The 103094-nt window shown below is 40.9% G+C and overlaps 5 protein-coding genes across 6 annotated transcripts; 2 read left to right on the forward strand and 3 right to left on the reverse strand.

The window, feature by feature from the left end:
• The first annotated feature begins 3375 nt into the window (after positions 1–3375).
• On the forward strand, positions 3376–4812 carry LOC109429868 (guanine nucleotide exchange factor MSS4 homolog). Its single transcript, XM_019705854.3, has 2 exons — positions 3376–3633; positions 4384–4812. The coding sequence occupies exons 1-2, from the start codon at positions 3493–3495 to the stop codon at positions 4639–4641; spliced, it is 399 nt and encodes a 132-aa protein (XP_019561399.3). The 5' UTR covers positions 3376–3492; the 3' UTR covers positions 4642–4812.
• Positions 4813–14548: 9736 nt separating this feature from the next.
• LOC115266773 (ATP-binding cassette sub-family C member 10) lies at positions 14549–74077 on the forward strand. Its single transcript, XM_029873343.2, has 6 exons — positions 14549–14725; positions 14803–15821; positions 15885–16684; positions 70862–71671; positions 71734–72309; positions 72413–74077. Exons 2-6 carry the CDS (start codon positions 14837–14839, stop codon positions 73847–73849), a joined length of 4608 nt encoding a protein of 1535 aa, XP_029729203.2. The 5' UTR covers positions 14549–14725; positions 14803–14836; the 3' UTR covers positions 73850–74077.
• On the reverse strand, positions 44897–45883 carry LOC109398291 (chymotrypsin-2-like). Its single transcript, XM_019670626.3, has 2 exons — positions 45726–45883; positions 44897–45661 (listed from the first exon to the last, which is right to left on the reverse strand). Exons 1-2 carry the CDS (start codon positions 45832–45834, stop codon positions 44949–44951), a joined length of 822 nt encoding a protein of 273 aa, XP_019526171.3. The 5' UTR covers positions 45835–45883; the 3' UTR covers positions 44897–44948.
• On the reverse strand, positions 66135–67930 carry LOC115261768 (uncharacterized). The gene has a single exon (XM_029863659.2). It carries the CDS (start codon positions 67409–67411, stop codon positions 66590–66592), a length of 822 nt encoding a protein of 273 aa, XP_029719519.2. The 5' UTR covers positions 67412–67930; the 3' UTR covers positions 66135–66589.
• Positions 74078–85728: 11651 nt separating the features above from the next.
• LOC109398346 (epsilon-sarcoglycan) lies at positions 85729–87904 on the reverse strand. 2 transcript variants are annotated; one of them, XM_019670695.3, is made up of 5 exons: positions 86914–87904; positions 86610–86851; positions 86441–86503; positions 86210–86356; positions 85729–86147 (listed from the first exon to the last, which is right to left on the reverse strand). In XM_019670695.3, the coding sequence occupies exons 1-5, from the start codon at positions 87652–87654 to the stop codon at positions 86006–86008; spliced, it is 1335 nt and encodes a 444-aa protein (XP_019526240.3). In that variant the 5' UTR covers positions 87655–87904; the 3' UTR covers positions 85729–86005. The 2 variants fall into 2 exon arrangements, with proteins under 2 accessions (XP_019526240.3, XP_019526241.3); XM_019670696.3 differs by lacking the exon at positions 86441–86503 and having other exon boundaries at positions 86210–86338; positions 86914–87903.
• Positions 87905–103094: the final 15190 nt, after the last annotated feature.

Here is a 103094-nt window from a genome sequence, read left to right on the forward strand (position 1 = left end):
ATTCCTCAAAGAATTTTTCCAGAGATTCCTCCAGAAATTGCTTCAGGGATCCATCCAAGAATCCCTCCTAAAATTATTCCAGATATTCCTCCAGGTGTTCCTCAAGGCATTTCTCTAAGCAATCCTCCAAGAAATGTCTCCAGGGGCTCCTGCAGGAATTCCTCCAAAAACTCCACTTGGTATTCCTTCAAACATTCGTCCTGGAATTCCTCCAAGCATTCTTCCAGTAATCCCTACAGGATTTTTCCAAGAATTCCTTCTGCGATTTCGTCAGTACTTCCTCCGGGGGTTACTTCAGAAAATCCTCTTTGGATTCCTTCAGGAATTCTTACAGCAAATCCTCCAGGAATTTCAGAAATCCCCTATTGATGCCTTCAAATAATGTTCCAGGAATTCATCCGGGAATTCCTCAAGGATTTTCCAGGTATTCCTACAGGAACTCCTCCAGGGGTTCCTCCAGAAATTCATCCAAAAAAATTTCCTCCATGGATTCCTCCAAGAGTCCTTCCAGGGATTACTCTAGCAATCGCTCCAAGGAGTCCTCTAGCAGTTCCTCCAGGAGATCCTCCTGGCATTCCTCAAGGAATTTCTTTAGATTTTTTTTCCTTCCAGAATTCCTCTGGAGATTCCTCCTGAAATTTTCCAGAAATACAATCAGATAATCCTCCAGGAATTCTTTCAGGGATTGCCCCAGGAATTCATCCAGATATTTTTCTAGAGATTTCTCTAGGAATTCCTTCAGGAAAAATCAGGACATCCTTCAGATATTCCTTCAGAAATCCCTGCAGGGATTCCGCCAAGAATTGCTCTTGGGATTTGTTCAAATATTTCTCAAGAGATTCCTCCAGGGATTTCTCCAGGAACTCGTTCAAGAATTCCTCTATGTCCTTCTCCATAAATTTTTCCAAAAATCACTTCATGGAATGCTCCGGAAACTCCTCTAGTGATTCCTTCAGAAATTCCTCTCGAGGTCCCTTCAAAAACTTATTCAGGGATTCATTAGGAAATTTCTTTTCCTTTTTCAGGGAAGACTATTTTTTAATTAATTCAAGGATTTCTAGGGAAATATCTCCTGCGATTTATATTGGAATTCTTTAGGATAATTTTAGAGGAATGCAAGAAGTCGTCCAGGAATTCTTTCTTAATTATTTCCAAAAAATCCTTTAGAAGTGCATCCACGAATTTGTTCAGGAATCCATCCACGAAATCCTTCAAAAATACTCCTGCAGTTCCTGCGAAAATTCCTCCAGAAATTCTTCTTTCGATTCTTTCAGGAATATATCTTGAAATTCTTTTTTTTTCTTCTCCAAGAAGTTATCTATGGATTTCTTTAGGAACTCCTTCAGAGATTCTTCTAGGAGCTTTTTTCAGGGATGTCTTGAGGGTGTTCATTTAGAATGAGATTCTTCCAAAAAATGTCAAAAGATTCCTTCAAAAATTCCCCTGAAATGCCTCAAGGGTTTTCTCAAGCGATTGTATTAGGACTTATCCTAAGATTCGGAGCCGGATCACAACGTCCGAGGCCATACAGTCCCGGTCGTTAAGTCGCGTTTTTTTGCGAACCCACATTGAAGAGTTTTTTTTTTATTATTTAAACTAGTGTTTATTGAAAGAAGATTTTCGAAGGAATTCTTAGAATGATTCTAGCCAAAATTCCCCAAAATTTCCTCTTAGTATCCCTTCAAAATGCATCCTTGTTCCAAAGATTCGTTTGAATACATCTCCAGGGATTCCTCCGCAGATTCTTTCGAGGATTCCCCCAAAAATTTTCCAAGAAATTTCTCAAAAGATTCATCTTGAAATTCGGTCCACGAGTTTCCCCAGAAATTTATTTCGAAATTCATCCTAGATATCCTTAAGTGATTTTATAGAAAATTCCTTCCATTTATAGGAAAACCTTCCAGGAGTTTCCAAAGTTTTTTTTTTGGGATTGCTTGAGACAATCCTCCAGGGGTCTCTTATAAAATCCTTCAGGGATTCCTTTTCACAATTCTTAAGTAATTTTGGTGCAATTTCTGGAAGAACTTCTGATAAATCCCAGGAGTACTAAACACATCCCAGGAGATATTTTTGATGGAACCGTAAGAGTAGTTACTAAAAAAATCCCCTTTAAAAGGGGCCATTAGACTGTTTGTCATTATGACAAATATTTGCCATTGAAGTCCGACATTTGTCCAAAGTTGCTATGATTCAAGCTGTGTTGGTTATTTGTTAGGCTTGTTTGGCCAAATATATGTCACGTCTAATGGGGCCTTAAGAAACTTCTCAAGAAATCCTTGATAGAATTTCTAAAAAAAAAATGGCAGCCTATTTATTGTACCCATAAAAAGCCAGAAACGCTCCATAGAAAATCAAAAAGCGCTTCATAAAGAATGAACATAATATGTTAACATATTATGTTCCATGAGTTTGAAAATGATTTTGAAGTTTCTTAGAGGCAACAAAACTAACGAACGGATGAACCGATCAGAATGACTCTTGCATGGTGCGATTCGTATTCATGGTTTATAAAGGTCCCATTACCCATGACAAATATTTGGCCAAACTGACTAACACAACGTGAATTATACAGTAGACGTTCGCTCAGTGCAAACGGTTTAACTGCAATGCTTTTTAACTGCAAGTCCGCTAAGTGCAACAATTTTGCAGTTATCGCACCGCTATCTGTCAAAAACAAAACGTCAACAGCGTTGCGATGTTTTTCGGATGCACTACAGCTGCATTACGATGTTTTCGAGTGCATTCCGGCTGCGTCCAACAGCAATTGACAACTGTTTGACGGCTGTCAGTCGTTGCAGTTAGCGAATTTCATTCGGTAACTGAAACGTAAACATGTTGCACTTATCGAACGTCTACTGTACAAAGTGCCGAAACGCCGGGCAGAACAAAACTATCCGTTTTGATCCCCTCTAGGGGCAAGACACTGTGCAAACGAGAGTAACTCTGAGAAATTCTGAGTAACTCTTTTCACCAATGATCGACGAAATTCGTGGAAAAACACCCCTAAAACTGCAAGAAAAGCGAGATATTGGGCAATATTGTTTTGATTTTGCGATAAATCAGGCAACACTAAAGCAAAAACGGGAGCAATCCAGAGAAATTCTGAGCAACTCTGTGAAGGAAAATGCACTCTCCAGCACAGTGTCTTGCCCCAAGGATCCCCTAGACTGCGAGAGCCAGTTAAAATCTTCAAAGTAATTAAAAAACAAACTTTGCCTTAAAAAATCACCCCCCGCACGTGAAACATTTCTCCCATATTGAAGGGGCGCGACAGAGCTGTGCGATATGTATCGTGCGTTTCGTATACCTACCTTGCATGCAACACTGTACCTTATCATCCGAAACGTCACTTTACTTTTGTGTTTACAAACAAAGTTCTACCTATAGCATCTAGTTTCGCAGTCAAGTTCAAATCATCACAACTTATATCCTCATTGATCGGTTAATTATTGAATGAGTTTTCGTGGGTTTTAATTGTTAATTGATTAAACAATGACTGAACAACAACAACAACGGGAACAACTGAACGTGGCCGAGTTGGTGGAGAACGAGAAGAATAAAACCAACGTCAACTGTACGCACTGCGGCTCACTCATGCTGAAACCGGGCAGTGCCGATTACGTGGAAAGCGAGGTAAGTACCAAGAGGAATGATTACGATTGATAATGTAAAATTGTATTGATAGCAGAACCGTTCGTTTTGAAAAATTGTCATATATAGAATTGAGTAATTGTGGCAGTTAAATTGTAATTTTAAATATGTAATGTCTTTAACTTTAAGAATCAAAACATTTTTAATGGTGATGACTCACCAGGGTAAACCATGTATTTTGAACAGGCAAAAGACAATGCTAGAAAAAATATTGAATTTCTTCTTTAGAAACCAATCGATGATAATGTACATTTGGCTCATAAGCTTGTTATATGACTGTATTTTGCGTTTCTGGTATAATAAATTCTCTAACAAATGTAATTCAATCTGAGAAATTTACGGTTTCTAAAACCCTGCAGGGAAATGCATTTTGAACCCCGAATATATGTTTTGGACACCCTCTAGTAAATATAATTTAATCTTATTTCCATGCCATGACATTTGGATACATTAACAAACATTCGGCAAGTTATCAAATTTAGCAATTCACTTCCGCGACACCTTTTCTAGAAAATCACGTGCTGTTTTACAATTGTTGTCGATAAATATTATGTACCTGAGTGCTTCTTCCCAAACAAATATATTTTTAATTTGCAAGTAAAAATCTAAACTTCAAGGAAATTTATTAAATCTAGTTATGAATCAAACGTTCCGTGTGTACTGAAAACGATTTGATAACCAGTCTAATCTATACACGTTTTATTGTCCTTTTTACCTCTGATCTTATTTCAGTTCAATCTGCCAGAACCATACAAGAAGAAACATCCCGCGCCAGCATCCAGCCCAGCCGAATTTGCCTGCGAGAAGTTGACTCAATTCTGGGTCGTCAACGACATGTTCACCTTCGAAAACATCGGATTCTCGAACACGGTCGATCAAACCAAGTATCTGATCTGTGCTGACTGCGAAATTGGCCCGGTCGGGTATCACGATCTCCAGACGAAACGATGCTACGTGGCACTGCAGCGGGTAAAGCACGTGGATGCTTGAGGTGGACCGACTACTCTTGGACATTGAATCCGAGAGCTAGGGAGTTTTTTTTTTTCGTTCCATACACTGTTCGGATGTATTTGATTCTGCAATTATTTTATTTCTTAGGACTGTCCTAAAACTATTTACTCTTAACAAGAAATAAAACTAGAACCTATTTTCTGAATGAAATTGTTTAGAACAATTTAAAATTTGAAGAATATCATATAGCTGTAAATTTCCGAAAAATGCATAAAATATTCTCAGATTTTCACTGTAAGTTTATCAACTAGTTGTGTATCAGTGGTCCAAATTTGGAAAAGATCGGGCTATTCTATACGAAATTAGACAGATTCTAGTAAAAGGTATAATTATCCGATAGCCAAATTTGAGCTGTTATATCTCCGGATTCAATGAAATTTTGAGCTAACATGACTTATATAATGAGCCTTGGTTAACTAGAGGGCCACCGAGAAAAAGAAAAAGAAGAAAAGTGATTCGAAGAAGACCAGTGCGCATTTTGGTAGTGATGGTAAGGGTGTGTGCTTTATTGCTACAGAACCTATTCCGAAGAAGAAGCTAGAAGTGACATGGATTGTGGACTCGGGGTAATCGGAGCATATCGCGAACAATCGTGAATTATTCTAACCTATGAAGATTGCCGTTGCCAAACAAGGGCAATCGATTGTTGCGAAGCACCGTGGAGTGATTCGTCTGCGTTCGAACGTGAACGGAGAATCGATTCCGATAACAAAAGAAAAATAACGCTGTAAATTTCTGCACTACAGTTTCGGCCGATTGCCGTAAAATTGCCTCCAGCCTGTTTTGGATGACACGTGCTTGCCGCCCGGTTGCTGCGATGCGATGCGAAAGAGGTCGATCGTCGGCGGCGCGGTCTCTCCTGACCAACCGGCTCGAGTCTTCGTGTCGCTGACGACCGACGACGTGCGCGTCGCGACGTCGCGAAGTCGCGATGTCTGATGGAGCGCAAATATTGTTGTCGCGGTTGGGTCGCGATGTTCGATGATGCGCGAATGCTGACGATTCGCATCTCTGCGCATAGGGTGCTAAACTGGTATGCCACATCTTCCTTCTCCTCTCGACAAAAAACACACAAAAAAAAGGCTACCATCTCCCAGCTACATAATGTATACGGCCTTCATATGCGTCTAGAATATGAAGGCCGTCCACCCTATTGATTTTTAGTAAATCAGGGTAATTTAATTGATTCTAGGCAAACCCACTAAGCCAATAACAGAAACATTTCGTTGCCAGAATCTTAGACGATCTCACACTTAAGAGTCGTGTGCCAGTTATATTCAAAAATTTTACTTCTTAGCTGTTAAAATTTGCTTCTTCGAGGTCATGTACGTTTTTTTAATAAACCTGCACTTGTTTCTCACCTGCACAACACCGAAAGGGTCCGTTCGCATGGTTGGAACCACATCTCGTTATTTAGAGACGACTATGGTTTGACCAAATGCATAAATGACCACCATGTTTTCATTATACTCCCCCATTACTGGCCATCGTGGCTTCGTGGTCGTGCGGCTATGGTCACCAAGCCTTTAGTCGCATCGTGCTGAGGAACGCGGGTTCGATTCCCGCCGCAGCTGTCAGGAAAAGTTTTCGGCTGTGCCACTGGGCGTTGCATGCTAGTCCGTTGTCTAGTGTCGTGCTTCCTTCAAAGAGCAAATAGCTCACTGGAAGCAATGTGTCCGTGTCTTTAACCATAGCTTTTAATTTAGCTTTGTGATCTCTCTAGTTGCTGTCATGGTTCTTCTTCTTCTTGTTCTTTGTGGCTCTACGTTCTCACTGGAACGACTGCTTCTCTCCAACTTTGTGTTCTTGGAGCACATTTACAGTTTTAAATGGAAAAGGAGTATTTATTAATGCGAACAAAGCATTTATTTGAGAATCCTTAAATATATCATTATTCCATGCAAGGTTTTGTTTGAAACATAATTATTCTGACGATTGTCCATGTTTCAAAATGCCCGTGTTAAGTGATTCATACCTAACAAGAATTTCGATGACATAATCTGTTGATCGATTTTAATTCACGAATTTATACGAGTTGTTTTCAACATTGCCTTTTATTAAAAAATGTTATTGAACATGCATTGGCAATCTAAATGCGGTGCATGTCTTAAAAGCTCCATATAATGGTACGTATGCCTTTGCGTGGTAGTAGTTAGACAGATTTCCCATTGAAAAACTTTCAAAAAATGCAAACTTAGACGTAATGAATGATGTGTTGAAGCCTTTATATGTTAATTCATATACTAGTTTTATGTCCGGTTGCTACCACATTTAGTATGTTACTTTTTCTTGATTTTTTCAACGACATGTACCTTTCATCGTGAAACAAAAGTCGCCCGAGAATACTAAATTGACATAACATCTTTTCTAAGCGAAATCGTTCTCATTCAGACGGTTGTCCAATCGGTCCGCAATAGCACCGCATAATTACAACCCTTAGAAACCACAACATGAAACATCTGGTGGACCAGTTGTGTATTTTTCGTTTAACTGAAATTTTCCTCCATCTGCAGCGCAAATCGAGCCATCTGGGACATTCACAATTCGCCAAAATTACTAATGTCGCTACCTGCACGACGGTTTTCTAAATCTTTTGTTTTTATGCATGAATTTCAACATTATAGGACACGTTCAACTTGTGAAAGAAGCGTTCAATGCTGCTCAAACAACTCCGTGCTTTTCGAATCTATAAAAATTGTACTGTAACTTTTATATTTTCCATAGTTTCTCAATCCGAGATACTTCTTATTTCGGCGACTCTCCAAGCACATCCGAGGCTATCAGTACACCACAAAGGCGGACGCATAACCACGTCCACTGGGTTTCTTTCTAAGGAGTCGCAACAAGCACTATTTGCTGTCGTTGTCGCAAGTCGTACGAACATAAATACACGTGAGCATCCTGTAGCTTCTCGTTGAAATCAAAAAAATGAATTCCCTTACAATATCGACGGTAGTCCAAACGCGTCTGAAATTGCGCACACAAGTCCATGTATGCGGATTTATGAACATTGAGCTGCCACTTCTCGAGCTTCGATCTGCATCTTCTGACGGTAATCCACATGCATAAGATGCTCTTCAATACGAGCACTCAATCAAAAGCACAACCACGTGCATAACGTCTGGATTTTTTTTTAATTTATCGACGATACTTCAGTCTCGTACGGATCTTCACACTCCGATGTCGCTGTTCGTGTGTGGCTCTTTTCATTTTCCCCCGGCGGAACTCCAATCGCGCCGGATCCTCACACAAGTCCATGTGTGGGGTTTTCCATTTTTCCCTGGCAGAACTCCAATCGCGCCAGATCCTCACACAAGTCCATGTGTGGTTCTTTTCACTTCCCTCCGGCGGAAGTCCAATCGCGCCGGATCCTCACACAGACACAAGTCCATGTGTGGTTCTTTCCCATTTTTTCAATCAGCACTCATAACCTCTTTTGCTCTTCAGCGTCAGTGCACAATCAAATAGCATTACTTTGCAAGTATGAGAAAAATCACTTTCACCAAATATGCTTACCATTTATAGCTTATATTGGAATATGTTTTCGGCCTTCACAATTTATTTGCTCTTAAAACTTTAAGCAGCAAACCTGGCAGGATCACCAATGTAAATTTCTGCACTACAGCTTCGGCCGATTGCCGTAAAATTGCCTCCAGCCTGTTTTGGATGACACGTGCTTGCCGCCCGGTTGCTGCGATGCGATGCGAAAGAGGTCGATCGTCGGCGGCGCGGTCTCTCCTGACCAATCGGCTCGAGTCTTCGTGTCGCTGACGACCGACGACGTGACTGAGACTGAAGTACTCTTTAAAGAGTACTTTTTCACCCATTTCGAGAGTAACTAGGTGGACTCATAAAAAGAGTACCGTCTACCCCCGTTGGTTTGAACGACACCTCATGCAAACCAACGGGGTTCATTTTTTAATTTGAACTTCTAGTAACCCTGTGGACATCGAAAATCACACTGATGGTAACCCTTTTTGCTGTTTTGTTTTGATTCTGCGTTCCGTTTCACCCCGTTCCATGAGCAGAATGACGTTTGAACCATTTTTAGTTTGAACGATGTGCAGATTAGCGGGGGTCAAATTAAAAACTGTTCAGATTAGATGCGGTCAAACCATCGAGGGTAGACGGTAAACGGCATTTACTCTTAAAAGGGTAAACCGCTTGTACGTCAAATCAACGAGTGAATTTTACCCTTTTTCTAGAACGATTTCAAATTTGAAAAGAGTACAATTTACCCTTTTTTATCATTTTATGCGGACTTAGAGATTTTTGAACTTTTAAAATTATCAATCAAATATACCGCATTTAGTTCACTACTGGACTGCGAACTGCGACTTTATAAGTGCGAAAACGTAAATAAAAGTGCGCGATTGCATCAAATCAGGTTGATGTCTTCGGCGCACTATTTCTCAAATCTATGGAGAACAAGTGCTCTGAAGACACTGAGTTGATTTGATGCAATCGCGCACTTTTATTAGCGTTTTCGCACTCGTGAAAACTAGTGCGATAGCTAGGGGCAAGACACTGTGCAAACGAGAGCAACTCTGAGAATTTCTGAGTAACTCTTTCTGTCGATGATCGACGAAATTTGTTGAAAGACATCCCTAAAACTGCAATTTTCATTCAGCACACGCAACACTTTGCAGTTTGACATTGATGCCAGATCACACTTTGACATAAATGGGAGAAATTCTGAGGAACTGTGAGGAATTCTGAGCAACACATCGAACACAGATTTGCACTCGTTAGATCTGTCCTGCCCCTAGTGCGATAGTCCAGTGGTGAACTAAATGCGCTATAAAAAACAACACTTATTATATTTTGTAAATGTGCGATATTTATTCATTAATGAATTAAACTTTAATTCTTAATGACTATGGCCATACTTTCGGCATCTGGTCTTTGGTCGATAAAATGTTGGCTCCAAATTTGATCGCTGAGCCCAAGGCTGAGCCGATCCAGAACCACGAACATCCTAATAAAATGAAAAATCCTTAATCAATTCGTCACTTTCAGACATAATTTAATTCGTTGCACTTACCCGAAAAAAAATCGTCAAACTTAGCAGCAGCGCCATGAAACTGTTTAACACATTTTTCACCCATTGAAGAGTACACGGTCGGATCTATGAGTAGGGCAAAATTTACCCATTTCAAGAAATTGACAAGTACCCTTTATTTTGACAGCTCCATATACAAGCAAAAAAAGGGTACTTTTAACTCCTTAAAGGGTAATGCCGGTTTCGCAGTGTGATGGAGCGCGAATATGTTTGTCGCGGTTGGGTCGCGGTGTTCGATGATGCGCGAATGCTGACGATTCGCATCTCTGCGCATAGGGTGCTAAACTGGTATGCCACAAACGCTACAGGACATTCTGTACATTCCGGAAGCAAGTGTTAATTTTCTGTCAGTGCGAAAAATCGAAATTAACGGACTGAATATAGTGTTCGATAGCGGTGCAGTTAGCATTACCCAAGAATCTGGTGTAGTTGCGATTGACAAACGACGCAATAAACTTTTTGCAACTTCTCATCGTAATAGGCCATTTTACCTCACGCAAATCTGACAGGAAAAGGCCTACTTTCCCACACCAAATTAACAGTGCTGTAATGGTTCATTACAGCACTGATTTGCGTTGCGTAATGAACCATTAAAGCACTGTTTTCAGTTTTGATCACTTATTGATGCTTTTTGGACGCAGGATTGAAAAATTGTGACAACTGCACAGTATAACCTGCTATGATCAGACTTCCTTAATCATGATTATGAACATCAGTGTGCAGTCTGATGAGAAAGTTTTGTTAAAAACTATCCTCAAATGGTAATTTATGAAGTTGCAAAAAACGTTGTACGCAACTCGGTGCAGAACTCGATTTTTACAGCACTCATCGTAATTATCCAACTCGGCAAGCCTCGTTGGATAAATGTACGGCTCGTGCTGTAAAAATCATCATTCTGCACCTTGTTGCGTAAACTACTATTACGAACTCGTGCTAAGCCACGAAGAATGTGATTTCGCGAGTGATTCCCGGTCATAACCATCATCTAAAACACGTTTTAAGCTGCGAATAATTACCAATTCAGCAAATTGTAAGAAAAAAGGTGAATTAGTTAAATGGAAATTCAGGAGTAGAGAAGTGAGAAAAGTGGATGAAGAATTAAGCATAGCAGATTAGCGAAGAAAAACCGTGTTAAGTGTAGTATTTTACGATTGCAAAAGATTGCACCGCGAACAGCAGAAATTAAGTTAAAACCGTGCGTAGTGTACTAGTGATCCCGATTGGGTTAGTTTGCACGGCGTTAGAAAGCGGATGGGAAGTTCTGCAAAGAAAAATACTGAGTTGGGAGAAGCATGTTGCTATGTCAACTGCGGCGCTGTGCGCTAGTGTGGTCGTGAAAAGTTTGATTTTTTTTTAGTTTCGGGAGTGGCAAAATTTCTAAATTAATAACTGTGCGGTCAATGAAGTGGCTGTACGCTATCCTAAATGTCATAAGCGAGTTGGTTCAATCGTGTTTTGATTTGTACAGATTGTATTTGAAAGAAGGTTGAACTAATGTGGGGAAGAGTGTAATTTATGAAGTTGGGCAGGGTTAGTGGTTAAAAGTGGATGTATTGGAAATATATTTGAAAAGAACAAAGTCGTGAATTTAAATCACAATACTGTAAAGAACATTAACGAGCTGGAAAATCATGTGTAGGGTTTTGTGTCATATACATGGTGACAACATGTGGTCGGATGATGAAGTTAACGAAAGTCGAATCGGCCGGGAGTGCAGAGGACGGATACTTTCAAAGAAGGTTGGTTTTGGGAAATTGAAGAGCTGTCGTGTTCTGTGTGAGGAGGCACCTGTGAGTGAAACCATGTAGAAAAGTGTGCTACTCACTCACACACAACTGGCCTGACTACGCAACTTATTTCATCCACGACTGTGATACCAGTTCCAGCAAACGGGTGAGATCTGACCATTTTTAATACATAATTATCGATCTTTTACATTTTGCACCCGGTTTGTGCAATTGATTTAAGTGATTCGATGCTCCATTTCCTATAAGGTGATCTGCACATTACTCCGACGAGTGGTAGGATCTTTGTCGAGCACTTGCGGTAGTCTAGCTTGGTGCTTAATAAGGGATCCAATACCCTGTATAACTTTATAATAACCCAGTCGCATAACATAACCATTCTAAATTCCAGACCACCTAATTCCCTTTCTATTTACGAGGGCGTCGGTGAGTCGCTGGCACCTCGCTAAATAGATATCATCCATTCCCTTCCATCCTTCCCTTTCCACATAACATTTCTTATCGTTTCAGAGAGCGATCAATGGCGCTTAAGCCTAGGCTTGTTAGCCAGGACACAGTTAAAATGCCTGTGCCCCATCCCTGAAGTAAAAAGGCCCATGGAGTGACAAAATTTCTTAGCTTCGTCACTCCCAACGTTGGTGTTTAAATATACTAAAACACTTTCACTCATTCCAACATATCTACATGATTTACTCAAATACACTTACACCATCTGAATCATACCGATACCGATTTCTAAATCACCCCTTTCCAAATATCCAACTCCTTGACACCTATGGGAGTGTCGGTGAGTCGCTGACCTCTTGTAAAGTAGGTGTCATATCATCACATCCTTTCCTATCCTCGTAACGGAGAAGATGGGCGTGGCCGGCAATGGAAGTTCTCATGTCTTTTTTACTTCTACCTCTGATTGGATAGCTGTTCCTTCCCAAATAGCATTCCATAAGCAATTAGAGTAGGAGTAATAAAGTTTTAACATGCCAACTTCCAGTATGCAATCTACGAATTACTCCGTTACCACGCAACGCAACGCAACGCAACGCAACACGCATCTTGCAACACGGTATGGTTAAAAATACAATGCCCAGCTGTTAAATTTAGATTATTTTTGGTAATGTTAACAGCACTGCTAGTTAAATTCAGTAACAAATTTTGAAAACGACGTATAATCAATGCTACACCATTGATTATACGTCGTTTTCAAAATTTGTTACTGAATTGATAGTGTTTTAGTGGAATTACCAGGAAATAGCTGTCGGTTGAGAATCATAGGTACGGTTAGTAATGTTACTATGGAATCGGTAGATTCTACAACAAAATTTATTTCAGTGTAGGTGAAGATAAGCGAAGAAAGCCAAAAAGACCTAGGGGTATCAGAATAGTGGCTCAAGTGGCACGTTCTCCTCTATGTGGGAGATTTGTGCCTCCAACGGATGAATACGTATTTTTAGGTTAGCAAAGGAAGTGTTATTCCCCCTGCACGCTAAGAAAATGTTACTCTAAAATGAGTAAGATTCACACAAAACTGAGCTAAACTGGGACAGCTCAAAAATTGAGTAAATTGCATTTCCAGCCATAGCGATGGCCCAAGTGTAAAAATTCAACTGGTTTAAGCCGTATAATATTCTTCACATCTTCAAGAATATTATACGGCTTAAACTGCACGCTAAGAAAATGTTACTCTAAAATGAGTAAGATTCACACAAAACTGAGCTAAACTGGAACAGCTCAAAAAATGAGTAAATTGCATTTCCAGCGATAGCACTGGCCCAAGTGCAAAAATCCAACTGGTTTAAGCCGTATAATATTCTTCGCATCCTCAAGAATATTATACGGCTTAAACTGATGAGATTTTCGCACTTGGGCCAGCGCTATCGCTGGAAAAAAAATTTACTCAATTTTGAGTTGTCCCACTTTAGCTCGAAAATGAGTGAATTTTCTGACCGTGTGATGAGATTTTCGCACTTGGGCCAGCGCTATCGCTGGAAAAAAATTTACTCATTTTTTGAGCTGTTCCAGTTTAGCTCAATTTTGTGTGAATTTTCTGACCGTGTGGTGTAGTCCGCGTAAGATCAAAACTAAATAAATTTTCTCACTGTGTGCTTGAAAACACAATTTTTAGCATGCCCGGTTTGCGCCTTGGATGTTCCCAAAATGGAATCACCCCTTGGCTCAGTTCTCATTTCAATGCTTCCATTTCAAAAGGTCCTATTAGGGCTTGTTCTTTTCCATGATAATGATGATAATGTTCCGTGTTGTTCCATATAGTGCGAACAAAACTATTTAAATAATCTTCAAAGATTGATCTCTTTTTCCACTTTTGGTGGATATTCAGGCTTCAGTCTTAATTTAAAGCTGAGAGAGAGGAGACAGCTCACTGACAGCCACGATGTTTACATTTCTTCTTCTTATTTGTTTGTACAACTTTGGGTGCCGCACAATGGTTTGAAAATATAAAATTGGTCAAAAATGATATTCATATTGAGTTCGCTGCTACAAACCATGAACAATTAATGGATTCGTTGCGCTGGTTTGGGAAAACTGACCATCATTATTTCATCTTTTTTAATTACAAAGAACGGAGCCGTATTTTAAAAAGAAATTTTGGAAATTTGACCACCTTACACCATCACTGTGCGATTTTCAATTGGGTTCGCGGTGACAGTTTGTGACAGGTCCTCCTTGACATTAAGTAACACGCAATCGAAGCCAGCTGTCTCCTCTCTCTCAGATTTAAAGCTAATGAGGCGAAGTCGAAGTGATGATTTACAAATATTTATGGGCTCTTTCCAAATGTTGATTCGTGGAATTGAGATTTTGACAGTTCTCACAGTAGATTCCCTCGTCATCCGGGTCGGACTGTGCGCGTTCGTTTTGTCGCGGGTCGCGTTGGTTCGTTTGTTTTCTTTCGTGTGTTCTGAAGTGAAAAATTTCGTCATAAAAAAGTATCTTGCCAAAATTAAGTATTTTAGTTAAAAAACACTATTAGTTAATGACCTTGCTTGGAAAAGTATACAAAACCAGACAAACAAACAAAAGGCACCAGTAAAACGCCGGTAACCGATTTCCGGCAATCTCAAATTTGGCACTAGTGTAACAAGAAGGAGAAAGAGAGAAGCAGACCAAGCGAAGACAAAAAAAATCCCCAGGTTACTGATAAGCGACGTAAACATACAGTGATAAATGATGAATCAACAAATTTGGAGCAGATTATCTTAGAAAATCGGATTGTTTTATTGGCCAACTTGAAAACAAGGTAAGAATAATCGGATTACAAGTGCTACGATAGTGGCAAAACTATCAAATCCCTACGGAAATTCTTTTTTGTTTTAGAAACGACCTGCATAGTTACCTTTCAGCCAGCGGAATGTCGTCGTGGGAATTCTCCTGGACGGACGTGTGCCCGTCCGGGTTGCGCCCCTGGGTCAAGGACTACAACGATTTGGCGCCGTGCTTCCAGGAGATCTGCCTGCAGCTGCCGATGCTGGTGCTGTTCGCGGTACTGTCCTCGTACTACTACGGATCGCACTTCCGGTTGGTGTTCCGCAACGGGGTTCAGCGACGATCGATCCGGGTGCGTATTGCCGCTTCCATCGCGCTGGGACTGATTCCGGTTTTGAAGATATTCTATGTGCTGCGGGTGCACGGGAAGATCTATCCGATCGATGTGCTGCTGTCGTGCGTGCAGTTTGTGGCCTGGACGGTTCACGTCGGGTTCCTGACCAGTTCGCTGAAGTGCGGTTCGTTGAGCCATCGGGGACCACTGGCGATCATTGTGCTGTGGACGTCGCTGCTGGCACTGACCGGGATCTGGGTCCACACCAATATCAATTCGGATTACTGGCTGTGGTATGTGGCCGATTTGGTAATCTTCATAAGCTACGGATCGACGCTGATTGCGCCGGGGAATGCCCATTATATAAGACCACAGAGAACGGCGGACGAAGAACGGCAAGCGCTTCTGTCGCACACCTACACCCGGTTCCTGGAGGACATTGACGAATCGGCTTTGGGTCCGATCCAAGACGATGCCAATTTCTTCTCCAAAATTGTTTTCTACTGGGTGCGACCGCTTATTGCCAAAGGAGTGGCCGGGAAGCTGCGTAAGAACGATGACCTTTTCGATCTGCCGGACTGCCTCAACATGAACCAAGTAGTGGAGAAGCTCCAGCATCAGCTCGATGCCGTTGGGTCCCTTTTCAAGGCACTGCACCGAAGCTTCGGGTGGGAATTCTACCTGATTGGGTTACTGCGGTTGTTGGCCGATCTGTCCGGATTTGCCGGACCGGTACTGCTCGGTGGGCTTCTTCGTAGCGAAAACTTCAACGGAAATGGAACCGAGTCACAAATGGGTGAGTAGCGAATATAACAACGATATTATTACCAATCTACTGTAACATGTTTTTTTTCCGCAGTGAAAGATTGTGACAATTGCAATGCCATCGATTTCCGCCCCTACTACTACGCACTGGGACTGCTCCTAACAACTCTGGTCAGTTGCTTCGCTGGTGTGCACTTCAACTGGCGAATGACCCTGGTGAGCACCAAAATGCGTATGAGTCTGGTGACTGCCATATATCGGAAGTCGCTCGTGGCCAAGGGCCTCCAAAGTGCCCGACCGGAAATACTGAATCTCATGTCAACGGACACGGATCGGATCGTGAACTCCTGCATCAGCTTCCACTCGTTTTGGAGCATTCCGTTCCAGTTGTTCACTACGTTGTACCTTCTGTACACCCAACTTGGGCTGGCGTTCCTCGCTGGAGTGACCTTCGCCGTAATCCTGATCCCGATCAACCGGAAAATAGCGATGAAAATCGGTCAACTCTCGCAAGGTCTGATGACGGCCAAGGACGGCCGTATAGCCATCACGACGGAAACCATCTCCGGCGCGAAGCACATCAAGATGAACGCCTGGGAGGACGTTTTCATCGGGAAGATCGAACAGGTTCGGCGCGAAGAGGTTGGCTATCTGTCCCGGCGGAAGTACCTGGACGCGTTGTGTGTCTACTTCTGGGCCACCACTCCGGTGCTGATGTGCGTGCTGACTTTCGGGACTTCGGTCCTGCTGGGGAGCACTCTTACGGCGGCAACGACCTACACCAGCGTGGCGTTGCTGAACATGCTGATTGGGCCGTTGAACGCATTTCCCTGGGTGCTGAACGGGCTCGCCGAGGCGTGGGTGTCGCTGAAGAGAGTACAGGAGCTGATCGATGTGAGTAGTTCAGATAATTATATATGTTTAACCCTTGATGGATGTGGACAGCATTTTTGCACACTTTTTCGTTATATCTTTTGAACCAGTGCGTCAATATTGATATCAAATCCTGAAAGCATGAGCTTCTGCTTTGATATGGGTTTTCGGAAATTTCCTCATTGTAGAATTATTTGGAAATTTACCTGTAGATGTACTGTACACCTCATAACATCCTAGCTCATAACAAAGCACATACATTCTAACTCCCCCCACAAATAACAGACGCTCATGCTGGTATACGAAATGTGTGTAAACCCTTTCAACCGTCATTTCAATAAGGAAACCTAACTGGCAACCATTTAGAGATGGCGCAACGATCGCATGCGTAGCACTTGGGAGCAAATAACAAACTCAAATTATCCCTGACAGATAGAAATGACTGCAGCAATTCGTTGTATAGCTGAAAGCAGTGAGCAACATATTTAGTTTTCACCGTTTTTACACAGGTTTTTAGTTAAATTTTGTTCTGTTATCTGTGCCCCATAGTTTGTTTGGTAGTTGCTATACAAAGCATATAAGAAATGTGTTGGCACGAAGTGAGCCTTTCATTATGTTGGTTATTAATTAGCCATTAGTTGTTCAAACCCGTAACTGAGTACACGTTCATTTCACTGTGCTGAGAGGTTATTGGCCCAGCCTTAACAACCGTTACTCGGAAAAGTCAACACAAGCGATTTTTTTCCCGTGAACTCGGAAGTTTTACCAATCATCAGTCGTGAAGGTGGAGAGGTTCCAGAGGAGTTCCGGCGAATAACGGACCAAGGATCAATTCGAGCAGCGTATGTATCTTTGCCGATTGGAGAAAGGCTTCGCGGAAGAGAGAATTGTTCGTGGTCGTTCGCTATGAAAATGGTGCTGATAAGAGAAGGAAACTGGAGTGCCGTGGATGTAGCCGAAGGTGCAGCCGTCAATCAAAAAGTTTCGTTGTGAGCCCTTGCCACAATATGTCTTAGTATTGATCCAATCGACTATAGCTTGATTCAAGAAGCTAAAACAGCACAGGAAGCCTGGATGTACCTCAAGAATGCATTCCAGGACAGCGGAATGAACCGCCGCATGAGTCTGCTACTTATGGGCCTTCCAGGGAACTACGAGCCCATGATAATGGGCTTGGGGGCTTGTGGTACGAAGATTACGGCGGATGCAGTGAAGTCGAAAATACTTCAAGACGTCAAGGTTACAAGTGATCCGAAGACATCTAGTTCCGATGGGACGTTTATCAGTCATCAGATGAAATCATCGAAGCAGAAGAAGGACAAATCGAACGTGCAGGGATTCAAGTGTAAGCGGCTCGGACATTTCGCGTCAGAATGCCAGCAAACGGCTGGCGGATCAGAAAAGAATCGACAGAATTTTTCCCGGCAGAAGTTCTCGAAGAATGCGGCATTCAGTGTTACAACGTCATCAACCAACAGCGAGCGAGTGGTATTCGATTTTGGAGCGACAACTCACCTGTGCCGTATCCTGCCTGTTTTAGGGAATCGTAGGAAGACGTCGCGAACTGTAAATGCTGCAAACAATGCCGAAGTCCCAGTAGTTGCCGTTGGAGATGTGAAGCTAGACGCATACGTTGAAGGTCTAATCACAGAACAGATGTGCATCTTCGAACAAATTTGAAGTTTCGAGGTGGAAGTTGTGAAATTTTCACTTAGAGAACTAGATTGGAACGCATTTCCATGGGAAAATAAAAAAAAAACATCAAAGCGTGCTACGCCTTCTCCCTATACTCGCTGTAGGAAAAAGCTTGATTTCCACCACCAGGTTCGCTAGTGTTGAGCTATCAACCGAGCAGTGCTTTTCGTGACGAAGATTCACCCCCGTGGTCTAATGCTGTCTGTGTTCCAGAGCTTTCGATAAATCTACTGTCCATAAGTCAAATTTGTAAGAAACGAAGGGCCATCGAGTTATCTTTACGAGCGATGCATGTGAAATCTACAATGTTCAATCCCGAGAGATGTTTGCTATAAGATTCCAGAAACATAGAAGCATGGCGTTGTTGCGGACCATGACAACGGGCGCTGATTTTGTAATGACGAGGACTATACCATGTGTGCCGTGCATCGAAGGCAAGCACCAGAGGCTACTGTTGTATGCAAGTTCGGTATTAAGATTTCGGTAAATAGGAGAATACCGGTTTCGAAGACAAGAGGTAAATTGAAGAGAGATGGTTGCACGAAAAGAGATAGATTGAGAGAAGTTAGAACTGTAATGAGAATCAGGAGAAATAAATATGATCAGAAAGTGTGTGAGATCGAACGGATCATGTTGTGCTTTTACTCTACCCATTCTTTAGAAAACCCAAAGTACAAATTTATCAGCTACTATTCAAACCCAAGGGACCAAGGTAAACGGAAGTGTTGGAGCTAATACATTCTGATTTGTGCGGTCCAATGGAGACAAGTTCTATCGGTGGCAGCAAATATTTCTTAACATTTATCGATGACAGCAGCAGAAAAACGTTCAAGGATTTCAAAGTATATGTCGAAACACAGACTAGTAAGAAGATCAAGCGGTTCAGAAGCGATAATGGTACAGAGAAATACAAGCGTATAGCTTCAGAAGTGCCTAAAATGTGCATATGTATAGAAGAGAAAGAGAGAAATTATATAGAAAGATACAAAGCAGGAGGAAAGGAATTGAACCCAGAACCTACTGCATACAAATCCGAAACGGTAGTCACTAGACCACCAGGCCCGTGTAATACTTTTTTGTAAATTTCTAGGAAATTTTAATTTTCAGATTTATTTCTAATTAGAAAAATCTCTAGCATCACAGTTCAAAAAGGCCTTCTGTTTTTTTTTGTAAACAAACATGCTTCTTTCGCCATGAGTTTATCATGGTCCTGCTTGGCCGTCATCGTTGACTTAAGGGTTCACAACCAGGCCTGCTTGCGGTCCTTCAAGGTAAAGGGATACCATATTTGGCACACATGAAAAGAGTACATTTAAGAATTCTGATAATAGCGTACAAAAGAGTACGGTAATCCAAGGTATTTTTTTTTCTCAAGCGCTTATTGGTAATGCAATTAAAAGTTGCATTTTTGGCAATCACAAGAATTACTTTAAAAAAAATTAAAGTAAATTTCAGAAGCCGTGTACTTTTGAAGTTCTTTGATACATATTAGGAAATCTTCAAACAATGACACCTAAAGGTAGGCAATTTCTTGGGGAAGAAAATACTACTCTTAATAAATCGATTTGTTAAGAATCATTTTAATACAAATTTTGTCTATTTATGATATTGCGGGCTAATAATCAGTTACAGCGGTTTCTAAACGGCAGCCAATTAAACGCCCCATATCTAAATCTATATATAAAAATGAGTTTCAAGTCCCTTTGAGGCAACAAAACTTAAGAACGGCTAAACCGATCAGAATGACTCTTGCATGGTTTGATTCGTGTTCATGGTGGCTGTGTTTATAAGTAAAAAAAGTTGCAAAAATAAACTAAAAAAGTAAGAAAATTGATAAAGTACAGATTTTTTGTGAGCTGGGAAGAAAATCAACACGATCGCTATGAAACCAATCTAGAGTGCGGTGCTTGAAAAAGCTCAAAAGCTGTCAAACCATCACAAGATTGGCAAGACAGAGTTTGCCGGGACAGCTAGTAAATTATAAAATTTCCATAAATAATTAAAAAAATGCCAATAAATAAATAGGGATGGAAGCAATAATAAACTATAAAAAATCCATAAACAAATCAAAAAGTGCATAAATAAATCAAAATTTCCTATAAATAATTGATTTTCGAGCAATAAAAAATGTCAGAAATTCCACAAATAAATCAACAATTGCAATAAAAAACCACATTTTTTCCAACAAAAAAAATCGAACACACTACATCATAGAACTATGATAGAAAGAACGAAACTATGTGTGCAATTTAACAGACAATTGCTTGCTGTCCGAACTCGCTAACGCTCGTCGGACTTAAAAAAGGGATAACATCTCTGTTCGCATTCTACCGGGCAAATTCTTGGATCTGTGGATTGCCTAGAATCGAATCGACGCCAGTGAAGAGAATTGTCGGACAAAAGAAACACAAAACAAGCAACAAAGGAGGCGCGGCGATTACTCTTTATCCCAACAGGTAGCAGATAATGACATAATCCCGAACTTTTTTGTTGGGGACAAAACAGAAGCTGAATTTGTTGCGCACTTTTCAACTCGTGAATAATCGATTATTTTTGACCCAAAATCGAAACTGTTCGATGGTTAGTATTCAACAGCGTTGCTGTGTTTACCTACTCGAAGTTTCTTCTCGAAAATCGCAATGCAAGGCTCAAAAATCACTAAACTCGTGGTGTACGATCTTTGTCCTATTCTGTTCAAGTTGGGACAATCCTATGTCGCATTGGGTGGATTGTCGCAACAAATACAGGTTGCGACATTGTCATTATTGTTGCGCGACGGATGAATTTGGATTCACTGATCGACGCAGTTACGGCGCATCGGATTTCGGAAACTTCGGCGGCCTTCTGCCGCCTCAGTTCCTTATCCCTCTATGCGGCTTCGCCGCATAGCTTAGCCGGTATTTTTAGCTAGAATTGCATAGAAATTCATTGCTCGTTGTTTTGTATTTATTGCTAAATTTTCAATTGTTTTTTTTTATGTTTTTCAATTGGGAATTTTTATATTTATTATGGAAAAATCGGATTTATTTATGGGAAATTTAAACTTTTTTTGGTGGAAAAAATGTAGTTATTTATTGCAATTATTGAATTATTCGTGGAAATTCCGACATTTCTTATTGCTCAAAAATCAATTATTTATGGGAAATTTTGATTTATTTATGTACTTTTTGATTTGTTTATGGAAATTATGTAGTTTATTATTGCTCCCACTCCTACTTATTTATTGGCAATTTCCGATTTTGTTATGGAAAATGACCAATTTTTTATGAGTCGTTTATATTTTAGCCGTTTCTAAACTCACTTTTTTAAATTGAAAAATCATCCTGCTTTTTAGAGAGCTGATTGCTGACTAAACTTTTCAAAAGGCCCGATCTGAAAAACAAACGCCTCTTTATTTATTCTCTCATCCGTTTATTAAATAAAGACGACAAAATAAAGTTTTTAATCATATTTGAAACACACATTATATTTGAAACAAGTTGTGAAACGAGGGGTGCTTAAGCACTATAAATTGCATCTCACCGAAGGACTTATGATTTATTATTATATTATCAGAAAATTATATGCATGTAAAAAAGAGTACAATTGGGGCTATTTTACAAAAAAGAATAGTACGCCTATTTTTTGTCTGAAAAAGAGTACATGTACTCTTAAAAGAGTACGTCTGGTAACCTAGGTCCTTGCCGATGTTCGACTTCGAGAGCGCAAAGCACATAACATAAGTGGAACTCTGGCTCAAAAAGTTGATCCCGACTAGAAAAATATATCAAGATTATATCATATTCTGTTATGATGGTATAATAAATATTTTTCGATATATTATTATGTTATAAAATAGATGCAGGATGATGTTAAAATAACTAAAATTAAAACAAAAACTACACTGGTCTTATCAAGATAATAACCTATTTTGTTATAATCAGATCTCAATTATAACAAAATGTGATATAAATTTTAGCTTTAGGCTTACTAGTTTCTATCAAAATGTGATACAATATTGTAGCATTATTTTCCAAATGTCGAACAAACAAAACTAAAGTATATTACAATGAGTTATCATACAGCATTTATAACATTATGTGATATAATTGAGTTATAATATTTGAATAACGCCAAGGATGTCGAACATAATTATATCACAATGAGTTATAAATATCACGATTTGTTTTCATTATGTTATATTTTTGTTAGAATTTTCTAGTCGGGATGCCTTTTCCTACATCGTACGCTGGTATACAGTAGAAATCCTCTACATAGAGATGAGCGGAAGTTACAAATGTTGAATCGGCAACGCTGTTTGTTTTGTTTACAATCGCTGCCAACACTTGCCACAAAGCTAGATGTTCAAACTTTGTGCGTGACTTTGCTGTGATTCAGCTTGTTTTATTTACGTGGTCAAACTTTTTTCTCCAAAAATTTTGGAAAAATAGCAGCGCAATCGAAGAAATCTGAAATGCATTGCAAAGTGTTGCGCACATAATAGCGGCAGAGGTGAAGAAAGCAGCAGCAATGGAAGTTTTTTAAGATGAGCAACGACAAAAGTTTCGTCTCGAACATAAGCTCTAGAAAGTAGAATTAATAAAATATTATCTTTTTACTAAATTTACATATGCCGTCAATTTCTCGGTAATAAAAATAAATAATTATAATTTATTTATAAGTTTCGATTGCAATACCGTTCAAACGACGCCTTCCTACAAACAATAAACATGTTCATTTGGCTCACACTTTGACAGTTCAGTCTGCACGATTGGCTTACAATGGCCGCCTCCGCACATCTCTATAATGTAGGATTACTAGTATACAGGACATCGAAATGTCAAACGCATTATAACATTATTGCCATATCATTTTTCAGCATGTATACCATTTTTCAATGATGTGGAGTAAAACAAAAACCTCATAGATCTAGACTGGCAGCACGTAGGATATAAATTGTGATGAAACTTTGTAAACTCCAGCTAAAAATACGTTTTTTTAGCCTTCAATATGAAGGGAGATCGATATGTAAAACGTGCATGTGTTATTTCAATGATTTCAATGAATTTATGACACAACGAGTAAGTGGATTTCCAGCAGCTAGTTTTGCGCATGTCTCAGATGCCAATCTTCGTTCCTGTATTCTTTTCCGAAACTGGAATACTGGTTGGATCAGATGTTTTTGTTTACCAAAATAAATGACAGTTCGATGCCTTTTATAAAAGATATAACAGTTTCGCATGCTGGAGAAAGGATACAACTTTTTCCTTCGTTCTGACTACACTGAGCCAACTATCCCGATCACAGTTATATGTCAGTCCTATATTACTGCACTATTGGTATATCATATGAATCTAATCTTAGGTGGAAAATGGGAAGTGAGAGTTATATGCGACGCATGTGGTATGACTCTCAGATCGCCATCATATTGTTATATGTCTTGCATTTTGCTTTTATCATGTGGGCTGGGTGCGCCAATGTATGTGCATGTCCAATAAAATCCTTTACATTTTGAAAAAAAGTTTCCTTGGGCTGGAGCGGGAATCGAACTTACAACGCCCAAATGACCGATGCCGCTAGCCGCACGACTACGAAGCTCACTTACTGGAATTGCGAAATTCTGCAAAACGTATTCCACTTCATCAGCCAAAGTTATATGCACAGCTAATGTATCGATCGTGTTATGTGCATATAATTCCGATATGCGCAGTTGTCATTGAGTTTTATTAGAAGGCTTTTCAATCGGAACTGTTTATGATATGATACGTATGGTCCACTGCACGAATTTATGCTGGCCTGCTTACTCTCACACGAAATTTGACGTTTGAGCGGTGCCGACACCTCTCAAATGTCAAATTTCGTGTGAGAGTAAGCAGGCCAGTATAAATTCGTGCAGTGGCCCATAACGATTCATTTGAAGTGAACGTGTCAGACTAGGGGTACAATGTATGTGTAGTGTCTGATAAAATAGGCTCTTAGATTTATTTCAGTGTGCGCAAAGGCAATAATGAAGTCAAGCTGCTGCACAGCCAGCTTCATGACAAAAAGCTCAGCCCTGTTCTTATTGATAGCTATCATCAACAACGTTTCATCCATAACTATAGTTATACGCCACGGCAAAATACTTGGTACAAGCATGCAGCAGACCGTGTCGAATAGTACCTGTAAACCATCTTTGTCAATTTACGGAAGGTTTGGCTCTCGAGCGAAAGTTTCATTTCAATAAAACTGAACGATTAACAACAAATAAATTGATTCTGAATTCAAAATGGTTCAGTTTTTGCATATAAAGTAATCGTTCTTGGGCCAAGTCACACGTGCATAGCATTATTCCTCTCAGAATCTAATGTTATTCCTAGCTCCACTATATGGCTGATGAATTTCATAAAGATGCGGTATAACAAGAAATTTTAAAACTACATTATGAGAAATCATTAGCAAGCTCAGATGAATTCATTAATTAACATTAGGTTTCTTAAGATTTCATTAGAATCAAAAGTGAACATTTTGAATTTCAAAACGTGAGCTAATGAATTATTTTAAATTCTTAATCACTTAACCTAATTTACAGCTCTTTTGTTCACCACTATATAGGGCATTACGTGAGCGATTCCAATTGGAAGCTGCACTTCCACTTTTGTACAGCGCCTAAATGTATTCTATTATTCTACTATATTGAACTGGTTTGCTTTTAGCGCTACTTTCACTATCTACCCTATCATGATAGAATCACAAACAGGCGTCTCACTCTACTCACCCCCCATCGTCCACGATTTTAACGATCGATTCAAATAATCGTAGTACGCAAATTAGGCACCGGCGGCGCTCGCATCGTTTGCTCCTGGTTTGACATTTACACACTACCGTCACCTAGGACCATGTTTGTGACATACAGTGTTTTAGCATTGGACGATAATGCATTCGTGACTATGATTTTGATCGTAATTTATTTCAAGTGCTACGTCTGTTTGTATGTGGTAGAATGATGAGCACGAGGATGTTGATGTGTGGCTGCTAGCTGGTTGTTTCTTTTTCCACTCCAATTGAGGGTCGATTCGCCGATGTCCAAGTATTCGAGTCATGGGCTCAGAAGAGGGTCAGTGTCAGCTGCTCTCAGGGGGAAAAAGCAACTGAGGAAAGTGCCGGGGCTGGGATCGAACCCAACCATCTGCTTATGTGCTTATGAATCAAACGTGCGACCACTTACGTCACGGGCTCCGGCTAGTTAATGAATTCAAATGTGCTCGTTTATGATTCGATAATGTAGTTTTAAGAACACCGTCCACTGAAACTGTTCCGTTTCCACGTGTTTCGTAATGAGTACCTACACTGAAATAAATTTTGTTGTGGAAACTACCGATTCCATAGTAAAATTACTAACCGTACCTATGATTCTCAACCGACAACAATTTCCAGTTAATTCTACTAAAACATTGTCAACTTAACTAGCAGTGCAGTTAACATTACTAAAAATAATCTTAATTTAACAAATGAGCATTGTATTTTTAACTACACTGTGTTGTAAAATGCGTGTCCAGGAAAAATTAACAATGTTTTGTTGTTGAGACAACTACGCTTTTAGTTGAATTTACTACAATGCATTGTAATTTCAAGCATATTTCAGTTACCTTAACAGATTTTGTTGTCGGTTGAGAATCATGTCGGTACAGGGAATGACCAAAGCAGAGATTCCGACCGCAGGGAACTTTCGAACGCGTAGGAAATACGGAAATCGGTTTACTCTTTACGAAACGTGTTTTATTCACGGCGTATACAAAAGGGTTTTGGTCAAACGTAAACAAGTCAATGTATTACAATGGTAGGTATAATATTTTTTGCAATTTCTCATCGTAATAGGCTGTTTTACCTCACGCAAATCTGACAGGAAAAGGCCTACTTTCCCACACTAAATAAGCAGTGCTGTAATGGTTCATTACAGCACTGATTTGCGTTGCGTAATGAATCATTACAGCACTGTTTTCAGTTTTGATCAACTTCTTGATGCTTTCTGGACGCAGGATTAAAAAAATGTGACAACTGCACAGTATAACCTGCTATGATCAGACTTTCTTAGACATGGCTATGGACATCAGTGTGCAGTTTGATGTAAAAGTTTTGTTAAAAACTATCCTCAAGTGGTAATTTATGAAATTGCAAAAAATGTTGTACGCATCTCGGTACAGAAATCGATTTTTACAGCACTCGTCGCGTACTTATCCAACTCGGCAAGCCTCGTTGGATAAGTGACAACTCGTGCTGTAAAAATCTTCATTCTGCACCTAGACCTGTGCGCCGCCGCGCCACGCCGCCGCCGCCGACACTTTTTGTCCCATGCCGACGCCGACCGAGGTATCGGCGGCGCGCCATACGCCGCTGTTTCTCACGCCGCCGATTTTAATTTTTCGCGCCGGTGATCACTGCACGAACAAAATTAAGTTTACAGAGTTTGATTACAATAACTGATTTCTCGACTCTTAGAACACACATTCACATCTCTCCAGATGTTTCTTCTTCCAGAAGGATTCAGTGATGCCTCCAGGAGATCTTCCTAAGATTCTTCCAGAAAATTCTTCAGGAATGCCTCCAGGATATTTTTTTTTTCAGAAGATCCCTCAGGAAGATCTCGACAGGAGTGACTTCAGAAATTCATTCAGAGAATTCAAGGGCGCCTCCTAGAGATACATCAGAGATGCATCCAGAAGAATCCTTCAGGGATTCTCATAGGAGGTCCTTCGGAGATTAGTCTGAGAGCTCCTTCATGGATTCTTCCAGAAGTTCCTTCAGGAATTTCTATAGGAGTTTCTTTGGGAAATAGTCCAGGAGTTTTCTCAGAGATTCTTCCAGGAAATCTTTGAGAAATTCCTGGAATTTGTTCAAGTTCCCTCCTAAAATTTCTTCGAATATTCCTCTTGGAATTACCACGGGATGCCTGAAGATTTTTTTCAGAGATTTTTTCAGGAGTTCTTCCAAGGATTGCTCTACAAGTTACTTCGTTGATCTCTCAGGGATCTCCCTAATAGCTCCAGGAGGATTCAGGGATGCCTTCAGGTGTTTATTAGATTTTACGTCAGAAGTTCCCTAAGCTATTTCAACGGGATATCGTTCATGTATCCTTCCATAAGTCCCTTTAAAGATCCTTTTAGGAGGTTTCATAAATGCCACCTGGAGATCCATCAAGTATCCCATGAGAAGTTTCTTCAGAAATTCCTGCTGGAGTTCTTTAGAAATTAGTCTTGCAAAGATTCCTTCTGAAGTACCTTTAGAAATTTCAACAGGAGTTCTTTCCAGGATGGAATTCCTAGATTCTTCCACAAGTTTCAGGGCTTCTTGCAGACGTTTCTTCAGAGATTCCTCCTAAATTTCTTCCGGGATTCCTACAGAATTTCCTTCAGAAAATCTTATACGAAGATCCAAGGATACCTCCAGGGGAATTCAGGGAATACCCTAGAAGTTTATTCAAGGATTCCCATATAAGAGTTCCTTCCAAGATTCCTTCAGGATATCCTTAGGGGATTGCTCGAGAAGTTCCCTTAGGAATTCTTTCAAGGATCGCTCCTGGGGTTCTTTCAGATTGTAGGTTGAAATTGAGATTTTTCCAGGAGACTCACGGATGTCTCCAGTAGTTACATCAGAGATTTCCAGAAGATTGTTCAGGAATTCCTACAGAAGTTGCTTCAGGGAATCTTGTAGGAGTTCCTTCAATAATTCCCTTAGCATATCTCCAGGATATTCTTGAGGGATATTCTATGGAGTTTCCACAAGAATTCCTCAAGGATTACCTTCTGGAACTATTAAAGGAATTCTTTAGAGAATACCTCCTGTAAATCCTTTCCCCTATCCGGAAAGATCCGTTGAAAATCCTTCGAGATTTCCGCCTGAAAATCCTTTGGGTATTCCTACCCTGGAATCCCTGCAAGGATATCTATTGCATTTTTTTCGGGGATTCCTCCTAGACTTCCTTCAATGGTTCCCCTGGACTTCCTTCGAGGATTCCACCTGGCCTTTTCCTGGAATTATTTCGGGGATTCCTCTTGGATTCTTCCCAGATTTTCTTTTGGGATTTCCTCCTAGACTTTGTTCGAGGATTTCTCCTGAAATTCTTAGAATTCCGTCGAATTTCTTTGGTGATTCCTCTTAGAATTCCTTCGGAGATTCCATCTGGATTCTTCATGGAATTCCTCCAGGGATTTCTCCTGCACATCATGTAGGGATTGCTCTTGGACTTCTTTCGGGGATTCCTCCTAGAATTCATTCTGGAATGTCTCCTGGAATTCCTTCGGGTATTCCTCCTGGATATCCTTCATAGATTCCTCCTGAAACTTCTTCGGGGTTTCCTCCTGGAATTTCTTTGATTTTTTTTAGAATTCCTTCGGAGATTCCTCCTGGATTGGTTCAGGGATTCCTCATGGAATTCCTTCAGGAGTCCTTCTGAAATTCCTTTGGGGTTTTCTTCTGCAATTGCTTCATTGATTTCTCCTGGAATCCCTTCGGGGATTCCTCCTGGAATTCTTTCGGAAAATTTTCTGGACTTCCTATGGGGATTCCTCCTGAAAATCCTTTGAGTATTCCACTTGGATATGCTTCGGAAATTCCTCCCAGATTTCCTGCAGGCGTTCCTCTTGGGATTCCTGCAGAGATTTCTCCTGTTATTTCTTCGGAGATTTCTCCTGGAATTCCTTCAGGATTTCTTCCAGGGATTCCTATGGGTATTCCTGCTGAACTTCCTTCAGGAGGCTCCTGGGCTTCCCTCGGGGATTCCTCCTGGAATTCCTTCGAAAATTCCTCCTTAAAATCCTTTTGGGATTCCTCCTAGAGTTCCTTCGAGGATTTCTCCTGGAATTCTTTTGGGAACTCCTCCGGAACTATCTTCGTGGATTCCTTCTGATATTCCGCCGGGGATTCCTTCTGAAATTTCTATGGGAATTTATCTTCGAATTTCTTCGGAGATTCTTCCTGGAATTCTTTCGGGTTTTCCCCTTGGAATTCCTGCGGGAACTCCTCAGAGGTTTTTCATGGAATTCCTATGAGGGTTCCTACGAAGATTCCATCTGGATAGTTTTTGATGATTCCTTCGAGAAATACTTTGAGGATTTCTGTTCGATTTCCTTTAAAAAAAATCTGGAATTTCTTTGGGGATTCCTCCTGGACTTCCTTCATCAAATCCTCCTGGAATTTTTCGGGGATTCCTCTTGATATTCCATCGTTGATTTCTCCCAGAATTCCTTAGAGGTTTCCTGCTGGAATTCCTTTCGTGATTCATCTTAGATTTCCTTCGGAAATTCTTCATGAAATTCGTTCAAAAATTCCTCATGGAATTACTCCAGGATTTCTTCTGGATTTTTTTTCTGGATTTCCTTCTTGAATTTTTTCGGTGATTTTTTCCAGAATTCCTTCGGAAATTTTTCCTGGTATTCAACGGTTCTTCCTAGAGTTCCTTCGAGGATTCCTTCTTGAATTTCTTTGGAGATTCCTCCTGGACTTCCTGTGGGAATTCTTCTTAGAATTCCTCCGGGGTTCCATTTTGAAGAATCCGCCTTTAATTCCTTCAAAGATTTCTCCCAAAATTCCTTCGGAGTTGCCCTATCGGATTCCTGCAAGGAGTTGTCCTGTAATTTCTTCGGGGATTGTTTCTAGACATCTTTCGAGGGTTCCTCCTAAAATTCATTCGGGGATTCCTCCTGATATTTTGTCGGGGATTGCTTCTGGAATTCCTTCGGGATTTCCTCAGGGAACTCCTTTGGTGATTTCTCTTCAAAATTCTTCGGAGAATCCTCCCGGAATTCCTTTGGGAGTTCTCCTAGAATTCTTGCAAGGTTTCCTGGAATTCCTTCGATGATTCTTCCTAGAATTCCTTCGAGAAGTTCTCCTGAAATTTTATCGGGGATTTCTCTTGGAATTCCTTCGGAGATTCCTCCTAGAGTAATTTCAGAGATTCCTCTTAGAATTCCTTCAGGGGTTTCTCTTTAGAGGTTCTTCCTTCGAGGATTCTTCCTAAAATTCCTTAGGAATTCCCTTTCAGTACTTCAGTCTTTTATCGTTTCTTAACATATTTTCTAGTGTGTGGGGTTCGGAGATTCCTCACCCACCTAGATCCCTCGCGGGGATACCTAACGAACTTCCTCCGGGAATTCCTCTTAGAAATCCTCCGGGGATTCTTCCTAGAATCCCTTCAGAGTTTCGTGCTGGAATACCTTACGGGATTCCTCACGGAATTCTTTCGGAAATTCCTCTTAGTATTATCTCAGGAATTTCTCCTGAAATTCCTTCTCGCTAATTTTCATTGATTCTTTCTAGAAATCCGTTGGGGATTCCTTCTCGAATTTTTGTAGAAATTTCCGCTGGAATTCCGTCGAAGATTCCTCCTGGAATTACTTTGGAAATTTCTGCTGTAATTCCCTTGGAATGACTGCTTGAAATAACTTGGGGAATCTGCCTTGATTTCCTTCTGAAATTCCTCGAAAACTTCAATCAGGGATTTGTTCAGAATTTTCTGCAGGGATCTCTAAAAGAGATTCTTGAACCGCCAGGAATTCCTGCAGAAGTTTCTTCAAGGTTTCAAACAGCAGTTCCTGCAGAGACTAGTTCAGAATTTTCTTCATAGATTCCTTCAGGAGTTTCTTTCAGGCTCCTTCTAAGATTCTATCTGAGATTCCTCCCTGAAATCATTCGGGGATTCCTTAGTGTAAATAGTGTGACTTTATTATCTTTTATCAAGTTTAGTTGCTTCTGAAGGTTCTGAAACAATCAAACAAAAGAACTGTAGCAAAATCAATATTTTATTGCCCTTTATTTGCAATGGAGTAATGATACATGCATTTCATTAAGGATACCGGTAATGTTTCTATATTCCTTTCCAATTATAGATATTTGTTATCCCTAACCTCGAAACAGCCGCGAGTACTTCGGCTCCCCAAACTTATATAGCATTAAGGCAGTTAAAAATTTGAAAAATGTAAACAACGTAAAAAAAATGTATAAATCATTTCCGCTCTGTTAAATATGTCCATGTGGCGCCCGAGCCTTCCAAATAAACGAATAAGTAAAAAAGTGTCACAATAGGTCTAATCACTGGTGGTAGTGATGGACCCGAAAAGAAATAAAAAAAAGGTATTCATTCTGTGGTAGAGTATCAATTAATATTCGTTTCCCTTCGTATACCTCGTGCGCACCCGATGAATGTTCGTCGGTGTGCTTTGTGGCGCATGCGATCAGTCTATCTCAGGCCATACGAACGTACAGTTCATTCCACTTCGCAGCGCGTGTGTTATTGTACTTGACACTCCAGGATCGTTACCACAAGATGGCGACGAGGATGTAGAATCCTGTGATATGTCCTTGTGTATAGTGTGGTAGATAAATCAATTCGAAAGGCAAAAAAAAAAAAGAATAAGTATCGGCAGAAAAAAAAATATGTGTGAATCTATGCAGAGCGTGGGGGACGGGTGGAAAATTGAACGATGTGATGCGCTGAAGTGATTAAGTGATGAAATTATTATTTGAAAGAAGTTTTTGAAGAACCGTGGTGTCGAAAAGATTGAATACGGCCGACAGCCGATGCAAATCAGTGCCGAATTAATGTGGAAGAAATGAGTTTTGCAGCGCAATAGTTTTTCCTCCGCTTCTTTTGTCATGTTTCTGTTGCTGCTGGAGGTGAAAGCAGCTTCCAAGGTCACGCTTGTGAATAGGCGCGGGGGAATCATATCGTTCGATTTTATTGTTGTAGCTTTGAGGGAGTGCGAAATTATTTCCACAACCGAAGTTCAATTGTGAGGGAGGAAAGGAAAAATGTTTGATGCTAGGTGCGTGAATGATGTGCACAGGCGTGTCGACTTCGATCACTTGTTACTGCTTCTGCAGGTGATGACTGTTACCGCAAAAGAAATGAGATTGCAGTGTGTTTAAACATTTGATTTAAACATTCCAGTAAATCGCGAAGGTATCATATGCTATAAAATAAAGGTAAGTCTTTCTGAAAGCATTGTGTTGAAGCCAGAGCAGTTATCACATGTTCCATTGACTTGTACATTAATTTACGACTATCACAATCTATCAGTTGTCATATATGAACGATTGTTTAACCAAAGACCAAAGAAAAAAAAATGTACTCTATAATACACTGAAACAAATTTGTCTTTTGTTAATTTGCTATATTGATATAATTTTTGGTCAGCCATGATTTTAACAAATAAAAAGTATGAATAATGGAGTTTCCAGATAGCCTAGTGGGTAGGGCTTTGGGTCGCCAATCCGGAAACGGCACGATCGGTTCCCGTTTTAGTTGGGACTTCTCGACTTCCTAGACACAGTGCATCATTGTGTTAGATACACCTATTTATCCATGGAATTAAGCTCTATTCGCGCAGTCACACGAATACTAACGCAAATACACTGGTTGAAAATGTGCTAGTTTGGTTTTGCGGGGAACAGTTGATGTTTTTTTACCATATTCCTCCAGCAATTCAGACGGTGTATGTGTTTTGCAACATATATGTACTAAAGCAACACTACTAAAGGCAGACACCACTATGGTCGGCATGGATAAGATTTAAGGAAGTGTTCAATGAATGTTAATTTGAATAGATGCAGACCCGATCCCATGTGTAATGTAGAGTCTGAAAGAAGAAGAAAGTGCGAAAGATGCAGTGATATGGAATAAACATAAATCAAAAGCCGCACTTTTAATTGAGCAGATGTGTATATCACAGAGGACCTTTCAAAATACAGATTCTGCTTTTAGACATTGAAACAAAATCGTACGAGTAATCGATGAAACGATACGAAACTCAGAATGAAAAAAAAAGTGAAGTGTTGCGAGAATGATCACTCTTAAATGATGCGAGGATGTTCGCTGTTAAATGATCCGAGAAGGTTGACTCACATGCAATCCCTCTTGAAAGTTGCGACAATGTAACTCATGAGTTGTCGCTCTTGGATGATGCGAGAATGTAGTCTCATGAGCTATCGCTCTTAAATGTTGCGAGAATGTAGCTCATAAACTGCCGCTCTTGGATGATGCGAGGATGTTCTCTTAAATGATGCGAGAAGGTGGTCTTATGAGATATCGCTCCTAAATGCTGCGAGAATGTAACTCATTAACTGTCGCTCTTGGATGATGCGAGAATGTAGTCTCATGAGTTATCGCTCTTAAATGTTGCGAAAATGTAACTCAAGAATGGTCGCTCTTGGATGATGCGAGGACGTTCGCTCTTAAATGATGCGAGAAGGTGTGTCTCCTGAGTTATCGTACTTAAATGCTAAGAGAATGCAACACACTAGTGAGAATGTGTCTCATAAATTCCGTAAATTATTGCTCTCGAATGACACAACAATGTTCGCTCTTAAATGATGCAAGGATGTGTTCTCTTGAAACATCTTTTTTGAAGTACAGCAAATTCAACTAACGATAATTTCAATCTCCTGAGCGATTGCTTCTAAATGATGAAAAAATGATATATTGGATAAACGGGCGATTATGTTGATTGGAGCAGGATTAACTTTTTTTTGAACGGTGAATGATTCCTAAACGGATTACCTTGGATTATAGAAAGGAGAAAAGTTTTGTGTTTGCTCTATAGTATTAAATAGGTTTTGTAATAAAAAAATGGATGATGAGAAGCTACGTATTTCAGTATGATAACCCAGCAAAGTAAAAGAGTTGATTAATTCCTCACATAGAAGTAGAACGTATGTATGTGGATACCGTGAAATTGTTGGAGCATGTTATAGGAATAATGCGATCATTGTTAAATCATACATCATGAATGAATTCTGTTTGTTACTGCTTTTTACAACACTACTCTACTTTATTTATTAACTCCGGCACTAAAACTGTGCATAAAAAAAAAATGTTCGGTGGCAGTGAATTTGCAAAAGTAGTGGCAAGAAAAACACTCCAAGGGGTAAAAAATACACTTGTTCATAGATTGTGAAACCCAAGATCTTCGAATGAAAGTATCAAAGTACGGATAAAACATATTTTTGACCGATATACTGATTTTCATACATAAATCACTGCGTTATCACTCATGACTAAGATATGGTTGCTCTACCAAAAAGTACACTATTTTCCTAATGAGATCGTTAATCACGAATTGTTATAATTGCTGATCATTCATGAAGGGAACTTAGAAGACGGTTTTGGCTGTATTTTTATGGGCTGTATGACCCAGACAGACACGATCAGCGTGCACCATGTCCAGGTGGTGAGCGCCAGCTAATGCACGAAGAAGGTTAATAGGAATACAGCATTGCCAGCGTATCGCTGTTGTACACTTCCAACTATGAAAGTTTGTCTGAGTAAATAGTACAAAAGGGAGAAGGAGAAAGTAGTATATTTTGTGAAGAGCGTGGAACATTGATCTTAACACATCTGTGCGGTGCACAATGTGGGAAAGGCGTCGGATCGGGTATCCTTACGGGCCGTCAATCCTGCTACTGGCTAACAACCAACAGGCCAGAGATCAACCAGTAATCCGTGTGCAGGGTCGAACCGGTGTCCGCAATAGATTGCCTCGGGTAGGGTCTATTTGCGGATCGGAACGATGGGACACTGTTGGGTTCTCTTGTTGGTGCTCCAGCAGCGGAGGGATCGACGCAGGCTTGCAACAACGTGTCCGTGTGCAGTCGCACCGGTGTCCACAGAAGATTACCGCGGGTGGGGTCTAGCTGTGGATCGGAGCGAAGGAACAACGCTTGTTGCCTTGCCGGGTATCGCTCGGGTGAGCAACGGGACGGGTGGACTGTAATTCAGCGGCAGCGGTATCAACAGCAGCAGCGGATGGCAGCCGAAAGGAATCGGGATGCTCTTCGGTGAGAATGAAAATCCGGGTTTTTCTACTGGAACAGCGTTTATTCGCGATGTTACGTATTAGGCGGTTACAATGAAACTGATCTCTGCACGCAAAGTGGCTTCTTTATATAATGCAATGGTTGTCGTTGTGTGCGTACATTTTATAGAAGTTAGGCTCCGCCCATCAATCGAACGTTTACAAAAATATTGGATGGAACATTCTAGAAGGTCAGTTTGGGTCAATTATTTTTCTTATTGATATCGTGCGAAAGGTATTGGAGTTTCTTAGCTTATAATTTAGGTTAACAATGTAAGGGGACAATGGGGCAAAACGTAATGGGGATAAGGGGGTAAAATGGACAACAATATACAAGTATGATTTTGGGAAACACAAATAAAAACAATACAAAAAAAACATCGTTCGGAACCGAACAACATCTGTATCCAGAACTGGAATTGATAAACGAAAATACATATTAGTAATAGATGTGATTTTTCATCCATTGAGATACGACTATTTTAGCAGGCTCTCTCGTTAAGAAAACATGCATTATACTCCTGTTCTACTAGCTAAGTAATGCGTCCCCTTCGGAATTAAAAAAAAACCTAGCTTATACTCCATGCAGGGTTGCCATTATGCCAGATTTATCTGGCGCTGCCAGATTTTCAGGTGGCAAAAAGACAAAAAGAGAAACCATTGATTTTGCCAGATTTTTTTATTTCAAGCCAGATTATTTATCAACGCAACTCCTGTTGTGTGTGTCGTTATATTGCGTCGACTGTCGCTTGTTAAGCTCCGCTGTTTGTATCGATATTACTACTGTTAGTTGATTCGCAATATTGCTGGTGACTTAGTTAACGAAGAATAATACATTATTTCGACTAGTGTTGTCGAAATTGTGCAGTTGCAACGCCAAAAAGTGATACTATCGGCCAAAAGAAGAACGTAGCAGTAGCAGATTTTACGGCCATTTGTCAATAGCTCGTGGGTCACAGCGATGAGTGAGATTTACTGCAACGAATGCTCTCACACTATCGATCGTAAGAAGGAGCGATATACAATATGCGAAGGGAAGTGTGCTCAACGATATCACGCTGCCTGTGTGGGATTGACCGATACAACCGTTGCTGCTCTGTTTTCGAAAAACATCCTCTGGATGTGTGATAGCTGTTTGGCGAATTATTGTTCAACGCGAGATACCTGCAACGACGAGCCCGTCGGTAACGATGTCTCATGTGCTCAATCAACAGTGGAAACAGATATTGCCGAACTAAAAACAGCTGTGTCGGAAATTTTCGGAAGGCTCGCTACACTTGCATCGCATAGTATCAAACCGCAGCTGCAATATGATACGATCCACCAGCGAATTCAATCAACTCCTAATGCATCAGTATCTCGTGATGATTTATTAGATGGAATGAAGCATTGTGTATGTGATGAATTGAATGTAAATAATTCTCTTGGTGGTGTTGCTAGTATTCCCGATACAACTGGTACTGACAATACATTCTCCCTTTTTCTAACGAACATAGAGTGCCGTACCACGGAAGATGATGTTCAAAGGCTCGTAAGAAGTAGTCTAGAAATTGATGATACAAGCAAAGTTAAGGTCAGAAAACTCATACCGAGAGGTTTAGCAAATGATGAGCTAGATTATGTGTCATTCAAAATAACGCTAGATTCTAATTTGAAATGCATTGCCATGAAATCTACGACATGGCCGATAGGAGTAAAGTTCCGAGAGTTTGAAAACCGACGTTTAGTGTGGAGACCTCTGACATAGTAATTTAATAAGTGAAAATAGGAGAAGAATTCAATATAACCTGATGCTTTATGTCAAATTTAGTTGAGAATTGTTTTTGTAAACGAAAGTATTTTGATGTTTGTGTTATGAATCACATTGCTTTTTTTGTTGCTGTTATTTTGTGTCAAATTAGGTAATAAGTTTTCAATTAAACCAACAAGGTTCGTTGAAATAATTCAACTCCTCCTTGGTATTGAAAAATTATCTTATCGATCCAACAATTTTGAGCCAACTCAAAATTCGGCGTCTTTTATCTTAATCTGTTTGCCGAAAATTGCTTAATTTTCTTGCACATTCAAATAATCATCGATAATTATTGTCGGTTCTCGTTTTTCAGCTGAATAAGATTTAGAGAATATTTGTAATTATGTTATCTAAGTACAAAATTACATTTGTGTTTTTGATACATTTGAAGAAATATGAGTTACACAGCTTGTATACTGTTTAGTTGGTTTGGTGGAAATTGTAGCTATACTCGTGAATAATTCTTGTTCGACTTCGTTATTGACTAAAATGACTGAGTCGACGAAGAGGGGAAACGGCAAGGGAAACAGCAATGTATTTTTGCTTTGAATATTCAATGCAGAAATAGTCCAGTTAGCTCTGTTCTTTCTCAATAACTGCAAACATTTTGCACCTTGAACACAATTCTAAAATTTAAGATAATTATGAAATTGTTTTGAAGGCATTCCAATCTAATAAAACAAATATTATTGAAAACTGCTTTATTATTCAAATCATAAATTCAGTACAAATTTGATCAAAGTTAAGGATTTTCTTAGCAACGTGTAGCCAAATTTTGCCAGATTTTTTATTACGGACTTGCCAGATAAGTTCAAAAATGTAGTGGCAACCCTGACTCCATGGAAAAAAAACTTCCTGTGTCGTGCAATTTTACTCGGAGTGCAGTGGTTGATCAGTATGTAGCAGAGCATCACTGAGTGGAACATCAATATTCTCGATAGAACTGACAAAAATAAATTCCAGTGCCAGGATGTCAAGTAGTACAGAACGGCTGTGATAGTCCAATTCGTGGATCAGAAGGCGTTATTCATGCAAGGGATGCTAAGTATGTTATTCATTGACGCTGTCAATTAACTTATCAAGAAATGATGGAATGTGTAAGATGAAAAATATTAGCGTAGCAAAGTGCAGGTAATATTCTTCCTCGTTATGACATGGTTGGTTTGAAACTGTCAGTTTTGAAAATAAGCTTATTGTTCTCATCATGATGTAACTTCAACAGCATGGACCCATATTGATTAAGTTTGTTTAAACATTTGAATGAATAGTGCACAATATTTTAAATTGTGCAAACAAAACAAAAATCCATCATCAACAAGGGGTGCTTCATTGTTGCAATTGCAACTATGGGTTGTCAAACAAACAGTAAAAAATAGAATAAATGATAAAATAAAGACGCAATCTTCATCGTAAATATTCTCAAAATACGGGATGAATGACCCATAAAAGGTTAAAATCCCTGTTAACCGTTATGTGTCCGACAAACTTTTTGCTTTTTTCTACACCGTGCTTTTCAAATGGGCGCTGTGTACCCCGGGTACCCTGTCGGCCACATAAGGGTTAATAAACAAACAACAATAACAACATTCTGAGATTAATCGCGAACTGTTCTGGAAAAAAATGGGCAAGAATCTGCTCAAGAGTGGATGGTGTGCGTAAACAATTGCAAAGTATTAACTAACCGATGAAGGGCGTAAAAAGTATTTATGATGTCGAAAATCATTATCAAACCTCTCATCAAGTATAGTCTTTTTTTTTTTAGATAACATTTTACGAGACTATGATGTTTGCATGGCATGCTATATTAGGTGCAAAATATATATGTTCAAAACAATTGGTATTTAAACGCCTTATTGTAACACTAGTTAATCATAAATAGGTAAGAGAAAACGTGGCATCATTTAAATTCAATTCAAAATCACCAATATTTGTCTAGCTGGAAATATAATGCCAACATTTCAAATGCCAAGTGTTTCTTTCAGATGTCACCTAAGTATGCGATCCGTATCATAACTATGAATGTACCCAAACCCTCGGTAATAAATTTCATCAGTACTATAAAAATAAAATTATTCAGAGTTCTAAAACTTGTTCGCTTTGAATAAGAGTTTATGTTATATAAATCAACATAGTGTAGCAAACCAATAATAGTTTGATTCTGTTCAGCTTTGCATGAAAGATGCGAATGAATTGGTCAGTGTTAAATTATAAACTGTTAATTTAGTTTCGGTGAACTTGATTTCTAATAATTCAATGAAAAAAGAAGGGATAGAGCTGTGTGTTTATGCTCCTCCATGAATAAAATGCGTTGATGTTATCGGTATTCAAGTAGTCAATAGCGGGCATAATAACCTATATAATAAAGTGGGTTTAAAACTTTAACAGGTCTTTCAAATTATGTAAATAGTGAAGAATTCAAAATAGTTTAGATGAGTATGTATTAAATGTTTTATTTTAGCTGATTCCCAAGCGAAACAATAAAATGAGTGATAATTATTTGACTATCACTAAATTCTAAAAAGTAAAACTCAAATGACGGAAAACATCTTTTTTTATAGGAAAAAGGGGATGTGGTAGAGTATCAATTAATATTCGTTTCCCTTCGTATACCTCGTGCGCACCCGATGAATGTTCGTCGGTGTGCTTTGTGGCGCATGCGATCAGTCTATCTCAGGCCATACGAACGTACAGTTCATTCCACTTCGCAGCGCGTGTGTTATTGTACTTGACACTCCAGGATCGTTACCACACATTCTAACGTAATAGTTTATGTCATCAATGGTCATGTTAAAGCTTAGACTACAAACTCTAGAGCGTAATGACAACTTCTTTGCTTTGCCTATGTTGAAATAAGGTCTAATTTGGGTCACGCCGATTCACGCCGCCGCCGCCGCCGCCGAAAGCTGCCACCGGCGTGACGCCGATGACGCCGCCGCCGCCGGCTAAAATGGCCCTCACGCCGCCGCCGAGCAAAATATAATCGGCGCACAGGTCTATACTGCACCTTGTTGCGTAAACTACTATTTCTCTCTACACTTGTGTTCAGTGTGCTAGCGCCTGTGACGTAACACCAACACTCCTCCTCGCTTAACGCTGAACAGAGCGTATCCTTATTCCGTTGTGAGTCCGAGGCTCACCGCGAACTGGTAGATCTTAGTAGGCCCCAGAGGTTTTGTGAAAATGTCGGCAACCATCCTTTCAGTAGGACAGTACCGCAGTTGAATATCTCCTCTCGCACACAGATCCTTAGCGTGATGCAGTTTTGTATCTATGTGCTTGCTCCGCTTGTTCTGCCGCTCCAACGAAACAAACTCCATGCAGCTGCGGTTGTCTTCCTGTATCGTCGTGGGCTCCTGCTGCTCCTCGCCGAGCTCGTTCAACAGCCTGCGCAACCAAACAGCTTCCGACGCCGCTTCGGAGAGCGCTATATATTCTGCCTCCATCGTCGATGTTGCCACGCAATTCTGTTTTCGGCTCGCCCAACTTACCGTTGCTCGCCCGACTTGGAACAGAAATCCGCTGGTTGACTTCCTGTCCCGCGAATCGCCCGCCCAGTCTGCGTCGCAGAATCCGTTGAGCGTCAATCCGTCTTCCTGTCCGCCATCCAGTCGTAGTTCGTAATCTTCAGTTCCAATCAAATAACGCACAATCCGTTTAAGTTCAACCCAGTCGTGTTGTGTTGGACATGTACTCTTCCGGCTTAGTATGGAAACTGCCTCCGAAATATCCGGTCTCGTATTGGTTGATACATAGAGGAGCGCGCCTACCAGACTGTGGTATTCCTCATTGTCGGGTAGCGCCTCACTGTCCTGCTTCCAGTAGCCGACGTCCAAAGGGTACTTTGAAGGCTTCGCTTGATCAAGTCCAAAACGGCAAGCAATCTCTCGAATGAACGCTCGCTGACTGAGGCAGAATACGCCGCGGTCATCCTTCCTGACCTTGATGCCTAGGAAATGACTTTATCTCGCCAAGGGACGTGATTTCTATCTTCTTCTGCAAAGCTGTTTCCAGCCGTGTTATCTCCCGATCGTCCTTGGTGGCCACGATCATGTCGTCCACGTGCATGAGCACGTAAATCCAGTCACCGCTCTTCAGTTGCTTTGCGTAGAGGCAAACGTCCGATTCCGACTGCCGGAAGCCGAGCTCCAACATGATCTCCTTCACGGTGTTGTTCCAAACCCGGGCTGCCTGTTTAAGCCCGTAGAGGCTCCGCTTCAGTCTACAAACAAGCTTCTCCTTGCCCGGCACCGAGAATCCAGGTGGCTGCCGCATGAATATTTCCTCCTGGAGGACCCCGTTCAGGTAGGCGTTCTTAACATCAATGTGCCGCACATGGTACTTCCGGTGACCCGCCACCGTTAGAAGCACTCTCAGGGTTGACTGCATAGCGACTGGCGCAAATACTTCCCCATAATCTACGCCAAAACGTTGTCCGAATCCTTGGGCAACCAACCTTGCTTAAAACCGCACGGTCTGCCCAAGTGAGTCCTTTTTCTCCTTGAATACCCACCTTGACCCGATGACTTGTCGTCCGGCAGGCAATGGTACCAGGGACCATGTACCTCTGGACAGAAGAGACTGGTATTCTTCGTCCATGGCTTTGATCCACTCCGACTTTCGTGCACTATTGACCGCTTCCTTGTAGTTCTTGGGTTTACTCTCAGTCAATCGCGCCACGCCAACAACGTAATCCTCCATACGCTTCGGTAGCGCACCAGCATTCGACCGTCGCGACCTTCGTGGTTGTTCTACATTTGTATTTGCTTCATCCGGATCGAAAAACTCCTCATCGGTTGTGTCCGCGTCATCGAAACCACGAAACGATGGTTCATCCCGCAAACTTGCATCATCGCCGCTTCCGGTTCCGGGTGGTTCCGGCTCGTCCACCTGTTGCTGCAGAGCGTCCAGCTCCACCTCCGGTGGCAATGCCTCCACCTCCGATCTTGATTCCACAACCTGTTCCGGAAGTCGCTCCTCCTGAAGCTGCGAACCCAACTCCAGAAACTTTGCGTCCCTGCTTACGGTAATCTGGTTCGTCTGCTTGTTCAGAAACCGATATGCTTTTGATCCGCAATCATAGCCAACGAATATGAGCTTCTTGGCCTTGCTGTCCATTTTACCTCGCTTCGCGTCCGGAACATGGACGAAAGCTTCGCACCCGAAAACCTTCAGGTGCCCGATGTCCGGTTTCTGGCCACTCCATAGCTCGAATGGAGTTTTGTGCACTGTGCGGCTCGGCAATCGATTCTGGATGTATGCAGCTGCTGCCACAGCTTCTCCCCAATACTGTTTCTCTAGACCAGCATCGAGAAGCATGCACATCGCCATCTTCTGCAAATAACGGTTCCGCCGTTCGGCGACACCATTCTGTTCCGGCGAGTATCCCGCTGTCAGCTGCATTTCGATCCCCTCGTCCGAGTAGAACTGCTTCAACTCCTTATTGACGAATTCGCCGCCACGGTCGGAACGAATAATCCATGGCTTCCGACCGAACTTGTTTTCCACCATCCTTACGTAGCTCTTGATGCAATCCTTCGCCTGAGACTTGTCTCTCAGTAGGTACAGGACAAGGTACCTGGAGTAATCGTCGATAAGCGTCAAAAAATACTTCCGTCCTCCGGCCGACGCGTTGCTCATTGGACCACACAAATCCGTGTGTATCAGGTCCAACGGCTGTGTGCTCTTCCGCACCGACTGCTGCGGGAACGGCAAACGCGCCATTTTCCCCTCCAGGCAGGACTCGCACTGAATTCGTGCACCGCAATCGACCAGCTTCATGCCCAGCACTAGTTCCTCCTTCCTGATCCTGTCGAACACCGAGTGATGCCGATGCCCGAACCGGCGATGCCACGTATGCTGGCAATTGGTGGAATGGTTCCTGGATTTTGCCACCGCCACGCACTCCGACTGCTTCAACTCGTACAAGTCTCCACTTCGTCCCCCTAGGGCAATAACTTTGCTCGCCTGATCAATCACCTCGACGCTGTCTCGCTTGAACAGAACACTGTAGCCGTTGTCCGTTATTTTGCTGACAGACAGCAAACCACTGTCCAAATCAGGCACGTAGAGGACCTTTCCGAGCTCTATCTTGATCGGTTTTCCGGCTCCGGTGACACCTCTGACACTTCCGCTGCCGACACCTCCAGACGGTGCACTTTTTCCGTTGGCCATTGACACCTGCACGTTGGACGACTTCACCAACTCATCCAAAAACTTTTCGTCGCCGGTCATGTGGCACGACGCGCCACTGTCCACCGTCCAAACACTTTTTCTTTTTGCCAAACTAGTGGATTCACTTTTTTCTTCTACCAAAAACACCGCCGCAGATTCATCCTTGTCCGTCGCCTGTTTTGCCTTCGCCTTCGCCGGGTATTTCTTACCAGCCGGTTTGCTCCCAGATGGTTCGCAATCGTCAGCATTCACCTGAGCCTGCCACTTCCTGCAGTCACGTTTGAAGTGGCCAGGTTTCTTACAGAAAAAGCAGACTTTTTCGGTGCTCGCTTTCTGTGTCTTCAGCACCTGTTCCTTCGACGACGACTTACCGCACCGCTCCAGCCTCTTGTGATACTCATCCATCAGCTTCGATCGAACCAACTCCATGGTGATATCATCGTCCGGCCGAGCCTCCAAAGCCGATGCCAGAAAATGGTACAACTCTGGCATGCTGCGCAGTACCATGGCGATTTTCAGCTTTTCCTCCAAATCCAGGCCAGCATTTTCGAGCTTGTCGAACAGAGTGTCCATCTCCAGTAGATGCCGCTCCACATCACCGGATTCGCCGAGCTTTGAGTCGCAAAGTCGGATCAACAATGACAGCTGTGATGTTATTGTTGATTTTTCGTGATACGCTTTAAGCGCATCCCATACCGCTCTCGCCGTCGTGCAGTCTTTGATAAGAGGGTACTGGCTCTGCTCGATACATAGCCTGATCGTAGCTCTGGCCTTTTTGTCCGCCTTCCGCCAAGCATCCGTCTCCGGTTCCGGCTTTACTTCGTCCACCGTGTGCCAAAGTTCCTCCCTGGTGAGGAACATTTCCATTTGGAACTTCCATGTTCCGTAGTTGCTGTTCCCGAGCTTGACTATGGAAAACTTTCCAAGATCCGCCATCCCGCTCACATCCAGCAACTTTCCGGGGGTGACAAGTCCACACCTCACCGCCTTTGCACCAGCCAGCGACGACACACAACAACCGCACGAAATCCGCGATTTTCACCGCCGAACCGAAACGATTCCGCAATTCCCGAAACTGGGCCAATAACCTGTCGGTACAGGGAATGACCAAAGCAGAGATTTCGACCGCAGGGAACTTTCGAACGCGTAGGAAATACGGAAATCGGTTTACTCTTTACGAAACGTGTTTTATTCACGGCGTATACAAAAGGGTTTTGATCAAACGTAAACAAGTCAATGTATTACAATGGTAGGTATAATATTTTTCTCTCTACACTTGTGTTCAGTGTGCTAGCGCCTGTGACGTAACACCAACAAATCATAGGTACGGTTAGTAATTTTACTATGAAATCGGTAGTTTCCACAACAAAATTTGTTTCAGTGTAGACCTACTTAGGGCCTGTCCATAAACTACGTAGACTCGGAGGGGGGGACGGGGGGTCTGGCCAAAGTCTACGGTCCTTATGAAAATCTTACTTTTAAGATATGGGTAAATTTCATAATGTGTTCTTATGTATTCCATATTATGTCATTTGTCTGAGTGTAGTCAAGTGTAGACGCGAATAAAATTAGCTCGTATTTGAATTAGTCTAAACCACGTTTTTTGACTGTTCCGGCCATTCTGGATGATGCCGATTTACAACCACAGTAGGACCACACCTCTAGATTCTAATCATCAGCGCGGTTGGTAACCAAGTTCACCTTGTATATAAAATGCTTTGAAGAGATCGGAATGTGAATTATCAAGATATTTGGTATTTGTAGATAATATCATGTCAATAATAAACTGTTGTATTCAGTGGATAATCCTGGTCTAAAATTCTCAGACGGCGTTGTTCAGAATCCAGGTGCGGTGCGAAGAAACGCGAGCGAACACATCGGGAAAACCTTGAGCGCAAGGTATACCCCACGAAACAATTCCCTGTTGGAGTCCTCCATGGACCAATGGGCCACCAGAATCACCCATGCACGTACCCTGGCCCGTCGGGCTCAGCGTACAAATGGTGTTATCGAAGACGCTGGCACGGTTGGCGACCGTGTGACGGGCACGACAGTCCGCCAGGGAGATAATGCTGGTGCTCAGCCACTGCAGGTTGTTCGGAACGCCAGCAGTAGATCCCAGCCGACCCCATCCAGAAACTAGAGCTCCACTGGCAGTGACGATGTTAGTGGCACCCAATCCAATAGGCTGAGCCAAGCTGTTGAAGCCGATGACCGAAGCCGTCTGCACCAACGAAACGTCGTTTGCCAAGGTGTTTGCGTTGTATGATCCATGATTTACGATGCGGGACGAGGCGTGGGAGAATCCTCCGCTGTTCAACAGATGAGTTCCTACGACGACACGGGTATTGGCCAGGGTGCGTCCAACGGTACAGTGAGCGGCCGACAAGACCCAACGGTTGTTGATGATCGAAGCACCACAGAAATGATGATTTGCCGATGAGCGTAGAGAAACCTGGTACGGGAACTGTCCGGAAGCAGCATTTTGACCTCCGACAATACGACCTTCCCATTCGAGGAACTCCGGGGAAAGAGCTAGTAATGGATCAATTTGTTCACATGAAAGATTGCTCTAGAATGTACCTATTTTACAACTTACTGCCTCCGAAGACAGCGATGGCGCCGAGAAGCACGAACAGCAGGCTCAAACGGAACATGACTTGTGCAACTAAATCTACTGAATCTGGTCTACTGGTTTGGGTTAACATCTTTTATACCGAAATTATTTATCGAAGCTGATAACATCCCGGACCTATAGAACGCGATACGGTACACTATCAACCAACCACCAATTTGGTGCAATAAAATATCATTAATCCGTTCGAAGTATTTCAAATTCAGGAATTAGTAAATCGTTGTTATTTGCGACGTGCGAATCCGTTATCCTAATCTAAAAGCCAGGTTAACTATCTCTAGGTACTCGTATCAATACCAGGAATTTGTGCTGTTCATAAACTTCGCATGTTTGAATTATAAATTTTCTGTTGTCTTATCGTTTCTTATTCAATCACGTTTTGTTATTATCACGATTCAATTTCTTATATACTTAACCCTCTCTTTTCCATGGTAGCACAGGTGATCCACTACTTTGTGGTGTTCATATAAGTGCTGCATAAGTTAGATCATTTCCATTTTTTCATCACATGTTTGTATATATTTAATGATCTATGCCAAGTTTGGTCAACATTTATCTGCCCGAAATCTAAACCAAACATTAATTTCAACGGAGAAAAATACTGGCATGCCCTATATGTAGTGTGACCAGATATATTTTGCTCTGATGTGGGGCACAGTTTTACATACATAGCTGAATTTGTTTTCCAGTGATTCAGTGACCCTATTTTCGAAAAAAAAACATAGTAATATTGAAACTCAGGTAGCAGGCGTAACAAATAGAAAAGTTAAAAAAATTGTTAAATTTTCAAAAAAGTATGATTTTTTTTATTAGACAACGAATACCTATACATTCGAAACAATAAGTAATTTAGTGTCAAAAAAAATAATATAAAGATATTTAAAAATGATGCCCTTGCTAAATTTTTAAAGAAGTTTTCAAGACAAGCCTGTTAGAATACCAATATGACCGCCACACTATCCGACTTTTGTATCTACTCACAATTTCAGGCACACAAATCTCGTGAAAAACAAAGCCAGCTCTTATTTGAAACGTTTTTCAAGTGAACAAGTACTCTGCCCCTCTTCGCATGACAGTCCCATGTCGTTTCTGATGTGAATCATATATTTATCACTAACGAGTTCATTTTAAACAAATTTGATACCTACGAACCGGGGGGCATCTGCTGTACATAGTAGCCGTCTCCATTCCACTCGGTCCATGGCTGTTTGTTTCCAGTTCCGCACTCTGCGTAGGGTCCGCAGATCGTTCCCCACTTGATCGACCCACCTAGCTCGCTACGCTCCACGTCTTCTTGTACCGGTCGGATGACTCTCGAGGACCATTTTAGTCGGGTTGCTATCCGACATCCTGATGACGTGACCCGCCCACCGTAGCCTCCCGGTTTTGCGGTATGGACGATGGTTGGTTCCCCTGATAAAAAATATCATAAAAATACGATCAATTTTATTGTTACAACACCATTTTTTCGAAAAATATTCACCATTAAACGTATTGTAATTAAAACAGCACACTCACCATCACCCCTATTGTTCTATACCATCCGGCGAATGGTAAATGGCACTTTTACAATAAAAAATGGTGGTCGTTATGTATCTTAACCATAAAATTTTGAGAAAATTTTCATACCCTTTTTTGCGAAAAACAATAGAATGTATTGTGTTTTTATGAGACATTTTTAGGGCAATTTTCAAAAGAAAACCATATATCTTAATGTTTTTTCATTGTTCTTACAATACAAATACAATTAATTGAATGGCGTCAAATAAATCCTTGTTGCAATAAAAATACAATAATATTTGTTGTTATTTGTAGGCAGTTTTCGCTTTTGAAAATTCATAGAATTTATATTTCTCGCTAACATTTATATCCAGCATTTACGAGCACTAACAGCCGCCAGAATGATATGCACATTTTATGATGAGTCAAACACTCTGATGTCTGTCTGGTATGTGTTGCTTGGCAGCTGTTGATAAGATCTATTATCAATCTTTTCAAATAACTGCCAAATATCACAAGTCAGACCTCAGGTCGTATGATTCATACCATAAATCGTTCACAATTCATGTGGCCATTAGAATCTGTAAATGCTGAAGAAAAATGTTACCGAGAAATATGAATTCTTTGGTTTTCAAAGGCGAAATCTGTTTACATAACAACAAATATTATTGCATGTTTATTTTAACATCGGTTCAATTGACCCCATTAAACAAATTGTATTTGTATTGTTATCAATGGTAGTTTACTATTTTCTAGATTCCTTTAATTTATTGGAAAACATTAGAAAAATCATTGTTCATCTTTTTCTTGTCGTAACGTCCTCGCTTGGCTAAAACCTGCTTTTCAGCTAGTTTTCTATAACTACTTCCTCAGTTATTCATTGAGAGCTTCCTCTGCCAACACGGCTTGACATCTGTCAGTCGTTGAAGTTTTGGCGAATAACATTCGATAACCGAAACATCTACTGTACTCAAATTTAAAACGAAAACTATAAAAAATATGTCAAGTGATTTTGTATTTGATTATACAAACATGATCCAAGCAACAATAATGTTTATTGTTATTTATTTGTTACGAATTGTTTTTAAGTGTAATTGAGAAATAAACTCTTTTTTAATGAAAAGTCCATGAGAACTTTGCAGGCACTTTTGCAACTATATAAAAACAACTTAAATTAATTTTTACTGATAGTAACTTTAAATTATTATAGAACTATTGAAAAACAATCGAATCAATTAGAGCCGATGCACACGAGCGTTAATTGACGCTGCGTGAATTCACGCTGCGTCGCCGCAGCGTTCCTGTGGGGCATGCGTTGACATTGCGTGCCGCACACGGTGCGGCGCGTTTGCGGTGCGGCAGCGTTGCGTTCTCTTGTGCATTCTCCCATTTTTTTTTTTTTATTTTTTTATTTTTTTTTTAATAATTTTTATTAGTATCTCAATCAATTTTTACATTCTTCAACTTAATCTAGGTGTTCTGTGTATTATAACACACTATCATCCTAATTTGGTGAAATAAATTTAAGCTATTATCAATACTAATTAATAACATATTACATTTCATTTGCTGTAGCAGTTAAGATTTTTTGCAGGCTTTATTTTTCACCTGCATGTCAGAAATACATTTTTTTTCAACTTATCCTAACCCTAACCCACCTTAAATTAATTATACAAAGAGCTAATCGTAGCAATAGAAGACTGCAACGATTTTTGACGAAAGTTGGCAATGATTTTAGTTGACATCTGTTCCAATGTTTCAATATTAGAAATTTGATGCAACTCATTAGTGCTATACCAGGGAGGCAACTTCAGAATCATTTTCAAAATTTTATTTTGAATCCTCTGAAGTTGCTTCTTTCTGGTATTGCAACAGCTGGACCATATTGGGACAGCGTACAACATGGCCGGTCTGAAAATTTGTTTATAAATCAAAAATTTGTTTTTGCGACAAAGTTTTGATTTTCTATTAATAAGTGGGTATAAGGCATTGTCCACTTAGAATCCGGACGGACAAAATCACGTATATCTCAGGGATGGAATAACAAACATAAAAGGTGAAGCCCTCAAAACAAAGATTATTTATTATAGTTTCATGGAAAAATTACATTGAAATTATTTATTTTTATTTCAAATACATTTTTTCACTTTTTCCGTATTAACTTCCTTAAAAATCTGCACAACGGTGGTAAATTTTAGAATCAATCCCATCGGCATGTTAGTCCAACAATCAGGTCGTCTATGCAATTTCCTGAGTACCTTGATTAGTCTGATTAGGATTCCGAAGAAAAAATTCAAAAAGTTTTTCTTATTGCGAAATGAGAGGCAATTTGGTGAATAGAGTGAACGCGAAATTTGAGTGTTTTTTCGATGATAAATACTACCCATCTATGACGAAACCACTGAACGGCTCCGGCTGCCGCGACAGATCATCAAAATAGGTAAAACCTCTATAGATCCCTTGTGTGCGTTTTTGAAAAGCAGCACGCGCTTATTGAAGCTGTCATCCTTGTATAAATTTATTCTCATCATCTTGTTTTTAAAAAACGATGCCCAGATTTCGTACTTGTTGCCAAATCTTCGAATTCCAAGCAGATTAATCAATGAACCCAAGCTTTAATCTTCTGGAACACTTCTTTATGCCATGATTAACAACATCTGTGCACAAAACACATAATGGTTTTGGAGATATTAACATTTTTTGCGACTGCCGTACCTGACCACGCTAAATTTTCAACGTGTTTGTGCAAGATTTTTTTCCTTCTCTTGTCTTCAATCTGAAATAACTTTTCACTCGTAGCAAGAAAATCGATGAAATTTTCACCGTTAAAAGAGGACTAGTGTAGGATCAGACTGCTGAAAAAAAAATGAAGGTTGTGATCATTGAGAGCGTCCCTAGAAAATATGCCATGCGTCCGGATTCTAAGTGGACAATGCTTTAAACACTTAATGTATTTATTGCACTTAGTTTGAATGCTTTCTATGTGGTTTTTAAAAGTTAAGTTTTTACCTAGTAAGAGCCCTAGATACTTAACTTCTTCCGACCAATTTATTGGAGTTCCCCTCATAGTGACAACATGTCTACTTGAGGGTTTCAAATAAAGAGCTCTTGGCTTATGTGGGAATATGATAAGTTGAGTTTTGGAAGCATTTGGAGAAATCTTCCATTTTTGCAAATAAGAAGAAAAAATATCTAAACTTTTTTGCAATCTACTACAAATGACACGCAAACTTCGCCCCTTGGCTGAGATTCCTGTGTCATCTGCAAATAACGATTTTTGACATCCCTGTGGCAAATCAGGTAAGTCGGAGGTAAAAATATTGTATAAGATTGGTCCCAGTATGCTGCCTTGTGGAACACCAGCTCTTACAGGTAATCTATCTGACTTGGAATTTTGATAATTTACCTGAAGTGTTCGATCCGATAAATAATTTTGAATAATTTTAATAATATATAGTGGAAAATTAAAATGTTTCAATTTTACGATCAAGCCTTCGTGCCAAACACTATCGAATGCTTTTTCTATGTCAAGAAGTGCTACACCAGTGGAATAACCTTCAGATTTATTGGAACGAATGAAATTCGTTACCCGTAAAAGTTGATGAGTAGTCGAATGACCATGGCGGAATCCGAACTGCTCATTGGCAAAAATAGAATTTTCATCAATATGAATCATCATTCTATTTAAAATAAGTTTTTCAAAAAGTTTACTGATAGATGACAGTAAGCTAATTGGACGATAACTAGAAGCTTCGGCAGGATTTTTGTCAGGCTTCAAAATTGGAACAACTTTAGCATTTTTCCATTTTTCAGGAAAATATGCTAACTGAAAACATTTGTTAAATATATTAACCAAAAATGATAAGCAACTTTCTGGAAGTTTTTTGATGAGAATATAGAAAATTCCGTCATCACCCGGAGCTTTCATATTCTTAAACTTCTTTATAATAGATCTCACTTCGTCCAAATCAGTGCCCAATGAATTGTCGAAAATGTTCTCATGATTGAGAATGTTTTCGAATTCGCGGGCAACCTGATGTTCTATTGGACTAGTGAGACCTATACTGAAATTATGCGCACTTTCAAACTGTTTGGCAAGTTTTTGTGCTTTTTCAGAATTAGTTAATAATATTTTGTTATCCTCTTTCAGCGCAGGAATAGGCTTCTGAGGTTTTTTCAAAATTTTTGTCAATTTCCAAAACGGCTTAGAGCCGGGGTTTAATTGAGAAACTTTATTTGCAAATTTTTTGTTTCTCAATTCGGTGAAACGTTTTTTAATTTCCTTCTGAAGATCCTGCCAGATTACTTTCAAAGCAGGATCTCGAGTTCGTTGGAATTGTCTTCTTCTCACGTTTTTAAGACGGATCAGAAGTTTCAGATCGTCGTCAATAATAACTGAGTCGAATTTGACTTCACACTTTGGTATTGATGCGCTTCTAGCTTCGACTATAGTACTAGTCAAAGTTTCGAGGGCATTGTCAATATCAAAATGTGTTTCCAATGAAACATTAACATCTAAATGGCTATCGATGTATGTTTTATATGTATCCCAGTCAGCTCTGTGATAATTGAAAGTAGAGCTGATGGGATTAAAAATCGCTTCATGGGAAATTTGAAATGTTACAGGAAGATGATCAGAATCAAAGTCAGCATGAGTAATCAATTGGCTACAATGCTGACTTGAGTCAGTTAAGACCAAATCAATTGTTGAGGGATTTCTAGCAGAAGAAAAACAAGTGGGGCTATCGGGATATAGAATAGAAAAATATCCTGAAGAGCACTGATCAAATAAAATCCTGCCGTTTGAATTGGACTGAAGATTATTCCACGAGCGGTGTTTCGCATTAAAATCACCAATTATGAAAAATTTGGACCTGTTGCGAGTTAATTTTCGCAAATCAGATTTAAGAAAATCTATTTGCTGGCCAGTGCATTGAAAAGGCAAGTAGGCCGCAATGAAAGTATGTTTACCAAAGTTTGTTTCAACAGAAACACCCAAAGTTTCAAAAACTTTGGTTTCGAATGATGAAAAAATTTGGTGCTTGATGCGCCTGTCGACGATGATAGCAACTCCACCACATGCTCCATCTAGGCGATCATTTCTATAAATAAAATAGTTTGGGTTTCGTTTGATTGAAGACCCAGGTTTTAGATAAGTTTCAGTAATAACTGCAATATGCACATTATTAACTGTTAAAAAATGGAATAGCTCATCCTCTTTACCATTTAGAGAACGAGCATTCCAGTTTAAAATGTTCAAAAATTTATTTGGATCCATTACCAAAACGTAATCCAATTACTATTTTATTTGTAAATTTAACTCCAACTTGGACTGCTTCAGCCATAGTTTGAGTTTTGAACATTGCATCAATCATTTGTTGCAATTGTTCAGATAAAAAGTCAAAATCGGAAGCAGACATGCCTGAATCACGTGCATTTTCCGAATTTGATGTTTGGTGATAGGAATTATTTGAATTTTGCTTACCCGCAGCCACATGGGCATAGGTAGCTCGATTCGATTGAACAAAATTAGAAATATTACTCACTCCACTGCTGGAGGGTAGATTATTTGCTCGAAGATTTGTTTGGTGGTTAACTACCTCCGGCGAATAGGTACGAGCGGTATGAAAATTATTCAACCGATCGTTGATGGAAGAATTTGTGTTGTTAGAAATTCTACCTGCAGAGTTTCGGGTACGACTAGCGTTTCCATTCATCTGCCGGGCACGTGATTCGACAACTTTTTTGCGAATAGGGCAATCCCAAAAGTTTGACTTATGGTTGCCACCGCAATTCGTACATTTAAACTTCCTGGTATCTTCCCTTACCGGACAGTTGTCCTTGGCGTGAGAAGAACCTCCACAAATCATGCATTTAGCATCCATGTGGCAATGTTTCGATCCGTGCCCCCAACCTTGGCACTGACGGCACTGAGTTGGGTTCTGGAAATTTCCCCCAGGCTTACGAAAATGTTCCCATGTCACTTGGACAAGAAACATTTTCTTCGCCTTTTCCAAATATTTCAAGTTATTTAGATCACTTTTGTTGAAGTGAACTAAATAAAATTCTTGAGAGATACCCTGCCGAGGATTCTCAGACCGGGTTCTCTTTTTCATTTTTATTACTTGAACTGGAGTGAATCCAAGTAATAAGTTGAGTTCAGTTTTGATCTCATCAGGTGATTTGTCATCACTAGAGAGACCTTTTAATACGACTTTGAACAAGCGTGCAGACCTGTCGTCGTATGTGAAAAATTTATGCTTCTTCTCAGTAAGGTACTTGAGAAGAAGATCCCGATCTTTCAGGGTTTCCGGCAATACGCGGCAGTCTCCTTTCCTGGCAATTTGGAAGGAAACCTTGATTCCCCTTATGGAGTTCAAGATCTCCTGCCTAAAACCAGCAAATTCACAGACGCTGACCACGATTGGCGGCACCCGTTGTTTTTTAGCAGAAATTGAAGTACCTGGGCTAGAGGCATCCTCAATTTGCTGTTCCGAAAAATTGTTCAGCGTTTCATAAGGATTACTCATTTCAACGAAATTTTCATCCGAAACAATTGTTTTAGTAGAAGGAAGCGGAGAAGCTGAAAGTTCTCCTTTCTTTCTAACTTTGCCGCGTTTAGCGACAGTTTTGAAACCGACTTTTTTGGAAGGAAGCGGTGAATTCAACGATTCACCCTTCCTTTTGTTCGATGATGCAACCATGATTTAATTTGAAGCGACCTTCCAGGAGGTTTTTTCCCTAATCGGTGTCCAAGTAGGATTACCACCGTTTCACGGAATTTGACTTCCGGAAACGGGTCCAACGAATAATCGAAGGCACGGGTCCAGGCAAGGATCGAAAAGGAATCAGTAGGTATAAATTTAGCGCTGAAAAGTGCTATTGTGGGTAGTACTGAGAAGTACTGTTGAATTGCTTTAGGTAGTAAAACTTCCTGCAGCAGAGAGAGCTTACGTCCGCACAGCACAAGAGTACGATGCGAACTGACGTGATGCATTCTCCCATTTGATTGTGTGTAACTCAGGACGCACTTGCGTGCACGCTGCGTGGACGCGCCGCCCGTGTGCATCGGCTCTTAGTCACTAATAAAGCTAATGTTAACTTATTGTACGAACTATATGGGCTTGATTTCTATTGTAAAAAGTAACAATAAATCTACTATGTGTTTTATTGTGAACAATAAAATCAGTCATATGTTAATAATATTTACCATGTAATGAATGGTGATTTTTTATCCGGGTCTCTCAGCAGCTGATGCAGCTCGTGGTTCATTCGCCTTCTCCAAGTCCCGTCTTCCATCTACACTCCGCCGTAGATGGTACGCAACACCTTCCGTTCGAAAACTCCAAGGGCGCGCTGGTCCTCTGCACGTAGGGTCCATGTTTCGTGCCCATAGAGGACTACCAGTCTAATCAGCGTTTTGTAGACAGTTAACTTCGTGTTACGGTGATCGTAGAGTTCTGTGGAGTCCAAAGTAAGCACGATTTCCTGCCACAATGCTGCCTCTGAATGTCTCTGCTGGTGTCGTTGTCGGCGGTCACCAGTGAGCCCAAGTACACGAATTCTTCAACCGCCTCGATTTCATCACCGTCGATATAAATTCGGGCTGGCGGGCGCGGAGATTCCAAATACGAATTTTGATATCAAAGTGAGTTTTCATTTTGTATGACTTAAGTGTTAACATAACAAAAATGATAACAAAAAAATGTACTGGAATATCTAATTGAAAACAGAATAAGTTCTCATTGATAACAAATTGATATCTCATTTTGTTATCCACATTTTACGACTTGATATCATACGCAGTTCTCAGGGAGTTTTCAAATCTATCGGGAAATATTTAAAAATTAATAACAAATTTAGTATTCATTTTTATTAGGCATTAATTTACATGAATAAGTAAAAAAATAAATGTGATTTTATTTTAAATTCAGGAGAATCTCGTGATTGAAAACTTGTTTTGTTTGATACGATATTATCAGAATAATACCCCTATTAACCCTTTATAAGACAGTGGCAACTATATTGCCACATACTGTTTTTATTTTTTTTTGTTTTATAACAATTTATTTTGAACTTTTGGTTTACGCAAAATTGAGATTACTAACAACGCCTGGTATTTTTTTTTTGTATTAAACAAAGCTTAAACAACAATTTTGGAGCTGTTTGTAGTCTCAAAAAAGGCTAAATATGACTGCGTGAAGAAATTTAGCTCAACTTTATTGTAAAACTGTCGATTTAGTAAATATTTTAAGAAATAATCAAATTATGGGTTGACATGAGCTGAACTACACAGTTTATATTATGGGGCAAGCCCTAATCCACTCTAAAATCTCTTTTTCAGCTTTTTGATGAAGTCAAAAGAAGAAAAGTACCCTAAACGGGCAGTGGCAAGAATATTGCCACCAAGATTTTTGAGAGTTTCTTTCAAACGAAAATTGTTTTGTACATGTAATCATGTATACCGTCAAGACGCCATTCACCGTGGGGGCTCTGTTCACCGTGTGCCTGCGAATATTTTTTCATTATTTCCATATTACGATTGAATGAATAATGAAAAAAATATTCGCAGGCACACGGTGAATGGAGCCCCCACAGTGAATGGCGCCTTGACGGTATAATAATTTCCATTAGTATGCGTTGACAACTCTTCTAGTTTTCTCGGCCTTATAAAGCGTTAATCGGCGTAGTAGGGTAACCAATATAATTTGGATCCCCTGGGTCGTATTATCACAACTTACACAGGTTTAATGATGAGATGACGGAAATTTTTAGAATCATTCGCTAAATAAGATTGCCCCTCCTAGGTAGCAATCATTTCCTAACTGGTAATATCCTTTTTTGCCTTGAAATTAGTTTTTGCCAATCTCGTCATCCGTGCGAATGTCGCATCATGTTTACAAAAAGAAATTGCGGTGCTGAGGAAACTTGCAGATGTAAACAAAAACGTAATTCTAGCGCATTAAATTCGCAAAGTTCGTCTAATCAGCCTTTGTCAATCAAGTAATTAGGATGTGATACAGCATATTCAAGCGGCAAATTCTTCCAAAATAGTTTCAAACGAGTTTAAACACCGGGTGTCCAAAATATATACTGAAGAGGGCCCAAAATATATTGGGGTGTCCAAAACAGTGAAAACTAATGATTCAAAAATCAGTTATTTTCATCAAATATTCAGGCAGAAATGACCTTGTGGGTATTTTTACCGGACAGTGGAGGCTTTTACGAACATACTAACACCATCATTATGTGTAAATACCCTCTGAATCTGTTTGATTTTAACTAAAATTCAAACTAATGTCCTCTAGGGGTCCAAAATTCAACCGTTACCCCATTTCATCAACAGTCATTTCTAACTTGGAGCCTACAAGAAGAAAAGTTGTATGGAAATCGGATATGATATCCTCATAGATATGCAGCATAACTATACCATGATTCAATTAAAAGATTATGGATGATGTACATTGAAGTGGCAAAGAAAAGTAAATTTGAAGTCAAAGGACAACTGCACGTAATATTTTTGTATAATTATATTTCAGCTTTTCCTTCTGATTATATTATGCACTGCAGTAAAACAAATGTGGGAGATGTTCACGACATCCCAGAGCCTCAGGCATCGCGACTCAAATTAAATGACATCGAGCAACGAATTGAGTCGCATTCGACTTCTCAGCTCTTTCCCTCGTTACTCGGGGAAAAATGATGGCATTGAAAAATAAGGCATCCGATTGGAAAAATATTTTACTACATTAATTCTATAGGGTTTGGCATAGTCATAGTCTCTGGCGAAATCTGGCATCATAGTCGTTTGGCAAAATGGCCGTTTGGCATAACAATAAGTGAAATGACATTGATCAAGTATGATAAATATCTGTGTTATTTTCAAAACTGTATCAAACATCTCGGGATTTGTCATTTTGATGCGGAGCTACAATGAATCCTTTTTCACGCGAGAAAACCTCATAATATCCAACTTATTTGTCTTCAATTCAGAATTATGCTAAACAACCTAAAGTGTAAAGAACATTTTGAGTACTGTGGAACTCTCGTTATTTCCTTACGAAAGTGTGAATGGTGCAGTTTTAAAATATAGAACTGGATAAATAATCACCCTGTAGTTCGAATTTTGAGATTGGAATAACTGATACCGTCTACCCTCGTTCGTTTGACCGCATGTAATCTGAACACTTTTTAGTTTGACCCCCTCTTATCTGCACATCGTTGAAACTAAAAATGGTTCAAACGTCATTCTGCTAATGGAACGGTGTGAAACAGAACGCAGAACCAAAACAAAACACCAAATCAGGTTGCCAGTAGTGTGTTTTTCGATGCTAACAGAGTTGCTAGATGTTCAAATTAAAAATGAACCCCGTTGGTTTGCATGAGGTGCCGTTCAAACGAACGGGGGTAGACGGTAAATATTCCCCGAGTTTTAATACACATTTATAGGGTTCTGGAAAAATAGAGGCCCATGAAATGCAACCCAATATTGATTGCCAACTTTCAGGCCATTTCGGGCAGAGGTCAAGTACTAGAGACAAAACCCTTTCCCTGCCACGGACTTCAAGTTATTGAGCTCATGTGTCGAAACCCGAAACGGGATGCCCGATTAGGATTAGTTTTTCTAGACAAAACCAAGCTATGAACACAGCAACAAATACTGTGAACTAAAAGGCATACTGCCAACTCAATACACTCCCAGGATGACTGATGGACCCAAATCAATAAATGAAACCTCGTCATCCTGTGATCGGAAGGAGTTATCCATCTGGATAACAGGGCACATTTATGTAATGTGTTGTGCTGCGTCAATTTGTGATGTTCCTAATTTGTGCATTTGTAAGGCTCTATGTGTATCTGTATCTGTATGTGTATGTGCTCTGTTATAATTAATTTCTTTTATTTTTGTAACAACTCTAGAGGTATTCCTGTGAGAATTGTTTGAGGAATCTTTAGAGGAATTCTTAAAAGAATTACTGGATGAATATCTGGAGGAATCTCCAGAGGAATTCTGGGAGATTTTTGCTTCTATTTCTGTTATTTTTCTATTTCTAAAAAAATACCTAGAGAAATGCCTGGAGGAATTTGTAGCGGAATTTCTGGAGTCATTTCTGGAGCAATCCCTGGGGGAATCCCTGAAAAAATGTGAAGAAATCCCTGGAGGAATCTCTTAAGGAATACCTGCAGGAATACCTGAAGGAATCCCTGAAAAATTCCCGAAGGTATTCCTGGAGAATTCACTGGAAGAATTTCTGAAGAAATCCCTAGAGAATTTCCTGGAAGAATCCTTAGAGGAACTGCTGGAGGATTTCCTGGAGGAATCCCTGCGAAAATCCCTGGAGAAATTCATGGAGAAATCTCTGAAAGAATCCCTGAAGCAATTCCTGATGGAATCTCAGGGGAAATTCCTTGTGAAATGCCTAAAGGGATTCCGGACATATTTTTTTTTAAGGATGTCCGGGAGCAATTCCTGGAGGAATTTCTGAAGCAATTCCTGGTGTAATTCCTGGAGGAATTCCAGTAGCAGTTCCCGGAGAAATTCCAGGATAAAATCCTGGAAGTATGCCTGAGAGAATTCCTAAAAGTATTCCTGTGGGAATTGTTGGAGGAATCAATGATGGATTTCCTAGAGGATTTACTACAGGAATTCTTGAAAGAGATACTGGATGAATTTCTAGAGGAGTTTTGGGAGATTTCTATTTTATTATTTATCTATGTATGAAAAAAAAAACACTAGAGAAAATCCTGGAGGAATTCCTAGTGGAAGTTATGGAGGAATTCCTGGAAAAATCTTCGAGGTATCCCTGATAGAATCCGTGGGGGAACCCTTGAAGACATTTGTAAGGAAGTCCCTGGAGGAATCTTGAGAGGAATACCCGGAGGAATCCCTAAAAAAATTCTTTAAGGTATTTCCGCTGAAATTTCCTGGAAGAATTTCTGAAGAAATCCCAAGAGGATTTGCTGGAAAAATCCTTAGAGGAACTGAAGGAATCCCTGGAGAAATTCGTGGAGGAATCCCTGGAGGAATCCCTGAAGCAATTCATGAAGGAATCTCAGGAGAAATTCCTGGAGAAAAAGCTGAAAAGTTCCTGATGGTATTCCTGAAAAGTTTCCTGGAAGAATTTTTGAAAAAATCCTCAGTAGATTTTCTGAAGAAATCTTCAGAAGATTTTCTGGAAAAAATCCTAGAGAAATGGTTGACATAATTTCTGAAGGATGTCCAGAAGCGATTCCTTGATCGATTCCTAGAGTAATTGCTGGATGAATTCCTGGAAATTCTTGGAGTAATTCGCGGAAGAATTCCTGGAGGAGTTTCTTGAGAAATTTCTGGATAAAATCTTGGAGGAATTCCTGGAGAAATTCCTGTAGGTTTTCCTTTGGAAATTGCTGGAGAAATCCTTGAAAAAAATCCTGGAGGAATTTTTGCAACAATTACTAGATAAATTTCTGGGGAAATCTCTAGAGGAACTCTGGAAGAAATTTCTGAAAAAATCCCCTGAGAAATTTCTAGAGAAATTTCTGGAAGAATTCCTGGAAAAATTCACGAAGGAATTTCTGAAGGAATTCCTGGGGGAATCCTTGGAGAAATTCGTGGAGAAATCCTTGGAAAATCCCTGAAAAAGTTCCTGGAGGATTATTTTAGCGGAACTCCTAGAGAAAAATCTGGAAGAATTCTTGGAGGAATTCTTGAAAAAATTCCAGAAGGTATTCCTAGAGAAATTTCTGGAAGAATTTCTGAAGAAATCCCCGAAGGGTTTCCTGAAGAAATTCCTGGATGAATTGCTGACATAATTTATGATGGGATTCCTCGATTAATTCCTGGTAAAATTCCTTGACGAATCCCTGAAGAAATTCCTGGAGAAATCTCTGCAATAATCCAAGGAGGAATCCCTGAAAGAATGTGTGGAAAATTTCCTGGAAGAATGCCTAGGAGAATTCCTGGTGTAATTCTTGGAGGATTCCCTGAAGTAATTCATGGAGAAATCTTTGAAGGTATTCCTGTAGGAATATCTGGATTTTTTTTGAGGAATCCGTTGAAGAATTCCTGGATAATTTTTTCAGGAATTCCTGGTGGAATTCTTGGAAGAATCCCGGAAGCAATTACTGGAGGAATCTCTGGAGGAATGCATTGTGGAAACCATGGATGAATCTTGTAGGAGTTCTTGGAAGGATCCTTGGAGGATATCCTAGAGGAATGCCTGTAGGAATTTCTGAAAGAATCTTCAGAGGAAGTCCTGAAGAAACCTCTAGACGGATTTCTAGCGGAATTTCAGGAGGAATCTCTAGTTGAATTTCTTGAACAATTCATAAACAAATCCCTGCAAGAATTCCCAGAGGAATCCATGGAAAAATTACTAGAGAAATTCCTGAAGAAATACAAGGAGGAATTTTGGAGGAATCCTAATAAGAGTTCCTGGGAGAATCTTTGGAGGATTTTTTAAAATTAGTTGTTCCAGAAAGAATTACAGAAGGAATTCCCGAGTTAATCCCTGCAAAATTTTTTAGAGGAATCCCTGGAGGATATCCTAATAGATTTACTGTAGGGATTAACGGAGGAATCTCTAGAAATACTCCTGGAGGAATTTACTGAAGAATTTCTAGAGGAATCTCTAGAGACTTTTCTGAAGGAAACCCTGGATGATTTTTTTAGGGAAATCGTTGCAGCAATTCCCAAGATATCCCTGGAATACTTCCTGAAGGAATGTCTGCAGAAATTTGTGGAAGAATCCCAGGAAGAAATTGCTGGTGGAATCCTTGGAGAAATCCTGAAGAAATTATAAGAAGAATCTCATAAGGAGGAACTCCTTATGAAATCCCTGTAGAATTTCCTTATGGAATCCTGAAGATACCCCAGGAGGAATTCTGGAAGCAATTGCAGGGATTTCCTTAACAGTCCCTGGAGAAGGTTTATAATTAATTCCTGGAAAAGTTCCTGAAAGTATTCCAAGAGAAGAGAACTCCCGAAGGAATTCTAAAAAGTGTTATTGGGGGAATTTTCGGAGCAATTTTTAAAATATAACGTGGAGTTGTTTCTGAAAGAAACGCAGAAGATATTCCCGGATAAATCCTTGGAGAAATTCTTGAAGGAAAATTTTGAGGAATCCCGGAAGCAATCCCATGAGGGATTCCTTAGGAATTCCCAGGAAAGCTTTCTTAACAAATTACTGGAAGAATTTCTGTAGGAATACAATTTGAAGGAGTCCATGTCTGTAATAACTTTTAGACGAATTATTGTTGGAATCTTTGGATGGATTCCCAAAATAATGTTTTGTACTATGTTTTAAGGAACTCCTGGATTAATTTCAAGCTAATCCCTGGTAACATTTTTTGTTAGGGTTTCTGGAAGATATTCCTGCTGAAGTACTTGGAATTATCCCAGATTGAATAATGGATCAATTTCTTGTGGAATTCTTGAAGGGGGAGTTAGCTTACCTACAGTGTCGGACGTAGCAGTAGGAACACTAGCCGGCTGGTGGTCTTGCTGTTTGGTTCGACACTGTATTCTTCCGGCCATCACATCTTGTAGTTTTTATACTCCTGTATATTAATGATCGTGATGTGACACCTGGTGCTGAAAGGGCACTGATTACACTAGTTTACAGCATTTTTGAACTCGGTAAGCTGATGATCATTTTTGGTGTAGAATCATGCCCTGAGTGCGAAAACGCGAAAGAAAAAATTACAGTAGAACGGAAATTTTTTCGACTTCCCATACAAGGTTGATGATTTGAAATCGATTTTTGTTCTATTTTTAAGCAAAGTCGCTCACTTCAAACATCTCATTCTCCGTAATCAATGCTCCGATTGAGCTGAAATTTTTACTGTAACTTGCCTCCATATGATAAGTCAAATAAACGTCGAGAAAGAATTTTAAAGTTGTTTTTTTCTAATTGAAAAAAAAATACATTTCTTCAAAAAAAATTGGGAATTTCGCTAAAATTTAAGAAGATCGTCCCTAAAACTCGCCAATATCTTGAATTTCATCAATCTGACGCAAAACCTGCATTCAGATGATCGAATGGTATTGTATTCAGCTTTTAATTTATGGAAAAAGATTTAAAATTGGTTGACCAAAACGCAATATATTTGAATTTCAATAAATTACATATTTTGAAAAGTTGCAAAACTCGATATTGAGCTAAAACTCAAAAACTGTTCTACTAAAAAAATTTTCAAGGTCGGTTTCAAAATCAGCACTAAATTGTGCTTCAAAAATTTTGGTTATTGACAGAAGTTCACGACTTTCGTTTTATTTTGTAAACTTGTGTTATCTGACAATCCAATTTGCCCGGATTGTGTGTCTCAGAAGATTACTCCAAATAATATTCCGTCATAGTATCACAAAAGAATATAGTTGACAATTTGCCTTATTGACGGCATGGAGTTAATCCCTGAGCTGTAGATACAAGGCCAAGTTCCCCTGGCAAGGTGCCAAATTGGTAAGCTTGGATTATTGTTTATTGTCAAGCGTCGTAGTAAACTGATAATTAGAATAATGATTGAAGGGATTAGTAGCAAACGGATGTAAGTGACATAATCCCACTTACGAGTAAATGTGGTTTAAAGTTTTTCACCAATTTTTCATCTCATACAAAATGTATGGAGTCTCAAAATCGACCCAATTCTCAATGATTTATTGTAATTTTTCTATTCATCGTAAAAATAGTCTTAAAAAAGTTCCTGACAGGTTGAAACCTGAAGAATTTTTTGATATGTTCAGCTCAAAATCGACAAAATGGTCACTTTACACCCCTTTGATTCTGGGCCCCTCAATTTATTCGTCTCAAATATTTCCTTTTCTCCTCTGGCTTCATCCTATCCAACGTGACCCTATCCGACTCCAAATAATCACACTGTTGTCTATTCACACGCTTGATGTTGCCATGCCTCCAGCGTGAATTTAGGCACTGTCGCATGACCTAACAACCAGGCCCCTGACACGGCCTATATCAATGCATTGGAATCATGGTAGACAGGATGTCCTGGGCGCTAATAAATAGCGCCCACTGTCAAATGCGAAAACATCAACAATTTTTTGTTTAACGTTTATTTTGGTTTGTTGATCAGTTTTTGGAATCATTTTTTCCACCACTTATGATCACAAAACACTTCAAACTCGCTTTAATATTAATGTACGGTAAGAGGAGCATGTGATTAGTTGAATAAAGCAACCCAACCAACACGCATTGTGAATGTGATTTCGTGTGTGGCTCACAACATCAAACAAAAGCTGCGTTTGTTGATTACACGCTCGTTTCAATTTGCACGAATATGAGTATAAGACAGTTAGATGTTGGCTACGATAAATTTCATTCATGCCAGGGGCCTGCTAACAACAGTTGACTAAGTTCGTACACTTTAATTTCTAAAAAACGGTGGAAAGGAAAAAAACTGCATCTATCTTGTAGCATATAAAGTAGAACCTAGTAATTATTATTTATACCGATTAAGAATTGCATTGTTGAAAACACTATACTAATATATGTGGGCCGCGGAGCTGTGCGGTCCAGCATTTCTTTTATTTTTGTCTTTATTCCAGAAAACGCCTTTGTTTTGAAGACAACCTATCCTGGTACACTTAAGAAGTTCCCCAATACAAACGGGAATTATCCGGAGCAATCAAGTTAAGTACAAACTTTTATAAACAGGCACGCAACTCTTTCTACTACTATGCAAATAGAATTTTCATGTGTTTGCTTGTTCATTACTTTCATGTCGGCGTGGAATATTGTCCTGCCGTACTTTACATTTCTTTTATTCACCTTTAAATAACTGATCTTTCAATTTTGTATAAAAACTTGTATCTCAATTATTTCCATCATATTAGTTTTCTGATATTTCAGAATTTTCAAACCATTATGGTAGAAAGAGTTGGTGTCATGATCTATGCAAAACTTCAAACTGAAAACTCCTTATTTCCCCCTAAGGGTTGAAACTTATCGGTCAATACTACAGTGCCGGGCCGACTCAAGACGCAAGAGACTCTCCGGCAATCCCAGGGTCGGCTAGCTACTGGGTAATCAAGGGCTTTCGCGGAATACAAAAAACTAACTCAAGGAACTTTCACGTTACTTACATAATTTATTAAAAACCTATTTTGTGGCGTGTGCGTGTTGTTCTGTGTAATAATTTAGTGTAAATTTGTTATGTGTAACCTATCTATGCTCGGTGGTACCGGTACATACCGCTGCTTCTCGTTGGTGGTGGGTTCGATGGCCGACACAGCGACTCCTGTCGAGCTGTGCGGCCGGAAAACTCGCCGGATGGCGGGGCGAGCGGTGTCTAGGCCGGTACTCGGCCGACGGGACCAGCGGGCGTTGCTGGGGGGGGATGCAGGCGTCTTCCCTCTTAGACGCTATCGACCGGCCGTGGCATGGCCACCTTGGACGGCCGAGAGGGGAAAGCTCCTTAACGTTTAGGGCCTTCGGCCCGAGCTGTACGTCCTCCTATGAGGACTGATGTTCCTTGTCGGTTAGGCGCGGGAACCGTTCCCGGTTCCGCGGGCCGAGCCGTGTGCTGGACGGTGGAGACCTATTTTAGGTCCAACAAAAGAGGTCCTGAGCGGTATCTTCCCCAAAGATTCCTCTAGCAACCGCTAGTAAAAGGGGGGGGGGGTTCACTGGTTCAACCACTGCACTGTTTAAGGAACACGTCTTAAGCACACGGACGCCTGATTTTTCTGCCTAATTTTAAGCGATGGCCGTTCGAATTATCTTTTCTCCCATTCCGTCATTCCACTTAATTTTAATTTTAGCATTCAGCCAGCCATGTTTTGAAATTGATAGCCGACGAATACATTCACAGCGGTACTGAACCCTATCACTTCTGTGGTATTTCCTTCTGACTTTACACAAGAAACGTGAAGGGTCCGACAAATACAACAAATACAAAACCAAAAATCAACAATTTGTAACCAAACGGTTACACTATCCACCACCCCGATGAAAAAAATGCGAAAGCACGAAGAGATTTTGCATTTTTTTTTTCAATCTACTCTCTCAAGTCATCTTCGGCCGCCATCGGTTCGTGGATGTAAAACAAACAATAAAATAATATTGACAAAATTACAAACAACAACAATTTAATAAACTACTAACTACTATCGCGATATCATAATTAAACTTTACAACAAATTAAAAATATAAATTATAAAACATGCTAAAACCAACTTTACGTACGTGCACAAATAAACATTTTAAAATCGGAAAACGAAATAAATTAAAACATGCAAAATATGTACACAAAAAAAAATATATAATCTTTTAAAATATCCCGTATGGGTAGACAACATTTATTAACAATTTACATTGATGCGCATCGAAAAACAATTTTACAACCCTATTTATAAACTATTTACAACACATTAGATCACATTCGATCTGCACGGCCGAATCCCCAGGCGGGATTGATTCGCCGGCGGGCAAACTGTTTGACACAACAGTGACAGTGACAGTTTGCGAAACGTCATGAATCTGTCAAAGTGGACTGACACAGCATCTCTATTGTTCGTTATGTTTATGTTTACTTTATGCTGTGCAGTCGGGTAAAACTTGAACGAAGTGCTAAAGTTTGTAAAGTGGCCTTTTCTGATGTATTCGTGGTAAGTAATACGTACGTATGTGTATAAACATACCGAAGACTAATCTTGGTATGTATTGTGTCGTTTTCAGGTGAATGGATCCATCCATTCTTGGGTTTTTGGCCAATGCGACGGCAATCTTTACAAGGAAAGATTGGTCCATTGCCTCCCATAAAGTTCCCGGGACAACCGTGATGAACATCTTGGCTCTGCAAGATGCAATCAGGTGAGTAAATCTGTGTACACAGTAAAATAATCAATCATACTAATGATTGCAATTGATTTTTAGACTTGGCCGATTTCTACAGTGGGCAATCCCCTCACAGGCACTCCACAGGTGGGGAAGATGAGGAAACTTGTTCACCCCTCGCTTCTTCCTCCGGTCCTGTCAGCCCTGCTATGGATCCCCGAATATATTGAAGGTAAGTTGGATCTAATTTTCCACGCATGCTAGCCTTTCTTACGACCGATCGGAGTCTTTCATCCGTCGGTCCGACTAATCTAGGACTAACAGCTAACGATTCTCATTACAACTAACACAATCGACTAACAATTCCATAGTCCTTCGGTGTTAAATTTGCTAAAAAGTGGTTCATTTACTCTTTTACAGATCACTTCCATTCAGCGATGTCTGCCGTCGGCAACTGGGGAAAGGTAATTATTCCCGCACCTCACCGGATGGATGGCAAACTGCCGGATTAATTAGAAGTGAAACTAAAAAGAAAATAAAAATTATCGTAGATAGAAACTAGACATGTTTATTCTTCTTTTTATTGAAAGAAAAGCCTTTTTGGGTGGTTCCAGGTGTGCGTCCGGAACGAGGAATGTTCAATGAAGAGTAGGTTTCCAAAATCGAAGTTAGGTTTTCGCTGCACAGTTCTTTGGCCGTAGGTTCCGCTCGAAGATTTAGGTTGGCCTTTTTCCGGATCTTGAACGTCCGGGTCTGCTTTCGGAGGGATTCGGGGTTCGAAGTTTGATCTTTTGACGTTTGGAAAGCTTTACCAGGTAAGTCTCGGAGAAATTTCGAAGATTGAAGCACCGACTTACTGGTGTCAAAATCGGGGGAAAAGTAACCGGAAGAATAGCGTGACACTGGGCTTCTTTTCGTTCCCATTTCTACCTGAAGCAGGTCTTCCGAATCAGATTCGGGCTCGCTGAAGGACATTTCGAAGTCTTCGGAATCAGAACTAGGGATGATCAACTCGATCTCTTCCTCTGGTTCTGACTCCGGCGCCCTATACTCGCACGTCGCGCTGGGGGGCAAATAGCGAGAATTTACATCGCATGTGACGATGTTCATGTCACGCATGAAAAGGTAAATGATTCGCTTGATTTTAACGACGTCTGCTGGCATCATCACCCCCGAAGTCCTTTGCTCCCGAATGGTCGACAAAGTTTCTTCGAGGTCCAGCTCTAACTCCTCTAGCGGGTAGTTAGGATGCGTCGAGAGCAACGGACGAGGCATTTCAAACCATTCCTCTAAGTCCGACTCGTCCGCATCGTACGTCGACGGCTGCCAATTGATTGGTTTATAATTGGCTTCAGCCTTTGCTCGTCGCTTGCGAGTCATTGTGTATGAGAATCTGCGTAGTGTGTTGTGGGTGAAAAAATAAAATCATAAAACAATGGGACGGATCAAAACAGACAGATTAAAATAAATAGTGCGCGTGTGTTGTCATTATGATTGGACAAAAACAATAAAGTTCAATTATGATAATGGACATACAACATAGAATCGAAACGCGAAAAACAACATTTGCCAACATCGACGAATTTTCAAACGGTAAAAACGACAATCAAAAGCAAATGTGTCCTATGTGTGTTCAGGACCTCTTTTGAAGGCAAAAGCCTCGATTAATCGCAGTTTTATCCACCATAAGTTTAGGATAGTGCGTAAGGGGCGAAACATACGTGCAAGCACGTATCCCTGCCACCTCCCGTCGGCAAAAATCGTTAGATTTTTGTATGCTACTTCGGTCCCTTGATTACCTTTCGCGGACTTTTGGCTGGGTGCCAAGTGAAACTTATCGGTCAATACTACAGTGCCGGGCCGACTCAAGACGCAAGAGACTCTCCGGCAATCCCAGGGTCGGCTAGCTACTGGGTAATCAAGGGCTTTCGCGGAATACAAAAAACTAACTCAAGGAACTTTCACGTTACTTACATAATTTATTAAAAACCTATTTTGTGGCGTGTGCGTGTTGTTCTGTGTAATAATTTAGTGTAAATTTGTTATGTGTAACCTATCTATGCTCGGTGGTACCGGTACATACCGCTGCTTCTCGTTGGTGGTGGGTTCGATGGCCGACACAGCGACTCCTGTCGAGCTGTGCGGCCGGAAAACTCGCCGGATGGCGGGGCGAGCGGTGTCTAGGCCGGTACTCGGCCGACGGGACCAGCGGGCGTTGCTGGGGGGGGATGCAGGCGTCTTCCCTCTTAGACGCTATCGACCGGCCGTGGCATGGCCACCTTGGACGGCCGAGAGGGGAAAGCTCCTTAACGTTTAGGGCCTTCGGCCCGAGCTGTACGTCCTCCTATGAGGACTGATGTTCCTTGTCGGTTAGGCGCGGGAACCGTTCCCGGTTCCGCGGGCCGAGCCGTGTGCTGGACGGTGGAGACCTATTTTAGGTCCAACAAAAGAGGTCCTGAGCGGTATCTTCCCCAAAGATTCCTCTAGCAACCGCTAGTAAAAGGGGGGGGGGGGTTCACTGGTTCAACCACTGCACTGTTTAAGGAACACGTCTTAAGCACACGGACGCCTGATTTTTCTGCCTAATTTTAAGCGATGGCCGTTCGAATTATCTTTTCTCCCATTCCGTCATTCCACTTAATTTTAATTTTAGCATTCAGCCAGCCATGTTTTGAAATTGATAGCCGACGAATACATTCACAGCGGTACTGAACCCTATCACTTCTGTGGTATTTCCTTCTGACTTTACACAAGAAACGTGAAGGGTCCGACAAATACAACAAATACAAAACCAAAAATCAACAATTTGTAACCAAACGGTTACAGGGTAATAGTGGAGGGCGGGACATTCGAGTCTACTCATCAGTGGAAAGGACTTGCTATGCTAATCGGTTTAGCATAGGGCAGATACAAGTCTACTGGTAGACGTATCGCCCAGCGATTCAACGCAGATTGGCCACGGCCCGGGGATGCGGTGATTATAACAGAATAACAGAATTTCTTGTGGAATTCTTGAAGAAATATTTTAAGGCACACTTGCAGAAATACCTTAAAGAATTTCTGTTGACATTACTTTGGGAATCCCTGGAGAAAATCCTGGAGGAATCCTTGAAAAATGCACTGGAACAATCACTGAAGGTAGAGGTAGAGAGATATCTCAGGAGAAATCCCCGGAGGAAACCCATAGAGGAATTCTTGAAAAATTTTCTGGAGCAATCCATGCAGGAATCACAGAAGAAAGCTATGAAAAAATTTCTGGAGGAGTTCGTCGATGCATTTTTGCAGAAGTGTCTGTAAAAAAAAACACTGAAGGAATCGTGGGAGGTATTATTGAAACATTTCTTAGAACAAACCCTAAAAAAAACATCTGAACCTTGCAAGAACCACAAACAATTAATCAATTTTCATCTTTCTGTAAAAATATAAGAATATTTAAATTCATTCGAAGATACCCATGGAAGAATTCACGGTGGAAAAACACCTGGAGAAATCCCTTGAGGAATTTCTGAAAGAATCCCTGGAGAAGTTCCTGAATAAATGCCTAAAGGATTTTCTCGAGGAAGAATTCGTAAAGAAATCCCAGGTATTTTACTCTTAGCATGACGTTTGTTTTAATTGAATACTAGTGAAAATTCGTGTAGTAGTAGCGCATAACTGCACTCTATAGCATCATATGTTCTACAAAGTCCTTCTTTTTTCCTAACGTAACCGGTTCCAGCATATCTGGAAAAAAATGGCATGCTGTTTTTGTATTCCATGAATAAACATCACAAAATTTAGCTATTCAGCCAAGCTTATTTTTTGGTAAAATTATATGATAAGATTGAAGTGGTTCTCTTCGAGAAATCCCTGGCGAAATTTCCTGGGGTTCTCGAGTAATAATGGTTTGATCATTGTGGATAAAATCCCTTAAGGCCGTTCGCAATGCTGTTTTGTTTTGTATGGCGAGTTTCAAAAATTTTAAAACTCGCCATACAAAATAAAACAGCATTGCGAACGGTCTTATTAGAACAGTTGATTTTTAAAAATATTTTTTTTGGAACTCTGAATTATTGTTGGACTACGCCCATGAAATGTCCAGTTTTTTTAAGAATGGAGAACTGACAACAACGACTTATACCATCAGAGTACCAGATTCCGCTCAACTAAGGCCAGTTTCTCAGAAAAACATCATCTGTTGAAAGACTGTTAAGCCAATTTGTAATGTTTTTCCATTTTATGTTAGTTCAATCTAAGTACAATCAGATACAAATCAAGACTTATGTAGAACTTTTCATAAAAGTATGATTTTATTACATTTGGTGTGAGACCAAAGTGGTCCTTATTCCGCTCACGAACAAATTTATACCATCTTTTAAATAGACTTCTGCGAAAAAGTGCATTATTTTTGCAACTCTATGTTTTTACAATTATTTTTTCTGTTCCGTAGGAGTGTATAATAGGGGTTAAACACACTATGTACTAAAATCGGTAGATTTAACGATTTTGTCGATTTTTTTTGCGTGAGCGGTTATTGGAACACATGAAATTACCTACAGCTTTTTTGAGCCCAATAGCCGCTCAAAAAATGTCTTTGTTTTGTTTCTAAAATGTGTGTTATCCGGTAAATATTGCATAAAATGGCTTTGCTCTCGTCTAATTTATATTGTCCAAGAATATCAACACGGTAAAGAGTGTATTTTTGCGTGTGAACTTGATTTTTTCAACAGTGAGCGGCTATTGGGTCATGAGCGGCTACTGGTACACTCACGGTACATCCAACAAGGCACAAAAAATACTTTGAAAATTGAATTCCATAAAATTATTCGTTAAATGTGTTCCTTTTCACAGCTTCCCAACATCAACCTAGCCGAATACTACAAACCACTGCACCAGACGGAGACAGCGTTCTCCGGAGCCTCACGTCGACCGGTTGTAATTGCCATCAAAGACGGCCACTTCCAGTTTGAGGTGCAACGAAGCCGACAGGAACTCGGTCTCATCCAGGAGGACATTGTGGACTTCCGCTTCCACAATCTGAACCTTCAAATCCGCCAGGGAGAGCTGGTGTGCTTGGAAGGTCCTGTGGGAGCTGGGAAGACATCGCTGTTGGAAGTGATCCTGGCGAATTTCAAATGCACCCAGGGTGTGGTGGCCATTTCGAATGTGGACGAAGGATTTGGCTATGTGGCCCAGTCGGCGTGGCTCCAACGGGGGACGATTCGGGAGAACATTCTGTGGGGAGAAATGTACGACGACGCCCGGTACAAGGCGGTGATCCATGCTTGTGCCTTGAGTTACGATCTGAACTTGCTGAAGGGGGACAGTACCGGAGTGGGAGAACAGGGCCGGACCCTGTCGGGTGGACAGAGGGCTCGAATTGCCCTCGCGAGAGCCATCTATCAAAATAAGGAAATTTACCTGTTGGATGACATCCTATCGGCGCTGGATGCCCACGTGGCTTCGCACATTGTACGGCACTGTATCTTTGGGTTGCTCAAGGATAAAACCCGAATCATCGTGAGTCAACATCCGGTGGTGATGAGCCGCGCCAACCAGATTCTTCACGTGGAAAACGGGGTAGTTAGTCAGAGCGACATCACCGCTTCCGGATCGATGATAAGCGATCTGGAGGACGAAGGGGAAGATTTGTCACCGACGGTAAGTGCTTGCCATAGAACGATCTGTATTGAAACGTTTTAAAATACTCATTGCAATTTCAGGTGACCTTAGAGTACGAGCCACACAACACTCCACCCAAGGACGAGGACAGCCACAGCCTGGACAGCGTGATGGCCGAGGAAAGTCGAGAATTTGGCCATTTGGATAGAAACGTGCTGGGGTCCTATTGGCGAGCTACCGGGCGTTCGCTTGGATTCTGGGTAATTGTTTCGGTGCTGCTGATGCAGGTGTCTCGGAATCTGTCCGACGCTTGGTTGGCCTACTGGGTGGGAGCGTCCAATCCGGGTCCAGTGCCGTCCAACAATGGCACTTCCAACGGGACGACGGTGGATTTTTGGAACGTGGGATCACTGGACAGTTTCTTCAGTATGGTGAAAGATTTCGTGTCCTCGTGGGTGCGAGGAGTGGACCACGGTTCACTGTTTGCGGAGGAGTTGCAGCAGGAAGAGGCACTGCAGATGGACAACAAGACACTAACGCTGTACTATCTGGGGATTTACAGTGGACTGGCAGTTGGCAATTCTTTCATCACGTTGGTTCGAGCGTTTCTGTTCGCGTATGCTGGCATTAAGGCGGCCAAATGCATCCACGACAAACTGTTGAACAGTGTGGTTTATGTGAGTATCGCTTCTATAAACACATCACTTTTTGTAGCTTAAGCTTCCAGATTTGTATAAATTGAAAACCGAATGATTCCATTCTTCTTATTGTCTTCCGCAGACCAAGTTCCAATTCTTCGACGTGGCGCCGCTGGGACGCATCCTGAATCGCTTTTCGTCCGATGTGTACACGATCGACGATTCGTTGCCGTTTATCCTGAACATCTTGCTGGCTCAGTTCTTTGGCCTGATGGGTGCCCTCGCGATCAGTCTGTACGCTATGCCTTGGCTTGGGCTGCTCATCGTACCACTGTGCCCAATCTACCTGACACTACAGAATCAGTACCGGTACGCCTCTAGGGATATCAAACGGTTGTCCAGCAATGCCTTGTCGCCGTTGTACGCCCACTTTACCGAGACTCTGCAGGGAATGGCCACGATCCGGGCGATGCGCGGAGAAGGTCGTTTCAAGAAGAACTTTCTGTTCAAGTTGGAAGAGAGTGTTAAGGCCCAGTTGTCATCGTCCGCGGCACAACAGTGGCTCGGGCTAAGGCTACAGCTTTTGGGGGCGTTTCTGGTTGGAGGAGCTGGGCTGTTGGCTGCCATCACTTCAGCTCATCTGACGTCACCGGAAATGGTCGGTTTGACTATTTCCTACGCCTTGTCGATTACGGGGCTGTTGTCTGGGCTGCTGAATGCGGTCTCCGAGACGGAACAGGAGTTCGTCGCCGTCGAAAGGGTGAACCAATACTGTGAGCTGGAAAAAGAAATCAACTACGACGGATCGGTGGATCCACCCTTCGGATGGCCTTACCAGGGAGTGGTTATCTTTGATAATGTCTGCCTCAAGTATCGTGAACGCCTGCCTTTAGCGTTAAGAGGTGTTTCGATGCACATCACTTCCTGCGAGAGGATCGGAGTTGTCGGAAGAACCGGAGCAGGTAAGAGTTCTGTTTTAGCATCCATAATGAGAGTAGCTCCCCTCGAGACGGGGACCATCACAGTCGATTGCGTCAACATTGCTACACTTCCACTGGATGTGTTGCGAAGTCGAATAGCCGTAGTGTCTCAAGATCCGTTCCTATTCAATGGAACCATCCGGGAGAATCTCGATCCCCGTGGATTACACCTGGACTCTGAGATTTGGGAGGCCATCACTTGCTGCCTGGCGAGTCCTTTGGTGCAAGCCCTCGGGGGTATCAATGCCAAACTGGACCCCAGTGGATCCAACCTGTCTGCCGGTCAGAAACAACTTCTATGCCTCACGCGAGCGCTACTTAAAAAGTCCAAAATCGTCCTCATCGACGAGGGAACCGCAAACCTGGACTACGAAGCGGAATCCGCCATCCAGCTTGTGCTGAAAAATGCCTTCCGTGGAAGAACCGTTATCCTAATTGCTCACCGACTGAACGGGCTGCAAAACACGGATCGGATAATTGTGATGAAAGACGGCGAAATTGCCGAACAGGGAACGCCCCGAGAACTTGCCCACAACGAGGAATCGTTGTTCCACTCGATGCTGCAGGAGCAGCAAAATACAACCTTCGCCAGGTTGTAATCCTAGTCCTCTAGAATAGCGGAAGTATCCTCGTACTGAAATGTTTGCTCATTGTTACAGCAGCAGCACGTATTTGCGCCTTAGGCTTTTGTCTTTTATGAAAAACCCTGATTTGTTCCTTAAACTGCTTTTAAGTTCGAAACAAATCCACTCAGAAAGTAATTATAGTTTTACTTCTTGATAAAAAAAAGCAATTTTTTAGTTCTGAAGAATAAATTATCATACGAAGTTTGAAAGCAGCGTCTGAAACTGGAACGGAAAAGAAACTCCATGGTTAGTGTCTCCACTATTTGAATCAGGTTGCAATCAGACTCGATTATAGCGAATCCAAGTCCATTCTTTATCCAATTATCTGACTTCTTGACATCTAGAACGGGGTCGATGAGTAACTGACCTATTGATGTGTAGAGGCCATATTACGATTATTATATCCTTCCCCCGTTTTATATCAAAGGCTTAACCAAGGAGTTATACTCCGGATTGGTCTATAATGTCTAACAAGGTCTGACAAGATAGCGTCTACGCTGGACCTCCCCTTCCGGAAGCCGTACTGGTTACTCGAAAGATCATTTTCGCCCTCGGTGAACCTCAACATTCTATTGAGGATGATCTTTTCGAGCACCTTCCCCGCCGTGTCAATCAAGCATATTGGTCTATATGCCGACGGGTCTCCGGGTGGTTTCCCCGCCTTTGGCAATAGTATCAGGCTCTGCCTCTTCCAAGCTTCTGGGAAAACTCCCTCGTCCAGGCATTTCTGCATAGCAGACCTGAACATCTCGGGAGCCTCTGCAATAGCTACTTTTAAGGCCAGGTTCGGAACTCCGTCCGGACCTGGGGCCTTACCTACGCTAAGGGACTTAGCTATTCCCGCAAGTTCCACATCGGTGACCCTCTCCTCATCGCCAGCCCCAGTCCCTGGCTGTCCTACGAAAGGAGGCCAAGTACTAGGATCATGACGCGGAAAAAGTCCTGCAATGATCCCCTCCAACATCTCTGGAGATTGCTCTGTAGGAGCCATCACACCTCTCGGCTTGGCCATAACGATCCTGTAGGCGTCACCCCACGGGTTCGTATTGGCACTCTGACAGAGACCCTCAAAGCAGGCCTTTTTGCTTGCTCTTATCTCGGTCTTAAGCGCGGCTTTTGCAGCGGCGAACACTACCCTCCGTTCGTTTCGCTCTTCCTCTGATCGTGCTTGCTGCATCCGCCGCCTAGCCCGTAGGCAGGCGCGGCGCAGGTCCGCAATCGCGTCGGTCCACTAGTAAGCCGGTGGCCTCCCATTTCCAGGGTGGACTCGCCTAGGCATGGTCGCATCACACGCACGTGAGAGCACCGCTACCAGCTCGTCGCCGTCTAAACCGATTAAGTTTCGCTCACGGAGGAGCGCCTCCCTAAATACCCCTTCGTCGAAGTATGATGTCTTCCACCTGCGAGGGCTTGGCCTTAGCCTAGCCGCCTCTTCTTCTATCCGCTGTCTGCTGTTGTTGTAGTCGATACTGTAGCGAACCGCCAGGTGGTCGCTGTGAGTGTAGCCATCATCTACTCTCCAGTTCGAACTACTTGTTAGGCCAGGACTACAAAAGGTGACGTCAATAATTGACTCCGCTCCGTTTCGACTATAGGTACTCTTGGTACCGACGTTAGCCAAGTCGACATCTAAGATGGCCAATGTTTCTAGTAGGATCTGACCCCGCTGGTTCGTGATACGGCTTCCCCATTCCACAGCCCAGGCATTAAAGTCAACCGCTATTACCACCGGCCTTCGCCCTGTTAGCACGGTCGTTAAGCGTGTTGGAGGCTAGCCCACTATGGACTCGAAGGCCATTGCGAGGCTAGCTCCGTCGATGACTGTTTCTAAATTACAATGAAAATAGAACGCTAGACATCTTCCATCAAACTAGACGGCTGCCGACTGATACCTCAATCTGCAACCGCCACACTCTTTATTCCATTCAGGTATATACAATTCAACATTTTTCTTCTAAACTTCATACCTCTGCCATCTCTCCACAACAATTGTACCTACCAACAATACTGCAGCCATTCACGTACCTGAAGGTTCGACGCTACCCGAGCGTTCAACGCTACCTAACTTCCAACAAAGCGGTCCAACATTTGCGTGAACCGCTCGATCGGCCACCGCGGAGGCGCATAACAGCTACAGAAGAAGACCCCGTTTACTTTGGCGACCACGAAGCCGTCATAGGTAGTAGACACCAATTCCTGCACGGGGTATTTACCCGTCGTCCATATCGCCGCCATTTTCCTGGTCCCATCCGAGACCCAGTTGCCGTTGCCGGCGGGTACTTGGTATGGGTCCGAAATGATGGCGATATCCGTCTCCCACTCAGAAACCGCCTGACAAAGCAGTTGCTGAGCCGCATCACAGTGGTTCAGGTTCAGCTGCGTTACCTGCACTGTGATTTGTTGTTCACTGCGGCTTTCTTGAAGGCCGGGCACCCTGGACCACCCATCGGATGTCTGTTTTTCGAGGATTTCCCGGTACAGATCATGCAGATGGGCGGACTCGTGCAGCTTTGGGCCTTATGACCTTTAGCGCCGCATCGCCTACACAGTTTGCGCCTGTCGGGGCCTTTGCAGTCCTACGACTTGTGTCCTGGTTCCAGACACCTGAAGCAAACCTCTGGTGGCTCGTGGAATGTCAGGTGACATACACACCAACCCACCTTTATGCTCCCTACTTTAACGGACTTTTTGACGTCCGCCACAGGTAGCTGAACCAAAGCTATCTGTGTCCCTGCTGGCCCTCTCCGTAGCTTAACGGCTGCGGCGGCCACCTGCACATTGCACTGTTGCCGCAGTGCCGTGACGAGCTCTTCCACTTCGGTGATCTCGTCAATGTCCTTGACCTTCAGAGTCGCCTCATGTGTCAGAGCCCTCACCTGCACACCCTCACCAAGGACCTCTTCTGTCAGCCTCTTATAGGTGGCGCCCTTGTGCTCCTTCTGGCGCTTCAGCTCCAGGATCATCTCGCCCGTACGAGTACGTCTAATACTGCGTACGTCGGCTCCAAGACCCTCAAGCTTGGCGTCGCTTCGCATCGTCTTCAAGACGTCCGAGTACTTGGACTGTTCCGTCTTGATGACGATAGCGTCGCCTTTCTCGCGCCTGGCACCTGCCCTCGTACGCCTTAGCTTGGCGTCCTGCACTACTACCTGCGGATTCGCCTTCTTCTTCTTCTTCCGCTCTACCTTCGTCCAAGGGAGGTCCTCCCCTTGGATCGCCCTACTCTGTGGCTGTTGAGGGCCCACCAGCGGTCGCAACCCCTTGTTCCCATCGTTCCGGGACGGGGCAGCCTTTTCAGGCCCACCCTTCCCAGCTTTCCGGGAACCCTGGCTAGGGTCCGACCTGCCGGCATTATTACCGACTTTCGGGGTAATGATTCGCCTGGCCTTGCGGGCACCGCCAGACAGCTCCTCGCCTGACGGCTGCCTCGCCCGCTTCTGCGATTGCTTGCTCCGTTTGTCGCGAGCAGTCACTTCCACCTTGTTCGGACTTCCTGCGAAGGAGAGGCCTCCGTTTGGGTAAACTTCGGCACTTTCTCAATTGCAGGCTCCGCTGGTGTAGCAGTCAGCAACGCGAGTGCCGCGTGCTCCTGCTTGGCATCGTCGATCGACACCCTATGTCGAAGCAAGGCCGTTTTAAGGTCCTTGCTTATTGTGAGGATCTGGATCTGCGCTGTGGAATTGCCCGGAGGCACGATGGGCGTGTGCTCCTAATGCAGGTCTGCTGAGAGAAGTGTGGCCTCCACTGGAGAGTTGGATTCTCCTGCGTTGTCCAACACGTCCGGTGTGTTCGATTGCCGATCGAAGAAGAGGCAAAGTCATGGCCTGCCTTGCGCTTGTCTTCACTGCATTGACAGTTGGGCGGTTGGCGTCACTCGGGCCGTTAGTGGGATTAGGGCAACACAATCAACACGCTAAGTACAAGTTACTCACTGAGCATCACATGCCACACACTTATGTTCGACGCAAAGTCGATTATTTTGCCAAGCTGCTGCTCAGCCACCTCTATTGCGGACCGTCCATTGGATTCTTGGTTGACGGCCCTCAACAACCACGCTCCGTCCATAACCTCCACCGGCTGGCTTGCCGGGAAGTGGACCGGAGCACCCACGCTTGAGCTGCGTACGCAACTCCCAGCGCCTATCTCCTCACTTCTCCTTGTCGGAGATCTCATCAACCCGCTTCTTGCAAAGGGGTTTATCGCACCGCTACTTCCACCTAAATTTCGAATTTTAGAATTTTTGCTCATTTTTTCATCGCACGAGTTGCACGGGAAAGAATGTCCACCACGCCAGAGCCCTGCATTAACGCGGTAAGGGACAGCTTACTGTGGGGGGTGCTCAGGTACCCCACAGGCTCCGTTAAGGATCGAGCATCTTTTTCACCCCCTCGATCACTCATTTCTCAGCACGGGTCGCTTGACACCTTGAATTGCGGTTAGTAGTCCTATCCAGCTTTTTACGCTATGATGAGGGGTGATTCAATTTTGACAATTCTTGCCGACAGCCCTTGCAGCATCAGAACTTATCAGAGTAGCCAAGAATGTCAGTTCAACTCCAGCAAAATGTCAAAATTTTTCACTGTTGATGTTTTGAAGTTTTTCCTTGAGTTTTTCTGTAGATATTGAATATTTAAAAGCTTTTTCTTTAATTTTAGATACGTGATAGCCGCCATTATTTTTAGTACCGAAACCAATGGAGTAGAACATGTAGAGGACGTCGAGAATCCGAATGATTTTGATCCAATGATTGCAACTTTATAAACCCACAGCAAACCCAATTTGCGCGGGAACGAACAAATTCTGTACACTCGTATAGCTCTGGCAGGGTGAATATTCGAAATCCTCGGTCTATTTTTTTAGTTTCTGGTGTCGTCCCACAAAATTGGAACGTTTTTCTAGTTCTAAGTAATTGCATAAATTAGATTTAGGTTATTAAAAATTAAAATTCTCTATCAAAACCACTCCGTGCGTGAAACGCAGATGAAATAAGGTTTCCAAAGTAATACTTGTAGTGAATAATATGTATTCTTGATTAGAATATGTTAAGCGTGTTTTCAGATGTAGTGAATAACTTGGTGAATAATGTGTGTACTTGATTGGAATAAGTTATCCGTGTTTTTTGGCCGTACTAGAACGACTGTGACATGCATTGATGGTTATGATGATGGGTCGGAGTTGTATGCGTGCGCTTGCTTTGTCGATGATTGCCTTGCGATTCATGTTGAGGAAGACGAATGAAAAGGAAAGAAACAGATAGACTTGAATGAGGAAATGCGACAGGTTGATTGATGCGATATGCAAGCTGGAGGATGGAAAAGCGTGCGAGAGAACGGGATGCGATGAATGAGGTTTCGGCTAGCATAAGGAAAGTGTGGGTGAGAGGAAGACAGCGATAGATTTGGAACTGGGTCTGGAAGAAACGCGTATGAAGCTTTTGGATTTGACCGGCATTCTGTTGACGATTTTATCGGCGAATGGACGCGTGGGCGCGAGTGAAATTTTGTTATTAGGTTTTTCGGTTCGGACGATTGAAAAATGGCAGTGTATACTACAATACTGTATTTAACGTTTCCCCTACCAACCTTTCCCGCAACTTCGCTGTTCCGGAATGAAATAGGCAAATTCAATTAATCGATTCTGGAACTACATTTTCACTGGGAACCTGACATTGAAAAAAAAATCGCATTGCAAGACTTCTGAACAATTGCAACATTTTTATTCGTTTAATGTAAAGAACGGAACTGCCGAGTGGTGTAAAGAATAGATATTTCACCAATGGAAAATAACAGCAAATAACAGTTTAGACTTCCTTATTATTTATTGCACCACTCTCACTAAACACACGCTATAGTTTTTCATCGACCAACTTGTTCGGTTCACTTCTACTAACTGACTTCCCAACCCTCAGCCTTCTATGTTCTCTCTCAACACCTATCTGTATTCATATTGATATGCTACAAGTGGGATGATGATTAACACAAAATCATTTGGCGCAGGCCCCAGGACTTCCGTCCCTGCTGCCCCAAAAACAGTGCTGTAATGGATCATTACGCAACGCAAATCAGTGCTGTAATGAACCATTACAGCACTGCTGATTTGGTGTGGGAAAGTAGGCCTTTTCCTGTCAGATTCGCGTGAGGTAAAACAGCCTATTACGATGAGAAATTGAAAAAAAAAACGGTTTACTGAGTTTTTTCACATTTGTGGAAGTGTGCAGTGAAGTACATGAAGAGGCCGCATACAAGCAACTAAATACAAACAGACGTATCACTTGGTACAAATTGCGATAAAAATCATCGTCACGAAAATATAATCGCCCAATGCTAATCAGGCTGTGTCACGCAAACCACTCAGTAGGTGGCGGTAGTGAGCAAACGTCAAACAGCAGCAAAAAGATGCGAGCGCCGTGACCGAGCGATTTGCGAACTACAAAATATTTGAACTAACAGTTAAAAAGGGTAACGATGAGAAGTGAGTAGAGTGAGACGTCTGTTTGTCTGTGAACTAAAGCTGGATCTACGAACCATGAGTTCATAGATCGACCGCCCATTTTTTTTTTGTTTTTGTAAAAACTTTGTAAACGAGCACCAGCGCATTCGTTTCGACCAGGCCCCTGGCATCAATGAAATATATCGTAGCCAACATCTAACTGCCTTATACTCATATTCGTGCAAATTGAAACGAACGTGTAATCAACAAACGCAGCTTTTGTTTGATGTTGTGAGCCACACACGAAATCACATTCACAATGCGTGTTTGTTGGGTTGCTTTATTCAACTAATCGCATGCTCCTTATACCGTACAATAATATTAACGCGGGTTTGAAGTGTTTTGTGATCATAACAGGTGGAAAAATGATTCCAAAAACTGATCAACAAACCAAAATAAACGTTAAACAAAAAATTGTTGATGTTTTCGCATTTGACAGTGGGCGCTATTTATTAGCGCCCAGGACATCCTGTCTACCATGATTCCAATGCATTGATATAGGCCGTGTCAGGGGCCTGGTTTCGACCACGGAATCTCACATCCTCAGGCCCACCGTGAGTAAGGATGCCGAATTCGGGGAACTAAAGGCGGTAGAGGCCAGCTCCAACCATAGCGTGAGTCAAAGAGCACGGGAACATAGAAGAATTAGTGCGTCAAGCTATCAAATTATCGAAAAACTTCTGTCATGTAAAACACCGCAGCATATTCACGACGAAAACTATCTAAACACGACGAGACCTAAAACGGTGAACTACTTACAGGAACTGCCAGGTGGAGTGCTCTTCCCTCAGTGGCAAATTTCCAAATGTCAAAATGCACCGGTACCCCGGAGGATGACGAAGGAGTTTCTCGCTGGGCAATGTAAAAGTCAAGCCGTCCTTGAGGCTGCCTACAAGCCACCGGAAAAGCACTACTTAGCTGGTAATAAATCAGCGCAGGCTTCAAGGACACACCACACGAAACCTAGTAGCTACTAGGTACCCAAGTCTGAGCGATAAGTATCAAGCTCCTCGCCTGTTTATACCTGTACCTACTTATGTTGGCTTATCCCCAACTCTATCGGATGGCACCATGCCCCCTGGCACGGAGGAAGTCTTGCTCCAACATTTACTGCCCCCACTCGCATAACAGTCCCATCTTTGCTGGGTTTCCTATTCATATGGGACTATTATGCGAGTGAGGGCAGTTTAGGCATCCCAACCCGGGCGGTAAACTCCACAGAAGCCCTCATCAACCAACACAACCAGCCATACCCCCTTCTCTACTGACCCCTTTAGTGAATCGTATACAGTTGCCTATCACTGGAAAAGCCTCCCACTACCGAGCCTTCCCCGCTCCTACCCCCGTTTGCCATCCAGTGGAATATAAAAAGACTTTTCCTCAATCTGCATGACCTGGAGATGTTGGTATATGGCCTAGAACCCACGGTACTGGCGTTAAAGGAGATCCATCGAGTCAAGCCTAACACGATGAAGAACACTCTGGGGAAGCAGTAGATACCAGTGCTTCTCCAAAAAGTGTATCTAACTTATGCAAGCGGCCCAGTGGCGTAGCCTTGGGCGTAGCCAGAAATTGTCTCTGGGAGAGGTTTTCAACGGTCAATGATACCATTTTTGATTTGATACTTACATTTTATTTATAAACAGTAATGAGCAATTGTATTCGTAGTTTGAAAATAGCGGCGCATCCGAAAAATTTTTTCGTCGCAAAGCGCTTTATACTGAAAATTTGTTCCACAAATTTTGGCTCTGGGGGGGGGGGGGGGGTTTAACCATAAAGGGGTCAACGAGAAGAAACGGTCATAGTAGTTGGGAACCTACTTTGAAGGGAGAATTGACTGATACGTGGTGATATAAAGACGCTGTTTCAGAGCGCAAGTAATTGAAGAATTAGATTTTCTGTTCATCATCTGATCGTGGTTTATTGAATCCAGGATTGAATCATACTTTCACGGACAGAAAATTGTTCACATTGAACTAAAAATAGTGATTGTTGATATTACATACACAAATATCTTTGAAATCATGTAATATATTGTTATTTTTACAATTTTCTTCCATTTAAATTTAAATTTATTTCTGTTTGTTTTTACAATATAAAGCTTTATGGAAAAAAATGTAGAAACAAAAATATGTTTATTATTGATTATACAAGAGTCCATTTGAATCTATCTTTAATTCAGCTGCCCTGTCCCTCGGATAAAAAAGTATTGTGAATATTAAAATAATTGACATGAATTCAATAAGATTTATTTTAATTGGTGAGCACACTAACGTCGATTCCCTCGCGAGCTGGATCTTGTTTACGTTTAACTGTCAAAGTGTGTTTGTTTCAATTATTAATTAAAGAAACGAAAAAAAGTGTTTGAATAAGAAATATTGGACAGGTACGCAACAATTATTATTATTAAATACAAATTTTTTGAATAATTTTGTAGACCAACGGAGTAATCGAAAATTAACGACTTTCAGGAGTTGCGCTGATGCAAAAACTTACTCAGAAGGTGGTAAAACATCTTTGACTAATGCAGAACCCTAGTCTATTTGTTTTCTTTTGGTGAGTATACAAATAATAAACAATCTACTGAATAACTTTAGATCATAAAAAAAATCATAATATAAAGATTATTATTAGTCTTAGAAATATAATTTGATTTCAGCTCCTGTCTGTACCTATGCAGATTCCACTACGTCGCGTCCACTACTTGGTCCGCTGGATATGTATCCGGACCGATCCGGACAAATAAATAAAAAGGTACATCATGATGCTGATCAAAAATCTTTATACTTAGCGACTAACATTGGCATTGAAAAATAAAATGAGAACAAAAATAAGAAATAATCATGTGTAAATAATAATATTATGCTCTTATTTTCAATAAACCATACGATAGAAAGTAAAATCAATTTATGTTAAAATCAACAATCCTATTTTAATTTGCACCTGTCAAACAACGAAAGTCGATGGTAGAATCTATCATAATTGCTTACTTTCAACAATCAATCTTCACTTAAAAACAAACAGACTGGATTGTATAAACAATAATATTTATTTTTGGGGCCAGAACAAAGTGAAATTTTGATTGAATTTAAGTCAAGTATTGTTGTTTTTACCAGACATTTTTCTGCGTGTTGGATACGAGCTAGACCCTACATCGCTGTATGCATGCGCTCAAAACTTTCGACAGTTATTACCACGCGTCGAAGTCGAACGCCGCGGCTCAACATCGAGCAACTTCGTAACGTAGAAGTGGCTCAAGACTACGCGCAGCAGTTAGCAGTAGCCCTACCAACGGAAGAGCAGCTTGGCGCAGCTACACTTGAAGATGGCTGGAGGGACATCCGATCCGCCATAGGTAGTACCTCGGCTACAGCACTACCCAGTCAACCAGTAATCGTATAAGATGTTGTATAAAATGTTAAAGTAGAGGCCATATACGTACATTTTACATGCGCCTAAATGGAGGCATGTATGCATATGGCCTCCACTTTATCATCTTATGCAACAGCTTGTACGATTACTGGTTGTCTGGGTAGGCTCCGCGACTCCGAATCACAGAAACGACTGGTACGATGGCGAATGTGAACAGTTGAAAAACGAGAAGAATGCAGCATGGGCGAGAATGCTGCAACACCGTACGAGAGCGAATGAGGCACGTTACAAACAGGCACGGAACAGGCAGAACTCAGTCTTCCGGATTAAGAAGCGCCAGCAGGAAGAACGAGATCGCGAAGCGATGGAAGAGCTGTACCGCGCTGAGGACACACGAAAGTTCTACGAGAAGCTGAACCGCTCGCGCAGAGGCTTTGTGCCACAAGCCGACATGTGCCGAGATAATCACGGGAATATTCTCACGAGCGAGCGTGAGGTGGTCGAGAGGTGGCGGCAGCATTACGATGAGCACCTCAATGGCGACGTTGCAAGTACCGAAGGGGGCGTGGTAACATATCTTGGAGTATGTGCACAGGACGAAAGACTTCCGGCCCCTGTCCTCCAAGAGATTGAGGAGGAGGTTGGCCGGTTGAAAAACAACAAAGCCGCTGGAGCAGATCAACTACCAAGCGAGCTTCTAAAATACGGTGGAGAAACACTGGTGAGAGCACTACACTGGGTCATTACTAAGATTTGGGAGGAGGAAGTATTACCGGAGGAATGGATGGAAGGTATCGTGTGTCCCATCTACAAAATGGGCGACAAGTTGGATTGCGGAAACTACCGCGCGATAACACTACTGAGCGCTGCCTACAAGATACTCTCTCAAATTTTATGTATGTCGCCGTCTATCACCGATTGCAAGAGAGTTCGTGGGGCAATATCAAGCTGGATTTATGGGTGAACGCGCTACAATGGACCAGATGTTCGCCATCCGCCAGGTGTTGCAGAAATGTCGCGAATACAACGTGCCTACACATCACTTGTTCATCGATTTCAAATCGGCGTATGATACAATCGATCGAGAACAGCTATGGCAGATTATGCACGAATACGGATTCCCAGATAAACTGATTCTATTGATCAAGGTGACGATGGATTGAGTGATGTGCGTTGTTCGAGTATCAGGGACAGGGATACTCTCGAGTCCTTTCGAATTTCGCAGAGGGTTACGGCAAGGTGACGGTCTTTCGTCCTTGCTGTTCAACATTGCGTTAGAAGGTGTAGTTAGGAAGAGCGGGGATTTTCACGAAGTCCGTTCAGCTGCTTGGTTTCGCTGATGATATTGATATTATTGCTCGTCAATTTGAGACGATGGCGGAAACGTACATCCGACTAAAGAGAGAAGCCAGGTGAATCGAATTAGTCATTAATGTGTCGAAGACAAAGTACATGATGGCAAAGGGCTCCATGGAGGAACCAACGCGTCCGCCACCCCGAATTTATATCGACGGTGATGAAATCGAGGCGGTTGAAGAATTCGTGTACTTGGGCTCACTGGTGACCGCCGACAACGACACCAACAGAGAAATTCAGAGGCGCATTGTGGCAGGAAATCGTGCTTACTTCGGACTCCACAGAACTCTACGATCGAATAAAGATCGCCGTAACACGAAGTTAACCATCTACAAAACGCTGATTAGACCGGTCGTCCTCTATGGGCACGAAACATGGACCCTACGTGCAGAGGACCAACGCGCCCATGGAGTTTTCGAACGGAAGGTATTGCGTACCATCTTCGAAGGAGTGCAGATGGAAGACGAGACTTGGAGGAGGCGAATGGATCTGTCACTGCCATAAATAGATCGTAAAGACCTTAATTGATAGATGTTCTCTCGCAAGTACAAAACTCTTCAAAACCCTGGCATTCTTATTACTGTTGTTGCCATTAGGTAGCCGTTGAAAACTGTAACAGGACTAAGACATCAGAATGATGAGTTGCACAAATCGCAAACAAGAACTTTATTGTATCATACTTATCGAAAACATGGGGTGTTTCTTAGATATGTCAGTTTTTATTATTGGGAGATTGCTATTTTTATGGTCGATTCTTACACATTCGTATCATGGAAGTTTTTTCAGTTAGTACGTTCAAGTGATAACGATTTCTGTGAATGTTACTACTATTTTTTACTAATATCTTGTCGATTGATAATTCATGATCGCAGTATCGCCGATTCAGCAGAACAAAACCCGAGGCTCCACCGGTCATATGTCCACTCCGATCGGGGCCTTCCGCTGCATGGTGGAACTGTTCGATCCACCCGTCGGTTTGTATGGTGGCGGTTTCGGACGCAGATAGGAATTTCCAATCCTGGGACTGCCATCGCGATAGTAGCTCTCCGAGGGGCTGTCAAATGAAGAAATGATGAATCTTAAAAAAAAAAAAAAAAGAGTTGTAAACTGAGATACCTCGTGGATCTAAGACTGAGATTTTCCTCCGGCGGAGGAGCATCCTTCAAGCTCTTGAGTGTTCCAGTCGGTTGAACAGGTTGAGAGTACTGAACCATTTGCACCGGTTGGGCAGGACGGTATTCATGTCTGTAAGATTTTTTCAATCTATCAACGAAAGCGGTAATCTTGGATCTCGCGAAGAAATGCTCAACTACTTCAACAGAAACATTTCAGAACACAAGAAATCACCTGAAGAAATCTGTACAAATGTTAAAGAGAAAATCGAAATAATATTCTGAATCGTCGTCACGCCTACAAATTAATACGAGAAGAAAAATGAAATATAATAAACGAAAGATTACAAAAAAAACATCAAGAACAACAACATTAAAAGATAAAATTTTCGTTATCGTCTTACAACTTCTCGTGCTGGAAGCACAAGATCACCGTCAGCACCGACAACAGAACGGCAAAGATCATTCCGGGGATGGCAAACGACACGGCAAACTCGTCGCTGTAGTTTCGCTCCGGCACTTCGGACTTCATCGGAGCGTCCCATTTGTCCGACCGGCGGAGGTTGCTCAGCTCGGAACCCTTGGCCGGGCGATGGCTTTCGTGCGGATGATGGGGCATGGCCGTTATATCGTCATCTGCTGCGTGCTGTGGAAGATACCGATTAAGAACTTTGGTTTTACTTTTTACATATTTGTTAGCAACCTTACCAGTTTGAAAGCGCACCAATCCAGCTTGAATCCCGAGTTCTCGAACGTAGTCTGCACCGACGTCCTCTTATAATTGCACGACGCAATTTTGTACAGCGGTTTGACCTCCTCCTGCAGCTCCAACAATCTACCAGAAAAGTCAGCCCTGCTTCCAAGATGGACAACCACCCCCTCGCGCTGTTGCGGTCTCAATGGCAACCTGGCGCCCAGCTTAATGGCCGAATCCATGAATATAATGTGCAAATCCTGTCGACTCTCCTGCCACAGATCGTTCCGGAAGATGTTCTTCAAATTCTCGATCCGCCCCGGGTCCATCATGTGCACCCAGTTCAGGTTGTCGATCTTCATCTGGATCACGTTCCTCGGCGGGGGCTTCCGGTGCACCGACAGAATCTGCACCATCCGCTTCGTTTCGTAGGTTTGCTTGTTCAGCGCTATGATCTCAATGGGAACCTTTCGGTCGGCCACCTGTTCCGGGGGAGTTCCGTACAGGAACCCGGAGTGGTACTCAGTGCTGTACATGTACCGAACCCAGGAGGGCAGATCCGGATAGCCCTCGAGCGAAGCCCGGTACTGGAACTGCTCGGTCAAACCCTGGAAGGTCCAGTTGAACTTCCGCGGTTCCACCCTAATCGAGAACAGTTCGGATACGTACACCTTTTCCAACTCGTAGCTGGCCACCGAGGAACTTAGGGCGAGCATTCCGATCAACCCAAGAAATAAAATCGATTTTCCGAGCATTGTTATGGCTGGTTTTGTTGTTGCTTTTAGTGGCTTTTAGTAGGTCAATCCAAAATCCACTTCTGTGGGTGTGATCAGTGCTTCTTAGTAGATTCCTTCAAAGAAAAGATTCATACTAAACTTCACCGAATAACGACAAAACAAAGTCACTCCCAAATTTGTGCGAATTCCATAAATATTTTGAACATTACACTACATTGTATTTTCCTAGATGGAAAATGGAAGGAAAACTAGCACTTGACAGATGTGGAAAATTGTCGGGAAAGTCAACCCGCGGAGCGCATGCGTACGAGGTGCAATGTATTGCTACGCTTTCCACACGTGCTTTTGCTATTGCCGTTATTTATTTCGAGCTTATTCAATGATATCGTCTAGCCGGTTTGAGGAAAGCCATGATAATGTTGATAATAATGAATAAGTGAACTGAATTCTCCAAATCGTAATATGAAGGGCTACGGGGCGAAACTGAATTCCATGTTTTTGTTTAAACCATAAAATTTGCGGTAAAACTTGAAATACAGAACTATTGGAAAATAAATCAGATGATGATGATTAACCTGGGCTTGTTAGGGGAATATCTGTAAATAAAAAGAAAATCGCGTTAAGTACTGTTTCTTTGAATTCCACTAAGAATTTGCATCCTTTGACAGATACTTATTTCGACCTCAACTGTAAGGTCGTCTTCAGTGTCTTGTACTTGACTCGACTCGACTCGAAGTCGAGTCAAGTACAAGACACTGAAGACGACCTTACAGTTGAGGCCGAAATACGTATCTGTCAAAGGATGCACATTCTTAGTGGAATTCAAAGGAACAGTACATAACCCGATTTTCTTTTTACTTAATTAATTCAGATATAATTTTATAAATACGACAAACAACAAAATTGTGCTACTCCTTAACCCGTTAACGCCCAAGGTGTCTCACAATTTAAATCTTTGAATAAATTTGTTATCAAAGGTCAAGTTACAATAAAATTTGACGAAAAAAATGGAAGTCTATGGTGTAGTTCCAAAAAAATTTTTCATTGTAGGTCCTCAATATCTGATAATTTTCTCGAGTTCTATTTTAGCACAACTTTTACGCCATCGCTATGTTCTGATCCGTATAGATACAATACAGCTCTAAACAAGTGAGAGAGATGATAACCACTCAAAAGGAATAGAGAAAGGACTTATAAATTGGGGCAGAAATATGACCCAATGAAGTCCTAAAAGTATGCAATGCATGGTCCTTGTAATTTCATGTAGTTTCGACTACAGTGTTCAACATTTCTCATTTTTTTTAACAAATCAAATAAAGAGTGCTCACTATGTGTAGCATAACCAAACGTCAAAATACTGAAAAATTCAGATTTACACAGATAATGATTTCTAATGAAGTAATTGAGTTTTTCCTTCAGTACCCCACAAACTCTCTTTACGAACTTACCATACGTTAACTTTTCAGAAATGTTGCATGTTTAAAAGAAAATCATGTTAAGTACTGTTCCTTTTAATTTGTATCATTTGACAGATACGTATTTCAACCTCAACTATGATATCGTCTTCAGTGTCTCGTACTTACAGCCTGTAAGTTACAGGTATTCCACTAACACGCCCAGGTTCATCATCTTTCCATGTTTTAATATAAAACCAGAAATACGAGAAATACCCTACACGGCTTCGCCACTTATGCTTGTACTAGTCCATGATTTTTTATTCGTGAACAGTATGTGGGTTTTATGGTGTTATTCTGGGCACTATCAAAGTAACATCGAAAAGATGATGTGTTTTTTTTAAATTACATGAAAAAGGATAAACCACTCAAAAATTCAATTTTATTCGACCTACCAATTGTAATTTAGAATTACGTACAAAAGTCTGAAAAACATAACGCTGGGGGGAAGAACATTCCCGGTAGAAATCCCTGAAGGAATCCAGGGAGGATTTACTGAAATAATCACAGAAGAAATCCCGGGAGGAATTGCTGCATAAATTTCGAGCGAGGATCCCGGCTCGTAGAAAGAATTCCATTAGGATTCTCTGAATATGTTTCGACAGAACACTTTGAAAGTATCACGGGGACAAATTTCGTTCGTTTGAAACAAAATCATTCATGTTTACTCTGTGAACTGATAATTTTTTTTAAACTAAAATATTAATTTTCAAAACTAACTAAATTACATATTGATTTCTACAATACCCATTGAAGAGCCCCCCGTTCCGCCGTCAAGAAGATAAACAAAACTCTTAAGTTCCAGCTGCAGCATCAAACAAGATTTCCTCCTTCAAAAAAAGTCAAGTTTCCACGAAATCCCATTGATTTCGGGAGCGTATGTTATCTACATGATGCTGGCATTGAAAGTGGCATGCGGGAAGTGGGTTTTCCTAGAGAAGGAAATGACTTTGTAAATTTAATTGGAAAACATATATTTCCGTAGGGCCGACCTGCCACAAAAAAAAAACAAAAAAATTTACATTTGTTTCTAACAAAACCTGTCAGAAGATGCATGTTTGTTTCAAAAAATGAATTGAATTTGCTTCAAATGTGACGTTTGATTTGCTCCAAACAGTCTTATTTTAACTTGAAATATTTTTGATTTTACCATGCTTTTTTCTGCGTGATACTAAAATAAATCTGTGAAGTAATCCCAGCAGAAATCCATGAAAGAACGGTGATTGAAATTTCTGAAAGAATCCTTTCAGGTTTTTCTAAATAAATTCTGGCAAAAATCTCTGAAATTTTTCCTGAAGGAATCCCGTAAAGAATACCAGATGAAATCCTTGGAGAGATCATGATCATGATTCTTGATGACTGGTCCTGCCGATCAGAAGCTGAGCAGGTATTCCTGTAAGAACCATAGAAGATGTCTCTATGATCTAGGATTGCCTGAAAAAAAAATCTCCGAAGAAATCTATATTTTTTCGTATATTTTTTTTTCGGGAGGAATCCCCTAAAGAGTCACAGCAGGAATCCGGGAAGGAATCTCTGTAGGAATTCCAGCACAACCCAACAAACAAAAGTAGCTGCATAAGAGCTTATGAAATAAACGCTTATGTAAAAGTGGTTGATTAAGCTGTTATGCAGCAAAAATGTTAGTCCCCTTTGTTCTCTATTCCAACCCTCTATTCTACGCTCTATCATAACCTTCAACCCTACCACCTGCCCTACCCTCTACCCAATACTCTACCGTAACCACTGCCCTATCCTTTACCGTACCCTATAGTCTACATTGTGCTTAATCGTACCATCTTCCCTACTCTCTAACCTAACATTTTCCCACCCTCAACCCTACTCTCTATCCTACCCGCTTCCCTACCGTCTACCCTATCCTCTATCCTAACCTTCTACTCCACTCCGTCTACTCTATCCTTCATCCAAACCCTCTACCAGACCGTCTGCCCCACCATTTACCCTACCCACTACCCTACCATCTACCATGACCCTCTGCCCTTTTTCTCATAAAGCCCGATCGATAGATACTCGTATTGCATGGTATCATAGCTCAAATTACCATATTGTGGCCGCAATTGGATTTCAAAATGACGTCAAATATTGATTTTCAACTTCTACACATTAAGCCCGATCGATAGATACCCATATTGCATGGTATCATAGCTCAAACTACCATTCCGTGGCCACCATCTTGGAAATGGTCCACCATCTTAGATTTCAAAATGGCGTCGGATATTAATTTTTGAGTTCTACTCATGAAGCCCGATCGATAGATACCCATATTGCATGGTATAATTGCTCAAACTACCATTTCGTGGCCGCCATCTTGGATATGGTCCGCCATATTGGATAGAGAAATAGGTTCAAATATCGACTTTTGACTTCTACTCATGAAGCCCGATCGATAGATACTCAAATTGCATGGTATCATTGCTCAAACTACCATTCCGTGGCCGCCATCTTGGATTTCAAAATGGCGTCGGATATTAATTTTTTGAGTTTTTGAGTTTGAAGTCCGATCGATAGATATTGACGGGCTTGGTGGTCTCGTGGCTACCGCTTCTGATTCGTATGCAGAAGGTCATGGGTTCAATCCCTGGCCCGTCCTTTTCATCCTACTTTGTATCTTTCTATCTACTTTCTCTCGCTCTCTCTTCTCTACATATACAACTCATGTATATTCATATGTTCATAGCCATCGCTAGAACCAGAAACGAATTGAAAAAAAAATCGTTTCCCTCCCTTCCAACTTCCACTCACAGCACAGTGTATATATAACGCCTATAAGTTATGCAACCAAAGCGTGCTGTGCCGCTTGACCTTATTCACCACACAATCTATCACGAACACTATAAATAACCCCTATCCATGGATCGTATCACCGACCCAAAGGTGACTCCCAGATCTCCCATCCTTTCCGTCTAACGAATACCCCAGTCCGTGCGGATTGTGGGGACGCAGAGTGCTCTCGGTCTCTAGTAGCAACAACCAGTACACACTAACATTCCTTTCCCTTCCCAGCTGACTATAAGGACTTGGCCGGCGCCGTTATTGATCAAATATGCATGAGCTGCTAAAATTGCACTTTGAGAATAAGTGGAATGTCCCAGCCCCTTATTCAGTTGGATCTCAGTGCAATTGGTACCAGTTCAGATCAATCACGGAGGAGCAACCATTGACATGTATAGTCAGAATTGATCGTGATCGTTGATCGTTTGAAGCCCGATCGATAGATACCCATATTGCATAGTATCCGAAACAGCATTGTCGTTAAAAAGCATATATTCTGGAGTTTTAACCGCCATCTTGAAACCTAAACCGCCACCTTGAATTCCATTACTCCTACTACCACATTCACAAGGGCTTCCAATTTTCCCGGGATTCAGCTTCCCGGGAAACGGGAAAAAAATAACCATATCCCGGGATTTCCCGGGATCCCGGGAAATAAGGAAACTTTATTTTTAAGCGAAAAAGGTATTTATTTTCAAGAATATCGCTAATCAGATGTAATGTTTTTTCACTTCTTATTGAAGACAGTGAAAAATTCAGAAAATTTCACGATAAGAAGGTTCATATTTTACCGTCAATGCGTTTTGAGTACGATTTCAAATAGTAATAAATATTGAAATTTTGATTTGAAATACATGATTTTTTTTTTTTGCAAAAAGTCGTTAATTATTCATTGATTATTTTGGGTACATCACCATGCGTACATTAACCCTAATTATGCTCAATTTATTCTTAAGATTTATTCTTAAAACTCACAAATGTGATATCTAGAACAGATACAATAACACAAGTTAAGAGTACATAATACCCGATACAAAAAATAAACTACTATAACTTACGAGAACTGCTGAAAACAAAACGAAAAAAACTTTGGCTTTGGTAAAAGCCCAATATTGGCTTCATACGTGCTATTAACTGATCATCTAATTAGCAAGCGCTTTATGACGTTGCAGCACCATGATCTAGTGGCAATGTTGAAATTGATTTGTTCCTAAATTGTTGGGCAGTCACTATGACCTATAAAAAGGACTGACTGTATAGCAGGGTTGTTGGTGGATCAGTTGGCATTATAGGATGAACTCCATATGTACTCTGAAGCAGTATTAAAAAGAAGATGAATCGTTGTCAGCTGAAATCAGTTTCAATGCCTTCACATTATTAGGAGGATGTTATCTGCCAACGTTCTTCGTTAAGCTCGAATTGTATAATAACATCAACATAAATAATATCTGCATAGACATAGAGGTTATATGACTTGACGATTTGACAAGAAGCCGAATAATTCAATCATTGACTCGCAAATTTAAATTGATCCTTTAACACTTGACAAAAAATAGACAACAGTAAAAAAAATCCCGGGAAATTCGGGAAACCCGGGATACAAAAATTTGTTGCCCGGGATTCGGGAATCCCGGGAAATTACATTTCCCGGGAAATCCATCCCGGGATTGGAAGCACATTCCACATCCTAAGGAATGTGTATGCCATACAGTCGGAACCCGCTTGTTGAGCGACAACCTCCACCCAACCAACGAATTCGATTCGCTAGTTGGGTGAAGTGACAGCAGCACAAGGGGCGTGCGCATTGTTTTTTTTTAATCATGTTTAGGTTGGAAGTGAAAAGTAAAATTTTTCAATTTGTTTTACATTTAGGGCAAAACTGATACGTTTTGCAAGAGACATATGTGGCCAATGCGAGAAATAATTATTTTCTCCCATTTTAAGTCGGTGAAGTGAAAATATAGATGTTTATGAAACCACCCGGACCAAAATGCAAGCACAAAATGCTTTTAATGATCGACACAATAAAGATTGCCGATGTTTTGCATTTGTTTGCATTTTTAAGAAATATGAAATAGAAATTATTCTCGATTATCAGTAAAGTTTAAGAAACCAAAAACTCATTAGCTCGCCCCTCGTATTTACAGATTGGTTGTCATTTTCAGTTTGACATTGAATTATGACATCCAGGTGCTTTTTAGTTGGCTGACAGCTCAACTAACGGAGCCCCAACTAAAAAGCCACCCAACTATTAAGTCCCCAACCAGCGAGTCATGACTGTATTTGATTGAAATTTCTTGACGCATTCCAAAGTTATGCCGGAACATTCATACATATATGCATACGTACATACATAACAACATAAGACACGAGCATGATATGAAGTACTGGCGGCAAACTATGAGTGAATTTCTACATTTTTGCGCGCGAAGCTAATGATTCATGAGATATTTGACGAACTCCAACTTATCTTCGGGGTTGGCAGCACGCCCTCAGAATGTTATGAATTTTTTTAGGATTCAAGACTTTACCTTATCAAGCAACTTTGCATATTTTGTATTTTTTTTCAAAATTAACCTAGACTAACATTTACAAAAAGGGTCAAAGTTTTTTAGCTGGTTTTTTACAAAAAAACATAACTCTAATATGATAACTTGTACAAAAAAGTGATGTTTGGGGGACTTTTATGGAATCGTCCAAGCTTTCAAGAAAAAATGTAAAAAAATATAAAACATGTTTTACACACTAAAAATAGGGTAATTCGCCAATTGTTGAACACTACCCAAATGTGAACAGTTTCTGAAAATTTTATTATAAATCTTACTTAAGTAATTTTCGCTCAACGTAAACGTATGATGTAGATGCATACACATTAGACTGGGTCAACAAAGGCGATTTTTTGGAACAAAGCTTTTGCGATTCATTTTAGCGTCCAAAGTAACTGTGCAAAATTTGGGAGCGATTGGTTGCTTCCCCGTATTCCGCATTGCGATTGAAATTTGTATGGAATTTAATATGGGAAAACGTGCTTTTTTGCATTTTCCTCATAAATTAAAATTTTTGGTCTAAAACAATCTAACCAATGACGGTAAAGTATAGCCTAGGATATGTCGAAAAACTTTGCCGAAGACCGCAAAGTGATCCGACACTTGTGAAAAAAGTTATAACGTACAGATTTCCCGGTGGTGCTTAACATTTAACATGTAAAGGAATAATATCAATAATAAAATCTCAATTTTTGGCCTAAGTTACCAGGCCAACAACTTTTTTCACAAGCGTCGGATCACTTTGTGGTCTTCGGCAAAGTTTCTCGGCATATCCTAGGCTATACTTTAACGTCATTAGTTACATGGTATTGAACAAAAGAATTCAACTTATGAGTAAAATGCAAAAAAGTACGTTTTCCCATACTAACTTCCATACAAATTTCAATCGCAATGCGGAATACGGGGACGCAACCAATCGCTACCAAATTTTGCACAGTTGTTTTGGAGGCTAATATAGATTGAAAAAGCTTTGTTCCGGGTTGATACAATCAAATTTAAAGATTCTCCATACAACGTTGACCCACTCTAATACACATGTGTGTCACGATATTACTTCAATTAAGTAACAAAATTATACATATTTTACGTCAAAACTATTAATTGAAAATTTTGTGCCGCTGATGACACGAAAACTGCACAATTAAGATTAATTTTAAGAAATTGCTGTTACGAAATAAGCTTTGCGGGCAAATCGACTACAAATATCAAAGGCACACCATAGTTACAAGAACTGGAAGGATGTCCTTAACAGTTTAACATTGTTTAAAATCCTATTTTCATTGTAATTTAATTTGAAAAAAATATTTTTTTATAACACTATCATTATGCATCCATGGTCCAATTGTTGAACACTGGCATAACCTACGATGTTAGCATGACTGCCAGATTTTTATTTTACTTTACCTAACCGTGCATTTCATGGGGTTTCAAGGGCGTTCTAGGGATGTTCCAGGGGTGTTCCAGCGGGCTTCAGGAAGATCCCAGTGGTTTTCAATGGGTTTCAAGGGCGTTCCAGAGGTGTTCAAGAGGGATTCAGAGTGTTAAGGGGGTCCCAGGAGTATTTCAAGGCGTTCCAGGAGGTTTAGGAGCAACGTACGGGTTTTCAAGGGATTTCAGGGTCGCTCCATAAGTGTTCTTGGGGGTTGAGTGGGTCCCATGGATTTCCAGGAATGTTTCAGGGGATTTTAAAGGCGTACTTTTCTTCTATCGTTTTCCCTTCTAATCAAATCTTTTCAGCCATTTTTGCATCTAGTCATGTTTAAAACGATTTCAGTCTACTAGAGCTCTCTACATCTGAGCAATCCCTTGCCATTTAAATTAATTGTCACTAGCTAGGACTAGCTGGGTACAAAACACGAAAAACCCGGAAAAAAATCCACCAGAGTGAAAAAATATCGGATGTCGGGTCAAATTTTATCAAATGTTGGGCCACTGTTGGACCCACATCAGATAACTGTTGGGTCTATGTTGGGTTTGGTGCCCAAAATAAAAACAGGTGAATGATAGGTTTATGTCGGGTTATACGTCATGAATTACGAACAAAGCTTCAACCGTTCAACAATTAGCGAGAACCGTCCAACATTAGGATGAGCTAGCTTAAGGAAGCGTTCAACATTAGACTTCCCATACAAATATTCGCTTTTCTCTTAGAAAATGGAATTTAGGGGAATACAAATTCAATGAGCAGTATAAGGAATAAGTAGATCTAGACGTTCACTGGATATTTTTCAATTAAAGTGGAATTGCGCACGGAAAAACAAACGAAAACCAAAATGCCAGTACTAACCGTTCAACAATTGGCGAATTACCCTATCATTTCAAAATTAAAAGTTAATTTACAGAAAAAGCCCACTTTTTATGTTTTGAATTTTTTTTTCCAAGAAAAACAATATAGTTGCCTAACTTTGATGGAGGGCACTTTTAAGAAAAAAAGTTTTTCTAACATTTTTTTTCATTTTCTTTTTTTTTTAGCGTCTGGGCAGTAACTCGTACAGTAATGTATTGTCACGCTTATCTTTTATTAGAGTCCGGTGGCGATCGTACGCCCGCAAGGCTTACAGCCGCAGTGACAGTCGCAAGGCAAAACAAAAGAAAATATGTTCCCGCCCAAAACAGAAGCACTTGGTTTTCGCGAAGGGACAGATGTTTTTAAATGTATTTGTGATGAAAGGCAATAAAGGGTGATACGGTCAAAATTTGGTCACATAATTTAATTCATACATGAGACTGCGTACACCAAAACAGCTGATTTTTGGACCAGAAATGGTACATTATAAGTAGCTTATACCATACAATTTTCGTCAAAATCGGTTTAGTATTTGCGGAGATATTGTGAATCCTGAAAACTGCAATTTTAAAATTTTGTGCAAAGAGGATTAAAAAATAAGAACACATTTTTACTCTTTTATTTATAGAGCCAGAAATACTGAACCAATTCCAATAAAAAAAATTCTTTATGTAAAGTATACATGCCAAAATATTGTGTAAAAAATTCATTCAATTTGATCCAGCCGTTACAAAGTTATATTTGTTTAGGTGGTCAAATTTTGTCAAGTCCAGTCAAATTTTGGTCACACATTTTTTGTATAACTTTAGACTGCGTTCACCAAAACAGCTGATTTTTGGATCAGTAATGGTACATTGTATGTAGCTTGTACCATAAAATTTTCATCAAAATCGGTCTACACGGTCAGAAAATTCACTCATTTCCGAGCCAATGTGGGACAACTCAAAATTGAGTAATTTTTTTTTCCAGCGATAGCGCTGGCCCAACTGCGAAAATCTCATCAGTTTAAGCAGTATAATATTCTTGATGATGCGAAGAATATTATACGGCTTAAACCAATTGGATTTTTGCACTTGGGCCAGCGCTATCGCTGGAAATGCAAATTACTCATTTTTTGAGCTGTTCCAGTTTAGCTCAGTTTTGTGTAAATCTTACTCATTTTAGAGTAACATTTTCTTAGCGTGTAGTATTTGCGGAGATATTGTTGAACCCTGAGATCTGCAATTTTAAAATTTTGTGCACAAATAAGAACACATTTTTACTGTTTTATTTATAGAGTCAGAGATACTTAACCGATTTCAATGAAAATTTTGTTGTAAAGTATGCATATCAAAATGTTGTGTAAAAAAATCATTCAATTGATTCAGCCGTTACAAAGTTATATTTGCACCCGGTCAGTTCTTTTCATATTCAAACAGCTAAAACTTTGAAAGTATTCATACAAAATGGCTCAAAATTTTACTAAGAACATATTTTTATAATAGTATTATACTGTAAAATTTTGATAAAAATCGGAGCAGTATTGGTAGTTCTATAATCAAAATTGTGCTTTAATGACCTTAAATTTCCGAAAATTTACTATGGATCGCCTTTGTACAAAATTTTAAAAAGGTAGGTCGATAGTTTTATCTATATATCAACCAATACTTAATCGATTTTGATGAATATTTTATGGTATAAGCTACATATAATGTAGCATTAACTGGTCCAAAAATCAGCTGTTTTGGTGTACGCAGTCTAAAGTTACGAAAAAAAATGTGTGACCAAATTTTGACCGTATCACCCTTTAGTGGCTCAGTGAAATGAGTGTGCTTGCTGTCAAACCCCATATAACCAGTGGTGGAAATTGATCGCGAACGTGTGCTTACGCACTACAAAAAAATGCCATCGCATCGCAAACCTTTGCTGTGCGATGGTGTTCGTACGTCTGTAGCTCACGATCGTACGACACGAACGCCAACGAGTGCATCGCATCTTTTGCAAGCGCGATGCTTTTTTATTTTAGAGGTTCGCGGCCGTTATTTCTGTAATGAAATCAAATGTTGGTAAACTTTTTCGTCGATATCATTTATTGGAATGGTACCTGACCAGTATAATAAAAAAACACCCAAAGGTAATTATTAAGAGTACAAAAAATGGCAACAAACCAAGTGTTCTACATTGTGATCCTTCTGGCAAACCAACTGCGATTCTGCTCGTTCGACATTTGTTTTGTGTTGGTTCGTCGATCCGGGAAATCGTGAACCGTTCTCTCTTTTTGGGTTCGCGAGCGCGTGAGCAAAGATTGTGTTTCATGCAGGGATGGAAAATGATGAAGATTGCAGCTGAGCAGACACAAACCAAAACAAAAATACTCGTGAACAGCAGGGGCCCGAGAATACTCGCACTTCTTTATTCGTGAGTAAACGAAGCCGGCAAGCACTCGCATGTGATTCGCGAAGCTTCGTGAGTTTTTTCCATTTTGACGAAAAACGTGTATTAACGACTGAAAGTGTTGTTTTTCAGGAACAATGACGCATAAAGCATTAGTTTATGTTGGACAATCACTGGATTTGCTATCATAACCACAACAAAATGCACTTCCCGCACCTACACTAGTTCTTCACGAGTAAAAGCTCATGAGTGTTTCTGTTTTTGTTTTGCTTCTTACTCGCGAAGCAGGCGGGTGCGAATAAACTCACACACTGTTTACTCTCGGAATCGTGAGTAAGCCTTGTGTTGGCTGTACACTCGCGAATTGCTTCATGAGGAGAGTAATTCCATCACTGGTTTGATGCGAACCAAAAAATACGTCAAGCGCATGATGCTTTCCACCACTGAATATAACGGAATGATATACTTTTAGAATCTGGTGAAGCTGTTATGATTAGTAACTGTCGCGCTTATATCAGAAACCAGAGGCAGATAATCGCCATACCGTCAAACGGGGTGACTTGCAACACATGATGTCTTCTGTCTATGTTTATCAACAAAACATAAAAATCGGACGTTTACATACCAAAACTCAGTCGAACTATATAGTGCACATACTATCTGAGTAGAAGCGACGAGTTTTACTTTAATTAAAATAGTTCCAACAAAATATTCATAAATTTTACATTTGTCTGAAAAAGTAACAAAAATGTGAGCCTCGAATCGTTGGCTGCAAAAGAATGAAAACAAAATTTCCCAAAAATAATATTCTGAATGCGGATTTTATACATAATGAGCTATATGAATTTCTATTTTACTTTATAAAAGTATTACAATATCTTTGTTATATTTATGTGTTTTGAAATATTGTACCTAGACGGGGCGACTTGCAACACTCATTTTCTTAACAATTCAAAGTCAGAAAAATTAAATATTGTTGTTCAACTAATAATTCACCAGCAAAAGTCTGGAGGAACTGAAAAATACATTAAAACCTATGTTAAACTAAAAATTAGTAACTTGGTGTTTTTGAGCCCAATATTTCCATATAAAAATTCACAATACAGTTTCCTATGTAAAAACAAATGCAAAAATATTAATGTCAGCCCAAACGATATCACAATAGTAGCAAGAATACTTATCAAATATGCTTGAAACTAAAAAATTACATCTGCGTGTTTGAAAAAGGATTTACATTGGGTGTTGCAAGTCACCCCGCACGACGTCTTGTATCAAAAAATGACCTTATTTCGCTTTTTCAACATGAAAAAACAAATCAATCTATAACTTGTTCGCTCTTTTTTATAGAGGGGCTGGCTATTAAAACTATTACAAATAGTTTGAATTTTAAAATTGATTTTAACCAACATTTTTTATTAGTTGAAGCTGAAAAGTGTTGCAAGTCACCCCGTTTGACGGTATTCTGATTTTTCTTGAGAGGCATAATATCCAGAATCGTAATAACAATCCATTAAAACCTAATGGGTTCAACTACTTTTTTTTTAATATCTTGTGCTTGACATTGAAACATTCTAGACTACGATTTGGAAAGAGCTCAATACAAATTTGCTTTTAGGGATTCCGGATTTCAGAACTATAGTGATTAGATCCAGGGATGGCCCTGCTAATTTTATCACTGTCAAAAAAAAATCAACACTATTTGCTTATCAGCATCACCAAACCCACGCCCACGTTTAGCTTCTGAACTGCAAAGAATACCTTGCTCTTTTACAAGTATTTTCATTTGTTTTACTTTGTGATGTGTTGCATTGAACTTACTAACTATTTTATTTACTGACCACGACTCGGGTAGAACTGATAGCACTTTAACTTTATCATTTTCACTAGTAGTTGGAGAATTGATTTTATCTCCAAGCTGCATGATCATTTCGTCGAAATCTTCCACTTTATCGGTATCGTCTGGGTTCATACCAAGTATGATTCAAGGCTCATTCACTAAAAATTCAAGTGATTCAGGTCTGATTTACTTCATATTCACGTGATTCAGGTCTGATTTATTTAAGATTCAAGTGATTCAGGTCTGATTCACTTTAAATTCAAGCGATTCAAATCTGATTCGCTTGATATTCATGATATTCAAGTGATTCAGGTCTGACTCACTTCATATTCAAGTGATTCAGGTCTGATTCATTTTATAGTCAAGCAATTCAAATCTGATTCACTCGATATCCATAATTTTCAGGTGATTCAGGTCTGACTCACTTCATATTCAAGTGATTCAGGTCTGATTTACTTCATATTCACGTGATTCAGGTCTGATTTACTTAAGATTCAAGTACTTCTGGTCTGATTCACTTTAAATTCATTCGATTCAAATCTGATTCGCTTGATATTCAAGTGATTCAAGTCTGACTCACTTCATATTCAAGTGATTCAGGTCTGACTCACTTCATAATCAGGTCTGATTCAATTTATGTTCAAGTGGTTCAAGGCTCATACATATTCAAGTGATTCAGGTCATTTTAATCCTAGTTATTCAGGTCTGATTTACTTCATATTCAAGTGATTCAGGTCTGATTCACTTCATGTTCAAGTGATTCAAGGCTCATGCACTTCATATTCAAGTGATTTAGGTCTGAGTTATTTTAATCCATGTAATTCAGGCCCGAGTCATTTTAATTCATGTGATTTAGGTCTGATTTAGTGTATATTCAAGACTGATTCACTTTATATTCAAGCGATTCAAATCTGATTCACTTGATATTCATGATATTCAAGTGATTCAGGTCTGACTCACTTCATAATCAAGTGATTCAGGTCTGACTCACTTCATAAGTAAGAGGTTAATGTCTGATTCATTTCATATTTAAGTGATTCAGCTCTAATTCACTCCATATTCAAGTCAAGTAATTCAAGGCTCATTCATTAAATGTTCAAGTGATTCAGGTCTGAGTCATTTTAGTCCAATTGATTCAGGTCTGATTCACTTCATATTCAAGTGATTCACACACTCAGTTTTATTTCACGAGCTCGGCTGTGCAAATTTCGGTTTCTGAATTTTAACCGAGACTCAGCTAATAAGATGATAGGTTGCTTAGCAACAGGGCGTGTTATACTGATTCTCGGCAATTATAAGCTGAGATCTATTCAAAACATTGAACTGACTACTCGGCTGTGCAAATCTCGGCATTCGTAAACCGAGTTTAGGCATTCTAAATTAAGTGTGCAGGTCTGATTCACTTCATGTTCAAGTGATTGAGGTCTGAGACATTTTAATCTAAAAGATTGAGGACTGATTCACTTCATATTCAAGAGATTCAGGTCTGATACATTTAATATTCAAGTGATCAGGTCTGATTCACTTCATAAACTGATTGTCATAGGCAAATGCTCATTTTTTCATGCTCAATAGCGACATTTAGCGGCAGAATTTTAAACCAAACTGCTTGTAATTTAGATGCCCATGACTTTCCGAACAACTTTGCCGAGTACTCGAACTATGTATCTCATCTGGATCACAAGATGGAACTAAGAATTGCAAACCAAATTGCTTGGTATTATAATGTCCGTGACCTTCCGAACAACTTAAATTGCCGAAGACTTGAACTTTCTATCTCATCAGCATCGCGAGATAGAACTAGTTAAAAATGCTCATTTTTCATGCTCACTAGCGTCACCTAGCGGCTGAATTGCGTATCAAACTGCTTGCCATTGTGATGCCAACGACCTTCCGAACATCTTTGCTGAAGACTGTACCGTTGCTTATTATCAGGATTTCGAGATAAAGCAGCACCAATTAAGCTGTTTTTAGGTGATGCTAAACCATTTCGGGGGTGATGCAATATATACAACTGAGTGTTGCAATACTTTTTTAAGTGAGTCCGTACTTATGACGGGTAGTGTAGGTCGTGTCGGGGGTGTGGAAAAAACCCTTTCGCATTTTCTTCCTGCCGCATACTGTATTTAACATGAAATCAAACAGAGTATTTCGATGCAAATGTTTCACTG

The sequence above is a fragment of the Aedes albopictus genome, chromosome 2 (assembly GCF_035046485.1).
Source record: "Aedes albopictus strain Foshan chromosome 2, AalbF5, whole genome shotgun sequence".
Taxonomy (NCBI): domain Eukaryota; kingdom Metazoa; phylum Arthropoda; class Insecta; order Diptera; family Culicidae; genus Aedes; species Aedes albopictus.

What these genes read in the sequence shown, in the direction of transcription:
- LOC109429868 (XM_019705854.3), top strand. Translation starts at nt 3,493, where the DNA reads ATGACTGAACAACAACAACAACGGGAACAACTGAACGTGGCCGAGTTG. An exon ending in CCGATTACGTGGAAAGCGAG is followed by an intron (nt 3,634 to 4,383) that starts GTAAGTACCAAG and finishes ATCTTATTTCAG; the next exon opens with TTCAATCTGCCAGAACCATA.
- LOC115261768 (XM_029863659.2), bottom strand. Translation starts at nt 67,411, where the DNA reads ATGACTCGCAAGCGACGAGCAAAGGCTGAAGCCAATTATAAACCAATC.
- LOC109398346 (XM_019670695.3), bottom strand. Translation starts at nt 87,654, where the DNA reads ATGCTCGGAAAATCGATTTTATTTCTTGGGTTGATCGGAATGCTCGCC. An exon ending in ATTGGTGCGCTTTCAAACTG is followed by an intron (nt 86,852 to 86,913) that starts GTAAGGTTGCTA and finishes TATCTTCCACAG; the next exon opens with CACGCAGCAGATGACGATAT. An exon ending in TGCTTCCAGCACGAGAAGTT is followed by an intron (nt 86,504 to 86,609) that starts GTAAGACGATAA and finishes ATTAATTTGTAG; the next exon opens with GCGTGACGACGATTCAGAAT.
- LOC115266773 (XM_029873343.2), top strand. Translation starts at nt 14,837, where the DNA reads ATGTCGTCGTGGGAATTCTCCTGGACGGACGTGTGCCCGTCCGGGTTG. An exon ending in GAGTACAGGAGCTGATCGAT is followed by an intron (nt 16,685 to 70,861) that starts GTGAGTAGTTCA and finishes TCCTTTTCACAG; the next exon opens with CTTCCCAACATCAACCTAGC. An exon ending in GGGAAGATTTGTCACCGACG is followed by an intron (nt 71,672 to 71,733) that starts GTAAGTGCTTGC and finishes TTGCAATTTCAG; the next exon opens with GTGACCTTAGAGTACGAGCC.
- LOC109398291 (XM_019670626.3), bottom strand. Translation starts at nt 45,834, where the DNA reads ATGTTAACCCAAACCAGTAGACCAGATTCAGTAGATTTAGTTGCACAA. An exon ending in CATCGCTGTCTTCGGAGGCA is followed by an intron (nt 45,662 to 45,725) that starts GTAAGTTGTAAA and finishes ATCCATTACTAG; the next exon opens with CTCTTTCCCCGGAGTTCCTC.